This window comes from Cervus elaphus, chromosome 5 (genome assembly GCF_910594005.1).
Source record: "Cervus elaphus chromosome 5, mCerEla1.1, whole genome shotgun sequence".
Taxonomy (NCBI): Eukaryota; Metazoa; Chordata; class Mammalia; order Artiodactyla; family Cervidae; genus Cervus; species Cervus elaphus.
Window position 1 is genome coordinate 120819654 of NC_057819.1, and position 124167 is coordinate 120943820.

Sequence of the window (124167 nt, forward strand, 5' to 3'; positions counted from 1 at the left end):
AAAGGCCAGGAGGTGCGCGGAGGCTTCGGAGCAGTTGAGGAAATGGGAACTTTGCTGACCAAAGCCAGAGAATGGCAGAGGGCACCAGAAAAGGATTGGAAGGGAGAAGAGAGGCTCCCGTTAGGGCATGTAGAGAGAAGAATATATGAACAAGGATAGAGGCCCAGGGAGGCCAGCCGGCATGATAGGGTGGGATCTGCTCACCTTGGAGAGAAGAGGAGCAGGTGAACCCAATGCTCTGGTCCCACGTGCTGCCCTTTTGGAATGGCAGCTGACAGGGTGGGGCCTCTAGGAAGGAAGGAGTTCCCTGGATAGCCAAATTTAGAGCATCATGAGAAGAGACACGCAGATGGCTGCAACATATGTATTGCGACGGTCAGTGCAGGTGAGTGGACGGGATGCAGGAAACGCACAGGAGCTGGAACATAAGTTCTGAAACTGTTAGAGAAAAATAACATTAGCTGGATATCCTTAAAATGAGCAAGTCTTTCAGAAGCTTCGGCATGAGTGGGTATAATGCAGTGTAGTCAGTACAGCCTAGATCGAGGGTGGCCTCTATGGCTCAGTCAGTAAAACATCCTCCTGCAAAGCAGGAGACTATCTGCAATGCAGGAGACATGGGTTCGATCCTTGGATCAGCAAGGTCCCCTGGAGAAGGAAATGGCAACCTGCTCCAGTATTCTTGCCTGGGGAATTCCCATGGACAGAGACGCCTAGTGGGCTACATACAGTTCATAGGATTTCAAGAGTCAAAAACACCTTAGCAACTAAACCACCAAGGTCTAGAAGAACAGTCCCCAGGTGTGACTCAGTGATAGATTATTACACTCACTTTGCATAATATACTATTTGAATTTGTTATAAAGGCATCATTATGCTTGTTTTTTTTTTTTTTTTCCTTTTAATGCTTTAGGGCTCTTTAAGTTAGTTCTGCTAGCTCTTTACCAAACTAAATAACTGGGAATAACGAAAAAGAACCGATGAGGGAATTTACCAGGAAAGGGATGGGACTGCTAAGCAAAAGTCAAAGAATAGGAAGCAAAAGGTGCCAGTGCATATTTGAAAAGTAGAAAGCAAATTTATGAAGCAGTAACTTAACTCGGTGGAAGGTCTTACTAGCCAAGTACCTGTGGAGAGGGGATTATATGTGAAGCCAAGTTTGCCCAGAACCACCCAGGGAAAGCTTATTATGATCACACATTTGAAAAGTGACTTAGAACTATAATTTAACTATAACTGTATGGGGTGGGGGTAAGGGTGTTACAGAATGAGGTGGTTTGTGTGAGAAATAAGTCTTTAAATATCCTCCTACTCCATTCCCACCCCACCCCACCCCCCGCCAAAATCACTGTCTTAAAAGTAATGAAGAGCACTATTAACCACCTCATCTGGAAATGTAGAAATACCAGAAGAGCTGACAGAAGGGTTAGGAGTAGTAGCTTCTGGAAAGTAAGACTAGGGATTGGGGGAACAGGTGATGAAGAGTCCCTCCTCTTTTAATGAGATATAATTGATACACTAGCTTAAATTTATACAGTTCACATTATCAGTGATTTGATAAATGTACATACTGTGAAATGATTGCAAGTGTAGTTAAAATCTGTTACCTCAGATTTTTTTTTAAACTGGCAATGAGAATTTTTTAAAAATATGTATGTTTAGCTGTGTATATACATTACTGTATCATGTGGGACACTGGAGAATTAGCTGCTCTCCTATAAAATGTAGAAAGGAAAAGAAAACCTGGGTCTTAAGTAAGGCAGGAGAACAGAGCCTCTAGTGAAGGAACTAAGGGTGTTAGGGGAAATTTATTCACAATGGAAAGAGGTATCACATTGAAAACAGGGAAAGTCTGCAACAGGGGAATGAGATAGGTAGGGCAGACAGAAGACAGTTATCATTAAGAGAAATGCCATAAACGGAAGGAATTCCAAAATTGGGGTTTAAGCTGCAGCTTATAGAGTGATCTATTAGATCCTAAATCCAGACATGCTGAAAACGTTGAATGGAATTTCAAACTATTCAAACTCTAACCTAGAATTTGATGGACATGGCCAGTTTCTTCTTAGCTTAAAAAATACACTAAATTTGAACTGCCTTTAAAACTCTGCCCCCTGAAGAACAAAGCTGGTGGCATCAGGCTCCCTGACATCAAACTATATTACAAAGCTGTAGTACTCAAAACAATATGGTATTAGCATAAAGACACATAAATTAATGGGACAGAATTAGAGAGCCCCAAACAATCCCATGGACCCAGGAGCCTGGCGGGCTACAGTCCATGGAGTCGCAAGAGTCAGACACAACTTAGCAACTAAACCACCACCACCATATAAAATCAGTAACAAGTGAGCCAAGAATATACAATGGGGAAAGGACATTCTCTTCAATAAATAATGTTGGGAAAACTGAACAGCCACATGCAGAAGAATGATGCTAGACCACTGTCTTAACTATACACAAATAGTTAACTCAGAATGGGTTAAGACTTGTAAGACCTGGAATCATAAAACTAGAAGAAAAAGGCAGTGAACTCACTGACATCAGTCTTGGCAATGATTTTTTTTCCTTTCTGGATTTGACCCCAAAAGCACAAGTGAGACTAAATCAAACCGAAAGGCTTTTGCGCAGCAAAGAAAACCAGCAACAAGATGAAAAGGCAACCCCTGAATGGGGGAAAATATCTGCAAATCAGACATCTGATAAGGAGTTAATATCCAAAGTACACAGCACTTATACAGCTCAGCAGCAAACAATCTGGTTATAAAATAGGCAGAGGAACTGAAGAGATAATTTTTTCCCAAAGAAGATACTGAGGGTCAACAGTACATGAAAAGGTGCTCAACATCACTAATCACCAAGGAAATGCAAGTCAAAACCACAATGAGATATCATAACTGATTGCTACCAAAAAGTAAGTTCTGGTGAATATGTAGAGAAAAGGGAACCTTGGTGCACTGTTGGTGGGGATGCAGCCACTATGGAGGTTCCTCAAGAAATCAAAAACAGGACTACCATATGACTCAGCAATTTCACTTCTGGTTATTTATCTGAAGAAAATGAAAACACTGACTGGAAAAGATGATCTGCACCCCCATGTTCAACTGAAGCAATAGCCAAAATACAGAAACAACCTGAGTGTCCATTGATGGATGAATGGATAGAGAAAACTTGTATATACGTATACACACATTGAAATAATACTCAGCCTAAAAAAAAACAGGAAATCCTGTCATTCGCACCATCATCATTAACCTTGAGGGCATTATGCTAAGTAAAATAAGAGACAAAGATCATCTGATCTCACTTAATGTGTGGAATTTAACACAAAAACCCTTCTCACCCTTCAAAACTGAGCTTGTAGATACAAACTGGTGGTTGTCAGAGATGGGGAATGGAAAAAATGGGTGAAGGGTGGCCAGAAGGTATAAACTTTAAGTTATAAGGGCTTCCCTTGTGGCCCAGCTGGTAAAGAATCTGCCTGCAATGTGGGAGACCTGGGTTCAATCTCTGGGTTCGGAAGATCCCCTAGAAAAGGGAACAGCTACCCACTTCAGTATTCTGGCCTGGAGAATTCCATAGACTGTGTAGTCCATGAGGCTGCAGAGTCAGACATGACTAAGTGACTTTCACTTATGAAATAGCTCACAGGGATGTAATGTACAGCATGGTGACTACAGTTAGTAATAACGTAGTGCACATTGGAAGGTTGCTAAGAGGGATCTTAAAAATTCTCATCACAAGGAAAAAAAAATTCTGACTGTGGTGATGGATCTTAAAGACTGTGACCATTTCACAAGACAAGAGATATCGAATCATCATGTTGTACACCTGAAATGAATACAATGTGTGTCAACTGTACCTGACTTAAAAAGCAGAACTTTGTCCTTCTGTCTTGAGGGTTCTCCACTTTCACCGTCTTTGGGAAGAGCGAGTGGTCTCAAGGTTTGAGTGTGATGTGCTCTCCATCCTAACTCTTCTGGGCTGAGAGAAGACTTCATGAATGCTTAGATCAGCAGGAGAAACTGTGGACGGGTCTCTTACCCACCCCTCAGGGTGCTACAGTTGTCTCCCCGCTTCCTTTGCTTATAAAACACTCGTAAGAGAGACTACAGCTCAGACTACTTTGATAACCTAGATAAATCCCAGCCCAAATATCCACAAAAGGTATGCTAGAATCTGAGATGTCATGGGGAAAGGGAGTGGGGGAACAATACCAACTTTTAAAAACCAAAAGGGATTTGAAGCCTTGCTGAGGTGAGTTAATTAATCTCATGTTGTCATCATGACTGACTGATTCGCTGCACACACTCTTGAGTTCTGAGGAACTCGGTTTACACTGTAGCTTCTGAGACATACACTAGAAACACTAGCTTGGAAGTTCAGGTTTTTTTAACCACCATCCAAAGCTGTATCCCTGAAGCTGGTACAGAGCCGGACACGGTAGGAGCACGACAGGTACTTGCTGAATGGACAGAGAACGAGCCACATTTAAGGGAAATACCTTTCAATGAAATGTAACTCTAAAATCTGATTTGTCTAGTTTGCTAAGAATATTATCATGGGCCTTTAAGCCTTTTTATGTGTAATTACCTCTGCTCCATTCTGCTGCTCAGCATATCCTACCGAAAGCATTTGGGATATAAAGTACAAATAAATGCAGTGGATGGTGCTGAGGTTAACCTTCATTATAATAAAAAGACAACCCTTTCCGGTCACCATAGGGCAGAAAAACGTCACATATTACTCAGACTTTCAGGTAATTTATAGATGATTCTACTACTAAAATCCTTTATACTTTTTAGTACATATAAATTTTAGATGACAACCAGTAAACTGGCAATGTGAGGCAAAGCAAAAAAAGATACATTTCAAAAGGATGTAAAAATGGACCAGACCCCGTGCCCACTCTGGGAACTTTCCACACAGGACTGCTTCCACTGCACCACCAGCCCCTCGCCCCGCCAAGACATGCCTCTCTGTGTGGCCTATGCTGAGGAGAAACTTATACAGACTACTGTGGGTGAAAAAACACCCTATCCAATTCTCTGTTCACCCATGTAGGTAGCTAGACTTTAATTCACTACATTTACAGAACTGTGAATTACGACCCTTAAAGTCACGGCTCCTTGGGAAAATGTAACTGATTTCTGCTTTTCGAGGATTTTACTGCTCAACACCAAGGAAGCAAATGAGGCCCTGGCCATAGCTCTGCCCTCCAGAGCCTGGGAAGCTGTTAACAGGCCACACTGACCACGAAGGCGGCGCCACGGCAGGGGAAGACGAGCGGCTTCCCTGCCGGACCTTTCAGGAGGCGTCCTGAGCCCTCAGGCTCTGCCACGTGACAAAAACGCCAACTCAGGAAGGCCCATGAACCTTTAAACTTCACATTTTACGGTCTGTATGTAGTCACTCTTGATGGAGCCAGTCAAAGTTCTTAAAAACAATTCATTATAAACTCAATATTCTTTAGAAACTTTGATGCTGTGACAGTGCAAACAGCATTCATTTATTGCTCAACTTCGGCATGGGCACATACATAGTTAATTTTTTAAAAAACCATTTATACAGATGTTATTGATAAAGCTCATATAACAACTGGGTGAAAATACAAAGAATATCAAAGCTAAAACACTCTGTAATAAATACACATACAATGAAAATGATAAAACTTTGTTTTTAGAGTCAGTTTGAGAGAAGAAGAATATTACAGTAAGTGAACTAATTACATCTAGAAACAGAACAACTCAGCATTTGGTACAACCATCATTCTAACGTAAGTACATTAAATACCACAAATGGCAGCCATTGACTGTGCTGCAGCCTAAAGACGAGCAGGAGGAGCTGCTCTATCGAACTGTCAAGGTGACTGGAACAATCTTGTAACTCCCATCAATGCAGCCAGCTCAATGCACCGGAAAGTTCAAGCCAACTTAGTGTTATAAAATAAAGCAAATTACACTGTATTTAAAAGAAGGGAAACTTGTGCTCTGGACTGTAATTACAAGGAAAAAATTAAAGACTTGGTTAAAAATAAAACCCATTCAGGGCAACAAACTATGTGCAAAAACAAAATGTACACTATACACAGCACTATTTAAAAACTCTTTACACCAAAGAAGGAAGACCCTCTGAAACACTCACCTCTGTATCCACACGAGCTCTACAAGGCAACCCCTGTTCGTAACGAAGCATTCATGATGCAAAGGCAGTGTATGGGAACATGACATCACGTATCTGAAGTAACGCAACTAGAGGAAGGATTAGGAGAAACCCAGCTAAGAGGGACATGTGGAAATAAATATTCACATTAAACATGAGGTGCAAGTCCAAGGTTCAGTGATTCGTTGGGGGGTTTTGTTTGCTTAGCACCTGTTTAGAAGTAATCAGGTAACGTGACTTTGAAAATGAAATCTAAATCATGTTTTTATAAATTATGTTGGTGATACCATAGGCTGTAATGGAGGGGAGTTTCTTTCTTTTAAAGCTCTATTAAGTCATTATAAAGTTAAAAAGGCACTCAAAAAGCAATGGTATTTGCCTGCTCTACTTTGTACATTATTTTGAGAGTAGCATTTCATTATTACTGCATCTGTCAGTTATAATTTCTCTGAAGTGTTCATCATGTACTTTTACTGAAAGATTATAATAGGCACAATTACACTGCGCTAGTGCTTTAATATAAGAGAGAGATGGACCTGCAACCAATAAGGTATTATTGTGAAAGCTGAAAACTACTGATAATCAAACAGGGTATTTCAAGATGTTCTCCGGTACAACTAAGAATGCAGTAAGAAAACAAAGTGGGAAGGAACAGTTCAGTGTAAGCACATCGCCACTACACAGTTATGACTAAACCAGCCTGTGTGTGGCTGTCAAATTTGGCTGAATGGAATAAATACACAGAAGCTACAGGAGCAGTTCTCAACTTTTTTTTAAGCAGCAAATTTTCCACCTCTTGTATTCTACCCATCCCCCCACCCCTCCTAGTCTCTGAAACCTTACGTAAAATTCCAATATATAAAAGAAAAATCAGAGCTGTTCTGGGTAAAGGCGGGTGGGGAGTTCGAGGCCTCTGCTCAAATACCAACTCGGCCTTTCTTTGCCCTCTCTCTGTCCCTCCTCTCTTAACCATGACTTCTGAGGCACCTCTGAGGAAGCCCTTGGCTCCAAGAACACAGGCTGAAACCAATCCATCAAATGAACACAAAGGGCTGATTCACTTGATAATTAAGCTGCAAAATTTAAACAAAGCTATCTCATCAAAATTTGCTATGCCTGATTTCTCAACAATGTAAAAAATAAAAAAAGAGAATAGTGCAGATTTCTGGTGGCTGAATTTAAAAAACCACTCATGACTTCAGATTTTTCCAAGCTCTCACTCCAGAATTCTGGTTGCCTTCTGGATCATGCAACATGCCACGCACCTTGAAAGCTGAATCTGGATGTTTCAAAATCAAATGCTGATCTTCAACACCAAGGGAACCGAAGATTCCCTTACCTCCAAAATTACTCTTCAGACTTAATGTTTATGAGAGAGTTAGAATCACTTTTTGGTTTTTTTGTTTTTTTTTTTTAGTAATCACATCTCCTGCCCCACCACCCCCACTTCATTTTGTTAGGTAAAAGCAGAGTTTTCTAAGCTTTGCTAAAGAATCTTTTGAGCAGTTTTTCCTTTTTCATAATTTTAACTGATTAAGATATGAGCAGCTAAACAGAGATTCAGGATGATTTACTTGATAGAAACTTACCATAATTAAAATATAATATGAATTAGGTGCACTTGTCATAGGAGACTTTGGTTTACAGAAATAGTATATATATATATCTCAAAGATAAGCTGACCCAGTAACAGAATGAAAATCCCATCTCATCCACGTGATCTGAGTAGCTATAAAAATGCAGTATTTCCATTTAAGAGGCAAAGTAAATCCAAAATACCTGATCGTATTCATTCAAGATAAAAAATTAAGGTTTCTGTTTTAAAGTCTCTTAAAGAACAGGGAGCCCCTGAATGCATCATTTTATTGTAGCAAATAAGCTACTAAGTTCAGACTAAATGGTTGCATTAGGAACTTGACAACCAAAATTATATAGCTGTATTTCAGAGAATTCATGCTTGAAAAATATAAAAAAAAAACTCACTCAGGCTAGGTTGAAACATATAATGCTTCTAAAATATAATGCTTTGCTATAGAAAAAGGCAATTAAACTTGTAAATGGCTTAAATTTTTTTTAAGATTCTTTTGTAGCCAATTGTTTACAAAGGTAGAATAATTCAAAATAATTTTATTTTATTTTTTACAAAGAGCAAGTACAGGAGCTGTTCAAAATCATGTTTTCAAAATGAAATGTGACTTGTACCGACTGCTGAAGTTGTCTTGATATTTGATAGACTTGAAATCTGTGAAGTGATTTGAATAGATTACCTTTTATAAAAATAGTAGTAGTCTTTAAGTGTAGAATACTGCCTAACTCTGGAAATGTAGGAAAAGTCAGCATTCTTTAGGTTCAAGATACTAATTTTAAATAGCAGCTGAATGTGGCCTCATGGCAAAGCATAAAGACCTCTTTTTTTCCTTGAAAAGGAATTTCAAAATTGTCCTTTCCCCTCACAGTGTCCTAAAATTTTTTAAAGGGGGGGTTGGGGGGGGGCATTTTCCTGTATTTCAGCATTCCTTGAAACTCTGCTGAAAGGAGGCTGTCTGTCCGTCAGGCTATAAATAGAGTCCTGGGTAAATCCTTGGAAGTTGTCATTCCACAGCAAATCCACACGTTTCTTCTATGGCTGTTAGCAGCTTTTCATATAACTTTTCATAGCTTTCATAGGGCGGAATGTCTATTCGATTGAAGCTGTAAATAAGCAAATCACAGTTCATTCAAAACAGGGCAACTGACCTGGCAAGTGTACATTAGTTTACACTAAACTAATATAGCCATATCACTCTTGTGTCACACAGAAAACTACAAGAAAGAGGTTATATTTCTCTCAAGTTGAGATTTACTTGAAAAGCCCCCAAAGGGATTTTCCTATCCATTTTTGGATAATCTTAATCCATTTAAAAGGAATAATAAGCAATTCTTAAGGCTCCATTCAGTAGAAAGAACAACAAATAAAATGTCAAATCTGTTTGAAACTAACACCTACATACCTGGCATGAGGGGAAAAAGCTACTGAAGTAACTCACCAAGTGTGGGCTTTGGGCAGGTTGTTAGTGCAAGCATCGATCTGGTGTATGGTGAAAAGCCGTGGACCTGCGGCACCTGCAGAGGGAGCCAATGTGGGTCAGATCACTGCAGGCACACGTATCAGTCTTCAAAATCTCAGAATAAAAATGGTACATAAACCACAGGGTCTAGGGCTAAGGGAGGACTGGTGACTCCACACAGCTGCCAGAAGGCCCAGGAAAAGAAGCCGGGTTTTTAAAAGCTGGAACTGACCTTGGATAACAAGGCTGATTCCTTGATCTGTTAGCCTTTCGATTTAAGGAAAAGTTCAGGATTGAAACCTTTTGCCAACTTCTATCTTCAATGGACAATCACTGTCCCAAAGGGGCAAATCCAAGGTCCAGCACATATTCAAAAAGATGACAACCTAATGCAGATTTAGGTTTCACTCCTCAGACTTTGCAGAGAGCAAAAGATCAGTCTAGAGAGTAACGAGTCTGCAGAAATACAACTTCACTTCATGCATCTGAGCAGTCTGCTGATAATGAGTTCTCCACATAGGCAATGCAAGCACGACTCGAGTCTGTCTTCCCCCACGGAATTCTGACACGTAGACTGTATGCAGCACTGTGGAGTCATGTACCAGCCTTGCTTCCTACACCCTCAGTCACCAGCAGCAGCAGTTTTAAAAATGAAGAGCTTCAGAAGTAAAGGAACACTGCCACCCAGTGAAGCACCACGATCACTAGCAGTATCCCAACTCATACCCCAACTGAACAGCTCTTCCATGGAAAACAATTCTTAAAAATGGAATATGGCTGTGAGATGGTCTGATGCCATGCATTAACTAAAAGTGCTCCGACCAGACAAATGGCTTCCACGGCTCATGCTGCCTCTATTAAAAGATTAAAAAAGTAGAGGGGAGAGGCCTCCCAAGTGGGTAAATGTTTGCCAGGCTGAGATGTGAACACGGAAGCAGACAGACTTCCCCTAGAGGAACGGGCAACAGCATTTTAAAGCAAGGTGTCCAGAAAAGGCAGAGCACCAGCACACACGTCTCCGACATGCGGCACTCACTACAACCACAGAGAACCCAGCAGGAGAGGCTCTTGGGAGGGAACAAGGAAAGGAAGGAGAAGAAGGTATCAAGACACGAGAGTTACAGGTAAGAACTAGAGTGAAAAGAGAATCTGTTTATAAGCACGTTTGTACAGCATCTGCATACACCAAATACTAACCCCCTGCCCCCGACGACGAGACGCCAGACTGTCTGTGCCTCCCTCTCTTACCTTGTAAAGCCTTGAAGCCCTGCAGAGGCACTCGTGATGAGCCGGTCACAAACTGAAGCAACCGTGCTCGTCGTTCTTCATCAAAGAACTCCACAGCCTTCCAGAACCACTTGACAACATTGCTGTCTGGAGTACAGTGTTTTAACCGGGTGTTTACCTTCCAGTCATTAACATCTATCTTTCCAAGTCCACAAATAATGAGCTGTTAAAATATTGCACAAATAATGAGCCAATGGAAACCCAAGTCGGCCAAAAATTCCTCAAAATGGAACTTTAGATTTGCAATGTTGGCTTTCAAATGGTGTCCTTAATCGAGGGTAGACGTCAGAACCATCTGGAAAGTTTTTCAAAATATACACACTAGGTCCTATGCTCATATTTTAATTCTGTGAATCTGGGGTGAATTAGGGTCTGTATTTTTTAAAAGCTCCATGAGTACCTACACACTGCAGGTTCCCTACCCAGAATGTGAGAACCACAGTGATGGACATGACAAGATGACAAGTTCCATAATCTCAGTAGAATTCTAAAAAAAATGATAATGATCAGAAACTAGATTCAGAGGAAATACAGTTTACATATGCCTTCCTTAAGACCTGAATCTACTATTCCAATTTCAACATTTATTAGCTTTGGAATTCTGGGCAGTTCAGCTCACTTCCCTTGGCCACAGTTTCCTCTGCGGTAATAAGGCAGTAGTATCTGTTTCATTACATCCTGTGAAAGCAACCAATAGTGCACGGGCAGTCGAGAAATTGTGTTGAATAAGTGGTACAATCTGCTTAAAGTTGGACCAAAGTACAAAATTTATGAATGTGCTGTTACAGAATTCTGCTTGGCATTCTGATGCAGGCTCAGTATAAATGATATCTCAAAAATCACTTTGATACTATTAATACACACACCTCCTTAGGATCCAGACAGAGTCATCTTACTGACCTGTGTATAACACTGACTTAGGACAGTGTGTAGTACAGAACATAATGCAACCTGCAAATCCCATAGTTTATAATTGATTATACTAACCCAGTATAACACTAAAATAAACTATATATATATATATATTTCTTATGAAAAGTTAATTTCATTAGCAGTAGAAATTATACAACAAACCCTAACATTATTGAATAAAATCTGCAACAAAGCTTCTACAGCGTTCTGAAAAATCCTGAATCACAGCTATATGAACAGGTAAATGGTTATCCAAATAGAATTACAGAAGTACTTATAATACCGAAGATACCTCTCAAAATTCCTTTCTTCAGAGGAGTGGTAACTTTAAGGCCAAATTCCTTATTTATTATACGAACAGAAAAAAATGCATCATATTTTAACTTTACTGTCATTCCTGCTGTGTTTTATTCCTCCTCCTACTTCCTTCTGGTCATTTCACTATTGAATAATTCAATCACGAAAAGAATGGGGATGGTATTCAGTCAAACCAATCTTTTCAGGTTTGTCTAACCGATCTGTTAACAGATTTAGTTAGAAAGGACACTGAAGTTAATAAAATCATGTTTTAAATTATGTATAGACTTCTAATATTTATGCTATCCCTAGGCACTAATTAAATTTTGCGACCTCAGGTAGAATAAAATCTCATTACTTTTCAAAGTAGTTCAGTAGTAACTCAGATAGATGTATTTGTTAAAGGTCTTAATTATAAAACCAAACTTAAGGTGCTTTAAGGACTAGCTTTAAAATTAAAAAATGGTTAACTGGTTATTAAAGTCTGTATTAGTAACAAAAGTTTCCAAGGAGACCCAAGATGTTTTGCCAGTCATGGAAAGTCGCTCAGTCACGTCCAATTCTTTGCGACTCCATGGACTGTAGTCCATGGAATTCTTCAGGCCAGAATACTGGAGTGGGTAGCCTTTCCCTTCTCCAGGGGATCTTCCCAACCCAGGGATCGAACCTAGGTCTCTTGCATCCCAGGCGGGTTTAGATGATCCTAAATGTTTCCTCTAGGTTTTTGTCTATCAAGTGCTTTCTTGTAAAGCTTAACGTAAAGCCAATTGGGTCTAGGTTTTTATTCCAAATAAACTGCAATACGGTGGAGACCAATTGATAAAGTTTCACTTAACTAAATCAATAGCCATTTAATTAAAGAACAGGAAATAACACTGGAAGAATATACACAAAATACACAAAACCTGTTAAAAGGAAGAATGGAAAATATGGAAGAATAAAGGATAGTCACAATATAAGAGACTACTTGTAGAATTTCCAAAACATGAAAGGCTTTTCCTATGAGTTAGAATTCTCACAGCAGCACACAGAAAAAATTCAAAAGCACCAGAAATACAACTCCTCTAAAACTAAGTAACAGAAACTTCTCAACCTTGCTTTGTTATACTAGATGATGTCATGACATTCATACACTGACCTCTAACTCCTTCTCATCAAATGTCTTCAGCAGATGCTGTGGAATTACTTCATTAAATCCTTTCTGCAGGGCCAGGAATTGCGCCTCAATGCCTCGTAAAAATCTCCAGTTCACGTAAAGCCTGGAAACATTGGGCAGGGGTTTTGTATGATCAAATATATTCAGATTTGGTAATTACTATGAATCGTTAGTACATTAGCAACACTGCACTTTACAAGTGTCTAGCGTTAAGAACTTAGTCTAAAATCTAAAAGAATCTCAGATTACTGAAGGTAGATGGATCCTCAGCAGTGAGGCAGTTCAGTATAAATTATAAGCAGTATAAATTAAAAAGCAGTAACCTTCCACTAACAAAAGCAGCATCGCTACAGCAACTCTTCACTTCAGAAAAACTCCTATTAAACTGGAAGTTGGCTGGAGAGCAGATGGGTCTGAAGTTAAAATCTAAATGAAACGATTTTCTCAGCTTCTAGCATGCATGCCAATAACCAGAAAAAAGAGCCCATTCAACCAAAAATAACTTTTTCTGATTTCACTTAAAAATACAATCTGAATGTGTTGGGTGTTGTCTTTATATTTTGTGGGTTGTATACAGGGGAAGGGGAGGTAAAGAGAATCCCCATATCCAAAATGAGAAGAAACAGTGAAAGCCACTAGCAAGCACTTTTTGACTACTCGTTTTTCCCTATAGGCTTTAAAAGCCCTGAAAGAAAATAAATAAATAAATAAATAAAAGCCCTGAAAGATGTAATTTGAGCAACAAAAAGTACATGAAACTACATCTCATGTGTAGCTCTACTTACAGCTTTGTTTGGACTTACACTTTCTACATGAATTGCCCTTTTTTTTTTTTTTAATCTATCTTCCCAGGAAAATTTCACAAACCTCAGAACTACTCCTACTCCCAATCTGTCAGGATTTCCTTTCCCAAACTTGGAAGAAATAATTCTCTAAGAAGTAAGTTACTTAATATTAACTGTATCCCTTGGGGGACCTCATTTTTCTTTGTTTAAGGGCACATCAAAACTGCACACCTGTGAAAAGTTTTTCTGTGTAATTTCAAAACTGCATCTGTAAGGGATGATTGGTGGTCGTCCTGTCAGACTCTTGCCACCCCTGGATTGCAGCCTGCCAGGTCCCTCTGTGCATGAGATTCCCCATGCTTCCTTCTCCAGGGGATCTTCCTGACCCAGAGACTGAACCCACGTCTCCTGCGCTGCAGGTAGTCTTTGCCACTGAGCCACCTGAGAAGCCCCAAGGAATAACTACTGTGCCTGTAAACATGGCTGAATCCTGGAAAATGAGCAGTCTGCCCAGATCCTGGAAGTGACCCACTACTGAACTTCAGGGAATTCCTGCTCATCTTTATTATTTTTTAATTGTTATATGTGTGTGTGTGTGTGTGTGTGTGTGTGTGTGTGTGTATTTTGGGGGGGTGGGGTCACACTGCTTGACATGTGTAATCTTAGTTCCCCGACCAGAGATCAAACTTCAAACCCATGCCCCCTGCCGTAGAAGTGAGGAGTTCTAACCACTGGATCATGGGGAAGTCCCTCATTAAGTTACAAATATAATATGTTTGTTATTAAAAGAAAAATCATAGTTAAAAAATCAAACATTAAAAGTGGAGACAGAGTAAAACCTGAAAGTCCACTCTTTTACCCTCTCCTCTCTACTTCCAGGCCTATCACTTCCACTCTCCCACCCTAGGCAACATCTTATTGGGTAAGTGGTCTTCCTGAACATCATCTGTATGAGAATAAAACAATACAGACTTTGTTCCAAGATATGCTTTTTAAGTGACAGCTTATGCAGAATCTCTTTTTTTAAATTGTCACACAATATTCTGTTTAATGTATCTCATCATTCTCTTCTACAAACATTTTGCAGTTTTCAGGTTTTTTTTACAAGCAATATTTAAACAGCCTTATATTTCTTTAATTACAAATGTGTTTCCAAACAACAGACTGCTAAGAATGGAGCTGCATATGCATTTTCATTTTGGCAGCTGTTCTCAAATTGTTTTCCAACAAAGCTCTACCAGGGTTCACAGGCTATGAGACTGATGGGCCTCATCCGTGAACTGAAACATTTCAGTCAGTAAGACCTGAGGACACAGTCTGTGCAAAAAAGTACAGCAAGCATGCTTCTGTGTACATATGGTGAAGTTCCAACTCCTACATTTGATTATCATAGTTTAATGCTTAGAAAAACCACATACCATGAGCCAAATGATCTCACTTAATACTTCTAGATTCCTCAATCAACAGGTGATTTTACAAAACTTGAACATTTTCTTGATTTTTTTATAAGAAATATAGTAGTACCTCTTATATATCTGTATTTCTTTAATACTTATACTAATTTATATTTAATATATATCAATATATTTCTATTTTCATAAATTATATTTCTATTGAAAACACGTATTTCTTATATAAACCCACAACATCTTCATTTATAAACAGGGTTAAGTCCTAGTAACACAGCGCGGAAGTGCTTCTGCACAGCTAGCTGTGGGAACTACACTACGCGCGACGCGACAAACGTGTTTCCTGAAACTCGTGCCTCTGTACAGCCCCGCTTTCAACTGAACCTGGGCTGGTATGTGACTGGGCTGGTATTTAACCAAGAGAATACAGCAGAGGGGATGTTGGCCAGTTCCAGGCTTAGGCCTTTAAAAGATCACACAACTCCTCCTTCTGTGCTCTGGGAAGCCAGCCACCCGATAAGAGGTCTGGCTACTGTGCTGCAGAGAGAGGCCTCTGACACCACGTGGGATAAGTAAGGAGCCCAGCCAACAGTGCGAACCAGGAGCCAGATGGTGACCCAGCGTCCACTCCAGCCAGCCCCCAGCCCGCCAAGCCACCCTGGGTGAAACATCAGACATGTGAGTGAAGAGCTCGTCTTAACATTTCCGCCCCAGCTGACACCATGCGAAGGAGCAGCGTGCTGCCCCTATTATCCTCAATCCAAATAACTGACCCACGGGACCATGAGAAATAATAAAATGGTGGTTGTTTTTAAGCCACTTAATTCTGCAGAGGCCTATTCTGTGGCAGTAAGTAACACTACCTAAGCATCAATGTTTTTCTGTACCACCATTCTAGAACATTAAAACAAGTCTCAGGCTTAAGAAGATACAAGTGTTTACCTGACATATTCTTTTTTATTTTCTTCAGTAACAGGGATACTCTTGCCATTTGGTTTAAGTTCATGCTGAATGATTTCACCATAGGCATTATGTTCGACACAGAAGGTGTGGTCCAAAACACCTGTGATATCATTCTCGCTAGAAAGGAAAGAAAGGGAAAGACACCTGACTAGAAAATCTAAAATTCAGATCTCGGAGATGTATTAATTGGTGAGACAAATAAAACTAAGGTGGTTTTACGACATGACAGACAGAGGAACATCTGACCCTATGTTCTTTTTACTAGTTCCCATGCCACCGTTCCTACCAGTTGGGGGCAGAAAAGTTAAAGAGCTTTAACCTGCATAAACCCTGGGAACATTTTATGGAGTAATGAGGAAGCCCCGGAAAGCTGGGTTTTACACGGGGAAACCTCAGTTCTGTTTGGCTTTCAGGTAAGAAGTTCTACCAGAATCTCGGTAATCCAAGTGACCAAACACCTGAGGAGCCCCACTGAGAAAGCTACTTGTGTACTTGGTAAAAACAAGCATGGCCAGCGTATCTTCACAAACGAATGACCTCCCAACAAACAGAGCTGACTCTTACAAATACCCTTTTTAAAGTATGGTTTCAGCAATCATCATTTCAGCAGAAATACCTTATTCTCACATATGAAAAATGCAAACAGAACATGCATCATGTTGAAGAAATCATTAAGTGCTTTTAAAAATAGAGTATACTACATTTTCCCCTTTTAAAGTAATAACACTTTTGCTACAGTTTAGGAATTTTAAAAATACACAAAAGCAGCAGAAAGAGGAAAAGTCTCATATGGTCCCATCACTCAGATGATCACCCTTAATATTTTCCGTGCATCATGTTTTATATTTCAAAAAAAGTACATCCATTTTGAAACATGTATCTTTTAAGAGCTCAGATTCTAATGAACAAGACTCAATACATACAGTATCCACACTAAACTGTTATGAAGATCTGGGTCAACTAGCTCCATGTCATCCAAAGTAATGGACTTCCCAAGCAACTGTTTATAGAATGGCAACGTGAAACCACCGTCAATATAGTGTCCGTGGAACACAGCCATCCCCATTATTCGTCCAACAAAGTGGAAGTATGATAAATGTTCCTGAAATTGAAAAGACTTTATGTAAATATTCCAGGTAGGTACTATCCAGGGAATTTTTAATAAAAATTAAATATGTAAGCAACAGTAATTTTTTAAATAATAAGTATCAACTTATACTCCAATTTATAACTATTTAAGTGGATAGGCTATCATATCAAGGCTCAATACTCACTAGGGAAAGTTTCTATAGGGCACACTTAAGATACTATACTTTGCTACAAAATATTGCAGCAGAGTCAATGCCTCTCACAAAGAAAGGGCAGTCACTCTGTAAAATTTATCCTCAGAAATTAAGTCTAGTCCCTCTGCAGCCTCACTAAATCTGCTGCAGATCCTGTTCTCTCTCCTCCCATCTCCTGCTGAGCTCCTTATAGTCATGGCTCTGTCATGGAAAAAAAGCTTTCAATTCTCTACCTCCCTGTTCTCTTGACCTAACCAGAAACTGAACTTCAAAACATCACAGATTTAAGAGCACAGACTTCATGTCTAACTTGGACTAGAGTCCTGATTTTACCAGTTACTAGCTATGTACACTTGGGCAAACTACTTAACCTCTGTAGAGATAGTTTTTCATTATCTGGAAAAATAAGGGTAATAATAGCATCTAAAAAGGGTCTCTGTGGGTAGTAACATGAGGTGATGAAGCCCAAGGCGCTGGACCTGGCATATGGTAAATGCTCAACAAACGTGAGCTATCATTGCTACGGTGGCAGTAATGAGCTGGTCAAGCAGAATTTTCACCTAAAAATCTCCCCTTTATGAAGAACACCTAGCAAGGAACCTACCATGCCTACCATGTTTAGACAGATTTGGTCTTCCATGTATATTGTTTTATTACTGTTGGATATTTGTATTTTAAACTTCTTTTACTTCTCTGTTTAACAATCTCTAAGCTCACCTATAAGCCTCCCTTTTATCTTACAAATAGCACTTTTCTTTTAAAAAAGTAGTACCTGTTCACTACTATTTAGAAAATACAGACCAGGAATAAAAGCCCATAGTCTTAACACTCAGAGATAACCACTGTTAAGTATTACACTGTGGATCTTTTCAATGTTCTCACATATACATATGTTTACCAAAGTTGCATCGTTCTATTTTGTTAACTTTTTCAAACCTATTACAAATACTATCTTTACATATCATTATCCATTATCCCACAACATCATTTTAGGGGCTCTATAATATACCCTTGTATGGGAAGATAATAGAAATACTATAAAACCAACAAATGAGTAACAGCTGCTAACTCTTGTTGAGTACTTAATAATATGTAATAGGGTTAATAACGTATAGCACTGTGCAGAGTCTCATTTAACAGTCACAACCCTTCTCTCAGGTTCAAATTATATTTTATCATTGAGGCTTAAGTCAATGAAAGTCACAAAGCTAGTTAGTAATGGGACCAGGATATGTTCTCATGTCTAACTCCAGAGTCTAAGCTCTTAACCATGTCGTTCTGCTTCATGTCATAATTTAATCAACCCCTCTTATGGACAGCAATGTTATTTCCAGTTGGGGCTACTATAAACAGTGATGCAGTAAACCTCCCTGGGCCCAACTGTTGCACACACTCATAATCATTTACCGAAGAAAACTTTTTAAAAGGGGACTTGCCAAGTCCAAGGATGTGACTTGAACAAAGACAGCAAACCTATGTCATAAACTACACTGACACTTAAAGATGAAAAAACATTGTAGGTCCTAAGTTAGTTCATATCATTATAACCACCAATCATACCGGATTAACTGCAGAATCAGGATTGATCTGCAATGTATAGATATCATCTCTTGAATACTGGAAGAGGCCATAATAAGGATTCAGCATTTCATGTGACAAGAGATATAACCACTCCCTAAAAAACAAGATATGCCAAAGGAATTGTTTGTTAATAAATATACTTTTACTAAGATATGCTATTAATTAATGTTAGCAAAGGTTTTTAATAAAACAAAATAAAGCACTAACTAGTTATGTAATATCACTTTAAAAAAGTATACCAACGCATAGAGCTCAACCCCATGCCCCGTGACCACCTAGAGGGGTGGGAGGGAGGTTCAAGAGGAGACAGAACACCTATGGCTGATTTCTGTTGATGTATGGCAGAAACCAACACAGCATGGTAAAGCAATTATTCTCCAATTAAAAATAAAAATTAAATTAAAAAGAAGAAGAAGAAGAATCTACCAAGACCCAAAGTAAATGAAAACCCTTGTTTTATTATATTGAACTCCTGTCTCACTCAATTTTGGGTAATTTTGTGACATTTTAACATCAGCAAACATAATAATAATATCCAGAAGTATCATTAGATGCTGCAGCCCAGTGGTCTGTTACTTTTAATTGCTAAACAAATTTGTGATCCATAATAAATATAAAATGAAGGGAAGAATATGGTTTTATTTCAAAACCTCCAAGTGGTCCCATCCATACCACCCTGATCATCTCCAATCATGGCAGTTTTATACTAGTTTATACAATATATAACATTCATATATAACTAATTCATGTATTATTGTTGGTATGGTTTTAGTAAGAAAATTTCATTATCCATTTCCACTATCTGTTTTGTGTAAACCCTAGAATAACCATGATAAACATGTAAGTGGTGAGAAACTACCAAGGCCTTTGGTATAAGTGGGAATAAAAGGGCAGGCCAGCACTTTCTGGGGATGTTTCATCCCACTTCTTGGTTTCAAGCATACATCAGTGTTTTTAAAACCTACAATAAACAGTTCTATCACCTTAAATTTATTAAATCATTTACATTTTTCAAAGTATAAAAGACCACTTTTTGTCTTGGTGAGACAGAAATAAAATCACTAGTCTAGAACTTAAGGTGACGTCCGAGTCTCAAAGCCTGTCATTCCTCAGCTAGGAAAGGCATGTAAATGATATGCTCTGATATTATGGATTAAACAGGGGAATAATATAATTTTAAGAAATGCAGTGAAACACTATTAAAATAGAGGAAAACATTTCAAAGTTTTATCATTTGATGGCATCTAAATCAAATCATTATGCTTAATACTTGAAAAAGTCTAGAGATTAAAAAGATAAAGTGAGATCTCCAATAGGCAACCTTCCCACCTAATATGTCTTGTATATTTTTTATGCATATATGTGTTTTTTAAAGGCTTCCCTGGTGGTTCAGTGGTAAAGAATCTGCCTGCCAAGCAGGAGACTCAGGTTCAGTCCCTGGGTCGGGAGGATCCTCTGGAGAAGGAAATGGCAACCCACTCCAGTATTCTTGCCTGGGAGATCCCCATGGACAGAGGAGCCTGGCGGGCTACAGGCCATGGGGTTGCAAAGAGCTGGACATGACTGAGCATGCATGCACAGTGATCAATTCTAAAAATCCAAACTAAAGAAGCTATCCATTTGCAAGTAAAAAGGTCACAGAAAAAGTTTACAGGTGAAAACAAGTAATGCCAAATAGCAATTATGGGACCTGGTGGAAACACAAATTTAATTTAGGCTGGATTTAGATTAGGGGAGACAGAATTATCATGATGGTCCTTAAAATGTTTTAACAATGAAGCTATAATGTTTCTGCTGCATTTATATATAGTGAATTCTCACACCTGGAAAAAAAATACTTGATGTATGAATGCAGCAGAAACATCCTATTCAATGTACTGAAATATTCTATGGAGGATTTATGATATACACACATACTTCCCGACACAAACATTCCTTTAACAAGGTTAAAAAGCATGGCAATGGAAGCAAAGGGAAACAGTATTCAGTTTAGAATACACGTCATTAAAACCTCAAGATTATTCCTGACAATGTAAAGCAGAGGGAACAGCACGTACTGAAGGAGAGAAACGGAGAAAATATCAGGCCTGTAGGCCCTACCAAGAGCCCACACAGGGTTGCAGCTAGTTTTCAGAGAAAGTCTCACTGGACGACATGATCCACTAGCAAGTTCAAAATACTTCACTGGCAGCAGTGCTATACTAAATAACCTCATTATGAATGCATCTACTAGGGTATCCTCCATACAGCAAACATTAGGTAACATGATGTTAGAAAATAAATACCAATGAGAAGGTTACACCACAGAGAGTATCTAATCTGCAAATACAAGGATCTATATGTCATTTACTGACGAGTATGTCTTTACCTGGCAACCCCTCCGTAGTCAAGGCCTTCTTCTCCACGAAATTTTATCATTAATCGCTTCCAGAGATCTTTTGGTCTCATTTTCATGACTTGTCGATATGATTCCTGAAAAAAATGTTTAGTATACTATTATTACTAGGTGTTTTTAACCTGCTGTTTAAACTCTCCTTCCTATTCCACCTACATGTTTATTTAAATAAAGTGGAATGTGTTCAACAATCAAATCAATGGATCAACTCCAAGTGTTTGGAACCTCATGGAACTTAAAACAGAGTTTAATACTACTGAAATCAATTAAAAGCCTACTAAATGCAAGACTCTGTACTTAAGTCCTATGAACTATAGCAATGATACCACTCATATTAAAAAACACAATCTGACAGAAGTACCACATTTTTAAGTTAGTTCACCTAATCCAGGCGACAGATTCCAGCAGAAAGGTAAGAAACAAAGTTTCAAAGAACGTAAGTAATTGTTAATGTGATCCTCACAAAACTGACAACTTTACATTATTTTAAAATTACAAATGACCGAGTACAAACAAGGTCAGAACTGTTCAGAACTGTTCTGAGAGAAAAAAGTTCATCCTTTGGGAGAAGGATTATGAAGTCCCCAAACATCTCTTGCCCTGGAACCCTCTAATAAGTGGGAAAGCCCTGCCTTGGACCTCTGCCACTTACTATGTAAGAACATTGAAGCTGCCATTAGAGCTATAAAATCCAGAGATAAAAGGACATACCAGAAAGGAAGATTTTCAATAAATTAAGGAAGCAGTCCAACAGTAATTGGACAAAACGATTTTTTTTTTTATTTAAGAGTCCCTTACCTTTTGGAAGAATTAGAAAATAAGGGATGGATAATATCTGTGGTCTTTTAAAATTCATGAACAAATCAGTATCTGCAATGCAGGGACCAAGCTGCACCCATCAGAACCTCTTACACTTCATCCCATTCAAATGTTTATCTTATATATTAAATCTCTCCAATACTACTGCCTTTACTCCCCACAAGTAAAAAGAGAAATTAATGAAAATTCTCCCATTTTAAAGAGATTAAAGTGAAAGTCGCTCAGTCCTGTCTGACTCTTTGCAACCCCATGGACTGTAGCCTGCAAGGCTCCTCTGTCCATGGAATTCTCTAAGCAAGAATACTGGTAACCACTCCCTTCTCCAGGGGATCTTCCCAACCCAGGGATCAAACCCAGGTCTCCCGCATTGCAGGCGGATTCTTTACCATCTGAGCTACCAGGGAAGCCCTTAAAGAGATTATGAGTACCTCCAATATATACTTGGAAAACAAGTTATTCACAGAAATTTAAATTTTCTCTATTTTAAAATCAGACTTGCAAGTTTACCTCAAAAATCTCTTCCCTGGAAACCTCAATGCGGCAATGGCCAGCCTGAGGCTGTTGCTGGGAAAGTTCCTGCCGCAGAATCTTTAGTTTCTGAACTAGGTCTCGCTTGTACCGTGGGACTGTCAGACACTCTGTGTCATCAGGGCACAACGACACCACCTGCTGTTGCTGGTCTTTCAATTGGTTCTGCCGACTAAAAGGAAACAAATATTAGTAAAGAATTTTTTTAAAAGATTGCAATTATACATTTAAAATAGCATTGCATGCTAAACCAAGTCTATCTATATTATTTCAAGGCCTTGTTTTAGTCTTAGCTTGACCATTTTTGACAACAATAAACTGGCTCCAAAGTTTATTTCTTAGAATTTATGGAAGTGGACAATCAGAGTTTTATCCAAAAACCTTTATACAGCTGCTGAGAGCAACTTTCTCAAGTACTGTTTCCATTTTCCTCCACTCAAGTTTACCAGCTCTCACGTCAAAATTCAGGCATAGGCCAAACCGTGTGCCTGTTATCTAGAGTCTGTCTCTCTGAAAGAGACAAACAGTTGGAACTGGCAGTTTGGCAGGACCCCTTCTCCTATGCACGCTACAGTCTAGACCACAGGAATGAGGGAAGTCACAGAGAAATGAGCACTTTACAAACAAGTTTAAATGCTTGATAAAGTGACTATTTTTCTTTTCTTTCCTTTTTTTTGGGCCATGCAGCGTGACATGCAGGACCTTAGTTCCTTAACCAGGGATCGAACCTGTGTCCCCTGCAGTGGAAGCATGAAGTCTTACCCACTGGACCACTAAGGAGGTCCTTACTTTTATTTTTACTGTGGTAAAATATACATCACATAAAATTTACTATTTTAACCATTTTTGAGTATTATAGTCACTGGCATTAAGTACATTTACATTGTCTCTTATGCTAAAGTGACTTCTAACTGCATATATAGTTTACCACAAATACACAAAAATAACCTCCCAAGTACAGCAGAAACATAATTTTTAGAAGGCACATTGCCTGGAGATATACTTATTCTCCTGACAAAAATACTGTAAGCTGCATCTAAGAATTGTTTAAAGAATCTTATGATATAATGAATGAGTTAATTTCAGTAAACTGTCAGGAAATAAAAAGTCAGGTAATTCACTGTTAATGTCTATGCAAATGCTGAATGATTCAGTTGGAATCTAATTTCACACACAACAGACAAGAGTACAATCTTCTAACCTAAGAGAAAAGGACAATGGTAGCTATGAGAAAATAAAAATAACTTTCAGTTCTCTAACAAATGACCCAAACTTACTTTACATACAATGATTCAATAGGTAAAGGCCCAAATTTATACCTAAAACACATAACTATCAAAAAAAAATGCAGCTTTGATGAAAATGACAAATCACTATTTATTCTCATAAGCACTGTAATAAAGGTGTTTTTTGTATACACACACATATATAAGTCAAAACAGAATATATTAAAAATACTCTTTAAACAATGGTATTAATCCTATCCCAAAAAAAGAACTTGGGTATATGAAGTTAAAGATACAAAACTTTAATTCAAAGTGGATCAGAGACTTCAATGTAAAACCTAAAGCCAAAAGTCATAGGTGCCAAAGCACAATCCATAGAAAAACAAATGGTTAAAATGAACATCACTTAAATTCAAAGAACCTTTACATTCTTCAAAGGACACTGTTAAAAAAATGAAAAGACAAGTCATGGTCTAGGAGAAAATCTTTCTAAAGCTTACAGATGACATAAAACTTGTATTTCAAGCATCTAAAGAATTCTCAAAACTCAAAACAAAAAAAACTTTTTTTTTAAAAAAAGGAGGCAAAAAATTTCACCAAAGAAGATATATAGATGGAAATAAGCCCACGAAAAGATGCTCAACATCACTAGTCACTACAGAAAAGCAAATTAAAACTTAATGAGAATTCTGTAAAGCAATTATCCTTCAATTAAGAAAATTAATTAAAAAAACTTAATGAGATACCAACTACACATCTATTAGAATGTCTAAAATTAAGATTAACCATACCAAGTGTTAGCAAGAGCAACTACAACTCTCACACACTGCCAGTGGGAATGTCAAATGGCACAATCACTTCGAAAAACAATCTGGCAGTCTCTTCAAAAGTTAAACACAAATCTGTCATATGATGCAGCCTAGGTGTGTGTTTATCGAAGAGAAGTGAGAGCGTGTGTCCACAGAAAGACTTAACATAAATGTTCATAACAGTTTAGTCACAGCCCCAAACTGAAACAATCCAAATATTCATCAGCAGGTAAACAGATTCATAAATTGAGGTCTAGCCACACACAATGGAATGAAAAGAAATTAACTATACAGGCAACAACAGAGATGAATCTCAAATAATTACGCTGGGTAAAAGAAAGCAAACCAAAGGGAGTACATACTGTATGAATGCACTTATCCAGAACTCTAAAAACTACAATGTATAGTGATAGAAAGCAAATGGGTGGTTGGCTGAAAATGAGGTGTGGACTGAACTGTGTCTAAGTAAGTAAGCTGAAGGCCCCTCTGACTGTGACCTTATCTGGACTCGGGGTCTCTGCAGACACTCAAGTTAAATGTCACACTAGATGAGGGTGGCCCTAAACCCAACAGATTGGTGTTCTTATACGGAGAGGTAAATTTGGATCCAGAATATAGGGGAGAAGCTGTGATATAGTAAGAAATATACTTTGGTCTTTGTCCCCAGTTACTGACACAGAACTCTTAAAATGCTTGAAATTTCCTAAGTGGCAGAGGTGACAAGAAAAGTGTACTCTGTTCCAATATTTGGTCTTTGTCCCTGGTACAAGACACAGAAGCTCCTAAGTCCCTTAGAATTTCCTGGGTTTTGGAGCATTTTTGTTTCAGTGAGGTGACTGTTATGTAGTTGCAGGATGGGGCCTGGTTGCAGGAGAGACCACGGCTTGATGAGATGCCTAGAACTTTCAGCGCCATCTCCCCAGCCTCTGGGGAGGGGGGAGAGGAACTGGAGACTGAGTTAATGATCAATCACTCCTATGTGATAACATCTCCATAAAAACCCCTGAACGCTGGTGTTCAGAAAGCTGGGTTGATGAACACACTGCAGATACCCAGAGGATGAAGCACCTTGCAGAAGAATACACCGAAGCTCCATACAGTCCCCAGCCCCGACCGTGTCCTATGCCCTTCTTCCATTTGGCTGTTCCCAAGTTACACCCTTTATAAACAACTGCTGATAGTAAGGAAATAATTTCCCTGAATTCTGTGAGCCATTCTAGCAAACCGTTGAACCCGAGAGTCATGAGGACACCTTGACTTATAGCCAGTTGGCAAGAAATATGGGAGGCCTTGTTGAAACTGAGCCCTTCACCTGTGAGGCCTGATGCTAACTGCGGGTGGCATTAGACTGAATTCAAGTCCGTAGATGGGGAGAACTGGAATGTTTGAGGAAAAAACTCCCACACTTGGTGGCAGATGTTTTGTGGGTAGACCAGACTGCAGAAGGCCATGTGAAGACAAGGAACAGACTGGAATAATGTTCCCACAAGTCAAGGAACAGCAAGGTTTCCGGAAACCAACAGCATCTAGGAGAAGGGCATGAAACTGATCCTCCTTGAGAGATTCCAGAAAGAACCAACCCTGGGTCAGCCTGGCTCTGAACTCCAGTCTCCAGAACTGTCAGAGAATGAACTTACATTGTTTTAAACCGCCTAGTGTGTGGTATTTTGTTACGGCAGCCTCAGGAAACTAGGGAAGGGGTGGGAGGAGGGACCACCAAGAGGCTTAGAGAGGCAGGAGGAAACTCGGGGCAGTGGGTACGTTCACTACCTCCATTAAGGCGAGGGCCTCACAGTACATAATAGGTCAAAACAAACTGTACACAGGAAGTATGTATGATTTACTGTGTGTCAATTAAATTTCAAGAAAGCCAATTTTAAAACAGTTCATCAAAAAAGTCTACAAATAATAAATGCTGGAGAGTGTGGGAAGAAAGGGGAACCCTCCTACACTGTTGGTGGGAATGTAAACTGGTGTAGCCTCTATGGAAAACAGTATGGAGGGTCTTGAAAAAAACTAAAACTGGAGCTACCATATGATCTAGCGATCCTACTCCTGGGCATGTATCTGGAAAATATGAAAACTAATTCAAAAAGACACATGTACCCCAATGTATGTATATAGCAGCACCATTTACAAGAGCCAAGACATGGAAGCAAGCCAAGTACACACACTCTCACTCACACACAATGAAATATTACTCAGTCATAAAAAAAGAATGAAATACTGCCATGTGCAGCAACATGGATGGACCTTGAGAATAGCATACCAAGTGTAGCAAGTCAGAGAGAAAAACAAATATAAACTGCTATACATAAAAGATAAGCAACAAGGATCTGCTGCAGAACACAAGGAACTATATTCAGTATCTTATAATAACCTATAGCAGAAAATAATCTGGAAAAAATACATACTTATAACTGGGTCACTTTGCTATACATCTGAAACTAACACATATTATAAATCAACTATATTTTAATTTAAAAAAACAAAACAGGATACATCAAGCCCGTTCACAAAGATTTGAGAAAGAGACTGTTTCAGTCCTGCAAATGGGGAAAAAAGGATTCAAGCTGGAGGACAAAATTGACAGCAGAAAGTCCTCTGGGATGGATTCAACTCTCCTAGAGCTAGTTCTAGGGCACTTGGGGGGTGGAGGGGGACGGGGGTGGTGGAGGGGAGAAGGACTCCACCTACCCCACAAAGCAGCCTGTCTCTGCAGGTGTGCTGGGACAAACCCTCTGACACACACCCTTTTCCTAACATTTCAGGACAGGTTCCTACTTAAGCACAGTTGGGATTAAAATATCCAAACATCAGAGTAACATTTGGTATACCCATAAAATTATGTTCAACAGAAGTAATTTATAACTGAAGAGAGAAGCCATTCTATCACATTTATTACAAAAAGCATCTATCCGTCTTCTTTTGTTGAGATTCATATTTTAACATGTATTATTTTAAAAACTTACTTTAAAACTAAATGCAAGTTAGCGGAGAGCCGAGGATCTGTAAACTGTGTTGTTCTGTTGTTATGGTCAACGAAATAAACTCTGCCTGTTGCTGTATTCCGGATCTCCCATCCAGGCGGCAACGGACCGAGCTCTTCACAATTGATGTTGCTAAGATCCCTGCAAAAACAAATATAAAATAAAAAATACCTCACTGCTGGGCCTGCTGAGCCAAGCAAGTGTAAATGACACAGAACAATTCCATGAAGTCTGAGAAAATGTATTGTTTCAGAAACTTGAGACGTTGAGCTGGAATCTTTAATTCCCAATGGTTTAACAAACTTGCTTATTCAAAACCCAATCCATAAATGGCTCAGAAACTTATCACACAGCCTACATTTTTAGTGAGTTCATTCCTGGGTTTTAATGTAATTCAGGTTTTAAGTTAATAGAAAAGCAATCACAACATTTGCCAACATAAACTGTACTTCAATACTTGTCTGAAAAAACATTGTTTTCCAAATGTCAGTGATATAAGGAATTAAATGTTTTCTAAAATTTCCCTTCAATTATTTCTTTCTTTACCATGCCATAAAATCTGTGTAAATGTTCATTCCATGATTAATTTTAAGCTCTTCAGTAAAGCAAAACTGGACATGTTATTAAAATTATGATCCTGAAAATAACCACAGCATACATTTTAAAGGATAACTGCTCCATTTTGAATTCTAAAAGCTATAAAGCTAGTGAATGGAGAATCAGTTTAAGACACCTTAGGAAGAATGTTCTAAGATTTACTGCTACGTGAAAAAAAAGCAAAAGATTTTTAATGCAGCAAAGACCCCTGTTTTTATATCATATGCATGCTCACTCAGTCATGTCTGACTCTGTGTGACCCCATGGACTGTAGCCCACTGGGCTCCACTGTCCATGGGATTATCCAGGCAAGAATACTGGAGCGGGTTGCCATTTCCTCCTCCAGGGGACCTTCCCGACCCAGGGACTGAACCATGTCTCCTGCATTTCTTCACTGGCAGGTGGATTCTTCACCACTGAGCCACCTGGGAAGCCTGTTATTATGTCATACATTCTGTTATACAGGACCAAGATTTATAGGACCTTAAAGAATGAAATAAAAGCAGCATATCTAATATAAATTTGAACTATAGCCAATAATTATAATGACAAATCTCATCAAAATTATGTTTTAAAAGTTAAACTAGAAAAAAGTTTTCCTGAAATAACCTCTTCTTGGCCATAGTGAAAATATAATGATGGGTACCCATAGATTTGTACAATGATTTCTGACTTGTGCTTACAGAAGCCCGAGATTTTTCTGCTTCAGAACAACTAAATATTGGAAAGAAGAAACTATTTTGAGACACTGCTAATCTTCAAAAGAGGCAAGGGGAAAAGTTCCAAGAATCCTCCTCAAATTTTTTTTTTTAAGTGAATTGAGCTGGAGCCGGTACATGAGAGGCAGACAGGTAGAGTGGGGGGCTGCCAGAGAGCAGTGATTAACTGGTAAACTCAGCCTCAGGCCAGCAGCAAGGTTGGAAAAGGAAATCTGGAACTTCCCCACTGAGAACTCAAAGGCAAGATGAAGTGATTCCAGGAAAAATTCCTCAATTCTCACTTTAGGGTCACAGAACTCCAACCAATTAAAATCAAACTCACAATCAAAGATCACCAAACACTTCAGAAAGGAATTCATGGTGACTGAGAGTCAGCAGAAACAAAACCACGGAATTAGATCCCCAAGTACTATCAGAGATCAAAAAGAATAGCTATGATATGCAATGTTAGAAAAAAATAATAAAAGGGAACAATTACAGAAACAAACTATCACTCAGAGATTAAGAATGAACAGATAAGTTTTTAATGGAACTTTTAGAAATGAAAGGCAATTACTTCAAAGAATGAATAATTCTTTTGCTATAATGCAGCATTTGACCTTATATCATTTTATTCAGAATTTTATAGATTTACAGTCATACATGGGAGAACTCTAAAGAATCGGTAAGCAGCGGCAAACTGTAAACACACTATGTGGAACTGAGACATGATTAAAGGAAGATGGTATGGTATCAAGACTACATAGTCGGTATGCCACAGAGTGAATAACAAAGCATCATTAATCATTATTTTAAAGGGAAATACAAAACATTCTGAAATGGGACTTCTCAGGTAAATCTAAGTTTACTGGGTATCTTTAAATAAAGCTAGTCTTAAAAGTGTCTGAGTTACACTATTTTATAATGTCTTTGACTAGTAATAATATTTTAATAGAAACTAAATATTTGTAGTCTGCTTCGATAAAAGATCCTCCATACAAAAGACTTATTTATTAAAGGAACTCCCCAAACAAAAGATATATATTTTAAGATAACACTTTGGAGCATAAAGACTAAAGAAAAGAAACACATAATCCAGAGCATTATTTCTTAAAGTTATTATTCAGTACTCAGTATGAAATATTCTTAAATCCTTATAGAAACCCCTTACTAATTAATGAAAAATTGACTGTTTCCTTAGGAATAAGAACATATTGTCAACTGTGGTGCCAAAATCTCTCTCAAATCCAACTTCTGATGCCGGCTTAACATACTACTCTTTCAACAGGCAACTCAAGATCAACTTTCACACTACTGTAAATTATTTAGTTTTCTTAAGAATCATTTTTCTTCTAAACATTTCCTTACAAAGACTTTAATTTTATAGAAAAGTTCAATATTGACCTTCAACTTGATAAACAGAACCCAAAGCACTTCTTTTCACAACTTACTTATGTAACAAAACTCTTATTTCTAAAAATTAGGCACTTGGATTTTTTTCAGTGAGCTTATTAATAAAACAAAAAATTTCCTCTCCACTATTTTTTTTTAAATCAACAGCTTATATCATGAACACAGAGAAATGGCCACCTTGACATAATCATCAATGATAACACATTTCCTTGGCTGCCACTCTCAAAAGATTCTAATTCTATCACAAAGTAAAACACGTTGCAAACTCCCTGGCTGCTTAGGCAGTTTTCACTGTTGGGGCACAGGATCAATCCCTGGTAGGGAAACTAAGATCCCACAAGCCGCAAAGCAAGGCCAAAAAAAAAAGAAAGCAAAACATTTTCATTATAATAGCTTTATTTATAAATAAACAGAGTATCAAAGCCATCCAAAATCAGCTAATCACATCTGTTTTTCATTCAAAAACATGACTCTTGACAGAGCTCTGAGTACAAACTTTATGCAGAAAAAGATCTGACTCTCCATGGGACTTTTTTTTTTTTAAGAGAAGAATGTTCTATTTAATATATAAAATATCCTCATCTTACAAAGGTATACGTGCAGCTTACAAAGTTGATTTAGAAACTCACTTAGAACTCAGTTTTTTTTTTGCAGCTTCAACTAGACTGCTTGGCACTCTCCATCTGTTCATTAGAAAATAATTCAAATAGCTAGTGCCTTAAAATGCATTATTTGATACTAAAATGTACTAGAAATTATGTTAAACTACTAAATTGATTTTGCATCATGTCACCTTCTTGAAGTTAAAAGATAGCTGACATTTTGGTTGGTAAATGCATTCAACAATGCCTGCAGTTCAAATATACAAATATGGCATTTAAAATAAATTTAATTTCTTTTAATTGGGTTATTTTGCTTCTACTTTAAAACCTGAAGATTGATTATACTTACATAAAGCTAAAATAAACAAACCTTAAAAAAAAAACTAACCAGAAATAAAAATATCAATTTACTACCCTTAAGAAAAATGTTTTTGTAAGGTTTCCATGTTTTCCCCAGGTCATTTTTCAAACTCTTAAAAGACTCATGTTTCTGCCTTGATTTTTTTAAGGGGGAGGAGGAAAGGAACCAGGGACTGGTTGGGGGGTAGGGCACTGGGACAGGCCTGCAGAGAAGTAAGAACTTTCAACCAAATGTCAAACTGAAAAAATGATCTGAAAGAGCCAAACTTTTACTATTTTAAGGAGTTAAAGATTAAATAATCAAATAAATCCTCAGTGAAATGGATATTCAGTGGTATGAAGGGTATTCGGAATATGCTCTTACCTAGGCACTCTTGGATCATGCCACGTGCTCACGCCAGTCTGAGTATGTAAGAAATACACCTGCCCTTGTTGCGTTGTCCTCTGTTCTGTAAAATTAAGAAACACTAATGATAAAAACATACTCAGAATATCCAAATCAAAGACAGCTATAAACACTAGGACATGAATAGGTAAAATTTCCAAATTACCAATCTATTTTATTACAAAGGAATTGCCTTACTTGTTCTGAACTCAGAACACATTTCTTCCTGGAAACAATCTTATAAATGATGCTGAGGGTCACAGGCCAGCTATCTAAAATATGGCCCAAATATGAAACATGTTGCAATGGAAAATAGAAAACAAGACTGTTATAGTAACAACAATTAAATGAAACAAACATGAAATTATCTTTTATTTGTCTTAAATGTAGAGACTAAGGGGAACAGAAGGGCTCAGAGGAAGAGGCCAGCAAACTCTGAGGAGATTCTCAGGGGATTTGTAGAAACTTTCAGAGAGTTAACAGGCTGGGAATGCTTTTTAAATAATGCCTAATTTTATATCAAAACTTGTATTTTTTTCTTTCCCTGAGAGAAGTGTATTCTCAAGTCTACACTTGGACTCGAACAGAAGCAAAAACAATGGAATACGAGAGAGATACCCTATAGTCAAAAATAGGCAACAACTGAAAAATAATCAAGTTAGAAAGAGAAAGACTAAAGGCAAGTGTGCCTACTAGAGAGAAAGAAGTCACAGGTAAAATTAAGTCAAAGCCCTTGGGAAGAGAGTGAGGAAGCCAGAAAAGAGAAGGAATCTTTGCAAGGGTTTCTCTAATGGGGTTTCTTCAATGGTGGTTTTCAGTCTTCTATTCATTTATGCTTTCCAGCAACAGAACTACTTTAAAAAAAAATCTAATGAAAAATTCCAATATATGAAACAATAAAACTATTGCTAATACTTATTAGTATACATTTGTTCACAAACTTGTAATAAAAATCAATTTAAACGTTAAACTTTTAAATTATAAATGCAAAAATGTTTAAAACTAGCTCTGCATGACAGCTGCAATAATTTCAGCCTTGGAACTCACTTTTTACTCCTATGTTTCAGTTGTACAAAAAAATTTTTTAATTGAAATCACACAAGTATAAAGTATGACTACCCCCACTCCAAGCCGCTTGCCTTATAATCTCAAAGAGAAATGGCAGGCAATACTAGATTGTAATGTCTGAACATTAATAATGACTGCTAAATTTTACTAATTTTAACTTCTCATGAAATTTCATTTATTTCTTACAACAAACCTACAGGGTTGGTACTAATATTTCCCCCTTTTTATATAAGATAAAACCAGAGGCTCAGAGAGGTTAAATAATGTCCCCAGAGTCAAACAACTATTAATAACATGTGGCAAAGACAGGATTTAAACCCAGGTCTGCCTATTTTCCAAGTTCCAAGCTCTAATCACTGTGCTTTAAGTTAACCTGTATGGCCTCACACAATTAATGGGGGAAAAATTTTTTTAATTAAAGAGTTAAAGTATTTAATAAAGTCAGAATGATTGCATTTAAGTTTTAGAAATATTCTGGAGTAAAATTAAGTTAGATCAGGCAATTCCCAATGTTGGTCACTAGGTGTCACGACCAGCCCATGAGAGCTTATCTAGAGGCTGTGAAAAGGGCAAGGGTGTGAGTAATTTGGTTAAGTTTTTAACAAGAGAGTACAGTTGAGTTCATACAAGAGTTCACAAGATGCGATTTATTTAGGAAGTTCTGTCCTCAGCTACAAGAAGACTCAGGTCCTCTTTCACATGGAATTCTAAAATTTAGGAAACTACATAAGATTATATGTTTACACAAACATAGAAGTGACTAAATCATTTATAATAACCCAATCATTCAGATAACCCCAAACTATAGACAGTACAAATATAATATATAAATACCATCACAAACATGCTATTTAAATTATTTCTAAATATGTAAGTCTAGAAAATTACATTACAGTTCTGATTTCAGACTGCCATTATCAAGAACACTAGCATCTCACTTTTTACAGTAGCCCAAAGTCAAACTGTTGTTAGTCTTCTATCACTTCAGAGACTTATCAGAGTTGGGGAGTTTTACATTTATTTTCATGCAGAATTCCTAAACCCAGGTTAATGACTACTTTAAAAGCTGATTTGCTGGCTTTCTTAGCAAGCTTAAGTCAATAAAACACACTTTATTTTTCCTCTGGTAGTTGTCATACCATAGCCTTCTGGTAGGTCTGGAGGAGTATGTAAATGTGTCCTGCTCATGTAATTTCTATGTCGTTGTGACCTGACTCTTCTCTCTGCCAGTCTGGGATCTGAAGACTGTCCACACGTTGCACCATTTGTTCCACTAATTGGAGTGTTCTCATCAACAAAGCAGCTAAGAGGTCTGCCGGGACTAGAATATTCAGATGCCGGTCTATCAAAAAGTAACAAGGAAAAAAAACCTTACTCAACTCAGATATCAGAAGTAGGGTTTTATAGACAATGTGTACTGCAGTAACAATCACTTCCAAGAAAATGGAATGATTAATACAAACATGATGACTTCAAGAAACTCTAAATAAAAGCAAACCAGAAGTCACAAAGCACGAAAGAAACCCAGGTAATAAGCAGATTATCAATTACGGATTAAAATCACTTTGGTGGTGGTGGTTCAGTCACTCAGTCCTGTCCCACTCGTTGCGACCCCATGTACTGTAGCCCACCAAGCTTCTCTGTCCTTGGGATTCTCCAGGCAAGAATACCAGAGTGGGTTGCGATTTCTTCCTCCAGGGGCTCCTCCTGACCCAGGAATCGAACCCAGGTCTCCTGAACTGTAGGCAGATTCTTCACCATCTGAGCTACAAGGGAAGCCCTTATTGATCTTAATTACACTTAATATGAAATCCACATATATTTGCAGATGTGTGTACGAGCGCACAAAGCCCTACTTGGCTCAGCTACAGGCCACCTCAGACTTGCATTTCCACCATTCTCCCATGCTGCCTCTGCCACACTAACCCTCTTCCTCCTCCTCAAGCTTGCATGGCTGTTCTACCTTCAGTGCCAGAGTAGCCCTTCCTCCTATTTAGGATGAGTTTTTCTCCTATTTTCTCTAGGCCAGACTCTTTTTTGTCATTCAAATCACAGCTTAAGCTTAAATGCTGCCTCTAAGAAGTCATTCCTGACCTTCAGATCTACTCACCCAGGCATTTGATAGTACATCACCTTACCTCCTCAGCAGAGCAGTTAATTCTGGTATTTTCCTCATTTGCAACCCTGTTTCTGCCCGTCTTCTCCCACTAGAATATTTACTGAGAGAACAGAGTCTGCCTAGTTACCCACTACATATATTCCCGTACCTAGAACAGTACTCAGCATATATTTAAGAGAAGTAGTTCAATAAATACTGAATGAATAAAGAAAGGAAGATAGTTTGTTACTTCAAAGAGCTTCCAGTCTCTTATAGGTCAACCAAACTAAGAGGATAATCAAGAGTTAATTTTTAAACTAACATGTACAATCAACTTTATACATGTGAAAATTAAAGTCAATTTTATCAGTTAAATGAGGAGGAAAGGGACTTCACTAAAACACTGACACAAGCACACATTTATTTACACTGAGATGTGATAAAAATAGGTTCTTCTGACTTCAATATAATCCTTGGCAGGTTAATACTAGAAATAAACTCTCAAATAAGCATTTTTTAAAATGGCAACATAAGCTAGGCTTTCATCCAAGAATCCCAGTGTAAGAGAGACTTAGTGACTCAATGAGTTAAGCAATTTAATCCCAATAAATGAAAGTAGGTATAGGTATAGCTAATGAGAAGCATTCGATGTTCTATGTCTGGGGTCCTTCCTGTTCAGGGAGAAAAAAAACAGTAGGGGGAGCAAAGCAAGCACTGAGTAAGTACAGGTGGCAAATAAACTTCCTTATTTTCAAAAGTAAAAAATGAAATCCAGCCATTTATATCCTATTCGTTTTCAGTTACTTAAAGAGCTTTCCTTGAAGCTTTCAAAAATTACCTTGTATCCCCCTGTCTTCACACATTAAGCTCCAGGAAGGCCTTTCTGCATTATTCATTGTTATAGCACAGAGCCTAGCATACAACAAGTTAGTAAATTCAATGATAGCTGTTACCAGTGTCCTGAACACTTTTCATCCTGTTCCCCCTTACTTGGCTAAATCTTCATATTCTTCAGGATTTTTAGTTCAGAGATTCTCCTCCTTCAGAACTTTCCAAGTCCTACCATTCCCTTACCCCCGACTCCAAGTCAAGTGCCTCTCCAGATGGTCTCAGGCCATCTGGTTCTTCTCTTGATCACAGACCTTACTGGACACATATAATCATCCCTTGACATGACTGAATAAACGGTGATCCCTGTACACATATTTTGTTACAGCCATTCAATAATGGACTCAAAAAATTTAAGAGTCGCAGGAGTAAGATGACTTCTCAAGGTATTCCTTTAGCTCATTTAATAAATATTTACTCAATACCATCACAGGTCATGGAGCTACAATAACAGGATAACCTGCTAAGCACTCTTTATTAAAAATAATAAAGGCATCTGCTATAAGATCTACTGATCTAGAGCAGTTTACACCAAGAAAAGAAATCTGGTAAAGCTGACATATAAACAGAGGGTGACTTCAGGAGGGTGAATAGCATAGACTCTGGAAAGAGACTCATATGTTCTCACCGTGTTGGGCGTTCCCACTGCGTAGTTCTTGTTATGTGGTTTAGGTACTGGATTCTTCCAGAGGCAGTTCGCCTTTCTTCCCAGCTTAAATAAAAATTTTGAGAGATAAAGCAGTAATAGGAAGCCAGACATGGAGTGATTTTGGTGCAAGACAAAAGACATTTGTTGTTATGAATCAGCAATGACAAATTGAAAAAACAATACACAGAATATAGGAATTGTTTCAACTTATTTTACAACCACAATATGTCTTCTGGAATTCTGAAGCTTTTAAAATATTTATTCTGAGGAGTGACTATTTTCCATCAGCCAAACTGAGAATTTTTCAATGATGTAAACAATGCTCAATTATTAATAATTATACTAATTCTCCAGAATTTAGTGGGAGGGGAAAAAAGTCCATACTAAAAATAAAAATGACATGTAATTTTAAAAAATTAAATGTAACTAGAAGTGTATATAAAAATCTTTCCAAAGCATTTAGGCTACCCAAACTAATTTTTTAATCTTCATATTTTTATTTTCTTTTACATATTTTCTATAAAAAGTTATGAATTTTTAAAAAATTTTAAGTATAGCTGACATACATTATATTAGTTTCAGGCATTCAACATAGTGGCTTGACATCTCCATACACAATGATCACTAAGATAAGTCTACTAACCATCTGTAACCAAAGTTATTACAACATGGACTATATTCCTTATGCTGTACATTACATCCCCATGACTTACTTATGACTGAAAGTTTGTACCTCCCAATCCTCTTCACCTATTTCATCCATTTCCCTACCTCTCTCCACCCTGGCAAAGCAATACAGTTTGTTCTCTGTGTCTATGAGTCTGTTTCATTTGTTTGTTTACGCTGTTTTTCAGTTTCCCCATATAAGTGAAATCAGATGGTATTTGTCTTTCTCTGCCTGAGTTATTCCACTTACCATAATACTCTCTAGATCCACCTGTGTTGTTAGAAATGACAAGATCTCATTCCTTTCTTATGGCTGAGCAATATTCTATTTTGTGTGTGTATGTGTATACACTACATCTTCTTTATCTATGTCTCTATTAATGGACATACTTAGGCTGCTTCCGTATCTCATCTACAATAAATAATGCTGCAATGAACAAAGGGATGCATATACCTGTTTGAATTAGTATTTTCATTTTCTTAGGATAGATACCCAGAAGTGGAATAGCTGGATCATATGGTAAATCCATTTTTAACTTTCTGAGGAACCTTAATACCATTTTCTATAATGGCTGCACCAATTTACACTCCTATCTATGCCATACAAGTGTTCCTTTCTCTCCACAACTTCATCAACATTTGCTATTTATCAAATTAAATTTTTAAAAAGCAAAAATTTCACTTCTTCTTCAATCTTATTAATATAACAAAAAAATTGGGTAAGTAACTACAGTAGTGTTAATATTCCACCAAGCCACTGGCAAAAAAAATAGAAAATAAAGAGACACTTGCAGGTCCCCCCACCCCCCGCCCCGCCGACTGTGATTACAATTACAGTACAATGATGTAGAACAAATTTAGAATAATTAGCCTTACACTTTTGTAATCTCTCAATATTGATTAGTTATTTCATCCTAAACTTCTCCCTCAAAACTGTGTTCCAGTTCTGCCATTTTTATGTGGCCTTTGGCAAAATACATAACTTCTCTTGAGTCTCAGTTTCTTACGCCTGTAAAATGCATGAGGGTGGTAGCAGGAGTAATGGTAGTAGTAATAGTAGCTAATTATTTGTTAAGCACTTGCTGTCTGTAAGACATTGTGCTACATCAATGATTTCCTTTCATCCTCACAAGTATTTAAGGCATGTGCACTACCATCATTATCCTCTTTGATAAATATAAACCAAAGTTTACAAAAGCCAAATAAATGGATTAAACTTATAAAGCTAGTAAGCAGAAGGGTAAGGATTGAAACCCTAATGGTCTAACTCCAGAATCACATGCTATGAGAAATAAACAGAAGGGTAAGGATTGAAACCCTAATGGTCTAACTCCAGAATCACATGCTATGAGAAATATTATGTATATCATGTAATGATAAATGATATAAAGTGCTAACTAACACTTGTAGGCTCAATAAATGTTACTATGTTATTGTAATTACCATTACACAAATTCTGTATCCCATCCCTTTAAATAGAGCAATGTCTCAGATTCAGTATGTATATGCCATGTTTTGAATAATTTAATCAAACAAAAAAGCTTTTGTTTTGAATATATAATATTTACAAGAGATTTATATCTGTCAAGCAATTTGATTTTTTCCCAGTCAAAACTCTTAAGTAAAACAAATGTAACATACCTAATTTCGTTCATAATTAATTCATATCTTATCTTATTAATCTGTTGTGATAAGATTCCTCACTAATTTTCTAAGTACAAGGAAAACCAGGACTCTGGAACTGATCAGCAAATTTCTAAAGTATAAACACCAACTTATTGCTCATTATTTTAAGGATATTATCAATGAATTTAGCTTACCCATCTGGTAAATCATTATCAAACAAACGACTGCAGTCCACCACTTGTCCTCCTGTGCCTATTCGGTCTCTGGACTGAAGGCTTACTATTAAACAACAAAAACATCACTAAGAGTCACAGAACTAGAAAGAATTACTGCAATTTACAATACTGCTTTTTAAAAGGTATCTGGCTTATTAGCTTATTTTAATAGTTTTTTTTTTAATAGTTAAGAATGAACTCTTTCAGTTCAGTTGCTCAGTCGTGTCCAACTCTCTGCAACCCCATGAATCGCACTCTTTAGTTTCTACTAAATTCTGCAACTTCTTTGTCCATGAGATTTTTCCCTTTAAGGTTTTCTACCTTTTATCATGTTCATGGAGGAGAGTCTAACTCCTTTTCTTCCTATCTTAATGGGGCAACACAGTCCATGCTGCTGCCGTTGCTGTCTCTTCAGTCGTGTCCGACTCTGTGCGACCCCATAGACGGCAGCCCACCAGGCTCCCCCATCCCTGGGATTCTTCAGGCAAGAACACTGGAGTGGGTTGCCATTTCCTTCTCCAATGCATGAAAGTGAAATTGCTCAGTCATCTCTGACTCTTAGCGACCCCATGGACTGCAGCCCACCAGACTCCTCCGTCCATGGGAGTCTCCGCGCAAGAGTAAAGTCCATAAGTGCACTTGAAACATAACACATGAAAGGTATACTTGTGTATTCCACATTTTTTAGTTTTTAACTTCCTTTTCAATCTAAGAATGACAGGAGTTATGAATAATGCTGTAGTTTAGATACTTCCCTGATACCCACAATAGGGCTTTTGTTATGATGCTACTCTGGCAACTCCCTAACCATGAACCTAATTCACTGCCTCCTAAATTTAAGCCTTTCAAGTACTTTCTGTAACTAAGACCTCTCTAACAGGTTCATAAAATGCAATTTTTTAAAAAAAATATATTTTGGCCGTGCCATACAGCATGTGGGATCTTAGTTTCCCAACCAGGAATTGAACCTATGCCCCTGCGTTCGAAGCACAGAATCTTAACCACTGGACTGCATGGGAAGTCTCACATATAATGCAATCATTTTACTCTAAATTCTGCTCTATAATCAGATGGTAAGATTTCAATTGCATGTTTCTTTTTTAAGAAGCTTCAAAGGAGCCCATCTCAGTGTCCTACACCATTCTAGGTATCTTGATCAACCTCGATCTATCAATTCTTAAGAAAAGTCTCAGGAAATTTTATATAATGGGGTCAATTCAAGATAATCCCACTAGTCCAGTAAGCGCCTATGAGTAAGGGAACAATTTTCCCTTTCTCCAATCAGTGCTATACTGCTATTCCTCATCCTATTTTTTTTCAGTTAGTAAAGATTATTTTAAAACCATAAAGTATAAAACTGGCTTTTCTTACTCAAAAACTAGTTTGAGAAGATCTTGACTTATCTCAAAGTTTTATTGTATTTGTATACTTTAAAAAAATTCCTGCCTAAAGGATCAATAGTTCTTCATATTAGGAGCCTATTTTTTACACTATTTATATTTTGTTCCTTTTTAAAAAAATTAAGTTGGCCTGGGCTCTGGATCCAGTATTCAAATAATTTTACATGACTTATTTAATTCATGCCAGTACAATGAAGCTACAAAAGCTACAGTTATTGTACTTTGATTTAAAAGGTATTTAGAGTTTGCTGTGCTAAGTTGCTTACTTGTGTCAGACTTAGAGTTTAGGTCAGCTTAAATTAAACCAAAATTCATATAATTTTCAGTTCCACACTTACCTACTATCTGTCCTCTAACTGTATCATTGTCATTTGGCCCAAGTTTGCAAAGATCCAACCTCTGATCTATTTCAAATCAACAGCAAAAGGAAAAAAAATAAGTTGGTATCAGAGATTCTAACATCTATAGAGTGATAGTAAATTTCTACAATCCATTGGAAATTGGACCAGTCATTTCAAGAATTTTTAAGGTTTGATGATGAAACAAATGTTCAAAATTTTAACTGCACACATAATATTAATATAATGTCTCAATAAAAGCTGACAAACTCAGATTTCAAAAACCATAATACATGGTGCCAACAAGCAGTTATTTTTTTCTTCAAAAATTTCGAAACACTTTAAATCTTAGCTTGCCATTTAATAGTTTGGTTCTTAAGCAATTTATCCCTAAGCTTTATTTTTTTCATGTATAATTATAGTACTTACCACATATTAAGGATTAAATCAGATAGTTATGTAAAACTCTCAGCACAGTAGCTGGCACATAAGCGTCCAAAAATGTTCATTGTTGTCATTATTTTTATCTAACCATTTCAAATAACCCCCTGCCCCAACACACAACATAAATATTAATAAGAGGGCAACTATAAACTAACAAAAGGGTTTGAGTCAGTTCTGGTACTAATCACTTAGAAGCAACTCACTTCTTCTCTCCTGTCTCATCTGTAAAAACAGACATGACACTGGCCTGACCAGTTACAGTAAGGAACAACGTCAACCACTGCATGCTGGTTTTCCTTTGATTACGGCGCTCGTAACTGAATTCTTAACATGTTTCATTTGTTTTGAAAAAGTCAACAAAATAAATTTAGAGCAGGAATTTTTATCAATGTTTCAAATATACAGGGGAAGTTAGGTTTCGGACCCCTGCCTCCCCCATCAAAATATACATATATGTATATGTATTTAAATTTGTATATTTGAATTTTTAAGAGCACTTGTTATCTACTTACAACCAGTGTCTTTGAGGCGGTTGATGGCATTGGAAAGAAGACGAACACAACCAAGAAATCCAGCACCTTGTTTTTTATGGATCTTCTTGTGATTCCATACACTGATCGTTACTGAATCAGACTTCCCAATATACCTAAAAAAACCAAAATGACTGCATGAGTAACCTGGCAACTATGAATAGTTAATATAAAAGTTTTCTTTCCTTTTTGTTGTAGTCCAAAGTCACAAATGTTTAGAATATGGCTAGATAGCGCAAAATATGTTTGAATTCAATCTATCCACAGGACTGAATTTTTTTTTTAAAAAGCTCAAAAGTAAAGTCTAAAAAGAATTTTTAATATATTCTTTAACACATTTGCCACTTTCAGATTGAGTAACAATTTTTGTTAATAAAAGAAAATATTTTAGTAGCTAGTGTCACAGAATTCTATAGTTTATGATTATTTCTTTCCAAAAACAAAAATCTTAGAAGAACTTTTATCACAGTCACATTTTAAATATATTTCAATGACATGACCTATTACCTCAGCGAATACTCAGTTCATTTTCAAGGGGCATTGTCAAGGCTGACAGACCAAAAATCTGACATACCTGTTATGTTTTAAAATGCTGTAGAACAAAAGCTGATTGTAACGCTTTTCCCCTGCTTCTTTCCTGTATGCAGGCCTTGAGCGAGCAGGACTCTTGCAGATTTCACTTCACTGCCTGCAGACAAGCAGAGCAGGGAAAAGCGTTACTACACTTGTCTGTGCATACACCTGGAAGTGTGGAGAGCTCTACCACAGCCAATTGTTAACATGGTGTCATCCCATGCGAAAATACAATAAAATATCAGTAGAACCCTAAATTTCAATGACTCTAAGAGGTCAAATTTTTGGTCCAGCAACCTTGACCTTAAAGTGTCATTCAGTAAAGCAGTAATATCATAAAAATTCATCTGGTACATAAAAAAAAAACCTATACCACTTAAGTAAGGACTAAATCTTTTAAAGGAGTAACATAAAAGGCACACTTGAGGCCTTGGATTCAGCTGTGTTAAAGCATGCCTACCCTCCTACACTTTTAATTATGCAAGCTAATACTTTTACATTTTTTATTTTATACTGGAGTATATTTACAATGCTGTGTTGGTTTCAGATGTACATCAAAGTGAATCAGTTATACACATACTCATTCTTTTTCACATTCTTTTCCCATATAGGTTATTACAGCGCCTATTGTGCTGCACAACAGGTCCCTGTTGAGGATCTATTTTATATATAGTAGTGTGTGTATGTTTCATTATACAAGCCAACACTTTTCAAAAATGAAGCCAATTTGAATTTCATTTCTGTGGCTTGCAAATGAAAAAATCTGGACTAAAATATCATTCAGTACGCATGCATCAATTTTCAAATAAACCTAAACAGAGCTTATTCGGTAACTATGTACCTTCATGATGTGTAAAACTTCTAGAATCAGAATCAAGTATTAACCAGATAAATCACCCCAAACCAAACATTAAACAACAACAACAAAAAATCACACTAAAGTCAGTTTCCCAGTTGGCAAGCCTTCTATACAGGTATGCTAAAATACCAGTTCCTTGAGGCCTTAAAGCCTACCCCTCCACTGGCTTAAGCATCCTGTTGGGAGGCTGGATATCAAAGCCCAGAGAGACCTTGGGAACATATATGGAAAACAGGAAAGCTTCTGTCAGCCTGTATCCTTGAATGACTGTCTCTCTCTGAGACTCCCTGAAAACAAGACTATTGTTGTCACCAAGCCCTGACATATTCCCAAACTGTAAGCCTAATATACTCCAATGGTGATGACAAGGTTGAAACAGAAGGAGTAGCGAAAAGTGCTTAAAAGGAATGGAAAGTGTAAATCAACAAGTCAATTTAAAAAAGTAAATCAATAAAAGGGATGGAAAGACCTCCTGAATCCCTTCCCTAACCCAGTTCATCCTCAACCACAGCAGCAGTCAGAGACACTAGGCACAGCTGAGGGAGGAGGTGAAATTCTATAATAAAAACAGGGTATTCAGAGGAGGGGTTAATCTAGTGAATGGAGAGATCTCCTAGCATCCTTATGTCTTACCGATCAAGAATACAGCCCCCAGGGAGGAGAAGGAAGAATTCTGTGCAAAAAATGTCACAGTTACTCCTGACTCCCCTACTAAGCAGGTCAGCACTACCCATGGGCAGAGAGTTTCCAATCAACATTTAAGTGCCTCTCCTTGAATATAAAAAGACAGAAACCCAAATCAGACTAACAGAAAACAAAAAAAAGGAAACCTGAGCAGAGAGAGGTTACACAACAGAAAAAAACTACAATTATAAAACTTCTCTCATTAAAGAAAATATTGCTTCCAGGAAATAAAAGTTATGAAAAAAAAAACAGTGAAAAAGCAAAATGATATTGGAAATTAAAAACTGGATAGCAGAAATTACATTAAACAGGAATGCTGGGAAAAATAGCCCAAATATTTTGATGTGGGTTTTAATTTTTTACTAGAACAAAAATTTTTTTATTGTGACTTTTTTTTTAATATGGGAGAAAAAGGACAACTAAATGATAATCAATTCAGGAGAGGTACCATCCAAATAACAGGAGTTCCGGAAAAAGAAAAAGAGAGAAATACAATGGAGGAGAGGGAATCACATATAGATCATTAAATAAACAGAAAAGTTTCCCATAACTGAAGACTCTAAGTATCCAGATTAAAATCACAGTAAATATTGAGCACTATATTTCAAATATACTGTAGGAGAGTTTGTGAAGTGCTCAATGAGATAGATGGAAAACTAAACAAATTGTAAGGTTAGACAGCTATTAATTTCATAAAAAGGTGTCCAGAAAGAAATTATAATCATTGCACACCACATGACTCGGTCATGAATATTTTACATGATCATAATAGCATAAACAAAGAACAATATGATTTAAACAAAAAGGTTCAAATAACTATATATAGGAGGGCTGGGAGAAGGAAAGGGGCATATAGATGCTGTAGGAATGGGATGAGGGATCAGCTGTAAAAGCTAAATGATCTTATATGGTAGAAAAACTAAAAATAATACCTAATACTAGATAAATATATATTTACATTAAATGCTATAAATAAGCATGATACCTAGAAGCAGGTAATTCTACAATGGCCAAAGTTATTGAAAACAGTTATCTTGAGAATTAGAATCAGGAATGAGAATTTTCCCATTAAAAGCCCTAAAGTATCATTTGACTTTTTAAAAACGGTACATATGCTTTTATTAAATTAAAATTAAAATAAATTTTAGAAGAAATCATACATAAAAGAAACAGAGAATGCCTATGTGTATACTCCATTGATGATTTCTGATTTTATATTTATAACTGACCTAACCAGATCAAACCAGTCAATCTTAAAGGAAATCAACCCTGAATACTAGGAACAAGTGATGCTGAAGCTGAAGCTCCAATACTTTGGGCACCTGATGCAAACAGCCAACTCACTGGAAAAGATCCTGATGCTGGGAAAGATTGAAGGCAGAAGGAGAAGAGGATGACAGAAGATGAGATGATTGGATGGCACTGCCAATGTAATGGATATGAACTTGGACAAACTTCAGGAGATGGTGAGGGACAGGGAAGCCTGGCATGCTGCAGTCCATGGGGCTGCAAAGAGTCGGACATGATTTGGTGACTGAACAAACTGACCTAAAGTGAATTAATACTTTATGTGACTGAAGGGGGGGGGGGGGGTTGCCTGAACTTTACTGTGTATACGTTTTGTTCTTCATAGGCTTATTAAGGACCCCTCATTTTCACACAAGGTTTTGCATCCCCCTGTGACAATCAAATTACACCATGATCAAACTCAGATCATATTCAGTGATTCTTTTCAAAGACTATATCAAATAATATTGAGTCTATGTTTTTATTTCAAATAAACCATTTAAACCTACAGGTCATAATGCTGATTCCATTTTGGATCGAGTGTATTCTTCACAGTATCTGTAGAATGACATTGCCCAGATCCATCAACCACCACCTTAGCAAATGGATCAGGAAGCCCTGTGGGGGGTGGGGGGAAAAAAGGGAGGGTTTAAAGAATATTCTGACAAGAAGATTAATTATATAAAGACTAACATTTGCTACAAAAAACTTATTCCATTCTTCATAAAAAGTTTAACATTAAGCTACAAATGAAAAGTGGTCCATTTTAAAACTAAGATTAAAGCTAATTCTACATTAAGTATCAAAACCTACATTTTTTTTCTTGCTCAGGTCTCAAAAACTCTCACTTAAACTACCAAAGTCTAGAGATTATCTTACAATGTAGAAGTCATCATTCATCTTTACCAGCCCTTTAACCTGAGGGGTGAATGCTTAAAACATACCTGGCTCTCTCAGAGCTTTCCCAAGGTCTCCCTTAGTAGCTCAGTAAAAGAAAGAGCTTACTGAAGTTTTCACACGGGAACACAGGCTACCAAGAAATCAAGTTAGCCATAAAGTTTTTTACGTAATAACTACCATGAGTGATGAGAAACTGAAACAAAAAATTTAACACCCTGCCTTAAAAGAGCTTCCTATCTAACTGAGAATATTAAAACACCATGCATTATAAAAACCCCAAGATAAGCAAGTTTTTGACCATAGTGATTATAAAGAAAACACTTATAATACTATATCAGGCACTATTCTAAATGCTTTATGTATATTAAACCTCTTAATCCTCAAAATTACTCTATGGAGTGAATAATACTACTGTCTCTATTTTACTGATGAGGAAACTGAGGCACAAAGTGCTTAATTAACTAGCCTAAGGTCACACAGTAGTAGGTAGAGAGCCAGGGTCTGAACTGTAGACTCAAACCCAGGCACACAGAGTCTGGTTCTTAACTTTATGCTCTTAATCATTACATTGTATCATACCTCTCCTTTGCTACCTGGTTCAACAATGAGTACAAGAGCTCAGAAAAGCAGAACAATCTGAGTCTGAACAGTAGAGAAAGGCTCCCCACCTACCCCCGCTTTTTGAGGGGACGGGACTTCTCTGTGGTTTAAAAAACAAATGGATTCCCTGGTGGCTGGGACAGTAAAGCGTCTGCCCACAATGCGGGAGACCCGGGTTCAATCCCTGAGTCAGGAAGATCCCCTGGAGAAGGAAATGGCTACCCATTCCAACATTCTGGCCTGGAAAATCCCATGGACAGAGGAGCCTGGTGGGCTACAGTCCATGGGGTCGCAAGGAGTCGGACATGACTGAGCGACTTCACTTTCTAAAGAACAAACAGAAGGATCACCAAGCAGGGTGTAACAATACTTGAAGGGCTTTGAGCAATCTAATAAAAGCCTTTGTGCTAAGTGTGAAAAGTAAATACTGTTGGAGAGATCAGACTGATTAGTAAGAAAGGCGTAAAAGTCAGAAAATAAAGGCTTGGAATGACTTAAGTGGAGAACAGGGCGCCGTTTCAGATTTTTGAGCATTGCTATAAAAATACTGTCGCATCTGTCTACTAGTGGTATCCATAGAAGGAAAGATTAAAGGTACAGAGAAGCTGTTCTAACTTTCACACAGTAGGATGAGTAGAATTTTAAAATTCAGGGGAAGAAGGTGGACCAAAACAACAATTCAGGTGTTAGATATATTGGGATAGCATAGATTTCCCAGAGACAGCTGAAAATACTAAAAGGAAATACTGGTAAGTGTTGATAATTGCAGAAACTTTGTACCTTGATAACTATGCTAATTTTTTAAGTCAAGATACTAATCTGCCAACATTCAAGGCCAGACAGAAATCATCTAGCCAGTTCCCCAATTCTGATTCTGTGATATAGCAACTTCAAATAAGAGAAGACAAATATTTAAGAGTATTAAGTATTCAAGAAAAACCTTGGCAAGTGAGGGTATCAATCTGTGTAACTATGTATTTCTTGCAGTTTAGCACTATTCATATTAGTACTTCAATAAATCCTAACCATTTGTAAATGCATCTAATGGAAGAATACTTTCCCCTCTACTTGCCAGTAGTATTAATTTTTATAATCCATTTTATCTGGTTCTTTTGATTCTACCATCTAAACAAATAAACATATAAGTGTATGTCTCTAAGTAAAAACAAAACCAAAAAAATCACATTTCTAGCTTTCCCTTTAGATGGTGCTTAACTAGTTAAAGAGTCAAGACTGAGAAAAACAACTTTTCCACACATAAGTCACTAGGTGTGGCTTCGAGATCCTTATTTAAGTATGAAAGTCTGAATCTCACCTTCCTGTGTTCCCTTCTGTTATATAATACAAAGTACAAGCTCTTTTCCCTAACAAAAAAATACCTGGGTTTCAACTTACCTGATTATTTTATCCTACAAGAATTTAATGTGAGAGTCAAGTTCCCCTAATGCAGTCAGAAGATAAAGTTTTCACAAGTTAGTGAGACCTCTAGTGGTAAATATAAAGTGTCTATTTTCTATATTTTTTAAAAACTTCTCAATTTTCCCCATCATTTCTGAGTCATATAAAATAGCTAAAACTCAGGAACTTCCTCACTACAGTAATGCACTTAACAAGCTGCAAATAATGAGACAAAATTTTCCACTTAAAAGTGAGTTACTAAAAAAAAAAAAAAAAAGTGAGTTACTTAGCAGAGAAAATAAAGCTTTTTCTTTGACTGGGGTGGGGGAGGAAAAAACATTCAACCAAATGTGCTGGAGCTCAGTGACTTCAATTTGGCCTACACAGCACCTTAACAAAGTATCTTACACACAAAGATTTTATTTAAATGTTGCATAAAAGACAAAAAGAACTTGACACTAATAAAAACATTCTTTTAAAAACAAAATGAATATGTTCTTTTTTATAGCTGAGTAATATTCCATCCCCTGGTGAAATGAATGGCTAACCCACTCCAGTATTCTTGCCTGGAGAATTCCATCGACAGAGGACAGGTGTGTCCATGGGGTCACAAAGAGTTGGACACGACTGAGTGACTTTAATATTCCATTGTATATATGCAGAGGCCAAAACAATATTGAAGCAATTATCCTCCAATAAAAAAAGAGAGAAAAAAAACAACAACAACAGATACTATTAAAGAAACACAATGGATAAATGGATAGATATGTGATGAAGTTAATGACAAAATGTAGATGATGGATATTCACTGTAAAATTCTTTACATGTTCCTATGTGTTTGAAATTTTTTTCTGCCAAAATTTGAGAGGAAGCGGGGGTGTAATATTTTTTAAAGCCAGTAAGCCTTAAAATAGTTCCAAAAGATGAGTTAGCAAAACTTTTCTCAGAAAAGGTAGATTGTCTCAAAGCAAAGGTAGTATTATCTCAAATTATACAAATTACAAAAGACAACACATGTCTGTGCATTTTTTCCTATAGTTAAATATATATAATATCAGCCTATAGTCATGCTTCATATTAAAATTTACATTTTTCATTCAACATTACTTAAATTGATCTACAAGCAAAAAGAACTATATTGCAGTATCAATGATAACAGCATTCTGATCAATAAAAACATAATCTCACTCAAATTTAATTGAGAGATTATTCAACTCTTTCTTTGAAATTGATATGGGCAACCCTCAACATATAAACATATCAAAAATAAATATATCTGTCACAGAGGGAGGACTGTGCCAGCGTGAACCTGGGGTGTTCCATCCCCAGCTGAGTCTCTTCTGAAAGCCTCACGAATGGGTTTCCTATTTTCCCAACCAGGCCATCAAGTGTTTTCTCCATCCTGGGTTTCAAAGATAATCACAAGTTTCCTCTAGTTTTCTTATCCCTGAAGCATCCTCACAACTCAAGGATTTTTAATCAATTTTTATTGCTTACACCAATAAAAAGGGGAAAGATTTCCTTCTTTCCTTCTTTTTTTCACATACAACTTATGGACAGATAAAGATAATGTAATTGGTAATAACAGGCTCTCAGGGGCTTACAAAGAATTAGAGTAAGATTCCTCTAGATTTCCTAGGAAGACTGAGACAAAGATATCTGATGCTTTATTGAAGAAGGTGTCTTGGGACTCCAGAGGAAGGAAAAGAATTTGGGAAGGAAGGCAAGGAGATAAAACTGAAGATTTTGTCTTTAAAACCAGAGCACTGGAAGGGAGGCGGGAGGAGGGATTGGGATGGGGAACACATGTAAATCCATGGCTGATTCATGTCAATGTATGGCAAAAACCACTACAATATTGTAATTAGCCTCAAACTAATAAAAATAAATGAAAAAATAAATAAATAAAACCAGAGCAGTTGTCCTGTAAGTGGGGGTGGGTAGACGACACCTCACTTTCACTCCCTCTTCTCCTTGTCACCTGCCTATCCAATCCTATTGGCCACTCTGAAGTCCCACTAGGATAAATCCTACCTTGGATCAACCTTAAGGAAGGTAAAAGGAGTACACATTAGTTTAGATTATCGGCTACAGGGAAGAAGCGGATAGTTCAGTAGCCACTGTGAAGGTAACACTGACTGGGGGCAGCGAGGAGAGAGGTCACTGGCCTCTCCTCCTGTGACATGCTGCAGGGTAAGAGGAATATGGTACATAAACTGGAAACCACTTCACTATGTCCCAAATTATCCTGTTTAATTGCTTTACCATATTAAGCATACCATAATTTACATAGTTAATGTTATTTTATAAACTTTAAGGTGCTCCTCTAGGAAGAATGAAGTAATTAAAAATTTAAGTGGAATGAATTAAATATGATTTAAAATAGATCAAGAGCTTATTACTTCTTTTAATCAAACCTTGAAAATTAAAATTAAAGTTACATATTAATTAGCATATAGCCAGTTTTTGCTGGCTGGTAGGACCTGAACTTTAAAAATCTAATGAACTTCTCTATTTCTAACTTCAAATATTTTGTCTATCAAATTTTGCTGGCTTAGACTTTTTTTTTTTACAAAAAAATTGTATCATTTTTACTCAAAAATTTAAAGCTAATGTCAAGTCTAATATTATAGGGTAAAGATTTTAAATATGTGTGAGGGGCACTTCCCAATCTTCCCTCACAAAACTTAATCCTAAATAAAGCCACAAAAAAATATCACAACTGATAGGCAAAGACACTGCAAATACAGTAAGTAAATGTCTCTTTTGGCGTCTGAGACATTATGAGCTTCTATGATCAAATGAGGCAGGGATTTCTTTCCTACACTCTGGAAATTCCCAGCAGGCTGAATGACTTCACTGCCTTCACTCCTGAAGGCATGGGTAAAATTTCTACAAAATGTTAGGGGGAAAGTGTTTACAAAATAATCTCAGATCTCTTCTAGAAATCTAGTAGTATGCACACCTTCAGTATATTTTACACACACACACATTTCACACAAATATGCTGGGGGCCTCAGTGGATAAAGGGAAAGGGGCTACGGAGCACAAAATCCTCTTTAAGAAATGTGACACCAAAAGGCTCAGTCAAAGAATTCATAAAACAATAAGTATATTTCTGAACAGAGAAATCCCTAAAGCAGACAATTCTGAAAATGCTTTGCAAAAAAATCTACATACAATATACAAGATTTAAAGTTAATTTACTTACGGAAAAAATCCTTTTTCACCAAGTTTTTTGCACAGAGTACTGTAAAAAAAAAAACAAAAAATACATGGGAAGAATTAAAATGGTGAGGCTGCACTGTCAAACATTTTGAAACACTGTGAAATACTAGTGAATAATAATTAAACACTATTTATAGCAAGGTATGAAATACGATCACAATCTTTGATTAAAGCTTAGCAAAAGACAGCTGAACCAGTGGCTGCAACTTCAGCAATGATTACCAGTAACAGGTGAGGGCAAGAAAGTTTATAAATCTGGTATTCTAACAAAGAACCAATTCCTATCTTCCATCAAGATCTAGTCTCAGAGTAGCTTCATAGCAAGGGACAAAAACAGTTCTGAGGAGGAAACAGATAAACTAGGATTAATATACATATATTTTAAGGGTAAAATAATTTTATATTGAAGAGGATCATAAGTAAAATAGAGCTTAAATGATATAGATGACATTTAAAAAAAAATAACATCGTTATTTCTCTCCATCTAAACTCCACAGAAACACTGGCTAAATGACAAGAAAGATCGACTATGTCTTCCAAAAACTAAAAGTTAATATATTAAGACAGATATCCCAAATCCACATTCTCTGGATTACCCTGCATTAAATGATTACTTACACGGTGATGGCTGCACAGCCTTGTGAATAAATCAATTCTAAAATCACTGGACTGCACATGCTTTAGAGGGATAAATTTTACAGTACATGAATTACATGTCAATTTAAAAACCTCTGCCTATGCAATCATTGAACTTCTATAATTCAAACTTGTTACAAGTGAAGGGAAACCACCAATGTCCATATATTTATATTTTAATTTATAAGATATCTATGAAAGTAATGTGTCACTAATTTCTGCCCACTTCTACTGACAGTTTAAATGGTCTGTTCAATTAGTTGCACTTATTGGAAGTTTAGTGTGTAAAATTTCACTAAACAAACCTTGGGAACAAGTCTAAATAAATGAACCACTGTTAAAAGTGCAAATAAAAATAATCTTAAAGACAGATGCCACTGATAAATGAATAAAATTTATTAAGTAAGCACAAGAAACTGATTTACTAGTCAGAGTCTCTTAGGCCCTGTGTTAGAAACAGTTTAGGAACATAAAAACTCAATCATGAAAACCAAGACTATAGTTCAGAATACCAAATCAGAACGCTGATTGAGGAGAACACCTCCCGAGGGACTTCCCTGGGGTCCAGCGATGAAGACTCTGCACCTCCACTGCTGGGGCTGTGCATGCAAGCCCTGGCTGGGGAACTAAGATCCACTATGCCTTGTGGCATCGTCAAAAAAAAAAAAAAAAAAAACTTTTTTAAAACAAGAAAACCAAGAACAGGGGTGCTGTTGTCATAGAGAACTTGGAATCTGATCTGATAAAACATTAAAAAAAAAATAAAAAAAAAAAACTCAACTTGTGTTATCATCACATAAACTGAACAGAATTCTCAGGATATATACATATACAACACAGGTTGCTGTTTAGTCGCTAAGTCGTATCCACCTCTTTTGCGATGCCATGAACTGTAGCCTGCTAGGCTCCTCTATCTGTGGGATTTCTCAGATTAGAATACTGGCTGCTGCAAAGTCGCTTTAGTCCTGTCCGACCCTGTGCGACCCCACAGACGGCAGCCCACCAGGCTCCCCGTCCCTGGGATGCTCCAGGCAAGAACACTGGAGTGGGGTGCCATTGCCTTCTCTGTTAGAATACTGGAGTGGGTTGCTATTTCCTTCTCCAGGGGGCTCTTCCCTACCCAGGGACTGAACACACGTCTCCTGCATTGGCAGGCAGATTCTCTACCACTGAGCCACCAGGGAAGCCATACAACACATATATAAATCCACATCATAACCTGCAGTATTAACAAGGTATTGGTAATTTTAAAACCACCCTTCTATGATTCAAAACATAAATAACTGCACATCCTACTTCAGAGAAAAACATACACGGGAAGTTCTCCAGCTTCTTGTCACCAAACCTACAAACACACTGTTTTAACACTCGTTCTTTTTTCCTTCCTTCCGCTTACAATGTTCACTCTCCTAACGGCATCCTTCCGATTGTGCTATGGATTTCATACCCAACCCATCACTTTCTCTAGAACTTGTGCCCCATTTCCTCTAGTGATGGCCCCGTCCGTATTTACACACACTCAAGTCTTGCCCACGCCTCTCCACTCCAGCCACCATCTTCCCTCTTTTCTTCCATAACGGAACTACTTTAAAACACTGTGTACACTTTGGGACTTCACTTCTTTACCACCCACTAATGCCTCAATTAACTGTAGTTTGGCTTCTTCTCTCACCACTGCCTCTACACTGCTTTTCCAAAGCACTGGGGACCCAATTACTAAATCCATTCAATCGACGCTTTTCATTCTTTATTGCACTTGCCCCTGAGGGGCATTTGCCACTACTGACTAGTCCCTCTTCTGGAACCCCTCTCTACTTTTGGTTTCTGCTTAACTCCCAACATAAAATTTACGTCCAGTGTAATTTTTTAAAATTAAGTTATTTTTAATTGGAGGATAACTGCCTTACAATATTGTGTTGGCTTCTGCCAGATATCAACATGAATCAGCCATAGGTATGCATATGTCCCCTCCCTCTTGAGTCTCCCTCTCACCTCCCAACCCATCCCACCCCTCCAGGTTGTCACAGAGCCCCGGGTTTGAGCTCCCTGCATCATACAGCAAATTCCCACTGGCTGTCTCATTTTACAAACGGTAGTGTGCATGCCTCAATGCTACTCTCTCAATCTGCCCCACCCTCTCCTTCCCCGCCTGGGTCCACACGTCTGTCCTCTACGTCTGTGTCTCACTGCTGCCCTGCAGACAGGTTCATCAGTACCATCTTTCTAGATTCCACTTATATGCATTAACATAAATATTTATCTTTTTCTTTCTGACTTACTTCACTCTGTATAATAGGCTCTAGGTTCATCCACCTCATCAGAACTGAGTCAAATGCATTCCTTTTTATGGCTGAGTAATACTCCATTGTGTATATGTACCATAAACAACCCAAGTATAAAATTTATTCTAAGTCTTCTTTGCCAGATCTCTCTCCTTTGCTCCATCCATAAAAGTTGAGGTTCTTCAGAGATGTACCTTACTCAGGTCCTCTTTTACTCTGTAACCTAAGAAGCACGGATGTCCATCCTATAATCCTTGGAATTATATGTAAACTGTTACATGCTCAACAAAATATTAGCAAACTGAATCCAACAACACATAAAGAAGATCACATACCACGATCATTCATGGTATGTGATTCATCCCACAGTCACAAGGATGGTCCAACATATGAAAATCAATCAATGTGATACATCACATCAATGAAAGACCCCAAAAAAGCCACATTATCATCTCAATGGGTGCAGAAAAAACACTTGATAAAATTCACTATCCATTCATGACAAAAACTACAGAGAAAACATATCTCAACATAATAAAAGCTATTTATGACAAACCCACAGCCAACATAACATTCAACATTGAAAAGCAGAAAGACCTCCTGCCAAAATCTGGAACAAGACAAGGATGTCTGCTCTCACTTCTATTCAACCAGCATTGATGCAGATGACATGATACTACTATACATTAGAAAACACTAAAGACACACATAAAAACCACTAGTACTCTTAAATTCAGCAAGGTATCAGAATACAAGATTATCGTGCAGGAATCTGTCACATTTCTTTACACTAACAGTGAAATATGAGAAAGAACAAGGAAAAAAATAATCTCTTCTGAAATTGCATCTAAAAAAAAAAACACCATAGGAATAAACCTCACCAAGGAGGTAAAAGACTTATATGCTGAGCACTATAAAACATTCATAAAGGAAACTGAAGAGGACTCAAAGAAATGGAAAGCGGCTTCCCTGGTGGTTCAGTGGTTAAGAATCCACCTTGCAATGCAGGGACACTGGTTCAATCCCTGGTCCCAGACCACATGCAGTGGAGCAACTAAGCTTGTGTACCACAACTACTGAGCCCATGCTCTAGAGCCCACGAGCCGCAACCACTGAAGCTCTACAGCCTGTGCTCTGCAACAGAGAAGCCGACGCATGAGAAGCCTGAGCACCGCACCAAGAAAGTGGCCCCCGCCTGCTCCAACGGGACAGTAGCCCCGCTCGCTCTATCGAGCGAAGTCCACACGTAGCAATGAAGACTCAGCGCAGACAAAGATAAAAACAAACAGCAAAGAAACGGAAAGATATCCCATGCTCTTGGATTCGAAGAACACTGCTAAAATGGCCATACTACTCAAGGCCGTCTACAGATTTAATGTTATCCCTATCAAATTACCCATGTCATTTTCCCCAGAACCAGAACAAATAAACCTAAAATTTTTATGAAACCATAAAAGACCCAGAATTGCCAACGCATTCCTAAGGAGAAAGAACAAAGGAGGAGGCATAACTTTCCCAAACCTCGGATAATACTACAAAGTTACAGTGATCAAAACAGTACAGTGCTGCCACAAATACATATGGGTCAGTGGAACAGAACAGAGCCCAGAAACAGACCTGCAAACCCACAGTCAATTAATCCATGACAAGGCAAGAATATACAATGGAGAAAAGACAGTCTCTTCAACAAGTGGTACTGGAAAAACTGGACAGCCACATGTAAATCAATGAAGTTAGAACAGTCTCTCACACCATACACACAAAAAATCTTAAACTGGCTTAAAGATTTAAATATAAGACATGACACCATAAAACTCCCAGAAGAGAATACAAGCAAAGCATTCTCTGACATAAATCATATCAATGGTTTCTTGGGTCAGTCTCCAAGACAACAGAAATAAAGCACAAATAAATAAACGGGACTAATCAAATTTATAAGCTTTTACACTGCAAAGGAAATCATAAACAAAAAAACAACCTACAGAATAGGAGAAAACATTTGCAAACAATGCAACCAACAAGGGCTTAATTTCCAAAATATACAAACAGCTCATAAAACTCAGTAAGAAAAACAAACAAAACAAAAAAACTCAGTCAAAAAATGGGCAGAAGATCTCAACTACTACTAAAGGAGTAGTAATACTACTCCAAATAAGATACACAGATGGCCAACAGACACGTGGAAAGAGGCTCAACACTAATATTAGAGAAATGAAAATCCAAAATACAATGAGGTTATCACCTCACCCCAGTCAGAATGGCCATCATTAAAGAGCCTACAAATAATAAAGGCTAGTGAGGGTGTGGAGCAAACGGAACCCTCCTACACTGTCGGTGGGGATGAAGTTGGTGCAGCCACTATGGAAAACAATATGGAGGTTCCTCAAAACACAGTGTTGCCACATGATTCAGTAATCCCACTGCGCATGTATCTGGAGAGAATGTTAATTCCAAAAGATACGTGTACCCCAATGTTCATAGCGGCACTACTTACAATAGCCAAGACAAGGAAGCAACATGAATGTCCATCAACAGATAAATGGATTAAAAAGATGTGATACACACATACACACACACATATACACAGGAACACTACTCAGTCATAAAAAAAAAAAACTGCTATTTGCAACTACATGGGTGGACATAGAGATTACCATACTTTAAGTGAAGTAAATCAGAAACAGAAAGACAAATACTATATGCTATCACTTATATGTGAAATCTAAAATATGATACAAATGAACTTATTTACAAAACAGAAACAGATTCACAGACATAGAGAACAAACTTACGGTTACCAAAGCAGAAAAGGGTTAGGGGAGGGATAAATTAGGAGTTTGGGATTAAAATAGATAAACAACAAGGTACTACTGTATAGCACAGGGGACTATATTCAATATCCTGAAATAAACCAGAGTGGACGAGGAAAATAAAAATTGTTATATCCATGTGTACTCTTCTGGGGAGAAAGTTCATAGTTATGACAGTTTGACAAAGCTCCTCCTGTCTTGAAAAATAAATTTGAAGAGCCATTTTTCATACATTCTCCCTGGTCTTTACCATTTTGATGACACCTCAATCTATAACCCACCCTCAGCTCTCTCTTGAACTCCAGGTCCACACAGGCACACTAAATACACCCTCAAATAAAAGTCACTATCCCCCTTCCCCTCAAACTCCTTCTCCAGTTAACTTTCTTTCAATAAATATCTTTGCCTTCCACCCAGTCAGAAACCTCCACAGCAACCTTCACTACACTACCCGCTCCCCACCTCCTGGCAATGAACATTTCCAATCAACTCTGCCTCTAAACATCCTTCATCCGTCCACTTCTCCCCATTACCGCTGCCATTACACCTATGCAGACCACCATCAGCTACTGTTTAAGTCATTACAACAGCCTCCCAATCAGTCCCCTGCCTTAAGCCTCAACTGCCTCCAATCAGGTCTCCACACTAGACCTAAAACGATCTTTCTAAAAATATTATTTAATTCCTTCCATCCATTTCTCTTCCTATGACGTTCCAAAACATGTGTAAAACACTCCTCAAAACAGTCCTTCCACTGGTGCTCTGGATCACATACCCAACCCTCCCACTTTCTCAGGAACCTTGTATCTCTTGTCTCCTCTATTGACCTCCATCCTTAGAATACTGCCAAGGTCTTCAAGCCCAAAACCTATTTGGCTTACAAGCCCATCAGACCCTGGTTCCTGCTTACCTCTCTGACCTTGTCTTCCATCACCACCCCTCTTCTTCAAGCATCCAAGTCCAAGATCCAGCCACACTAAACCTTCACATTCTAAAATATATTCTCTCACCCACAGCCTTCATGTGCCATTCTCTCTGCCCGAAACATCTGCCCCAGGCTCCTTCAACTACCCATATTTAGGTCTCAAAAGGGAAGGAAGCTTTTCAGAACATGTTTCTCTCAACCTTTTGCCCACTTGTATTTTCACAGAAGCCCATACTTATCCCCAGGCACTTGTCGCACGTTACTATGTTTTTAAGTTTAGAATGTTGCTTGTAACCAGAGCTGGTAAACTCCATTCAGCATAAATTATGTCTGCATCATTTCTTTACACCCCCGCCCCAAGCAAACACTGCGCCAGACATTCGATGGGCACTTGGTAAAATGCTACATGAGTAAAAACAAACTCCAAAATAATCTAAAATAATTTCATTGAAAGAGGGACTTTTTATACTATGTGATAGATTACCAGTCTGCAAGTAATCATAGTTTTGGCTTATACAATGTTATTATCATTTCCCGCTATTTAAAAGATACTCATCAGATCATATTTGACATATTTTCTTTTAACCACAAGTATGATGTTGCTAATATATGACTAAGTTTTAAAGAGTAACTGAAAAAATCAAAAGAAGAAAGAACTTTAAAGTCAGGTTCAAAGTTTATAAAGAGAAATTTTAGCAACTCTGAGACTAAGGAAAATAACACAAGAGAAACAAGATTAATTTAAAACAAAGAAATATCAAGTCTGGTCAGAGTGCCAACTTTAACACTACATTTCAACAGCTCCAGACAATCTTTTAATTATTTACATCCTAGTAGCAAAAGAGTGCACTTGTAAATCTTCAAACGAAATTTTCAACCACCATTTGAGATTCTGGTATTTATTCACATAAATTCCATTTTAGCCCTTGGAGTCTTTACTGTTCCTTTTCTTGGGAATGTACTCTGGGTCCTAGAACCACAGCCCACTGCTCTTTTCATGCTCGGTACCAACCATAAGAGCTCAGTAAATGCTCGATGAGGTAATGAATTTCACTAGGACAAACTCCTATTTGTCACTGTAACAAATTCTCAACTAAGGAGGTATGCATCAGAATCTCCTGAGAAATATATGTATAATATTACAATGTGTTTTTATATTTGTAGTGTAATTTTACATTCATATTTGCACAAATTTATATCTGTCAATCTATGACTTTTTGTAACAGGAACTATAGAAAGTTGAGCGAAGACTAGGAATTGTGGCACTAGGGAAGGGTAGCAGTGAGGAAGAACTTCCATTTTTGTTTTATAAATGACTATTACAGGAGAAAGGTAAAAATAATGTTGAGAAACACAGGAATTGAGAAATTACAGGACGGGACTAGCAGGAGAGAAATCTTGTAAGGGGGTGTGAGGGCCAGAACAAAGGCTAAAGAGTATAGACTTACCCCTAGACAGATATCAATATTTAAAAGTTTTCAATGTTTAGTAAGTTTTCTCTTGAAATAATTTACAAAGAAAAGTACATAATTCTTAAGAATATAACTCAATGAACTTCCACTAATTTCTGTACTGAAAGATTACACAGGACTTCAGACATTTAACAGCCCTATGTCAATTTTGAGTAATGTGAACTACAGCATTACACCAGCACAGTACCATCATTTCCGATTCCATTAGGGACCAAGTCTCACACAGCCTGTAGGTTTATACTAGATTAATTTTACTAGACTAATATAATCATGCTACTAGCCTTCTCAAATTGCTTCCAAGCATTTCTCACTCCTAAGTCTATACTCCCAACACCTAAAACCTGTTCTAGCTATTCTACTCTTCAGCAGATAGGTGGGTTTGAAATAGAGGAGATAATCAAAATAAGGTAAGACCAGCCTTGCTGGTACACTGGTAACTCCTCCTGTATTTCACATACAAGTAGATGTGACCATCTTGAGATGCTCAATGAGAAGGGAACACTCCTTCATCCACATTTCCTGAACAGCTGCTTGGTGCCAAGTGCGATGACAGATTCTGCAGATACAAAGATAAATAAGACACAGTCCTCTGCGCTCAGAGCTTGTTGGTCAGGTACAATTCAAATATCATGCCATAAATGCCTTTCTTTGTTGCTGTTTTCTCAAGAAATATTTTTAAATTTCACAAAAATCTTCTTTAGTATATTTTATTTGAGGCAGTGATTGGAGGAAACCATGTGCAGAAGTGCAGATGCAATAAATATTACCATTTAAGTTGATAATTCCTTTTTCTGGTTGGAAAAGTTATCTATATGTAACACACCGTCTAATAATACCAGAGTACAACTCCCAGCTGTAGAAACAGAATACCACTGCTGCTCTGACTGAGCTCTGCTCATAATGCACGGCTGCCTATACTAAACCTGAATTAAACTCCCAACTGCTCAGCATCTTCTTGCCAAAAATTCCCCTTCCTCCTCCAGACTGGAGTTGCATTCCAATTACACTGCTGATTGGAATGAGGCTGTTTGAGAGAAAGAAAAAAAACCACTCAGACATCCCATTTTCCTTTGCCCCACAAAAACAGATTTTATAATATAGCACTGTTTGTTCAAGCTGTACAAACTATTTTTCAACAGAGTAGATTACTTTTGCATTTTCTCTGAATTTATATTAACATTGCAAAACAAAACTGAAGTTGAGGACAGCACTCCTATACACATTCCAACAGGATGGCCTAGTGCTTTAAAGATGTCTACAATATGCACCCTTCCTGATCATTGGCTCATGACAGAAATTTAGATCTTTCTGCTCCAAGAAAACAACCTCTACTTCAACTCCTAAGTACAAAATTTAAGTTCTATTGAAAACTTGTATACAATATAATTTTTATACCTATATGCTTCAGTTTTTTGCTTGAAACAGGAGCCCTACATAAAGATTCATATTCAACAGCATTATTATCCCAAAAAAAGCATTATTACAAAAGGCTATACTTAGCAGAAATATCAAATACAACCATATATGCACAATAACAAAATATTGATATTTATTAAGGATGACAAACAGTATGCTGAAATATAACCATTAAAATTATGTAAATATTTATTGACAAGAAAATATTTTAATACGCTGTTAAGAATAAAACTCCATTTATTCATAAGATGAAAAGGAACTTTAGTAAAGAATACAAAAAGATTGAGTAACATTTAATGAATATTTACTATGTGCAAGTATAAACCAATCATATGAAGTTAAGTAACAGTATTACCTATATTTTTCTTTTCTTTTTTGGCCACACAGCATGGCATGTGGGATCTTAGTTCCCCACTAGGGACTTGAACCCATGCCCTCTGCAGTGGAAGTGCACAGTCTTAACCACTGGATCGCCAGGGAAGTCCCTACTACATTCTAGAGATGAAGAAACTGAAGTTTAGGCATAAAGGACTTGCCAAAGATTACACTGTAAATGCTAGAGTGAAGATAACAATACAAATAGTCGATAATAATCACAGAATCCAAACTCTTAACCATCACACATACAGCGAAACACAGTCTGTCAGGTTAGCTCTTCCTTTTTAAAGGAACTTAATGTGGAAAATTCTTAAAGAGATGGGAATACCAACCACCTGACCTGCCTCTTGAGAAATCTGTATGCAAGTCAGGAAGCAACAGTTAGAACTGACATGGAACAACAGATTCGTTCCAAATCGGGAAAGGAGTACATCAAGGCTGTATACTGTCACCCTGCTTATTTAACTTATATGCAGAGTACACCATGTGAAATGCCGGACTGGATGAAGCACAAGCTGGAATCAAGATTGCCGGGAGAAATATCAATAACCTCAGATATGCAGATGACACAACCTTTATGGCAGAAAGTGAAGAAGAACTAAAGAGCCTCTTGATGAAAGGGAAAGAGGAGAGTGAAAAAGCTGGCTTAAAAATCATGGCATCTGGTCCCATCGCTTCATGGCAAATAGATGGGGAAACAATCGAAACAATGAAGAGACTATTTTGGGGGGCTCCAAAATCACTGCAGATGGTGACTGCAGCCATAAAATTAAAAGACGCTTACTCCTTGGAAGAAAAGTTATGACCAACCTAGACAGCATATTAAAAAGCTGAGACATTACTTTGCAGAAAAAGATCCGTCTGGTCAAAGCTATGGTTTTTCCAGTAGTCATGTATGGATGTGAGAGCTGGGACTATAAAGAAAGGTGAGCGCTGAAAAATTGATACTTTTGAACTGTGATGTTGGAGAAGACTCTGAGAGTCCCTTGGACCGCAAGGGGATCCAAACCAGTCCACCCTAAAGGAAATCAGTCCTGAATATCCGTTGGAAGGACTGATGCTGAAGCTGAAACGCCAATACTTTGGCCACCTAATGTGAAGAACTGACTCATTTGAAAAGACCCTGATGCTGGGAAAGATTGAGGAAGGGAGAAGGGATGACAGAAGATGAGATGGTTGCATGGCATCACCGACTCAATGGACATGCTGCTGCTGCTGCTGTTGCTAAGTTGCTTCACTCGTGTCCGACTCTGTGCGACCCCATAGACGGCAGCCCACCAGGCTCCTCCGTCCATGGGCCTATGCAGGCAAGAACACCGGAGCGGGCTGCCATTGCCTTCTCCCAATGGACCTGAGTGTGAGTAAACTCTGGGAGTTGGTGATGGATAGGGAGGCCTGGCGTGCCACAGCCCATGGGGTTGCAGAGTCGGACACGACTGAGCAACTGAACTGAACATGCTGAAGCAATTACTGGTGATACAGGTTCACAAAATGATTAACAGAAACCCAGATTGCAAAAGGACCTATTCCAAAAGATGAGCAATTTTTTTCAATAGACTATAGTTTACCTCTACAATCATATTAGATCTCCTTTTAACTAAATGTCTTACTACCATGCCATTTAATTTCAGGCAATTCATTTCATGCACGTTACAAAACAAACTGGGTCTCTAAGTTTAGCTTAACGTTTTTAGTATCCGATGGGTAACTAATTTAATTAGTATACAGATGATGTACTAAAGATACAGGTTCTACCAAAATGATGTAAATATTCTTACTTAAAGGAAAAAAAAAATAAAGTGTCAACATTTAAGTATTTCAAAGGCAAAAGTGGTTGTTAAGTTAACCAACTGAAAATGACCCATCTAGTTCACTCACATCAAACAACTTTAATTACCTTAAAAAGACTGGAGGCAATTTTAAAATAAAGCTTCTATTACAAACACAATTATCAAGTTTTGGCATTAAAAAAAAATAAAGGTTCTGCTAAAGCCAAGCAACATTCAGTATGAAATAAATGTAAAGCATGTGGTCTAGGTACTTGGGATGTAGCAGGAATGCTGTAGATGCTGTTACTATAAGAAACTCTCTGGGGACTTCCCTGCTGGCCCAGTGGTTAAGACTCTGAGCTCTCAATGCAGGGGGCCCAGGTTTGATTCCTGGTCAGGGAACTAGATCCCACATGCTGCAACTACGACCTGGTGCAGCCAAATAAATCAATAAATATTAAAAAAAAAAAAAAGAAAGAAAGAAACTCTCTGAAAGTATTTCTGATGTCTTACGCAGACATCCTTGAATTCTTTTCTCTACTTTAGGGATGAAAATACATAGAAGTACTATCCTTCACTCATAAGGACGGTAAATTCACTAAGACTTAAGGACCTCCGATGCAGTCTGCAGACTGAATACTATCAGGCTAGTGCTATTGGAGACAGTCACTGCACCTTCTTGACTGGACACCTTCATTCAAACAGATCCATTTCATAACTGATAGCTGCTCAAGAGACAGGTCTACTGTATCTAAACTTCACCACACAGTAATTTACTTTCTTCATCAAAACGCCAAGAGAAGGAAGCCTTAGTATAAAATTCAAGTATATAGTTGCAGTGAAGCCTGAACATTATTCTTCCTGTAGGGGAAAAGTTGAGTTACTTTCTGGCCACTCCCAAATGTGTCTCCTTTACCCTCTTTCTCTAGAGGTGCGCAGAGATACCATACTATAGTGTTAAGATACAAACATTACATAAGGTTAAACACTGTGAGTCAGAATGCCTGGGTCTGAACCTGGTGCTGTCACTTATTAACTTGTAACCCTGAACAACTACTTAAAGCCTGTTTACCTCAGATATCTCATCTGTTACAGGGAAGATACTAGGAGCTACTTTTTAGTATTGTTTTAAAGATTAAATAAATTCAAACACATAAACACCTGGAAGAGTACCAGGTGCTCAAAAAATATTAGCTATTATTACTCTTTCTACTCTAAAATTTCTAATAAAGTTAATCCCCCAGGTTGCAAGCATCTTAAACAGCAAGAAAGGGGTCTTCTCACAATCTTGTGAGAATTCTGTCTTAGTTCAGGCTGCTGTAATACGTGCTGCAGACTGGGTGGCTTAAACAACATTTATTTCTCACAGTTCTGAGGCTGGCAAGTCCAAGATCAAGGCACAGGCAGATTCAGTGTCTGATGAGGAGCTCCTTCTTGTTTTGCAGGCAGCCACCTTCTTGCTGTATCCTCATACAGCCACAAGAAGTAGCACCTCTCTTGAAGAGCACTAATACCAATCAAAGAGCCTCTTGATGAAGGTGAAAGAGGAGAGTGAAAAAGTTGGCTTAAAACTCAACATTCAGAAAAACTAAGATCATGGCATCCAGTCCCATCACTTCATGGCAAATAGATGGGGAAACAGTGACAGACTTTATTTTGGGGGGGCTCCAAAATCACTGCAGATGGTGACTGCAGCCATGAAATTAAAAAAAACGCTTGCTCCTTAGAAGAAAACTTATGACCAACGTAGACAGCATATTAAAAAGCTGAGACGTTACTTTGCCGACAAAGGTCCATCTAGTCAAAGCTATGGTTTTTCCAGTAGTAAATGAGCGTAGGTATTCTGAACCCAGGTTCCACCCTCTTCTACAGACTCCTCATTTGGAGGCTGTCAAGAATCCTTTCTTTCTCTCTCATTAACCCCTCCACGGAAAATACCATTCTCTTTGTCCCCGCAAAGAAGCCCAGGATTCTTGTGCTTGGCCTTTATTCAAAATACCCTCCCATCCCAAGTGCTGTTATTCTAACTCCTGGGAATTCTTTCATTTTTTGGCCATACCAGCTGGCATGTGGGAGCTTAGTTCTCTGACCAGAGATCAAACCCACACCCCCCACCTTGGAAGTGCAAGTCTAAACCACTGCCAAGGAAGTCCCTATTCTAACTACTGACCCTCAAAATTTTACCCATTCATCACATTTCAACTCCATGTGAAAACTCTTATGATTTCTCCTCCTTTCTCACAATCTGATTTTGATCTCTCTTCCTGTGTACTTCCAGTTCTGGCTCTATTTGTTTTGTATGTCCCTTCTCATTGTGCTTGCATTAAACATACTCACATGATGTCTTACCCTTCCTTTTATGTCCCATTAAGCTGTAAGTTTCTTGAAGACAAAGTTTGGCTTATTTTTATTTCTCCTACAGTTTATTACATACGATATGCACTCAAATATTTGCTGAATCAATGAAAATCCTCCAAAAAGCACTGATGAGGTATAAGGATGAGCAAACTAAAAGGTAAACAATAAAACAAAACTCACTACTTCCTTTAGCCTAATTTTTGTTCAAAAAAATTGTTTCGTTTAAATCAGGGTGGCTTCCTTAACTATTTGTAAGCACTCTCTTTTACCAGAGGGCTCAACTACCTCCTGGAGCCCTTTCCCAATAACACATTTCACTGAGCTCTCTCTCTCATACACAATAAAAAGGTATATGAGAACATGAAGTCATCCAAATTTATTAACCTATTTCCACAACAGTGCAAATAAGGATGAGTTCCCAGGTCTTCTGCATTCTTCCAGGCTCTAAAAAGTACAGTCACTCAATTACCTGAGGATATTCTCTGATGAAGCAAAAGTGCCAAAGATATTTAGTTTCCCAAACAGGCTCCATTTGTAAACACAGGCCACCAGCATAAATAGGAAAGAAGACTGCAATTACAAAAGGTACTGTAGTTACAATAAGAAAATACTTCTTTATAACTTCATGCTTTCGAAATATTTCCAGGGTTCCCTACCAGACCATTAACTCCTTGAGGTCAAGGACTTAATTTTGATCTCCACTGCATGCCCGGAGTCTAGAAAACCATGGACAGAGTACATTCAGTAACTACTAAAAATATCGACATTTTAGAAATTCTGAAGCTCCACAAGAGGACTCAGAATTGAGTCATAATATAACTCACTGTTCCAATGGAATCTGCCTAGATTTGTCATGTTTACACTCCTGTTCTATGTCTAATTCACTGCATTGTCTCACAGTAAACAAAAGCCTTCCTTTTTCCACTGCTCCTCCCTCTTATTTCACTGCAAGCCCAAAAACTATTAAGTATTACTCAGTAAAATTTCCAATGCAAAGGACTAATGCATTTCCTAGATTCTTTGTATAGAGGTATACTGCCATTTACACCTCAGTCTGTCCAAGTTCTATTCAAATGATCATTTAAACTTTCTATGTAGAGTTTAAATGAAAGGCATAATGCCAAATCCTTATCAACACTGGCAGCAGAAGAAATATTATTGACAATGAAAGTTCCCAAAATCTACTGATACGTGTTTACACAAAATACCTTCTTCAAACACCAGTAGGTATGTATGTAAAATAAAGCATCTGAAACCTACCAATATCTTTTTATAAATCTGTAATATCTAAAGGAAAGAGCATAAGCTAAATATATATTGTCCTATGTGTACACAGTTTGATTATAATTTGAAAGAATGTTTCCACAATCCATCCAAACACATGCAAAACTAAGTCAAGATTATAATGACATGGTTCTACTAAACAACTTTATGTCTATAATTGCCTATAATTATCTATAATTATAATATGTCTGTACTGTAATATCTATTAATATAATATTCACTAATTTGGGATGGCTTGTTTTTTAGAGAAAGTTACTGCAGAGAAAAAGAATACAACTTACTACTAACTAAAATGCAAGTCAGAGAGTCCTACTTTATTTTTTTTTTAGATAGTCCTACTTTAATCTTAACAGCCTATCAAAATGCCATTAAACTATACTACCTCAATAAAATGTAATCTATAGCTACAGCATGAGCCAGAGAAGAAAAATATCAGTGGCTGTATTCGTAACGTGTGATCCTGACCACAGCTGATTGGATGATGAGTAGCCACCAGATCCTCAATGATCCAGTTAGATCCTCTCTGCTATGCAACAAGCACTGGGAATCAAGGCCCCTGCAAAGAAGGAAGCATAGCACTGAGAAGAGTTCTAAATGGCCAGAGGGGGTCACTGAGAACAGCTGTCCGAGGCTTTCCATTTCCTGGATCCTGTCTCACCTAAAGCTGGGCTGCACTTTCCCCTCAGGTGTGAAAACTGCACTCCCCTAATGTCTCTTTTTGCTTAAGTTAGTCTGAGTGGGTTGTTTTCCTGTTACCTGCAACCAAAATGTCTTCATTAGAATAAAAGTAATCTACAGTGCTAACCAAAACACTCTTAAAGACCAAAAGGCATTTAAGCAAAAGTAAAAACATGTTAAATCTAGGAGTCATTAACATTTTATAAATAAAAATGTTTTCAAATATTAGTTCCAATCCTAAATGTCAACAAAACAAGATTCGTGTTAAATAAAACTGCTATGCAGACAAGAACATGTGAACAGGCTTGTAGAATTTTGTATTCAACTGATGTCTCTATTCTGAAATCATTAGCAAATTAACATCAGTGTAGATCACATAGATTAGTACCAACTATGCACAGAGTCAGACACAACTAACGACTCACACACACACACACGCCAACATATGTAGAAATTGTATTTGTTAGAGTATTTCTATTCTATCACCTTAAACTCATGGTTCTCAAATTTTAGCATCACACCATGTGGAGTGCTCACTGAAATACAAGGAGGGGGCACTTTTAGAGTTGCTAATTCATTAGGTCTGGAGGGAGCTGCCGGGACTAAATACCCAGGTGATGCTGCTGCTTCTGGTTTCTGTACCACATTTTGAAAACCACAGCAATAGAGTAATGTTCTTAACTTCCCAGAGGATGAGATGATGATGGTAAAGGGACACTTTGAATATCTGATGAAAACGTGTCTTTACACCACACACACACACACACACAAAAACGTGTCCTTACACCACACACACACACAAAGGGCCACTTTGAAAATCTGATGAAAACGTGTCTTTACACCACACACACACACACACAAAAACGTGTCCTTACACCACACACACACACAGAGTAAAGGGCCACTTTGAAAATCTGATGAAAACGTGTCTTTACACCACACACACACACAAAAACGTGTCCTTACACCACACACACACACACACACACACACACACACACACACACACACAGTAAAGGGCCACTTTGACAATCTGATGAAAACGTGTCCTTACACACACACAAAAGGGTTTAGGGAAACTCAGAAGCTCATCCACACTCCTCTTCCAGAGAATTCTAGGTTAAGAAACACATTAAAATAGTAACAATAGGGTCCTTACATATCCATGTTTTTCAAGTACACTTTGGAACTTTCACCTAGTTTATTTCACTCATTCATCCTGGTTTTTTAAAGAGCACAGGCTTTTTCATTCAAATTACTAATTAACATAAAGAATCTGTTTTAGAAACCTACCTGCAAATAATTTCACCTTGTCATTAAAAAAAAAAAAAAGACCACATGATATCTACAAAACAGACAAAATTTGAATCTAGATTTAAACACGAAAGAAAAACATTTAGGAATAATTAAATTATCACATGAAAGACATACAAATACAGGTATGTACCAATACAGGTTTGTTTCAAAAACAAACAAGCCAACCACCTCTAGATTATAGCTAACAAATTCTTTTCTATGAACAGTCATCCCAAAAAGCACATTCTCCACTGAGACCTACACATATACTCTACCATACTAAAGACAAAGCTAAGAAACTCATTCCCTGAAAGCTCACTGGGCCACTGGAAAAATCCGGGTGCATAAGCACTTTTACATACAGTGTAATAATTAGATCATTCATCCTATAAGAGCAGAGAATTTAGGAATTTTGTTTCAAAAGGTTATTAGGTTTACTGTCCTCAAGAGTATCTCTTTCAGTGACTAAAATGTGACAGACACCATAATAAAATCTAAAATATGAAAAGCCATACTGTTTCATTATTTATAGTTCATAAACCTTTATTTCCACATTTGGAAAGTTCTAGATAATGTTTTATTTTTAGTAAAGTGTTCTTTTATGGAAATTAAGATGTTATTTTGGGTATGTAACTTTGATATCGTTGAAAAATGGGTATGTTACAGACTGAATGCTTGTGTCCCTCCAAAATCTATCCAGTGAAACCTAACCTCCAGTGTGATGGTACTTGGAAGTGGGGCTGTGGGAGGCGATTTGGCTCTCTTTGAACTGACCCAGGCCATATAAAGAGGCCATTGGTGGGAATTTCAGTTGAGAGTCCCAGCTAAGCTCCCAGCAGACAGCCAGCTGAACTTGCCAGAAATATTACTGAATAAACCTTCAGATAACATAGGCCCCAGCCCTTGAGACACCCCAGCTGATGCCGAGTGGACCAGACAAGCTGACCCTGCCAAGTTCTGAACAAATTACAAATTCTTGAGCAAATTCTTGTTGTTTCAAGCCACTAAGTTTTGGGGTGGTTTACTGAACATCAACTGATAATTAGAACACCATTAGATGAGTTAAGGACAGATTAAGACCCGTTAAACAGACATTTTTCTCTACTAGATCACCTTTAAAAGTCTATACCATGGAGAAGGAAATGGCAACCCACTCCAGTGTGCTTGCCTTGGAAATCCCATGGACAGAGGAGCCTGGTGGTCTACAGTCTGTAGGGTCTCAAAGAGTCAGACTTGACTTGGCGATCAGACAGCAGCAACACAGCTTTTTGTGTCCCCTGTGCAAAAGGGAGCAGGTGCGAGCTGTTTTGTTATTTGTGTTTTGTTGTTGCAGACGTACACTGTGAAACCTAGATACCACCCTGTGATTTGGGGCTTGAATTCTGTGACTATACATTGCATTTCTTTAAACAGAATAAAGAGGTGCAACAAATGGACTCAAAAAAAAAAAAAAAAAGTCTATACCATACCCAGATTTCTCTAACACCCACACCCCTATATCCACACAACTACTTAAACTCTGATAAACCTTGACCTGGCAACCTCAGTTCAGTTGCTCAGTCGTGTCCAACTCTTTGCGACCCCATGAATCGCAGCACGCCAGGCCTCCCTGTCCATCACAAACTCCAGGAGTTTACTCAAACTCATGTCCATCGAGTCAGTGATGCCATCCAGCCATCTCATCCTCTGTCGTCCCCTTCTCCTCCTGCCCCCATCCCTCCCAGCATCAGGGTCTTTTGCAATGAGTCAACTCTTCGCATGAGGTGGCCAAAGTATTGGAGTTTCAGCTTCAGCATCAGTCCTTCCAATGAACACCCAGGACTGATCTCCTTCAGGATGGACTGGTTGGATCTCCTTGCAGTCCAAGGGACTCTCAAGAGTCTTCTCCAACACCAGAGTTTCAGAAGCATCAATTTCTCGGCACTCAGCTTTCTTCACAGTCCAACTCTCACATCCATACATGACCACTGGAAAAAATAGCCTTGACCAGATGGACCATTGTTGGCAAAGTAATGTCTCTGCTTTTTAATATGCTATAGAAAAAAATAAAGCAAACATTCTTCTCTACTAGACCACCTTTAAAAGTCTATACCATACCCAGATTTCTATAACACCCACACCCCTATATCCACACAACTACTTAAACTCTGATAAACCTTGACCTGGCAACCTCACCTGATGCCAATCCAGCATCTGAGTGACATAATCTTAACTTGGACATACTACATACAACAGAGGTAGTTTAAGACATCATAATTCCATACCACATGTATACCACAGACTATCTCTAGCTAGCCCAGTGCTTACCAACCAACAAACCTAGATAACACCAGCCAGCAGCTCTTCTATTGTGAAACAAAGATAATGCATGGTTTTTGGCTTTAAAGGACCTACCCTGTTTCTCCTGCCCTGCAGCCATCCCTGAGGACCTGCTTACAGACTCTGGGCTGGATCAGGGTCCAAGCTTGGCAATAAAGCTTGTTCACTTAGTGCCCAATCTGTGGTCTCCAACAGTCACTGTGCTTTCTTTAACACTTTGGAGGTCCCACAGAGATCAAATGATTGAGCCACCCAGTGAAGCTGACAGACCATGGACACTTAAGAACCTATTGAGCCCTGGATTTAGCAGAATTTTGGCACCTTCTGATGGTGGCTCAGCTGATTTCTAGCTCTGAGTTTGTTCTGTCCTATCTCAGAAGGTTCTGTTTATTCTGGCTCAGAGCCATCTGGTTTCTCATGGGTAGAGGAAATTTGGTCTCTTTCTTGAGTGACAAAAAGAGAGGGCATCTATTCTATACATTTTCTGTTGTTAATCCACCTATGTCTTATTGAAGAGATTCCTCAGAAAACTCATGGTTTGGACCAGAATCAAGGACTGCAGGCACTAAACAACAGGGTTTCTTTCAACTGCCGAGGTATTCTGTATACATTTGTCTGCCAGGTGGAAAAAGAATCTCCTTCTTGGCATTTACTTAAAGGACTGTCAATTCAAAGAATCAAGTATATGTATATTCATTTTAGTCCATGTTCATATACATGTCTAATAATACGGCATAACTACAAGGATAGTTCATAACTAAAGGATAGTTCATAAAGTAGTAGTCACTTTGGAGAACTTAAAAGATTTCAGCAAGGACTATTCCCAAGGCCATGGTATGCCTTTTTAAACTGGTACACCAAGACATCTAAATGCCTCAGATACTCAAAATTAACTTCCTTGAAGGATTCCCTGGCAAATGCTAAAGCAAAGGCAACTTCTCTGTTCCCAGCTTTCTGCCTCCAAAATTCAGCCTTTATCCCACCTTCCAGAATCCTAATGTACTGACTCCTCAGATGAAGACTTCAATCCTTCTCTCACAACTTCTTTATTATCACAGCTTGCCCTAATATCTTCCTCCCTTGGCGATCACAGTCCTATCTCCTCCCCTGTTGCAGATTATCCACATGAGGGACAGACAATCACTCAATTTGCATTACAGAGTTATCCATCTCACTCTTTAAAAGAAGGTCATAGGTCATGCTGCTACTTTCAACTCTTGGTCAGAAAGAATACCCCAGCCCACTGAGAACCAAAGGTTTAGAGGAGTTCAGAGTATTTTTAGACGCCGACACACCCCAGACTTTCCAGAGCTTCACAGGCTTATCCAGAACACTAGTTTCCTTAACAGAAGGTTTGAAAAACACAGGTTGGGGTTCTAATGCACTATCACAAATTAGAACAGATTTTAAAGAAAGCTAAAGACACAGAAAACTGCTTCTGGCCATCCCAGATGCCTTTCTTATCAAAGTACAACAGACCAAAATCCAAAATTACAAGCAAAATTATTCATAATCAGAAATTCTAGAAACTTTTAGGAAATACTTTAATATAGACCACTACAAGATGTTCTCAGCCTTTTAACGAATTAAAGCCAGAAATATAGAAAGATGGTAACGATAACCCTGTATGCAAGACAAAAAAAGAGACACAGATGTATAGAACAGACTTTTGGACTCTATGGGAGAAGGTGAGGGTGGGATGATCTGAGAGAACAGCATCAAAACATATATGTTATCAAGTGTGAAACAGATCGCCAGTCCAGGTTGGACACATGAGACAAGTGCTCGGGGCTGGTGCACTGGGATGACCCAGAGGGATGGGATGGGGAGGGAGGTGGGAGGGGGGTTCAGGATGGGGAACACATGTAAATCCATGGCTGATTCATGTCAATGTATGGCAAAACCCACTACAATACTGTAAAGTAATTAGCCTCCAACTAATAAAAATAATTGGGGGAAAAAAAAAACCAGAAATAACCAGATTAGTGAGAAGAATGCCAGTGGACTGGCAAATAGATCACTTAGATGAGTTACAACAGAAAACTGTCAAAGAACTCTAAAAGATTGAAAAGGAAAAAGACCCGCAAGTTCCCTTCAAATTAAACAAGTTACTCAAAATCTAACATTCCCTCCTCTGACAGATAAGAACTGTCGGAGAGGGTTTGCTAGATACATTAAGAATTCAGATGCTAGAAAAGTGACTATCCCTTAAAAACTGAGAAAGGAGTCAAACCAAATTAAAGATGCACAGTAATGACATACCTCTGAGCATCTCAACAATACCCTATTATCCTTTCTGCTGTTACGAGACAAAATGAATTTTCTGTTGAAAAACAGAGCTGCAATTTCCTGGGCACAGGGCCTTCATCTCTATTCTAAATCCCTTTCTACTCTTCCTGATAGTACAAAAAGAATAACAGTAGTGAAAGTGAAAGTGAAGTCGCTCAGCCGTATCCGACTTTTTGCGACCCCATGGACTGTAGCCCCGCAGGCTCCTCAGTCCATGGGATTTTCCAGGCATGAATATGGAGTGGGTTGCTACCTCCTTCTCCAGGGGATCTTCCCGACCCAGGGATCGAACCCAGGTCTCCCGCATTGTAGGTGGACGCTTTACCATCTGACTTACCATCACCAATAACCCTATTATCTTCCCAGTCTCCCAATATTTGCCAATTTCAATTAGTCTATTAGAAAAGGAAGATATCTTCCTAAGTGTAATCTTTCTTCTGGATAATTTACTAGGTTGAGGATTATTATGTAAGTAGTATGTCAAATTAAATGTTCGACAGAAGGCATATGTATTTTAGAGATCACAAATGAAAGGTATACACAAAGCTAAATTATAGCCACTGCAGACACCCATGCTTTCTTGCACACACTGGCTTCTCTTAAACCACCCTTAGATCAGACACCTGTACTCCTGGAGCTAAAGATTTTACTGACACAGGTAGAATAGATGATGCTGACTCTTATTTAAGAGTTCAAACTCTTAAGATTCAGTTATACATTATATGTATATATTCTTTTCAGATTATTTTCCATTATAGGTTATTACAAGATATCGGGTATAGTTCCCTGTGCTATACAGTAGGTCCTTGTTGGTTATCTATTTTATATATAGTAGTGTGTATATGTTGGGCTTCCCTGGTAGCTCAGTTGGTAAAGAATCCACCTTCAGTGCAGGAGACCCTGGTTCAATCCCTGGCTCAGGAAGATCCACTGAAGAAGGGATAGGCTACCCACTCCAGTATTCTTGGGCTTCCATCGGGGCTTAGCTGGCAGAATCCACCTGCAATGTGGGAGGCCTGGGTTTGATATGTATACATTAATCCCAAACTCCTAATTTATCCCTTCCCTTCTTCCCGTCTTTGGTAACCAGAAATTTGTTTTCTATATTTGGGAGTATATTCCTGCTCTGTAAATAAATTCACTTGTATCATTTTTTAGATACCACATATAAGCAATATCGTATGATATTTGTCTTTCTCTGACTTACTTCACTTAGTATGGCCATCTCTAGGTCCATTACTTAATAATAAGTAATAAATAGCACTGTCCACACCAGAAGACTACTGCTTATTGAGACATTCCCTTTCTGTATTTGGTGGTACCTTCTCCACTCAACTTGATGTTCGCGATTCTTGTTACTTCTAAGCAACATTGAACACTTCTGTCAACCATCTTACCTCTCATGAAGTCGATTTTTTTTTCACTTTGTGTATCACTCTTCAACTCTGTTCAACACCTAATCATGTAACAATACTGCCTTGTCAGATGATGGAGAACTACATGACTTTTCAGTTCAGTTTAGTTGTGTCCGACTCTTTGCGACCCCATGAATCGCAGCACACCAGGCCTCCCTGTCCATCACAAACTCCAGTTTATTCAAACTCATGTCCATCGAGTCAGTGATGCCATCCAGCCATCTCATTCTCTTTCATCCCCTTCTCCTCCTGCCTCCAATCCCTCCCAGCATCAGGGTCTTTTGCAATGAGTCAACTCTTCGCATGAGGTGGCCAAAGTATTGGAGTTTCAGCTTCAGCATCAGTCCTTCCAATGAACACCCAGGACTGATCTCCTTCAGGATGGACTGGTTGGATCTCCTTGCAGTCCAAGGGACTTTCAAGAGTCTTCTCCAACACCACAGTTCATAAACATCAATTGTTCGGCGCTCAGCTTTCTTCACAGTCCAACTCTCACATCCATACATGACTACTGGAAAAACCATAGCCTTGCCTAGATGGACCTTTGTGGGCAAAGTAATATCTCTGCTTTTTAATATGCTATCTACGTTGGTCATAACTTTCCTTCCAAGGAGTAAGCGTCTTTTAATTTCATGGCTGCAGTCACCATCTGCAGTGATTGCTGCAGTCACCATCTGCAGTGATTTTGGAGCCCAAAAAAATAAAGTCTGTCATTATTTCCACTGTTTCCCCATCTATTTGCTATGAAGTGATGGGACCGGATACCATGATCTTAGTTTTATGAATGTTGAGCTTTAAGCCAACTTTTTCACTCTCCTCTTTCACCTTCATCAAGAGGCTTTTTAGTTCCTCTTCACTTTCTGCCATAAGGGTGGTGTCATCTGCATGTCTGAGGTTATTGATATTTCTCCTGGCAGTCTTGATTCCAGCTTGTGCTTCTTCCAGCCCAGCGTTTCTCATGATGTACTCTGCATATAAGTTAAATAAGCAGGGTGACAGTATACAGCCTTGACGTACTCCTTTTCCTATTTGGAACCAGTCTGTTGTTCCATGTCCAGCTCTAACTGTTGTTTCCTGACCTGCATACAGGTTTCTCAAGAGGCAGGTCAGGTGGTCTGGTATTCCCATCTTCTTCAGAATTTTCCAAAGTTTATTGTGATCCATACAGTCAAAGGCTTTGGCATAGTCAATAAAGCAGAAGTAGATATTTTTCTGGAACTCTCTTGCTTTTTCGATGATCCAGCGGATGTTGGCAATTTGATCTCTGGTTCCTCTGCCTTTTCTAAAACCAGCTTGAACATCTGGAAGTTCTCGGTTCACGTATTGCTGAAGCCTGGCTTGGAGAATTTTGAGCATTACTTTACTAGCGTGTGAGATGAGTGTAATCGTGTGGTAGTTTGAACATTCTTTGGGATTGCCCTTCTTTGGGATTGGAATGGAAACTGATCTTTTCCAGTCCTGTGGCCACTGCCGAGTTTTCCAAATTTGCTGGCATATTGAGTGCAGCACTTTCACAGCATCATCTTTCAGGATTTGAAATAGCTCAACTGGAATTCCATCACCTCCACTAGCTTTGTTTGTAGTGATGCTTTCTAAGGCCCACTTGACTTCACATTCCAGCATGTCTGGTTCTAGGTGAGTGGTCACACCATCGTGATTATCTGGGTCGTGAAGATCTTTTTTGTACAGTTCTTCTGTGTATTCTTGCCACATCTTCTTAATATCTTCTGCTTCTGTTAGGTCCATACCATTTCTGTCCTTTATTGTGCCCATCTTTGCATGGAATGTTCCCTTGGTATCTCTAATTTTCTTGAAGAGATCTCTAGTCTTTCCCATTCCGTTGTTTTCCTCTATTTCTTTGCACTGATCGCTGAGGAAGGCTTTCTTATCTCTCCTGGCTATTCTTTGGAACTCTGCATTCAAATGGGAATATCTTTCCTTTTCTCCTTTGTTTTTTTTGCTTCTCTTCTTTTCACAGCTATTTGTAAGGCCTCCTCAGGCAATCATTTTGATTCCATTTTGCATTTCTTTTCCATGGGGGTGGTCTTGATCCCTGTCTCCTGTACAATGTCAGGAACCTCCATCCATAGTTCATCAGGCTCTCTGTCTATCAGATCTAGTCCCTTAAATCTATTTCTCACTTCCACTGTATAGTCATAAGGGATTTGATTTAGGTCATACCTGAATGGTCTAGTGGTTTTCCCTACTTTCTTCAATTTAAGTCTGAATTTGGCAATAAGGAGTTCATGATCTGAGCCACAGTCAGCTCCTGGTCTTGTTTTTGCTGACTCTATAGAGCTTCTCCATCTTTGGCTGCAAAGAATATAATCAATCTGATTTCCGTGTTGACCATCTGGTGATGTCCATGTGTAGAGTCTTCTCTTGTGTTGTTGGAAGAGGGTGTTTGCTATGATCAGTGCGTTCTCTTGGCAAAACTCTACTAGCCTTTGCCCTGCTTCATTCTGTACTCCAAGGCTAAATTTGCCTGTTACTCCAGGTGTTTCTTCACTTCCGACTTTTGCATTTCAGTCCCCTATAATGCAAAAGACATCTTTTTTGGGTATTAGTTCTAAAAGGTCTTGTAGCTACCCCACGCCCGAGGTCAGGGGCGGCAGCCAAGAGGAGCAACCCCACATCCAAGGAGCAGCGGCTGTGCAGGCGCAGGAGGGCCAAGAGGAGCTACTCCACATTCAAGGTCAGGAGGGGCGGCCATGAGAAGATACTCCTCACCCAAGGTAAGGAGCAGCGGCAGAGCTTTGCTAGAGCAGCTGTAAAGAGATACCCCACGTCCAAGGTAAGAGAAACCCAAGTAAGATGGTAGGTGTTGCAAGAGGGCATCAGAGGGCAGACACACTGAAGCCATAATCACAGAAAACTAGCCAATCTGATCACAGGATCACAGGACCACAGTCCTGTCTAACTCAGTGAAACTAAGCCATGCTGTGTGGGGCCACCCAAGACGGACGTGGAGAGGTCTGACAGAATGTGGTCCACTGGAGAAGGGAATGGCAAACCACTTTAGTATTCTTGACTTGAGAACCCCATGAACAGTATGAAAAGGCAAAATGATAGGATACTGAAAGAGGAACTCCCCAGGTTGATAGGTGCCCAATATGCTACTGGAGATCAGTGGAGAAATAACTCCAGAAAGAATGAAGGGATGGAGCCAAAGCAAAAACAATACCCAGTTGTGGATGTGACTGGTGATAGAAGCAAGGTCCGATGCTGTAAAGAGCAATACTGCATAGGAACTTGGAATGTTAGGTCCATGAATCAAGGCAAATTGGAAGTGGTCAAACAGGAGATGGCAAGAGTGAACGTCAACATTCTAGAAATCAGCGAACTAAAATGGAGTGGAATGGGTGAATTTAACTCAGATGACCATTATATCTACTACTGTGGGCAGGAATCCCTTAGAAGAAATGGAGTAGCCATCATGGTCAACAAAAGAGTCCGAAATGCAGTACTTGGATGCAATCTCAAAAATGACAGAATGATCTCTATTAGTTTCCAAGGCAAACCATTCAATATCATGGTAAACCAAGCCTATGCCCCAACCAGTAACGCTGAAGAAGCTGAAGTTGAACGGTTCTATGAAGACCTACCAGACCTTTTAGAACTAACATGACTTTTACAGTAACTCAAAACTGAATTATGCCCAGTTCTGAGCCTACAGATACCACTTTTGTCAACTCTGATTTAATATTGTTTGTGGAAGAACTTACCTTAAAAAATACAAAGGTATTCCCTGTGTAGGGTACAATGTTGCCACTGAATATGTAGGCAGAGGCAGGGTCACTGCTTAGTGAAACAGGGGGCCCGGCCCTACCTTCCTATCAAATAGTCAAGGAATTCCTTTCATTGGAAGAGGTACACAGAAACTCTGTAACACCCCTCTCTTCACCAGAAACTCCACTTCTCCCCCAAAGTTTCAGAAACCTTTCCTTTTCCCTAGCCTAAAGTTTTGCCACTATTAATAATGGCCATGCAATTGTTCCCTCAGAGCCGACAGAGACTTTCTTCCTATTTGTAATCATTACAATATGCCCAACACAACTGGGATCCACCTCCACTAAAAACTTATTCAACTTATTCTGTACTCTTACATGCAATTTCACCAAATACTGTCAACGACTAACCTGATTTACCCAGGCTCTTACCCAGAAACTGTAAACTACCTTTCCTCTCTGCTAAGGACCATTTCAGGTCCTCCTGTCAACAGCTACAACAGTCAAACTTCAAGGAGTAGATGCATGGGTGTGTATGTCACAACTGAAACAAGCTCCTAATTCAGACCAGGAGATTTCCATGCCCCTGAGTGACCCTAGACTGAGCCTCATTTAAAAGAACTCTAGAAGCAGATGATTCTAAGAAACAAAATTTGCCCCAAAACCACAGATCAAACTGATGACTACATATAAAGACAGTTTCTACATAAGATATTGGGACAAAACACAGAATGATATGCTCTTTTTTTAAAAAAAACAACTGTTATAGTATTCTTCTGCTGATTTAACTCAAACACCAAGTGACTGTTGTTCTCTGTTAGCATAATGAGACTGACTTTAACTATGTTTAGCTCCATTTGTAGGTACACTGTAAATCCACCTATACTAAGGCCTGTACACTGGCAGCTAGCCACACACTATCATCTCAAGACAGGCACATACATACATACTCAGAACACATACACAGACTACTTCTGGCCAGTCCAGTGCTATCTGACCAACAAATACCTTTATCATCAGCCTATCAACAACATTCAGAGACACTGCTTTCCTTACAAAACAGGTATCTAATACAAAACATGTATATACCTAGGCTCTGTGCTAGATCAGGCTCCCTGTTCGGCAGTAAAATTTATTCATTCAATGCTCAATTTTTGGTCTCTAATAGTCTTCTCTGTTCTCTGTAGTAACTGTTTCTAGGGTTCCCCCCACTATTAAATTCTGATTCATATCTCTCCCTTTCCTCTTCAATTTTAACAGCACTATCAATCCATTACTTTTCCAGCAGTCATGCAGGAAAGTGACAGTTGAACCATAAAGAAAGTTGAGTGACAAAGAAATGATGCTTTCAAATTGTGGTGCTAAAGAAGACTCCTGAGGTCCCTTGGACTGCAAGGAGATCAAACCAGTCAATCCTAAAGAACCCTGAATATTCATTGAAGGACTGACGCTGAAGCTCTAATACTTTGGCCAAGAGATGCAAAGAGGTAACTAACTGTGATACTGGGAAAGATTGAGGGCAGGAGAAGAAGGGGGCAACAGAGGATGAGATGGTTGGATGGTATCACCGACTCAATGGACATGAGTTTGAATAAACTCCCAGAGATAGTGAAAGACAGGGAAGCCTGGCGTGCTACAGTCCAGGGGGTCACAAAGAGTCGAAACGACTTAGCGATTGAACCACCACCACCAATTCACACAGTCATCAAGGCAGTTTAGAAACTAATCTTTATCCCTCATCCATACACTTTCTACAGTAAACTGTCTAAAACAGAACTCAGATTCTATCATTACTTGCTTAAAATTCTTCAGTGGCTTGCCAAAACACCTTAGCCACACATGGTACTTCAAAATTTGATTCCCGAACACCATATTCTCCAGCATAACCTCCTATACTCACATGTACCCTTCAACCACTATACTCCTTCAAAACAGAATAACCTCTTCTCTATCCCAGCTTACACACCTGGCTAAACACTGCTGCTGCTAAGTCGCCTCAGTAATGTCCAACCCTTAGCGACCCCATGGACTGCAGCCCACCAGGCTCCTCTGTCCACAGGATTTTCCAGGCAAGAGTACTGGAGTAGGGTGCCATTGCCGCCTCTGGGCTAAACACTACTAATCCTGAAAAACATTTCCCAGCAGAAAGTGATCCTGAGCACCTAACTAGGCCTCTACCAGTCTGGTCAGGTTTGGTTTTCCTTCCTTAATCTTCTTACAGTACTGTGTTTATTTCTACCATTGCACTTAACAACATATATTGAAATGCCACACTGTAGATACCTTACACATAAAGATAATGTCTTCTGAACACCTATTCTCCTGTCACATTGCCTGATATATATCAAGTACTCAGTAAATATTTCTGAACTAAATGAGTAATCCTCTTGGTACGCTGGACTGTCACTACTTTAATGGTCTGAGAGATCTGGGGTTTTTTCCAGCTTTACTGAAATATAATTAACACATAACACTGTGTGAGTTTAAGATGTACAATGCAATGATTTGATACTCATATATATTGCAAAATAATTACCACAGTAAGGTTAGTTACAGAGCTTCCCTGATGGCTCAGACAGAAAAGAATCTGCCTGCAATGCAGGAGACCTGGGTTTGATCCCTGGGTCGGGAAGATCCCCTGAAGAAGGGAATGGCTACCTGCTCCAGTATTCTTGCCTGGAGAATCCCATGGATGGAGGAGTCTGGCAGGCTATACAATCCATGGGATTGCAAAGAGTGGAACACGACTGAGCAATTAACCACACAGGTTAGTTAACTGAGGCCCACTGCCCAATTCTTAAAGGGGAAAAAAAAACCCTTTGCTATGTATGTAGATACTTACTATCTTCTAGGTATCTTTTACATAAACTGTCTTTTAGTCCCACCACAACTGCATGTGAAAGTGAAGTCGCTCAGTCGTGTCCGACTCTTTGTGACCCTGTGGACTTTAGCCTACCAGGCTCCTCTGTCCATGGGATTCTCCAGGCAAGAATACTGGAGTGGGTTGCCATTTTCTTCTCCAGGGGATCTTCCCGACCCAGGAATCGAACCCAGGTCTCCCTCATTGGAGGCAGATGCTTTAACCTCTGAGCCACCAGGGAAGCCCACAACTGCATGAAGTGGATATAATTTTACTGATGAAACGGAGACTCAGGGTCTCAAAACAACAGAGTGGAAAAGGAAGATTTAAAATTCAATTCTTTCTCACTACAAAAATCCATACTCTTTCCACTACATTTTGCTGTTAACTTATGGGTAAAATCTAAAGAGAAAGTAACTCCTCATCTACTGTGGCTACTTCATCCCTCCCCAAAACATGATTATAAATTGTAAAGAGTATTTAAGACTCCTTAAGGCCAGTTAGAGCAATTATCATTGCACTGGAATTCAAGGGGCAATCACACCAGGGTAAGACACGAGTTTCTAAAGAGATGGTATTTCCAGGGAAGTCCTGGGAAATAATCTTGGAAGACCGGGACTGATGTTCTGGGTCAGTATCTTGAAGATGACTTTTTTAGTAACACTGCAGTAAAAAGAAAGGCTAGAGAGAATGACAGATAAGTTAGTTTTCAGAAAAGCAGCTGAGGGAACTCCCTGGCAGTCTAGTGGTTAAGACTTGGTGCTTTTGCAACAGTGGCCCAGGTTTGATCCCAGGTCAGGGAACTAAGATCTTGCAAGCTGCAGCCAGAAAAAAAAAAAAGAGAGGCTGAGATGAAGAGCAGCTTACTAAAAAGTTTAAGAACAACATAGGCAAATGAGACTGAAAGCAAAAAAAAAAAAGAAGGAAAAAAAAAAAAAACTACAAGAACAGAGGCGAGGAAAAACAATCACAAATAAACTATTCAGCCAACTCTGGGAGATAGTGGAGGACAAGGGAGCCTGATGTGCTACAGTCTATGAGGTCTCAAAGAGCTGGACATGACTGAACAACAACTATCCAATACCAAAGAAAGCCTATTCAGAGATCTACAGGAAAAGCTTAGAACACCTACCATAGAAGGTTGTCTTGAGATAAGAGTTTTGACCTAAAATCTATAGGAAATTAATTTGGTGACTTGATGGCAAGAAAAATATATATCCAGAAACCTAGGCTACTAAGCAGAGAAAGTAAAAGCTGAAGCTTAGGAGAAAATGGAGAGAAAACTTATGAAGACATTAACCTCAAGTGTCAGTCAGGTTCAGAAGAATGACCTGAGAAGTCACAAAAGATATCTGGAAGGAGCTATTTCATACTGTATACAAAGTGTCAAGCTGAGAGACATGAAATTATTAGGTTGGTGCAAACATACTACAAATTTTTGCACTGCTGAAATTTGCCATTTGATATTACAATACATTCTTAAATACATGTGGTTATGTTACACATTCATTTTATTTTATTTTGAATCAAAGATTTTTTATTTACTCTTTTGCCAAACACAAAGACTGATTTCCATCTACAATTATTTTGTCAGGTGAGAAACAGCAAATCAGCTAAAGGGAGGGCTGCGGCCTTGGCTCGGGAGGTGACACTGTTGACACCTGACACACGGCCTGGGGGGACGAGCCTGGGCCACAGCAGGATGGCTGGGTCAGCGGACCTTCTCCAGGAAGGCCCTGCAGCACCTCACACACTGCTGGTAGACGGTCCCAAAGTCCGCATCGTTGCCATAATAGGGATCTTCAATGATAAGTTGTTTTTGTGGATCATAGCTCCCGAGTAGTTCGATTTTCGCTCTGCAGTTTTTAACTTGATTACTTTTTCTATTCAGATCTCTCAGATTGCTCTCATCCATACATAGTATATAATGAAAAGTGGCAAAGTCTTCTTTGGTAACCTGTCTTGCTTCATGGGCTGTGTTAATGCCATGATTTCTTAGGTAGCTCACAGCTCTTGGATCTGGTGACCGGCCCACGTTCCAGTCAGAAACAGCGCCACTGTCAATGACCCAATTATCTGAAATGCTTTGATCAGTTACAAGTTTCCTGAAAACCGCTTCTGCGATGGGTGATCGACAGATGTTACCCAGACACACGAACAGCACCGACTTGATCACTTGCTCAGCCATCTTCCCGCGCGCGCAGAGGCACCCAGTAATAACGTCGGAATGCTTCCGGTGCGGCGCATGCGCACTTACACATTCATAGTAATGTGCATTTCTTGCTTTTTTTTTTTTTTGCTAATGACTTATTACTTGCTATCTATTTTATACTTATTTTAGACTATAGAAATGATGTTAGACAAAAAGTAAATTCAAGTTATTTCTTATTCAAGTTCAAAACGGGTCATAAAGCAGTGGAGACAACTTGCAATATTAAAATGCACTGGCCCAGGAACTGCTAATGAACATACAGTGCAGTGGTAGTTCTGCTACCCAGTTCAAGCTCACTCTGCTTGCCGCACAATAGGCCAATGAATCCAAGAGATGAGGTATTGAAGCAAAGAATATTACTTTATTCAGGAAGGCAGCTGACCGAGAAGATGGCAGACTAACTTCTCAAAATAACCATCTTGTCAGGGCCTGGATGTCAGGTTCTTTCATGGATCAGAGATGGGGAGGAGGTAAGGAAACAAAATAAAAAGACCATTTAATTTTTGCAAATATCTACTAGAATGGCAAGCCTCAAGGAAGAAGATGTGTTAGTTTCTTTTCCTTACAGCCATTCACATGTGAGCAGGGTCAGAATGTCTCTCTATGAGCTAAGCAAAGGCACTTTAGTTTAAGGGTCAGGCAGAGTTCTCTGAGGCAGGACTTCATGTATGACTATAATAACAAAAATGGCAAAAGGATTAAAGTCGTAGCATGGAGTCAAAATCAACCCTTCCCAGTTACAGTTCAACAAGTTTTGCAAAGGAGACAGTCTTGAAGATGAAGAGTGCAGTGACAGACATCAGAAGTTGACAGTGATCAACTGACAGCCATCACTGGTCCTCTTACTGATCCTCTTACAACTACAAAAGAAGTTGCCAAAGAACTCAACGTTGACCAGTCTATGGTCATTTGGTGTTTGAAGCAAACTGGAAAGGTGAAAAGGCTTGATAAGTGGGTGTCTCATAAGCTGACCGGAAATCAAAAAAGTCCTCATTCTGAAGTGTTGTCTTCTCTTATTCTACACAACAGTGAGCCATTTCTCAATCAGATTGTGACACACGACAAAAAAATGCATTGTATATGACAACGGCGATGGCCAGCTCAGTGGCTAGACCAAGAAAAAGTTCCAAAGCACTTCCCAAAGCCAAACTTGCACCAAAAAAAAAAAAGTCATGGTCACTGGTAGTCTGCTGCCCATCTGATCCACTATAGCTTTCTGAATTGTGGCGAAACCATTACATCAGAGAAGTATACTCAGCAAATCGATGAAAACTGCCAACACCTGCAGCCAGCACTGGTCAACAGAAAGGGCCCAATTCTTCTCCATAACAAAACCCGACTGCACATCGCACACCAATGCTTCAAAAGTTGAACGAATTGAGCTACGAAGTTCTGCCTCATCTGCCATGTTCACCTGACCTCTCACCAGGTGAGAGAGGTTGGTAACAGATGTCTTCAAGCATCTCAACAACTTTTTGCAGAGAAAAATGCTTCCATAACCAGCAGGATGCAAAAAATGCTTTCCAAGAATTCGTCAAATCCTGAAACACAGATTTTTATGCTACAAGAATAAACAAACTTATTTCTCATTGGCAAAAATGTGTTGATTGTAATGGTTCCTATTTTGACTAATAAAGATGTGTTTGAGCCTAGTTATAAATAATTAAAAATTCAAGGCCCAAAAACCACAATTACTTTTGTACCAACCTAAAACCTGTCTTTCAACTATATATAGTTTGGACCCGGAAATGCTCTCATAATATGAAGATTAGCTGTAAATCTGACCTCAGTTAACAGGGAGGTTTTACCAAAGGAGACAATGAATGACAGGAAAGACTAGTCATTTGAGGTGACTGGAGGGAATAATCACCTGCTTTTGCCTCTAGGTGATGAATATAAAGTTAATGCAGACTAAGTGATTAGCAAAGATCCTAAAAGAGTGTTTTGTTTTAGGAGGAGTCTTCATGTCTGCACCAAGTAGAACATCACTTCATCTGAGAGATTATCAGTCAACTGGGAATTTCTAAAAATATACAATATCATTAAAATTAAATGCCACAGAAGAAAGGAAACCTGTTACTCTGCAAGTGTGCAAAGAACCAATCTACCAAGACACAAAAAATTAGTTATCACCACACCCAAACTGGTGTAACAGGTTGGTGTAAGCGGTAGTGCAGAAGTGTCTGTTAATACTGTCAGAGCTAAAAATTTATATTTAAAGGCTCTAGGACAACCATCACCAGAGAGAAAATGGGTGATAGTCCAGCCAGAGTAGAAATAAATTTAGCCCAAATCGGTTTTTTAAATTGTCTTTGGAAAGCTATAAGAACTACCCAGAGTTTGCCTCTGCTAAACTGATAAAGATAAGAACACATTGCTTTGGGGGAGAACTTAAAACATCCCAAGGCCAGCACTCAACCAATTCTAGGATGTCCTTAAATAAGAAATTACTAGTTAAGTGCTGAAGGCAAGAAAGGTAAGACAGAAAAGTCTCCATTCATTTTATCAATTAGGGCACCATTATCTTCACCAAAAAGTTTTGGAAGAGTACTAGGCAAAAGCTGGATTAGCACATAAATGAAAGGTGAGAAACATGGACAGAAATGAGTGGACAGCTCTTATTCTAAAAGTTGAACTTGAAAACCTACAGGAGCTAAACGATATGGACTGCAGAAGGACTTTTTAATATGAGAGGTACACATGGATACTTAAATTCTCAAAGAAAGAGAAAAGGGCTGGAGGGCAAAGTTCCACAACCCGGAAAGATAATTAACTGGTCTTGACTGAGGAGCCCAAGCTTCTATGATATACTCTTTAAATTAAAAAAAAAAAAAAATTCAACTGATGCCCTCCAAAAAAAAAAAAAAAAACCACCAGAGAAATGTGATAAGGCCCTACATTCTACTTCTGAATTCATTTCTCATTTTAACACCATGTTTATTGGATGTAAACAAGTATTCACACAATAGTAATATTCACTGAGTGCTTACTCTTTTACTCTGCTAAGCACTTTATATGGATTAGTTCACTAAATTTTCTGGATTAATAATACTATTCTCATTCTACAGAATAAAATTAAGGTTTAGAGAAGATCACCAGTGAAGCTGTACTTTATTAATATAGGCCTCTCATCTATTAACCACCCTAAGCCTGTGTTTAAAAAGGGGGGAAAGGCAACACTTTCAATTTCCCTAAGTTTTGACTTGATTAAGTTTTGGCACATTAATCACAAATTTCCTCATTAGATCAGATGTCTGAAGGTAGAATGGCCAAAGTACCCTGTGTAACCCACGCCACATGGTTAATAGTTCACCATGCCCCCACACTCTTTTAACATCAACCCTCCCGGGGAACATCTGCCAAATAAATGAAACGAGTCTCCAATCGACTTACACTCAGTCAGCTGTTGAAAAGAGAGATGTGCAGGAAAAAACCAAACTTCTCTTAATTCAAAACACAGCCTATTTGACCCAAAACCTGGTTCTAAAGGAAGTTACAAATACTTCTGTCTTCCTTTTTTTTTTTTAAGCTGAAGGGAAAAGTGAGACAAAAAGGAACTGCTTAGGAGAAAAACAAAAACAAACAAAAAAACCCTGTTCAAATACCTCCAGAGCGCTCTGTCAAGAGATCTGAACAATTCAGGAAGACAGTGTAACACAACACAGACAGGAAAGTAAAACACATCTTGTTCAGATTCAAGCTCCCCCATACTTGCTAGCTTTGAACGCTTGGACAATTAATTCACCTCTCTGAGATCAGTGTTTTCTGATGATAATATGATGACAGTATTTGTACCCACCCACTTCACAGAATTACTTTGAAAATTAAATGAGATGATTCAGGTAAAGAATTTCTTAATTCTTGTACATATTAGGAGCTCCCACCCTGCCAAATAATCATAAAGTTTTGTAAAGTAGAAACAGTAAGAAAACTCTGTGGTCACAATTATGTGTAATCAATAAAATAAAATTAAATCCCTTGTTCTTTTTTTTTCGCCCAAAATATCCAGGTTTTAATTTTAAAAAATCCTTCGTCACACAAAACATCAGGAACATTTCAAACTAAACAAGAAAAAAAAATCAGAAGACATCAACACCAAGATGACACTGATGTTAGAATTCTCTGACAAGGATTTAAAGCAGCCATCATAAAAACGCTTCACTGGCCAAATATGAAAAACTTAAATTTTTTTTTTTTTAAGTTGGCAAAAAACTTTAAAAAACAGTGGTTAGATGCCACGAAGTAGGTGGCAATGCCTTAACCGTATGCGTGCTGTCAGGCCCGAGAGCCTCTTCCATCCTTGTCAAGGGGAGTGCTAACTTTCTCTCCTTTCATACAACACAAAACTTAAATTTTAAATACAGCAGAGTGTACAAGTCCATCCCAGACTCCCTAACTAACCCTTCCCCCTCTGCAACCATAAGTTCATCTGCCAAATAAATGAATCTGTTTTGTAAATTCCTTTGGATATCATTTTTTAGATTCCACCTAAAAGGGACTGAAGTGACTTAGCAGCAAAAGGGATGTCGTATAATATTCCTCCCTCTCTATCTTACTTCACAAATCTGTTAATTTATTAATTTAATGAAACTCCAATAAAAATACTAACAATCATCTTCTAGAAAAATTGGTACCCCAGGATAGGTGAAAATATCACAAAAGAATATCAAGGAGAAGAAAAGCTATGGAGGAAAGGAGAAGCCTAGATCTACCAGATACCGAAACAAACTACAAAAACTCTACATTTAAAACCACTAACACATAAACAGACATGAGTTTTGGTGCATTAATAGACAGACTGATGGTAAAGAACAGAAAATGCAAAAACAGACCCAATTACTTCACTATTTTACCCATGATATAATTGATATATATCCCTTTACAGAACATATACCAATGAAACATTTGTTTTACATTATTTTTTACCACTGCAGTTATCAACTGATCTCCATAAGAGGAGAGACTGCCTCATTCATCTTTCCATCCATTCATATTGGCACAACACCAAATTCAGAGCCTCGACTGTGAATAGAATAGCAGTAGAATGAATTAATGAATATCCATCCACAGGCAATGAGGATAATGTGTCTCAAGATCAAAAGATAACTGCAAATGCACCAATTCCTGGTAAATATCATGTAAAATCTTTTCTGTCAAGGAAGTATAACTAACTTTCAAAGTGAACTCTAAAGTAACTCTCAGATTATCTGCAGCTAGGTCTGTCTTTATTTTAAACATATTTATTTATTTATTTGGCTGTGCTGGGCCTTAGGGGCTTCCCCGGTGGCTCATCGGTAAAGAATCTGCCTGAAATGCCAGAGACGTAGGTTCCACCCCTGATCAGGAAGATCCCTTGGAGAAGGAAGGGCATGGCAACCCACTCCAGTATTCCTGTCTGGAGAATCCCAAGGACAGAAGAGCCTAGTAAGCTAGAGTCCATGGGCTGCAAAGAGTAGGAAATGACTGACACAACTGAGCATGCATGCTGGATCTTAGTTGCGGAACATGGAATCTAGTTCCCTGACCAGGGATGGAACCCAGGCCCCCTGCACCGGAGTACAGAGTCAGCCACTGCAGGGAGAAAGGGGAGAGCGAGTGAGTGAGTGTGTTTTGTGTGTGTGTGTGTGTGTGTTTTTAGTCATGTCCAACTCTGCAACCCCATGGACTGTAGCCCACCAGGCTCCTCTGTCCATGGAATTTTCCAGGTTAAGAATACTGGAGTGGGTTGCCATTTCCTTCTCCAACAGATCTTCCCGACAAAGGGATCAAACCAGTATCTCTTGCATCTCCTGGATTTGCAGCTTGGTCTGTTTAACACCAAAAATGGCCATCCTTCTAGATAGTCTTGGGAAAAATCTAAATGGTCAAAATGAATTTGTTTCTTTTTTAGTTCTAATTATTTCATATTTTGAGAAGGGTTAAACATGACTAGAATTAGTTATTAACCATTTATTTAAGGACAGAATTTCCCCCAGCATACCTTCACAAAAAAATGGTCAAAACTGTTGAAGAGACACAAGTTATGTCTGTGTATGTGTAGAAACCTCTGTTCAAGTGCATAATGATATGCACATTAAAACAGAAAAGATGTACATGAGAAATACTGTAAACTAACTATACTTCAATAAAAAACAAATTTTTTAAAAAAAGAGCCTTCAATCCAAAATGCTCTGAGACGTCACTTTCTTTTTCATGTTTTACCACAGAAATAGGTTTTCTAGGCTTTCTTTTCTCAGAAAAATGCATCCATTATAAATGGAATCAACTCTGTGGGAAAACTTAAAAAAAAAAAAGCTATACAGATAGAAATTACTGCCCTCTAAAAGCTGGATCATTTCAATATCACTAAAAATAATCCAAATATTTAAATTACTGTCCTTATAATTTAAAATTAGGAACAAAAGGAGGTCTGTATGCAATTTTATACTTAGAAGGATGATTTTTAAAGTCCATGCCTGGGTTCAGTCTCTGGTCGGGGATCTAAGATCCCAAAGCCACTATCAATCAGTGTGACAATCAATCAATCAGTCTATGGCATAGTAACAGCAAGAAAATGAAACAAAATTACAATCAGTGAAGATTCATCAAAATTTTCTTAAAAAGTTAAAACCTAGTATAATAATTCATTATGTCAGTTCCATAATGCTAGGTTTGATCTTTATGTAGTATTAAATTTGAATCTCATCACAACAATTTTACTATTTAAAAACTTTCGTATGGCAAAGGTTACCACAAAACAAAGTCAAAAGAGAAATGACAGAAAAAAATATAGAACAGAAAACTAATATCCAGAACATATAAAGAACTTCTACAAACCAAGTAGAAAAATTTCAGACAGAATAGAAAAATGGTTAAAACAATATAAACATGGAATTCACAGAAGTTAAAATGGCAAATAAGAATATGAAAATATGACTATGACACTATGAATCAAAGAGATTAAACTTGAAACAAACATTATGGTAGTATTTTTAAGCCACTGAATTGGCAAAAATTTTAAAGATCTGTTAAAACTCAGAATTTTCAGGGTATAAAGAAATAGACTTTTTTTTTAAACTATTCATGGCTATGAATGTAAATTAATTCCTCCTTTCTGGAAAGCAATTTTGCAGTATCTGACAACAGTCAAAATCCAATTATCCTAACTCAGCAATTCCAGGAATATATTCTGTTGAAATACTAAAACATGAACCAAAAGATGAACATACAAGGGAATGCCCCAGTGGTCTAGGGGTTAGGACTCCAGGTTTTCACTGCCAAGAGCCCAGGTTCCATCACTGGTTGGGAAACTAAGATACCACAAGCTGCCTGATATGCCCCTTGCAAAAAAATGCACACACAAAAATGTTCACTGGGTAACTATTTGTAACAATTAAAAATAAACAACCTAAATATTCAGCAATAGAAAATAAGCGCCCTCTACTTTTAATTACTGCCTAGTATTTTAGACTATCTATTCTATCTGAAAGTAAAAGTGTTAGTTGCTCAGTCATGCCCAACTCTTTGCAACCCCATGGACTGTAGCCCACCAGGCTCCTCTGTCCATGGAATTCTCCAGGCCAGAATACTGGAGTGGGTAGCTGTTCCCTTCTACAGAGGATCTTCCTGATCCAGGGATTGAACCCAGGTCTCCTGCACTACAGGCAGGTTCTTAACCATCTGAGCCACCAGGGAAGCTATTTTATCTATTCTATGGTTAAAAAAGAATACCTTCAAGACAAATTAAGTGAAAAACGCAAGTCACTGGACACTTGGTAGAGTATGATTCTATTTCCATGTTTTATTAAGAAAAATATATTATGTGAGTGTGTATAAGCCAAATGCACAGAGCAAATCTAGAAAAGTTATACATACACTGAACTATATGAACAGTAGTTATTTCTGGGAAGACAGTAAGATTAGCTACTACTAGGAGGAACCTACACTTCTTACTCCATATATTTCTCTATTGTTTGAGATTTTACAATGAGTATGTAGACTTGTGTAACTGAAAAACAATGATAATTAAATCATTTAACATATACTACTTTCCATATTTTTAAATAATTTATACTTCACAAATATGCATTATAAAGTAGAGAACATAGTTGCAGTTTTTAAAAATAAAACAGCCAAGAGTTAATCTAAATTATTATATTTAAGTAATAAATACTTTCTCATTCTGCTGTCTTGTTTAAAAGCCTCTGAACTGAACACAAGCTGCCAACTTCTACTTCAAAAGCAGACAATATCTGCAATTTGATTCAACTTAACATTTGTTATAAAACCAGACAGGCACAAAATCTAAGTATATTTTTGCCACAGGTCCTTAGCGTGTTTGTTTTTATATTACATATGTATCTAATGTTCAAAAACTCCAAGGTGATTAACATAATACTGCAAAATGGAAGCTACTGATTTTTCTGTGATTTTAAGAAAAATATTACTAGGCAAAACAAAGCCTCAAGAATATACAGTATTATTAAACTCAATTGCCGTTAGTATATAAACATAATTCTCAAACACATACACACATCCCCTCAAAAAATACATATTAACTGTGTGGGTGTGTCTGTGTGTGTGCGTGCGCGCTTAGTTGTGTCCGACTCTTCTGTGACCCCATGGACTACAGCCCTCCAGGCTCCTCTGTCCATGGGATTTTCCAAGTAAGAGTACTAGAGTGGCTTGCCACTTCCTACTCCAATATTAACTATACTAGTTGGCAACTATAAAGGAAACATTATAACAAGCTATAAACACAGAGCTGTCATAAAACTATCCCTCAAATTGAAATTTCAAACACAGAAAAAAGTACTCATAAAAGTATTTCAAATAGATAACCTTTATAGATTATCTGAACAGAGAAAAATACTCATTATAGAAAGGGGTATCATACTGCTTTTGTAGCCCCAAAAGGGAGGGGCTATTTGAACTTCTGTTTCCTTACAATATAACCTAACCTACAGCTATGAAATTCCATATGTGTGCTTCTATTTCATACAGAAGTATACATTTTTAGGGTTCTGAGAAACATGTTAAAACTTTTCCAGTTACTAAAAAAGATTTAAGTCCAAAAATCAATTGTCACACTAGACTAAAGCATCTCAGCACTATTTTTAAAAATGAAAAGCATTATGGAAGAATTCTAAAGTACAGATTAGACATCTTTCCTGCCCTGAAGAATTTCATAGTCTAGATGGGAAGCCGGGACTGAGAAACATAAAACAACTACTATCAAATTGATGCTTAACAATTAGTTCAAAACTACCAAAACATTTGTAGCCAGCACAAAAGACAGTCCCAAAATAGAGTTCAATTAACAGAACAAGTATTTGTCAAGCACACATGTATATGAAGGCACTGTGTTAGTCACTCAGTCGTGTCCAACTCTTTGCGACCCCCACGGACTATAGCCTGCCAGGCTCCTCTGTCCATGGGATTTCCCAGGCAAGAATACTGGAGTGGGTTGCCATTTCTTTCTCCAATGAAGGCACTATGTGTAGACAATAAACACCGTAACTATGTTATATCATCCAGCAAGGCAGTTAAGACAAACAGGCACAACAGAACGCGTTAAGTGCCTTAAATACAAAGAGTTCTGAGATTCCAGAGGAAAAAACTCAAACTAGCTTCTCATTTGAAGAAGCTCTACAAGGGAGGTATAACTTTAACTGAACTCTAGGCTGGGTATGGTTTTTAACCAATAGAGATGACACTAGAGAACAGATAACCCAGGAGGAAGAAACAAAGATGAAATTTTAAAATGAAAGGGGCAAGCTATATGAGAGAATAAAAAAGAACATCTTTTTTAGATGTTTTAAAGAAGTTCTCTAGAACCAAGGGAAAAGACTAAGACTTAAAAGGCAGACTGGATTAATTATTGGAATGGCTTGAATGACAAGCTAAGAAGTCTGGATCTTATCCTGTCAACAAAAAGGAGATACTAAAGGTTTCTGAGCAGGAGAAAGACCTGATCAAAGTGAAGCTCTAGGTAAGATTAACCTGATAGTGATATCCAGAATTAGCTGCAGGACAAAGGTCTCAAAGCAGAGAAACCATTTGTTAACTACAGCAACCATCTCAGTCTGACGTAATAAGGACTGGATTATGGTAGTGGAATGAGTAAGAATGGGAAAGGAAGGATAGGTTGAGAGATTTCAAAGAAAAGAAGGGCTTCAGAATGAGGGCTGGGAGAAATGGGGAATTAACTATACAGGAAGTTTCCTAAATACAAATAAGTTCTGTTCTGAGAATGCATTTATAAGTCCAATTTATTCTTATGTCTAAAGTTAGCCTGTTCTTAAGTCTAAAGTACCCAACTAACACAACTAGCTATATAGTATATAGGTTTATAATACTTTTCACACAAATGATACATAAAAACATAAAACATTTTTAATCTTAGAAAACTATAGTAGAGTGCAACAGCAGGCATACAGGGACTGACATCGAGTGAACAGGCAAGAAGAGTTACGGACTGGAGGAGGGAAAGGAAAGGGGAGAGAGCAGAGCTGAAGGACCGTCAGCCACAGGGGACGGAGGAGAAGCTGCAACTTCACTCACACCTGACACTGAGGAATGCACGTTTGCATCTTTGAAAGTTCACAACTTGAAGATTTGCATGTAGGGAACTTACTGTAAATCTAAAATTTCTTATTTAAAAATGTTTACTACCTATAGTAAACATTAAAACTGTCTATCCGACTCCCTATGGGATAAAATCCAGACTCCTTAGCCTGTCACTTAAGTCACTGTACAATCGCACCTCAGGTGCTCCTTTCTTCCCCTCCCGACCCCACTGTACTGGCGTCCCTGGTGCTCAGCAGTAAGGAATCCACCTGCCAATCCAGCACACACAGGTTCAATCCCCGGACCAGGAAGATCCCCTGGGGAAGGACAAGGCAACCCACTCCGGTATTCCCGTACGATAAACCCCGTGGATACGGAGGAGCCTGGCAGGCTACCGCCCATGGGGTCACAGAGAGTCGGACACAGCTGGGCAGACACACAGGGAGATTCCTTAAAAAACTGAAAACAAGAGTTACCATCTATTCCAGCAATCCCACTCTGGCATACATCCAGAAAGGAAAAGAAACTAATTCAAAAAGAAACATGTTCACAGCAGCACTATTTACAATAACCGAAACACAGAAGCACCGAAATGTCCACTGAGAGCGGACTGGACAAAGAAGACGTGGCACACAGACACAGCGTGACACTGCTCAGCTGTAAGAGAAGAATGAAAGATTCATTTGCAGCAATATGGATGAACTTTTGATGATCATACTAAGTGGAGTAAATCAGAGAAAGACAAATATCATATATCAAGTATGTGTGGAATCGTAAATGATTCAAATGAACTTATTTACAGAACAGAGACAGGGAATTCCCTGGCAGTCCAGATTCGCTGCTTTCACTGCCCGGCCTGCGTTTGATCCCTTCTTGGGGAACTAAGATTCCCACAAGTCACATAACACAGCCAGAAACAAAACAGAAACAGACTCACAGACACAGAAAACAAACTCATGGTTAACGAAGAGAAAGGGGAGAAAAGGATAAATGAGGAGCTTGGAATTAACAGATACACACTACTACATATAAAACAGATAAGCAACAAGGACCTGTTGCATAGCAAAAGCAGCTATAGTCAGTATCTTATAATAACCTAGATGGAAAGAATCTGGAAAAGTGTGTGTGTGTATGTACATAATATATAAAACTGAATCACTCTGCTCTACACCTGAAACTAACACAACATTGTAAATCAACTATAGTTCATTTTTTTAAAAAAGAAACTGTTTAGGGAGTAGATGGAAATTAATCATTTCCCTGTAGTCTTTTGTACAATTTGCCATACATATACATTTAGCTTACTCAATGTTTTCAACTTCTAAAAATCATGCATAAGAGATAAAAAAAAAAAAAAAAACTGAGTAACAACCTGTTTCTTCAAGACACCTCAAAATCAATCACAGTATCAGACCAAATCTTAAGCCTTTTTCTTTCTCCCCCTCCAAATTTCGGCCTCACAGCAGAGCTTACGGGATCTCTGCTGACTGAGCAGGCACGGGACCCAGCCACTGCAGGGAGAGCACCACCACCACCAGACCACCAAGGAACTCCCGCCTCCTGAGTCTTGCTTCTTCAAGGTTCAAGCCAAAGAACTACCCCAAGGCAACGCTCATCTTTCTCCTCCTTACTGTGTAGCAAAGTTTGAAACCTTTAAATAGAGAAAAAGGGCAAAGAAAGTCCTTGACTGCGTGTCAATATAATTTTTTTTAATACTTTTTTTTTAAATTTTGGAAAAAGAAAGTAACATTCCCACTAAAACACATTTCTGGGCCACATACTATTAAAAAAAGAAAATGTTTCAATATAATTCCAAAATGTAAGGTAATGTGAGTAATGATTTATTTTTCTAAACAGTGATTTTCTAAATTTCTAAAATGTTTCTGTATTATTTTATAATCAGTTTTTCTTAAACAATGTTACAAACTGACAATAATCTCAACCTTAACAATACATCCTAATGGACTTAAACTGAGGACTGATTAATAAATAAGCTTAGATTTCTCCTTTTATGCTTGATGCAGATTATACAAAGTAAGTCCCTGCCCCCAAGGGGGTTTCAGCCTAGTAAGAGACAAAATATAGCCTAAAACTCAGTAGTTGCTCAAGAGAGAAGTCACAGAAAGATACACTAGTCCTTAAGTTTTATTTCCAAAATCAACTAAAACTTAGGAATGTGTTAGTTGCTCAGCTAAGTCCAACTATTTGTAACCCCACAGACTATATAGGCTACCCACTTCTTGCCTGGGGTCGAAAAGAGTCGGAGAGGACTGAGAGACTAACACACACTTAGGAATGTGTGTTCTACCCTACACTTATTTAAGGCTTCAATGCTAAAATGCATTTAAACTGAAATTCAAACTACAAGAATACAAGACTCCGAAACAATCATTAAGATAGTACTAACCAGGACAGAAAAGGAGATTTACATTCCAGAAAAAATTCAACACAGTAAATTAAACAACCCAAGTTGTCTCCCTAAACATTCATTCAACAACTGCCCCACCTCAAAAAAATATAAAATGTGAGATGCACCCTTTAATCTTTTAAAAATGTTCCTAGAATTTTTATTTTTCTGTTTTTCCCTTTACAAACAGAGAAGTACAAAAGTACAACATTTTATTCTTCATAATGATGAGGACTATTTGAAATGTCTCATTTTAAGTTAGTCATTTTTTTTTATTGCCGTATAGTTGCTGTACTCAGATGCTCAGTCATGTCCAACTCTTTGCACTGCATCCCGGCAGGCTCCAATATCCACGGGATTTCCCAGACAAGAATACTGGAGTAGGGTGCGATTTCCTCCTCCAGGGGCTCTTCCTGACCCAGGGATTGAACCCAAGTCTCCTGCATCTCCTGCATTGCAGGCGTATTCTTTACCAGCTAAATCATCAGGGAAGCGTTATGTAAGTTACAGGTTTACAGTTCAGTGATTCACAATTTTTAAAGGTTAAACTCCACTTATAGCTATTATAAAATATGGGCTACACTCCCCATGTTATACAAAATATCCTTGTCGCCTATTTTATACCTAAACAAACTTCTTAAAGGTCTACATATCCCAGGTTAAAGGTAATTTTAGAGCTTGGTTCTCAGCCAGCTCTGAAACTTGGGTGTTTTCTATCAGCAAGTATTTTAGCATTAAAGCCGTAAGGTAATTGACAAAAGTAAAGAAAAAAGAATCTGACAAATAAAAGTGATCAATGGGACTAACAAAAGACTATCAAGCTCAAAATTCTTTAAATGTGCCATGTCTCTAACCTGCAAAATTGTCAAACACTAAAAAAATTGATAATGTCTGTCATTGGCAACTTTTTTTTTTTTTTTTTGCAAGTTTGGCTTTTGTTTATAAACAAGAGTCCCAACACAGACCCTCTTCCAAGAAAAAATACACAAATGCTGGATAGCGTCCAGAGTCTTCTTCCCTGGACTTCAGGTTTACTGACTTCCCTTTCTCTCTCTGCCTTCCCCTTTGTGTGCAAGGGCATATACAACCACCCACGTATCACTCTTTTACAGTATGTTCCCTCATTTTGATGGACATATCCTTCAGTAGCTTCCTAAAAAAGGTTAAGTAGAAAAAATTGGCGGGGGGGTGGGGGGGATCTGGCATGCCTCAACATGCAGCTTTATTCTGCTTTCATACTTGATGAGCAAATGGTTCTAGGCTAGAAGTCCTCTTTCCTCAGAATTCCAAAGGCACTGCTCAACTGTCTTCTCAGTTCTGATACTGCCGTTGAGAGTCAGTGCCCCCTCTAATTTTCCACGTTCAAGTGACAGTTTAAGGAGTGGTGAGGCCCGTCTCCCCCACCAAGCAACTGGTACCTTTCACTGGAAGGTGTCTAGCAGGGAGACTAAGCTGCTTCATTAGACACTGAATACCAGCATTTATCAGGGCTTTCTCGGGAGCTGTCCAATATTTTCCAGAGAAGACTTCTTCATAAAGGGGAACAGATTTAACTGGGTGCTAGTGTTCGTGGAGCTGAGCAGTACAGGGAGGCTGGGGAAAAGTGTTGCTGGTCCCCTCATTTTCAGGGGAGCATTTCTCCCCTCCCTATCTTCCACACTACCAGGTATCCCTGGCGCTTGGAGTCAATCTGGTTAACTTTCTCCATAAAATGTCTTTAACTTTCTCTGAGGATTGAGGAAGAACAGTCACCAGCTTGCCTGGAATAATGTACAGAAATATAGAACCTTTGACAGATTTTAAATCATTTCTCGTTTTCAGCCTCACATCTCATCCGCACCCCCCAAAGAAACCTGGTGACTCCAATCCCTGAGTCTTTTCATGAGATCTCGGATATAAGGTAGCTGGAATACAGCAACGATGTGGCACGTCCTCTGCAACTACTTTATATTCTACATTCTCAGCTAAATCACCTGCTCCAACCCTCTTCCTTCTGTTTTTTTTTTTTTTGCTCTTATAGGTGTATATGCTATTTTTACCCATTTACTATCACTGAATGGGGTTTGGGAAAGAACAGAAATAAATGTTTGTTCAATCCCGCATGCTTAAAAAGACAGCACAGTACTTGAATCACTTTTATTTGATGCTAATATACATCCCAGGATCATCCAGGTTTTGTGGAGCCTGGAGTTCATACAGTTTGGGGGTCCCATTTTAGAGTAAGAATACAAAATTACGTATGAAAGTATTCAATTTTGAATGAGAAATCATAAATTTGAACAAGCTGATAAATATCAAACATTATAAAAGCCAGAAAAGAATACTTTTGCTAACTGACAACCCTATAAAATCTTTTTTTCCTAGTTTTTTGGCTGCATACTCACTGAGTACCTCTTCCCCTGTGACAGGGGACTTTCTACAATTTGTTTTGAGATAGCTGTCACATAATATAAAATTCACCATTTTAAACTGCGCGATGTTCCCAATGCTGTACAACCACCGCCCAGATCTAACTCCAGAAGGAAACCCCACACCAGGGAAGCCACTCCCAATTCTCCCCTCCCCCGTCGCCGGGCAACCACCCATCCACTTCCTGCCTTCACAGATCTTCCAACCAGAGTCATACAATGTGTGACCCTTTGTGTCTAAGCTTCTTTCACTCAGCACATCATCTCTGAGGTTCATCCGTGGTGGCACATGTATCAGTGCTTCATTCCCTTTTAGAGCTGAATAATATTCCATTATATAGATATACCACATTTTATCTATTCATCAGTTAATGAACATTTGGTTTATTCCCACCCAACTACTTTGCCTATTACGAATAATGTTACAATGAACATTTGTGTACAAGTTTTTGTGTGAACACATGCTTTCAATTTTCTTAGTTATACAGCTAGGAACGGAATTGTTGAGTCACATGGTAATTCCATGTTCAATTTTTTGAGGAACTGCCAAAATTTTGCCACAGTGGCTGAACCATTTTACATTCCCACCAACAATGTACGAAAATCCCTGCCAACGCTTGTCCTCTTCCCACTTTTTATTACAGTCCCCCTAATGGGTGTGAAATGGTATCTCACTGTGATTTGCATCTCCTCTAGTGACTCACAGTATTGAGCAACTCTCCACAGGCTTATTGTTCACTGGTCTATCTTCTTGGAGAAATGTCTATTCACGTCCTTTGCCCATTTTGTGTTTATGTGTTTTTTATTGAAGTATAGCTGACTTGCATTCTTGTACCAACCTCCGCTGTACAGCAAACTGACTCAAATTTACACATTTATTCTTTTAATATTCTTTTCCATTATGGTTTATCCAGAAAGACCGGATGTAGTTCCCTGTGCTATACAGTAGGACCTTGCTGTTCATCCACGCTAAATGTTAAAAGTTTGCACCTACCAACCCTAAACTCACAGTCCACCCCTATCCCTCCCCACCCTGCCTTGGCAACCACAAGTCTGATCTCCAACCACAGATTTATGTTTATTTATAGACTCTCAATTCTATCCATGGACCTATTATGTCAATCCTTACGCCAATACCACACTTTCCCATGAGTTTTATAATGTCATTTTCTATAGAGATAACAGGAAAATAATTCAATCCTGTCTCTAGCATAGCTAAGCACATTTTTTTGCTGTTATAAAACTTAGAAACTGAGTTTCTTTTAGCACAGGGCCATTATTGGTAATGTTATGTAAACTTTTAGGACTGTGGCCAAACTTGGGGAAACGATTAACTATTCTTTTTCATATGAAGCTTTAAGATTCAGAAGAATTTTTCACGAACTGGCCTTTTGGCATCAAACCATATTTTTCCTCCACAAACTACGTATTTCAGGTGCCAGATGCCACAGGATATACTCAGGTCACCACACCATCTCCAGGACTGCACATTTATGTCACAGTGTCAAATGAGCTAACACAACGTGCAGTACTCCTAGACACTAACCTTGTACTAGTTTGGCTAGCAATACCTTGACTATACATGAAGAGACTGAGAGATTACCCATAAACATATCCCGCTAAAACCCAACTAAATGTATCCCCAGGTCAGTCTCCCCAAAGCCAGATGCCCAAACTGCCTACAGCCATTCCAATGCCACTAACATAAGGAGAAAGCAGCATGATAGAAGGCAAATCAGTGTAAAGAGAGACTGCAATCTTAATTGCTTGTGGTTAAGATATCTTCACAACTTCATACATGACAATGTACAGGAAATACTGTTTCTTGATCTGGGCACTGCTTATATAGGAGTGTTAGGCTTGTGAAAAGTCTTAAGTTGCAAACTTAAAATTCTTGGCACTTTTTCTGTATATATACTAATAAAACAATTTTTTAAAGTGATCATGTGAACTCACTGCCGGCATCTCTCCCAGGCCCTCGGATAGAATCCTGAAAGTTAAGCATCACTGGTTTCACAGTAAGTGAAAGTCACTCAATTGTGTCCGACTCTTTGTGATCCCATGGACTATATACAGTCCATGGAATTCTCCAGGCCAGAATACTGAAGTGGGCAGCCTTTCCCTTCTCCAGGGGATCGTAAACTCACCTCTAAATATAGCAAACTAGACATCACAAGATGTGGTTTCTAGTATGACCCTGGAGACTTTGGTACTGCCAACTAGCCATAGACTTAGAGAAGACACACATGACTTCCCTGAGCGAGTTATTCACATAAAATGGGAAAGAGGTTAGACTATAAACTCGAAAACATCTTTCGGGTAGTAGGTCTTCCAAGAAATACAGAGTAACTCCTAAGTGTTTAGTATTATTCTAGCTGAATGAAACACACACAGTCTCTGCCCTGCAGAAGCTTCCAACCCAGTACTGATAAAACTGAAGGAAATCTAAATAAATTATCAATTTTAGTTACAAATAATGTCTCATTATTGATTAACTGTGACAAATGTAACATACTAACTTAAGATTACTTAGTAATACAAGAAACTGGATAGGGAATATATAGAAAGTGAAAAATCTTCACAATTTTTTCTGTAAATCTAAAACTAATCTAAAATTTAAAAAAAATAAAACTAATCTAAAATTTAACATTTTTACAAAGACAATAAATATTTAAAGATGAATAAATACGGAAAAGAAGTAAATATGAAAATAAATTATAGCAAGTGCTCTGAAGTTAACAGGATACTGTGATAGAGAATAATGAAGGTAGAAATTACTTTTTTTTTGTTTGTTTTTTTTAGAAATTACTTTAGACAGTATTTAGAATCTCTCTGAAATAATAAACTGACAGAAAAAAATCATAAGTAACTAGAGAAAGAAGATTACTAAAAAAAAAAGGGGGGGTTTGCTTCAGGTGGGAAAGAGATTGGTCTTTTCAAGAAATCAAAACACAAAGTCACTAAAGCATAATGAGCCAAGGAGAGACAGGGCCAGATTATACAGGATCTTGTGCAAAATAACGTCTATTTCATTCAATGCATAATGGAAAACCACTGGAATGTTTAAGCAGGAGAGTAAAATAATCCAATTTACATTTTTTTTAATGAAACTGCTCCATGGAGAACTGATTATAAAAGGTTTAAAGAAAAACAATGCAGACCTGATGAGGGAGCACTAAAACTCTTTGATTATTAGTCCTGAATTACAATATTTTTTCAATATAAAACTCATTCCAGAGAATTAAATAATTTAATTCACATATTTTCATAAATTTATTTTATTCAAGTAGTGCCTGCCTTCTTTCTTCTCACCAGTCTGCTTCTGTTTCCATTGAGTATCTGCATCCTTTATAGAAATTTTACCTTTGGATATTAATAACAAATTACCATAGCAAATTATCATTAGCTCTTTTAGAAATTGTTGAAAATTTCTATGCCATTTGTTAAGTTCTCTGTAATAAAATTCCTGGAAACTTCAAAGGCAGAACATAAATCAATTATAAATGCTGGAAAATAGTATCAGATCTAGTCAAGGCTATGGTTTTTCCAGCAGACATGTATGGATGTGAGAGTTGGACTGTGAAGAAAGCTGAGCGCCGAAAAATTGATGCTTTTCAAACTGTGGTGTTGGAGAAGACTCTTGAGAGTCCCTTGGACTGCAAGGAGATCCAACCAGTCCATCCTGAAGATCAGTCCTGGATATTCACTGGAAGGACTGATGCTGAAGCTGAAACTCCAATACTTTGGCCGCCTCATGCGAAGAGTTGACTCATTGGAAAAAACCCTGATGCTGGGAGGGATTGGGGGCAGGAGGAGAAGGGGACGACAGAGGATGAGATGGCTGGATGGCATCACCGACTCGATAGACATGAGTTTGAGTAAACTCCGGGAGTTGGTGATGGACAGGGAGGCCTGGCACGCTGCGATTCATGGGGTCACAAAGAGTCGGACACGACTGAGCGACTGAACTGAACTGAGGATACCAAAGAGCATGGAGTCCAATCCAAAAACCAAAAGTAGCAGCAGCAAAGGTTGCCACCACTGTCACCTACAATAACTTTTTAAATGACTGTAAATTCTTTTCTTCTACTTTTTTCATCAAGAGATACAGTCAATGCTCTTTCCCCTTGAATCTAGCAGAGCTTGTAAGTAACTTGCTTGTAACCAATAAAACGCAACAAGGACTTTCTAAGGCTGAGTCAGAAAAGAAGATGGAGCTTTCCGCCTTCTTTGCTGACAATTCCTCCTGGTACCCTGAGCCAGTCATGTTAGCAGTTACACTGAAAACCACATGGAAAGGTTCGCAGATGACCTGAAGAGAGATAAATGCCCAGCCAGCCACCATCTGAATAAAATACATGACAGACCCTGCACCAACACCACCCAACAGAGCCCTTTCCAAACTTGTGACCCACAGAAATCACGAGAGAGAAAAAAATTACTGCTTGTTTTAGGCCTTTAAGTTTTGGAGTAATTTTTTATGCAGCAATTCTAACAAGCCTTTACAGCAAATAGATGATAATTGGTTCAACTAACTGGGGGGAGGGAAAGAATCTGGCTAGCAACAAGGGTGCGCTTTCTATATAGAGACCAGCTTTCATTTAAGAGACTTGAAAAAGCTACGTAATAACCCAGAGAAAGTCTAATAATAAGTAAGGCATAGTCTACCTGAAATCAATATAATTTTATGGTCTTACAGCCTCTACAGATTCTTTCCCTGCATCATAATTCTCCTATAGCAAAAGAAAGTACATAAATACACTTACCATGCCACTGAGCTCAGACAAATCAGTCTTCTGTTATAATCCTAAATACAGAAGTTATCTATTATGGCCTAAATTAATCCCTGGCCTTTCTTCAATCAAAATGAGTAAGTCAATTACTGCAGAAGCATCAAAACTGCCAAACAATGCAAAAATTATAGACTTACTCTTCTGAACTAAGAATCAACAACACATTACCACTATGTAGAACAGATCTTTTAAATTATGTATTTTATTCATCGCTTTCTTTAAACTTACCAAATATCTAATAAGCACTGTGGGTAGGCAAATACGAGTAAGAGCTAGTTCATAACTACAGAGAGGAGTTCACAGTGCTATAAGGAAAACATCAATACAACCAATGAATTTTAAGTCAATGTAATAAATGATGCAATGGAGTATGCTAACGTATTCTAGGAATATAAGGGTGTTCTGTGTATTTCTATTTGCTCCTTCAGATCATTCTCCATCCTTTAATTAGCACATAGTATCCTAGGAAGCTGACATTTATGGACTATATTAACTGGCCTCGCTTACCCTTCACCTTCAAAGTGGGTTCAGTAAATGAGAAGCAACAGCAAGGGTCTCTCTGGGTTCCCATGACTACTCTCTCCCTTTCCCTTTCTTGCTCAAAGATGATGCAACTTCCTATCACTGCTAGTCGCAAGGTGCTGCACCATTCCTAGTTGGATTCCTTTAATCCTGCCCATTCATTCTAAGTAATCTCTTAAGGACATTCTCCTTCATCTTTTGTGAGAATGTTATCTGTCTCTATTAGGACCCTACCTGTTAGAGAGGGGCACCTAACTCAAACTGGGAAAGTCTGGGATGACTTCTCAGAGGAGATAATGCTTCAGCTGTCTTAAAAGCCTAGTAGACTGGGCAGAGCAACTAGATTAGGATGGAAATATTGTAATTGTAATAGTGTCTCAGGAAACAGTACCATCAAAATTTGGGAGATATGAGAAAATGTGAAGAACAGGAAAAGAAGAGGAATTCAGAACATGGAATACAGGCATATGATGGAACACAGGCATGACGGGAAACAAGGCTAGAAGCAAACCATACAGAGTTCTCAGATGCAGGTATTTAACAGACCTGGTTTCTATAATAAGCAAATTCAAAACAGAAAGGTGAGCAGGGGTCAATGCCCTATACTTTAAAGGGACTTTAGACACGCAACCAAATACAATGTATAGACCTTTCCTGCATCCTAATTAGAACAAACCAATTATTTCTGGTGGCTCAGATGGTCAAGAATCTGTCTGCAATGCAGAAGACCCAGGTTTGATCCCTGGGTCGGGAAGTTCCCCTGGAGAAGAAAATGGCAACCCACTCCAGTATTCTTGCCCGGAGAATTCCTTGGACAGAGTAGCCTGGTGGGCTACATCCATGGGGTCACCAAGAGTCGGACACAACTGAGAGACTGACACACACACACTTACTCAAAAGGGGGGGAGGAGATGAGGAAAAGAATCAGAAATGCATCATTTCATAAGATGAAGTTTTATTTTTAATTCATTCATGTGTCTATCAATGAATGTTTATTGAAAATATTTTATTTCAATTTCTCATTTTTATAAATTCAAGTGCTAAGAAAGCTTATTTTTATGAAAAAAATTTTTAATGATCAACTAGCAACTTGATCAAGTCCCTAAATTAAAGTGGTTGAAACTATATGACTTGTGAAAAGGTGTCACTCATTGGAGTCACTGCCTTCTCAACAACCTCATCAATATACCGACTTGTCTCTTAGGTGGCCTGGAAAGCCTCTTAACCCAGGATGATATTATTTGGGATGGTCAAGAGATGTGCCTTTCTTTTATAAAGAGAAAGGAAGAAAACATAAAAAAACTAATCAACTTTAGAATATAAAAATTAGGCTTCCTTGAACTCCCTCAAAAATAGCCACAGGCTTTCATTCTTTTATTTTACCCTCATTGCATGTACCATTAACTCTAGCATTGACTGTTCAGTTACTTCATCCATCAAGTCTTGTCTCTGCTTGTTTACACTGCAGATTCCCTGAAAGCAAGATGAGGATCCAAACTCTTCCTGAAATCCCAAAACCTACCCCTAAGGGTAAGTAAGGTGCATGTAAGACTCTCAAAAATGATCACGGAATGAATACATAAATATTTCATCACCATTCCAAGTCCTCTCTCTAGTTAGAGAAAAAAAGATTTAAGATAACTAAACTGGAAATCAGAAAAACTTGAAATAACATCACCAACCTATTTTAAAATAATAAAAAGAGTAGTTCACTACCTAAGTTTTCATATCTACCTAAATTTTAAAAATTTCAAACTAAGAAATAGAAGGGACTGCCCTATAGCTCAGATGGTAAAGAATCTGCCTGCAATGCAGGAGACCCAGGTTCAATTCCTGGGTCAGGAAGACCCCCTGGAGAAGGAAAGGCAACCCACTCCAGTATTCTTGCCTAGAGAATCCCATGGACAGAGAAGCCTGGCAGGTCACATGTAGTCCATGGGGTTTCAGAGAGTTGGACACGACTAAGCAACTAACACACAAATACACATATACAGGAAATAAAAAACTATAATGTATAAGGATTCATATTTCATTATGAAAGACCTTTGGTACAACCAGCCTTACCTCTATGGAACCTAAAAAGTTGTACCAATTGTTTCCTCAAAAAAATCCATTACTATTATCTTTGTAAGATTCAAGAAAAAAAATTTCATCAGATAAATATTTCACTTTCACTGGTTTAGAATATCTATATAGTCAGGATCTGAATAGCAATTAAATTAGATAACAAATGAGAACAAGTTAAACAAGTTAAAACTATAGAGCTCTGAAAAAATATTATCTTCCTAACACTGACTTGTTACATATGTGAATTTCTTAGGTGACACTGCAAAAACAAATCTTTTGCATTGAACATCAGACTGATCTTCACTTTGTAGAGAAGTAAACTTTGCAGAGGATGGTAAAAGATTACTATTCATTAAGTCAAATACTAACCTAAATGAGTACTTCAGTCCTCTATAACTTAACATTGTCAAAATTTACTAAGGCACAAACATCAGTTAATTCAGTAATAACATCACAAAGAGAGACTATTATTTGTTTCAAATGAAGTCCTCTTAAACCATGTAAGCGTTTTTTTCAATTTCATCATTCTTGAATTCACAAATATTTACCGACGATACACTATGTATCAAGTACTGTGTCAGACATGGTATTTTGAATATATCAAATACCATTTTACTTTAAAAAATCTTTTTCATGATTCTTCCTTTACAAAACTCAATTTTTAAAAAAGTTCTTTCAACCTTATTTATAGAATTAACTTCATAGGATTCTGAATAACCAATCAATAAGTTTTCTACTTCACAAGAAAAAGTTAAAGCCTGAAGACATAAGATCATACAAAAATTAAAAAATGAATTAACTACCAATGTTTGCAATTCTAATATAACAAAAATAATTTGGGGGGCTCCCAGGTGGTGCCAGTGGAAAAGAACCCACCTGCCAATGAAAGAGGTGTTAAGAGCCGCAGGTTCGATCCCTGGGTCAGAAGATCCCCTGGAGGAAGGCATGGCAACCCACTCCAGTAATCTTGCCTAGAGAATCCAGGACAGACGAGCCTGGAGGGCTCTAGTCCACGGGGTCGCAAAGAGTGGAACACGGCGGAAGCGACTTCGCACACATGCACGCATTCTTCCTATACATGTATTAATAACATGCAGTTTATATAAGGAAGTTTATCCTAAAGCACGGATTTTCACTAGAAGCCAGCATCACCTTTGATAATTTCTAATTCTCCAACTCTCTTTAAGAACTCTTATTTACAACTTTGAGTTTCAGTTTTACAAGTTTCTTTTACTCACTGTTGATATCTACCTGTGCAGAAATATCTCCACCTACTGGCAAGAGATGAAACTACAGGCAATTTTTGAAAGTATCCTCAAAAAGTTATTGAAGATGATATGGATGGAACCAATTCTCCCATGTCCAAAACCCTAAGCCATTCAAATTATTCTCCAAAGTTCCTCTACTTCTTTAATGTTGTACTTGCTCCTATAAAACAGCATATAATTGGTTATGACTATTTAAAACACTATCTTTGCACACAGTATATATAAAAAATAGATAAACAGTAAGAACCTGCTGTATAGCACAGGAAACTCTACTCGATACTCTGTAATGACCTAAATGGGAAAAGAATCTTAAGAAGAGTGGATATATGTACACCTATAAATGATTCACTCTGCTGCACAGCAGAAAGTAACACAACATTGTAAATCAACTATACTCCAACAAGAATTAATTAAAAACAAAATAAAACACACTATTTGCATTAAAATGTCAAAATACATTAACATAATACTTGAATACAGCTTGAATAGTATTTTTCACATACATTCTTTCTTATCTAGCAGGATCCTAAAATAAATAACACTGTCATTTTAAACGTGTATTTATAACTAAAAAGCATAGGCACCAAGAGAATAAGTGATTTGCTCAGAGATACAAAGTTTATCAGTGGCGTAACTAAGATCTGAACCCAAATTTCCTAGCTCCAAGCTCTATACTTTGCACAACATCCCAACTGCCTCCAACAATAACAGTAAATAGGTCCATGTTGTAGATGTCTGCTTTATGACAGTTTCCAGGAATACACTGTGGTCAAATTAAAAACTCTGCTCAGATTTCAACAAAATTTTCTTCCATATTCAGATGGCCAAGAGGCACATGAAAAGATGCTTAACATCGCTAATTATTAGATAAATGCAAATCAAAACTACAATGAGATACCACCCTCATAACAGTCAGAATGGTCATCATTAAAAACTTTACAAATAAATGCTGGAGAGGATGTGGAGAAGAGAGAATCCTCCTACGCCACTTGTAGGAATGTGAATTGGTACAGTCACTATGGAAAACAGTACAAAGCTTCCCCAGAAGGCTAAAAATAAAATTACCACATGAGGGCTTCCCTGGTACCTCAGCACTAAAGAATCCGCCTGCCAGTGCAGGAGACACAGGTTTGATCCTTGATCAGGGAAGATCCCACATGCCACAGAGCAACTAAGCCCATGTGCCACAACTACTGAGTCTTTTAAAAACTCAGCACAGCCAATAAATAAATAAAATTATAGAATTACCATATGATCCAGCAATCCCATTTTCTTGGGCATACAGCCAGTTACAACCCTAATCCAAAAAGATACACACACTCACTCCAATGTTCATAGCAGTGCTCTTCACAGTAGTCAATACACGGAAATAATCTAAATGTCTATCAACAGATGAATGGATAAAGAAGATGTGGTACATATATACAATTGACTACAACTCAGCCATTAAAATAGAATGAAATAATGCCATTTGCAGCCACATGGATGGACCTAGAGATTATCAGTAAAGACAAATACCATATCACTCACTTGTGGAATCTAAAATATGACACAAATGAACCTAATCTACCAAACAGAAACAGGCACACAGTTGCCAGGGGGGAGGGGGCTGAGGGAGGGAAGGAGTGGGAAGTTGGAGTTAGCAGATGTACTGAATGAATAAACAACAAGGTCCAACTGTATAACACAGTCATAACTCTGTATATGACAAGCCACAATGAAAAGAACAGAGGAGAAAAGAATATATACACACACACAAATATATATATAAAAAACAGAATCACTTTGCTGTAGAGCAGAAATTAACATAACATGACAAATCAACTATACCTCAATAAAAATTTTTTTCTTTTGTCTTACAGAAAAATGCTCATAGAATAAAAGTTCTAAAAAAATGTAATTCAACTCACATTTAACAAAACAATTATAATTATATCCTTTCTTTGCTATTGCCACATTTTAGATATATTTATCTTTTATCCCACCTTTTTCCAAAAATTATTTGAAGGGGCTGGGAGCTGTAAATAGCAAACTTTATTAAGTCATGCTTATTGTTATTTACTTTCATCAGTAAGAGACAAAAATAATAAACTTCTTAAAGATTCATAATAGAATTTTAAAAAGAAAAACAGTGAACCTAACCTAGGTTTATTCTGATTTCTTAATACTTCCATTCATGGTATTACAGAATTTAAAAAATTAATGTCTGACACATGTCAAGAAACTGATAAGTATTTGTTGACTAAATAAATGAAATAATGGCTCCAGACCATTACAAGATTCTAAATCATTATGGGATCCTACATTGAAGACTCAATTATGCTTATTAAACTGTTTTCAAGATGTTTGCAAAAAGTTTAATCAATGTGTGAAATCAGAAGACTTATGTTAAAGCTACAGTAATAAGAAAGTGTTAATTATAAACAATAAACTTACAAAGAAAAGAATGCTAGATAAAAGGAACAGAACAGAGTCCATGAAGAGAACATATATGTTGTCAACTGATTTTCAGCCAAGGTGCCAAGACAATTCAATGGAGGAAACAAAAGCATTTTAACAACTGGTGTGAGGAAAATCGGCTATCCATGAGAAAAAAGAAAAAGAACTTGACCCTTACTTATTACAGCAAATTAAAAAATGAACTTTAGGAAGGTCCTAGACCAAAATGTAGGGAGAAGGCAATGGCAACCCACTCCAGTACTCTTGCCTGGAAAATCCCACGAACAGAGGAGCCTGGTAGGCTGCAGTCCATCAGGTTGCTAGGAGTCGGACACGACTGAGCGACTTCACCTTCCCTTTTCACTTTCATGCATTGGAGAAGGAAATGGCAACCCACTCCAGTGTTCTTGCCTGGAGAATCCCAGGGACGGGGGAGCCTGGTGGGCTGCCGCCTATGGGGTCACACAGAGTTGGACACAACTGAAGTGACTTAGCAGCAGCAACAGACCAAAATGTAAGAGCTAATATAAATATAGCAGAAGAAAACACAGAAAATCTTTAGAACTGTGGATTAGGAAAAGATTTCTTATATTCAACATAAAAAGCATGAACCATAAAGAAAAAAACTGATGAATAGGGCTTATTCAAAATTCAAAACTTCTGCTCTTTGAGACACTATTAAGGGGAGGAAAAAGCCACATACATATTAGGAGAAAATATCTGCAAAACACTTATCTGATAAAGAACCTGTATCCAGAATACAAAAAGAATTCTCAAAACTCAATAAGAAACAATCCAATTTTAAAACTACGAGCAAAAGATTTGAAAAGATATTCACCAAAGATACACAGATGACAAATAAATCTATTAAAAGATGCCTAACACTGTAGGTCAGTAAAGGAATTAAAACTAAAACTATACTTAAGTTATCTCTACACATCAATTAGAATGGCTAAAATCAAAGACTGACAACAGCAAGTGCTAAAGTTCTGGCTAGGGTTGGGAGCAACTGGAACTCTCAGACGTTTCTGATAGAAAAACAAAAATGGTACAACTTTAAAAAACAGTTTAGCAGTTTGATGTTTAAGTTAAATACATACCTACCATATGATCCAACAATCCTAAATATTTACCCAAGAGAAATAAAAACATGATCAGAAAGAGAGGTGTACCCAAATTTCCTTTATGATGGCTTTACTTATGATGGCAAAAAACTGGAAACCGATGTCTAGATATTTGTGAATGCATATGTTCGTTGGAAGGACTGATGTTGAAGCTGAAACTCCAATACTTTGGCCACCTGATGCGAAGAGCTGACTCACTGGAAAAGACCCTGATGCTGGGAAAGATTGAGGGCAAGAGGAGAAGGGGACGACAGAGGATGAGATGGTTGGATGGCATCATCAACTCGATGGACATGGGTTTGGGTGGATTCCGGGAGATGGTGATGGACAGGGAGGCCTGGCGTGCTGCGGTTCATGGGGTCACAAAGAGTCGGACACGACTGAGTGACTGAACTGAAATAAAATGGGGTATGTGTGCACAATGCAAAATTCTTCTGGAATAAAAGGAACAAACAACTGATACACAACTTGGATGGACCTCAAAAGCACTCACTAAGTGACAGAAGCCTGACTCAGAACACTGCAGACTGTTTGGTCCCATTCACACAAAACTGGAGGAGAGGCGAAACCACAGCCACAGAAAGGGAAGCAGCGGCTATCAAGGACTGGGGATGGTAGGAGACTGGCTGTGAAAGGGCAGGAGGAAACTTTGGGGGAAGAAAGAAATGATATTTGTGCAATCATCGATGTAGGAATTCCTACCTAAAATCAGCATTTATTTTAAAACTAAGTTTTATGTCTGCTGTGGATTTTTAATAAGAAACCAGACCAAACTGCCAAACTTAAGACACATGCTGAAATTTCTAAATTCTTATCAAATGCAATTTTTAAAAGTCAATGCCTTTAGAAGTGATTCTAAAATAACTAATATAAAATTCTTCACTTTGTTCAATTCATTATATATTAGTGCAAAAATCCAAACGAAAAGAAAAAAAATTTAGTGTTAACACTCAACTGTAAAAAATGCCATATACTCGGGATTTCCCTAGTGGTCCAGGGGCTAAGATTCCATGCTCCCAATGCAGGGGGTCCGTGTTTGATCCTTGGTCAGGGAACTAGATACCACATGTTACAACCAAGACCTGGTACAACCAATTAAATATTTTTTTTAATGCCAAATACTGATATCTGGAAAACTAGCACTAGTGAAATATTAGTAGGCTCAGTGTTCAGCAAAGTCACTCTAATCAAGCAAAAATAGATATGACTACAATCCTAAATACAAACCAATAACTAAGGTTAGGAAATACAATGAATATGCCACAAATATAGATTAGCTGGAATTACATTAAAACATAGGAAGAAAACTATTAAGCTAGTCTAAGCAATATAAACAAAAGTTCAAATAAACATAAAAACACTGCAAGTTTCTAGGTGGAAAAATGAAATACATTTAAATGCCTCCTTTTCCCAAATTAATGGATTCTAATTACAATCAATGAATTTGTTTTTAAATTTAACCATTTAATTGGAGTTAACTTGGAAGAGCAAATAAAAAGAGCAAAAATATTTTTCTGGTACAATGAGAATATTAAACTAAATTATAAGCTTATAATAATGAAAAGAGTATGGCACTGAACAAGAGCTCACCTATTGTAACTAACGTATTAACATAACAAAAAGGTAATCACATCACTATGGAAAGGAAGAACTGGTTAACAAATAATGATGAAATGACTGAATAGCAATTTGGGGGCGGCAATATCTTCCTAAATCATTTTTAAAAACACTAAAATAAAACGTACTTAATATTTACTAAGCCTCTTGAAGAAAAGGGCTTCCCTAAGTATAAAAGACAGAAAAAACAAAGGGAAAGTTGGACAAATTTGATTCCTTAAGTAACAAATTTATTCAAAATCACTTTTATTCCAAAAATGATCAAAATTAAGTCAAATAACAGACTAGGGAAAATGTCTGTAACAAGTATGACAACAGATTAATACCTTTTCTACTTCTCAAGCAGATCACCCAAGAAAAACACAAAGAGCCTAACCGATATCTAGGACAAGACCAAACAAGTCAACAAAGAGAAATAATTAGTTGACAGGAAAATACTCAACTTCACAAGAAACTGTTAAATACTCTTTGCCATGAACTTAGCAAACATTTAAAAAAAACAAGAGCCAATTCTTGTAAAAGAATATTAAGAGGGATATATTTATTCAATGCTGCTCTAAACAGGCACAATTCTTTTAGGAAATAGCCTTAGGAAAAAAATTCATCAAGAACCTAAAAAGATCCACACCCTTTAATCCAATAGCACTCTATGGAAATATTCTAAGAAAACAACCCTTAAAAAAAATTTATCTACACCAAGATGTTTACAGCAACTATCTATAGAAACAAAATTTAGAAATAAAAGTTAAAACAAGAAAAAAACATGAACAACGGTGATTGTATAGCATTCTCTTAACTGGTTATCCTAAAATCAGTCTTCACAGTTTCCATTCCAGTCCATCCATATTGCCTGAAGATTAAAGTTTCTAAACATCGAATATATCAAAGCTTAAAATCCTTCAATGGTTCCCACCACTGTAAAAAATTAAAAAAATCAAACTTCTTGGCAAAATTTCTATATAACAAGGTCCTAAAATGGGTTGGTCCTATCGACAGCCTCATCTCTTGCCACTCACACCCAGTGAACTGGCCAAAGAACACATGTAAAAATACACAGAATTACTTCTATGTCTCCAGCATTCGTTCAAAATAAAATGCCAGAAAGCTCTCAATCCATGTTGAAACAGGATTCTGCCTTCATATGAGTTTACAGCATTAACAACACTCACTAAGCATAGATCACTTGAGACAACTCACTGCCTTCTGTGAGTTAGGTCTGATGCTAGAGGAAGACTCTTAGTCACAGAGGAAAGGTCAACACCGGTCAAGGAGAAATTTACGGATAAGGGTACCTTGAGTTGAGCCTTAAAAGATGAGCAAGGATTTCGAGGGACAAGGGTAAGTCAAAATAAATGAAACGGTTTTATTTTCTACACAAGATCTTAGAAGTTTGTAACAGACAACTTGGGCTCTGACATGTACTTAACCTCTCCAAGTTTCTCCTACCTCTTGTAGTATGAGAATTAAAAGTAATAATAGATGTAAACTTAATATGGTATGTGGCGCTTAATAAGCATTCAATACATGTCCCTTATATAGAAACACATAACAATGCTGATTACAACAATATATTTCAAAGGTTTAGCATTCTTAAAACAAACAAAATACCAATAAACAAAAATGAGAGCAAAGAGAAAAAGCTATAAGAACAGGGTTAAACATGCTTAACATGTTTAACAACATACAGCCAGAATCAAACAGTTCTCCCCACACACTATGATGACATCCTCATACTACACATCACAACAGCACAATAACATATTCATAATGATCGCTGTTACTGTTCCATTGCTAAGTCATGTCTGACTCTTTTGCAACTCCATGGACTGTAGCCCGCCAGGATCCTCTGTCGATGGGATTTCCCAGGCAAGAATACTGGAATTGGTTGCCATTTCCCTCCTCCAGGGGATTGTCCCGACCCAGGGATTGAACCCATATCTCCTGCATGGCAGGTGGATTCTTTACCACTGAGCCACCTGGCACAGAATCATAAATAAAACATTGAGTTCTGTTAAGGACAGACTATTCGAAGAGAAAGGCATAGTACATCTCTGAAAGCCTTCAAAATGTTGGAAGATACCAAAAATGGCTAAAATAAAGACCTTGCAGGGCTAAAGCATGGACTTTCATTTACCTTGAAAATGGAGCTAATATGCTATTTAGCATATACTAAATATGCTAAATTATATGCTAAATAAATGTCGGTATGTTGTGATAGTTACAGTTCAACCAATAAGCAAAAAGCAGAATCCATGTTTAAATACACACACACACACATCCACACTTTAGTCACCAATGAAAACCAAACTACATTAAGCACCAAGGCAGTTTCAGTCCCTGCCTGAAGGTTAGACTAGAAGAGATAAACTTAAGAGAAAAGGAATGAGCTAAGTCACACTGGCTTCATCCTCAGACACCAAGGGGGAAAAAAAAAATGAATTGGGGACATTCAAATTACTAACACCCATAGAACAAATCATTATGGTGTACAGGCACATTCCCACTTAGAAAACTATGGGAATCAAGTTGTAATTTTTAAAATTTTTGAATCAACAAAGTATGCAATAAGACAATACTAAGATACCAGCATATGTGAAATGAGACTTTTTAAAAGTTAATTTTGCTGGAGAGGGTGTGGAGAAAAGGGAACCCTCTTACACTGTTGGTGGGAATGCAAACTAGTACAGCCGCTATGGAGAACAGTGTGGAGATTTCTTAAAAAACTGGAATTAGAACTGCCATATGACCCAGCAATACCACTTCTGGGCATACACACCGAGGAAACCAGATCTGAAAGAGACACGTGCGCCCCAATGTTCATCACAGCACTGTTTATAATAGCCAGGACATGGAAGCAACCTAGATGCCCATCAGCAGACGAATGGATAAGGAAGCTGTGGTACATATACACCATGGAATATTACTCAGCCATTAGAAAGAATTCAATTGAATCAGTTCTAATGAGATGGATGAAACTGGAGCCCATTATGTGAAGTAAGCCAGAAAGATAAAGACCAATACAGTATACTAATGCATATATATGGAATTTAGAAAGATGGTAACGATAACCCTATATGCAAAACAGAAAAAGAGACACAGATGTACATAACAGAATTTTGGACTCTATGGGAGAAGGCGAGGGTGGGATGTTTCGAGAGAACAGCATCGAAACATGTATATTATCTAGGGTGAAACAGATCACCAGCCCAAGCTGGATGCATGAGACAAGTGCTCGTGCCTGGTGCACTGGGAAGACCCAGAGGAATCGGGTGGAGAGGGAGGTGGGAGGGGGGATCGGGATGGGGAATACATGTAAATCCATGGCTGATTCATGTCAATGTATGACAAAAACCACTACAATATTGTAAAGTAATTAGCCTCCAACTAATAAAAATAAATGAAGAAAAAAAAAGTTAATTTTGCTTTAGCTATAGACAAGGTTAACCACATTACTGCTTAGGATTTTATAAATTAATAACAAGGAACAGTGTACAAAAACATTTAAATTACGAACAGGTCTGCAATAAATGTTTTGGAGAAGTAACCTGTTATTTCTCCATATCTAAGAATTTTAAATATTAGAAACTATAGTAAACTGCTTTTTCCAGCCTTTGGTTTTCCAAAACAGTAATAATATAAAAAATTACCCTCAATTTTTTACCTCAAAGAATATCTTCTATCCAAACCGTCATAAGAAAAGCCTATGCATAAGTCTAATGTATAAAAACTTACATTTTATAATTAATTTTCTGTACAAATACTAGCTGAAATTGATAGCTTTACAATATAGCCCATTTTAATGATCAAGTGTTAATGTGTCACAAAAAAAAAAAGTAGTAGTTTGATGGACCAAATCAGATCTTAGCCATCAATGACCTGAGGAATTTCAAATTTCGTATTAAACTAGTACTGCCTTCTTCGCATCAACAAATATCAGTTTGCTAGTTGACTGTAGTCTTAGGAATAACACGTGGAAAAGTCTAATATCTGTTGTGTGCAGAGATCTCATGGTTCAAATATTTTTCCTTTTTCCTTCAGTTTGTGTGTACGTGTGAGAATGTATATATGGGGGGAGGGGTGTGTGTGTGTGTGTGTCTGTGACAAACACCACGCAAAAGCTGTTTACATCTTTCAGTAAAGGAGCAGCTCTACGTGAAGGACAGAACTGAGTAACTACAATTCATGAAGCACCCTGGAATCAAAGACAGTCTATAAAGTTAAAATACTAATATGGTATTAACTTGAAGCAAAGAACAATTATTTTACATCATCTTACAGTTCAAGTATACTGTAATCCAAATAAACATTCACTATGGGATTTGCTCCCCCCCTCCTTTTTTTTTTAAGTAATTTTCCCCTATTATGGAACCCAGATCTAAATGAACTGTTAAACACTTAGTCTAAAGGTATGCCAAACATTTCTTAAGGTCTTAACAAAGAATCAACCTTTTTTTTTTTTTTTAAACAAAATGAGGCCTAGGTTAAATATTTTATTTGGCTTCTCAAGATGGACTGAAAACTTGGGCACCAGCTCCAGACCAATTCCTGGACGCACATCAAACACAGCCCTGTCATTTATCCAGTCAGTCAAAACAATCTTTTCCATCTAACTCTTTAATGTTTATGTCCTAAAAAGCTGCTAATTGAATCCAGCTCTTAAAATCTATTTGTTAAAATCTATACCATCTAATTTGTAAGTGGACAAAAATGAAAAAATACGTATTAACCTTCCTGGCAAAACAGAAGGGACTCTACCATTTGTAACCAAAAGGAAGAGAGCGAAGTTTTTAATATTTAAATAGTCTTCTCTTAAAATATGACAGAGACAAATTCCCAATGGTTTTAAGAAACCGAGAGTATCTAAAACTGTTTTTACAATTAAGGGGACAAAGTGTATTTAAAATTCCTCAGAAAAATCTAAAAATACAAAACTACTCTATAGATTTAACCCAGTATTCCCTATCCCTCCAAAAAATAAGTGTAATCTTTTCTCCTAACTTTACTCATGAATTTTTATAATGTATCATATGCAGTAAGAAAACCACAGATAAAACATTTTAAGATCTACTGAATCACACGAAAAACCTCAAATTCATTTTATCTGCAGAAAGTCAAAAGCCCTGTTTTCTCCCTCATGTTCCCATCGTGTATATAACCTAGAAGGAATTAAGTAGCCCACCAGCCTATTTCTGATGCCTTTTGCACACCTGGAATCACAGGTTCTTTCCATGACCACTGACACAGGACTGACTCCAGAGAGGAACAGCAGTAGATAAACTAAAACAACAGAGATCCCTTATAAAGGTTTCCATTGATTCATAAGAAAATAAGGAAACTGAATGGGGGGAAGTAGGGCAGACAGGCATCCCCCAATCCACGTTTTCCATTAAGAACCACTCAGCTAATGATTCTTTGCAATATTCCCTAGATAGAGTAAAACTGTCATGAAAGTAATATATTTTAAAAATTACAGCCAACATACAGTCAGGCTAAATTCTCGAATACCTAATTCACTGCAAGTTTTTATCTCGAAAGTTCAGCCAGTGGACTGGGATGTGACATACAAGCATTCAATTACAAAATTAGTCCATATAAATCTCAAAGTCTAGTGGAGACAAACATAATTACAGTTTATTCTTACACGCGCACCCACACACACACACACACAGATTCTCTAAGGAAAGTCATCTTTCTCATCACAATCCGAATATCAACGTGCATAATTTATTAATAGAGAATAATGAAGCCAGAATTACTACAATGGTTTCATTTACACGTTTCAAACTCCAAATAATTTTTCCCTAAAATGGGGTAACACGACCATGTAAGAATATCAAAAACGTACCTGTAACAAAGATCTAACACACTGGGGATCATAAACACTTTGTAAGAAAAGCCTGCTATCCAGCAACCCCTCCAGACATTCTTTTCCATTTAGAAAAAGGAAGGGGAGGAGAGTGGGAAGAGAGAAAAACTTTGCTTCAAAGTCCGTCTGAGCACAAACTTAGAAAGGGACTCAAAAAAAGTGTATTTTTAAAGCAGGTCTAGAGTTAAAAGTGAGACACAAGTTCTGCGGCCTACAAGGAACAACCCCAAACATACTAACCCTACAATCAAACACTTCCAAAACACAGAGGGTACAATGAGCCCGAGTCGTCGGATCAGGCAGACACACCGGAAAAGTCAACCTCGGTCTCCTTCCCTCCAAAGTCGTGCGTTTCAGGTGTGTGGCACCGGCTGCTGCGCCTGGCAGCCGAGAGGGAAGGTTTTGCACGCGGGCATAAGTGGGCGAACAAGTTAACAACCGGGGAACACACACACACACACACACCCTCCCGTTAAGCGCTCCATCTTTAAGGAGTGTTTACTGCGCGCAGTCAGCAGCCGGATTCAATAATCCCCGCCACAGGAGCTCCTCATCCCCTCCACGACCCCACCTGGGCAGCAGCCCAAGGGCTGCTCCCCGACGCCCCGGGAGAAAGTCGTCGGCCAAGGCTTCTGGACCTCAAATCCGCCCGGAATTCCAACCGGGGGACCCCCCCCCCAACAACAAAAGACCCCCGAGTCACGCTTGGCTTTTCTAAGAATTTCCCAACGAGGGAGAGCGGTTTTGCAATTACTCTCCCTGAACTAGGCCTTCCCACGTCCCCGACCTCCCACTCACCATTGATCGCGACCCTGGCCCTTCTCAAGGCCACAGGCACCCCCCGCCGGCTCGCCCACCCCGCGGCCGCCCGGGCCTGGCTCCCGCCGCCCGCCCAACCCCCTCACCTGTCAGGCGCAGCTTGACGGGCCCGTTCCTCCGGCCCCCGGGGTTAGACATGTCCCCGGCGGCGGGGGCGGCGGCGGCGGCGGCGGGGCTGCGGCCGCGGCGCGGGGCGCGGGGCCCGGGGCCGGCGGGCGGCGGGCGGGGCGAGGGCGACGGCGAGGCGCGGCGCAGTCACCACAGCGGCCGGGGCTGGGGCCCGAGCAGCCGGCGCCGCGGCCGCCACGGCCGGAGGGTCCCGGATGTGCCGAGCGTCGTCGCCATGAGCCGCGGAGGGAGCGGGACGCCGAACTCCCCCCTCCTCCCACTTCTCTTTCCTTGGCCCGGGCCGCACAACAAAGCGGCAGCCGCGGCCGGCCGCGCCGCCTCCGCCCGCGTCCCCGCCGCCTCCACGCAGCCGCCTCTGCCTTTCCCTCTTCTCGGCTCGGTGAGGCCCAGGAGCCGACGGGGCCGGGCGGTTGAGGCGGGCGGTGCTCGGCGGCGCCGGAGCAGGATTCTGGGCTCGGCCGCTTCCTCCTCCACCCGCCCTCTTGTCTGAGGAAACCCGGTCTTGGGGCCGCCGCCGCCACTCAGCGGCTCCGGGGGGCGGGGTGGAGACGGGGCGGGGCCGACGCGGCGGGGCGGGGCCCTTAGGCGGGGCCTGGGCGGCCGCGCGCGGAGCACCAGGGGGGGCGGAGGCGCCAGGCCTGGCTTCGGCCTGGGCGCGGCGGTCCGGGCTGGTGTCCCCTGCTGTCCCACGCAGAACTTGAGGAAGGAGCGGGCAAAGGATCTGGGTGGCGGCGCCGAGCTCTGTGGTGCCAGGAGGGCCTGGAGTTCAGCCCGCTTAAGGGAGAGCTTTTGTCCGCGCAATACAGGCTGCCTTTATTAGACGCCCACCGCGTGCAGGGCGCTTCTCTGAGAGGCAGGGGCCAGCGGTTAGAACCGAACCTGCTGCGGTCCGGATTGAGCCTCGGCTAGGGTGAGGCAGGAGACGCTCTTCCCACACCGAGGGTTCCCGCAAATCCCCAAGGGTGTTTTGCTCCTGGTATCGTAGTTGCCGCCTCCATCCAGGACTCACCTGGTGAACGAGATCAGGTTACCAGCCTGCTTGGGCTCTTTTTTCAACTGTAGCGCAGGGATAGGCGGATGATAATGCTTTAAAGGATAATTAAAAAGATAAGCCTTCGAGAGCAATGTATGAAAGCTCTTCATACAGTACTGTATTTTGTTATCTCAGAAGGAAAAAAATAGAAAATGAAATAAAAATAAATGTACCTTACCCTTTGACCCTGTAATTGCACTCAGGAATTTATTCTTGGTATAATAGTACAGAAGATGTTCTTGCAAAATTCGGTTAATAACAAAAGGGAGACGAGCTGACAGCCTAATGGCGAATTTCATTACATCAATGGGTTTTAATGCCCGCATTTAAGTGACAATTATGAAGATCATATAATATGGAAGAGTTTACAAATAATCAAAGTTTAAAAGCAGAATAAAAAGTTGTATGTATGCATGCAAAAGTATACATGGAGGATTTTTTGTGTGTGCTGTTTTGCTTAAGACTACTACTATTGCGATTTTAAATGTTTAATAAAATCTGATATATTTTAATCCTGTGTCAGTTGTTTCTTTTAATTCATCAATAATGTCATTTTATTCTCCAGATCAAGTTACCTCCAAGAACTTCTCATCAATCTGGATGAAGTGAAGTGAAGTGAAAGTCGCTCAGTCCTGTCCAACTCTGCAACCCCACGGACTATACAGTCCGTGGAATAGGTCTCCAGGCCAGAATACTGGAGTAGGTAGCTGTTCCCTTCTCCAGGGCGTCTTCCCAACCCAGGGGTCAAACCCAAGTCTCCCGCATTGCAGGTGGATTCTTTATCATCTGAGCCACAAGGGAAGCCCAAGAATACTGGAGTGGGTAGCCTATCCCTTCTCCAGCGTATCTTAGGGATCCAGGAATCAAACCGGGGTCTACCGCATTGCACACGGATTCTTTACAGACTGAGAGCTATCAGGGAAGCTCATCAATCTGGACACAGTCCTACAATTAAACTGATGCAAAAATTATATAAAGTTCCAGAAGTCAGAAATTCAGGAGGCAGTGCTAGAAATTCATTCAACAAATGCTGAGTGCCTACTATGTGAAGTAACTCTTCTTTGTGCTACACAAGCTCTGAAAATACACTAAACAATTTCAACAGTGGCTGCCATTACAGTTTAGGACTAGACGAATAATGGCAATAAAACTTAGCAAACGGATGTATACATTACCATTTGCCTTATTCTAATGGCACACACTGTTCCCAACCACCTACTAACACAGTTTGCAGTTTTGTATTAGGTAACAGAAGTTACGACCTCAGAAAACAATGGAGGAGTTGTGGAGATTGCCTGTTGTGAAGTTTAAAGCAATACACTCAAATATGTAAGTGACAATTCAGGAAAAAATGCATACATGCTTAATATGCAGAGAAGGATTCTGTTTAGGCTTGCTTGCATATAAGTTTAAATCTTGTTTTTTTTAAAAAAAGATTCAGATAAGAATACCTTAAAACCATACTATTGAGGAGAGCTAAACTTTCATTAGATTTTATTTCAGCCTTAGACGCACAGCATTTCTTCATCCCTGGAGAAGGAAATGGCAACCCACTCCAGTATTCTTGCCTGGAATATCCCATGGACAGTGGAGGCTGGTGGGCTACAGTCCATGGGGTCACAAGGAGTTGGACACGACTGAGTGACTGAGCATGCATGCATTGCTTCATCATGGCAATGTTTTTAGACATATTTTTGAGAAAAAAGGGGAGGAACAATAACTCTAAGGAATTCACTCTTTTCTTCCTTCCTAAAATAGAAATCTACCTCTAATGTAAATCATACCTGCACATGACTCTAATGGGTACGGGAATTGCAGAAAATCTTTTCAAAGACTTTTTATTCCCTAGTGACTTCTAATTTACTCTCAGTGGAATTGTGTACCTTTTATCAAATCATTGTCCTAGGCATCTGTCTTAAGTATACTAACTCCACCTATTTCATATCAATAAAATATGTCTTTTTCCATGAATGCCACTTAATAGAACCTTCCAATGAAAATGGTTTAAGAACTCATTGCATACCATTTTTGAGCAAAAGTTTTAAACTTTTTTCATTAACTTATTTTAATCACTTCAAGTTGCACTCTTTAGGATAGTATCCTAGACCAGAGGTGAAAATCTACACACAGTTCTAAGAATATTTAAAACCTTTTGTTTAAATATGTTTCTGTTTTCCAAGGCTAATGTTAAATTTGATGTGACTTTGCAAGAAAATGCTTACCATCTGTAGTTGGTATTTTTCTTCTGCTTCAGCCATTAATATATTTTGTACCTAGAAGGGCTGTCTCCAGTAATAAAAAATCTGTCTGAGGTAAGGTTATGTTAATAATGGTACTCCTGTGAAGCTATTTTTGTAGTGTAAATTTCAATTTTAATACAGTTTACGTGCCATGGAAAAAGCAAACATCAAGCACTCAGCAGTTTCGACCACTGCTTAAAAATTCAACTTTCTTCACTGTTTAAATATTATTAATTTAATTTTCTGATGCTGGGAAAGATTGAGGGCAGAAAGAGAAGAGGGCGTCAGAGGATGAGATGGCTGGATATCATCACCAACGCAATAGACATGAACTTTGGCAAACTCCAGGAGATGGTGAGAGACAGAGAGGCCTGGCGTGCTGCAGTCCATGGAGTCGCAAAGAGTCAGACATGACTGGGCAACTGAACAACCACAGTTTAATTTAATATTTAGTTCTGGCTTCCTCCAAATCAGTTTATAACCGATGAAGCAGCCAAGCACAGCCACCATATACCTTGTCAACCTGACTCTCCCCACCCCCCGCCGCCTCCACTCATTTCCTCTCTGCCTCTGCCTGTCCCAGGTCCTCAAAATAAGGTTCACTAAAAACACTCACATATAGTCCTGTCCTGACATGATTTACGATTAGGTCACATTCTGAGCTGTTCTCTGTGACCCCGTCCCTCAACCCCTCCCAGCAGCCCTGGTCCCCAATGGTAGAAGCTGAGGCCCCATCTAGGACCTCTCTCTCTCCTGGTCTGGGCCCCATGCTCCTCACCTCAGCTCTGGCCTCTGAGGTGGTATACTAAGATGGTAGTCCTTAACCACATCCTCTTCTGAAGGAATCTGTCCTCACCCATGGCTCTCTCTAACACAGTACCCCCAGGCTCCATCCCCAGAGACACGGATTCAGCAGGTTGGGTGGGGCCCATGAGTTTACATTTCTAAGGCTGCTGGTGGAGAGAACCCACTTTGAAAACCACTGCTTTAGACCAGGGATGAGCCTGGGTGGCCCCAGTTGCACTAGGTGGGCTTGGCCTCAGCTAACTGAGCCAAAGGTGGGTGAGTGACTAAGTGGCCAGATTTTCTCTCCTTGGAACATGAAATGGGCCATAGGGCCACTGAGTTAGAGGTGGTGAGTTGAGTGGAGAAATCCTAGAGGTAGCCGCTAAGGAAGCCACTTTAAGGCTCAATTAGATAAATAAAAGAGGAAATGAGTGTGTAGAAAAGAGACTAACAAAACAGACAAGCAGAGAGAAGTGGAGATAAGAGGTTTCATAACTAAAGAGGGAAACAAAGAGAGTGATTGTCTGACCAATTTCCTGCCGGTACTCCCAGCCCAGGTGTGACTTCTTACAACTAGTTTCCAAAGGATCTCACTGTACAGAATAACCAACCCATCTCTTAGTAAAGCAAATTTAAGTGGATCCTTTCCCATTCATTCACTTTGCCTCTACTTGGAACACCGTTTCCTCTTCAGGCTGTCCTAAACTCTTCCCTAGACACCCTTAGGTTCTGTAGTGCTCCTGCCCGTGTTCTTCTCCAGAACTGAGTCTCACTTGCAACCCCGTCTGTGGCTTGGATCCTAGCAGAGTCAGCATTTCT

The 124167-nt window shown here is 38.5% G+C and overlaps 2 protein-coding genes and 1 non-coding gene across 3 annotated transcripts; all 3 read right to left on the minus strand.

Annotated features, from left to right (window-relative positions):
* Nucleotides 1-5465: 5465 nt before the first annotated feature.
* On the minus strand, nucleotides 5466-119838 carry SMURF2 (SMAD specific E3 ubiquitin protein ligase 2). Its single transcript, XM_043905062.1, has 19 exons — nucleotides 119247-119838; nucleotides 51139-51177; nucleotides 45539-45647; nucleotides 41609-41742; nucleotides 40653-40718; nucleotides 38894-38978; nucleotides 36387-36470; nucleotides 33912-34114; nucleotides 31684-31768; nucleotides 27632-27790; nucleotides 22604-22796; nucleotides 21251-21354; nucleotides 18862-18976; nucleotides 16942-17120; nucleotides 15998-16135; nucleotides 12844-12964; nucleotides 10458-10659; nucleotides 9189-9264; nucleotides 5466-8853 (listed from the first exon to the last, which is right to left on the minus strand). The coding sequence occupies exons 1-19, from the start codon at nucleotides 119296-119298 to the stop codon at nucleotides 8754-8756; spliced, it is 2244 nt and encodes a 747-aa protein (XP_043760997.1). The 5' UTR covers nucleotides 119299-119838; the 3' UTR covers nucleotides 5466-8753.
* LOC122695316 (low molecular weight phosphotyrosine protein phosphatase-like) lies at nucleotides 81222-88623 on the minus strand. Its single transcript, XM_043905063.1, has one exon. The coding sequence runs from the start codon at nucleotides 83256-83258 to the stop codon at nucleotides 82782-82784; it is 477 nt and encodes a 158-aa protein (XP_043760998.1). The 5' UTR covers nucleotides 83259-88623; the 3' UTR covers nucleotides 81222-82781.
* LOC122695938 lies at nucleotides 87499-87624 on the minus strand. Its single transcript, XR_006341666.1, has one exon. It is a non-coding gene; the product is annotated as a U6atac minor spliceosomal RNA (small nuclear RNA).
* Nucleotides 119839-124167: the final 4329 nt, after the last annotated feature.

Bases quoted from the DNA above. Each gene is read 5' to 3' on its own strand.
- LOC122695316 (XM_043905063.1), bottom strand. From the start codon at position 83,258: ATGGCTGAGCAAGTGATCAAGTCGGTGCTGTTCGTGTGTCTGGGTAAC.
- SMURF2 (XM_043905062.1), bottom strand. From the start codon at position 119,298: ATGTCTAACCCCGGGGGCCGGAGGAACGGGCCCGTCAAGCTGCGCCTG. The intron at 18,977-21,250 runs GTAAAGACATAC...CTTGTTTTTTAG, and splicing joins GACTACGGAGGGGTTGCCAG to GGAGTGGTTATATCTCTTGT. The intron at 9,265-10,457 runs GTAAGAGAGGGA...CTCCCTCTGCAG, and splicing joins GGGCTTCAAGGCTTTACAAG to GTGCCGCAGGTCCACGGCTT.